General features: G+C 47.3%; 1 protein-coding gene across 1 annotated transcript; it reads left to right on the plus strand.

Annotated features, from left to right (window-relative positions):
* Positions 1-28588: 28588 nt before the first annotated feature.
* Positions 28589-92303, plus strand: LOC121001778 (solute carrier family 52, riboflavin transporter, member 3-B-like). Its single transcript, XM_040432992.1, has 4 exons — positions 28589-28697; positions 82155-83367; positions 83829-83952; positions 92010-92303. Exons 2-4 carry the CDS (start codon positions 82385-82387, stop codon positions 92220-92222), a joined length of 1320 nt encoding a protein of 439 aa, XP_040288926.1. The 5' UTR covers positions 28589-28697; positions 82155-82384; the 3' UTR covers positions 92223-92303.
* Positions 92304-112266: the final 19963 nt, after the last annotated feature.

A 112266-nucleotide genomic window follows, 5' to 3' on the forward strand; every position in this document is an offset into this window, starting at 1 on the left:
ACATGAGCGGGTACATCACTACACACGTAGCGGACTACATGAGTGGGCACATCACTACACACATACCGGACTACATGAGCAGTACATCACTACACACATACCGGACTACATGAGTAGTACATCACTACACAAATACCGGACTACATGAGCGGGCACAGCACTACACACATACCGGACTACATGAGTAGTACATCACTACACACATAACGGACTACATGAGCGGGTACATCACTACACACGTAGCGGACTACATGAGTAGTACATCACTACACACATACCGGACTACATAAGTAGTACATCACTACACAAATACCGGACTACATGAGCAGGACATCACTACACACGTAGCGGACTACATGAGCAGCACATCACTACACACGTACCGGACTACATGAGCGGGTACATCACTACACACATACCGGACTACATGAGCAGCACATCACTACACACATACCGGACTACATGAGCAGGTACATCACTACACACGTAGCGGACTACATGAGTGGGCACATCACTACACACATACCGGACTACATGAGCAGTACATCACTACACACATACCGGACTACATGAGTAGTACATCACTACACAAATACCGGACTACATGAGTGGGCACAGCACTACACACATACCGGACTACATGAGTAGTACATCACTACACACATACCGGACTACATGAGTAGTACATCACTACACACATACCGGACTACATGAGCGGGTACATCACTACACACGTAGCGGACTACATGAGCGGGTACATCACTACACACGTAGCGGACTACATGAGCGGGTACATCACTACACACGTAGCGGACTACATGAGTGGGCACATCACTACACACATACCGGACTACATGAGCAGGACATCACTACACACATACCGGACTACATGAGCGGGTACATCACTACACAAATAACGGACTACATGAGCAGCACATCACTACACACATACCGGACTACATGAGCGGGTACATCACTACACACGAACCGGACTACATGTGCGGGCACAGCACTACACACATACCGGACTACATGAGTAGTACATCACTACACACATACCGGACTACATGAGTAGTACATCACTACACACATACCGGACTACATGAGCGGGTACATCACTACACACGTAGCGGACTACATGAGCGGGTACATCACTACACACGTAGCGGACTACATGAGCGGGTACATCACTACACACGTAGCGGACTACATGAGTGGGCACATCACTACACACATACCGGACTACATGAGCAGGACATCACTACACACATACCGGACTACATGAGCGGGTACATCACTACACAAATAACGGACTACATGAGCAGCACATCACTACACACATACCGGACTACATGAGCGGGTACATCACTACACACGAACCGGACTACATGTGCGGGCACAGCACTACACACATACCGGACTACATGAGTAGTACATCACTACACACATACCGGACTACATGATTGAGCACATCACTACACACATACCGGACTACATGAGCGGGTACATCACTACACACATACCGGACTACATGAGCGGGCACATCACTACACACATACCGGACTACATGAGCGGGCACATCACTACACACTGTCACAGTGTAGGGGGAGGGGAGGAACACCAGAATGACAACAGAAGGAAAATGACCAGGAACTAGGCCTCACGGCTAGGGAAAGGGAAATGGTGAACACCTAATGAAACCCTAAACCTAGCCCTGACTCCTGTCAGTATGAATAGACCCTGAAGGTGGGAATATTCATACACTAGAAACCTAGGCCCTAGTAACCCTGATAAACCCTAGGATTAGTGACAGGGTCTGAGACTACTGGATCCTTCCCTGATGAACGAACCAGCGTCTCCCTGAGGCCTAGAAAACAACAAGCAAATGGGAGCAACCAAATACCAAGAGAAGTACACTTATCTTCAATAGGACATGGGTGAGCAGGAACTCAGATGAGGACCACACACCAGCTCTTCCAACTCCAGGCAGATAATATCAACCGCATGGTATGAAGTGTGAGTCCAGACTAAATAGAGGAGCAGTAATGATCACAAGCTGCACCTGAGACAAGAGGTGTGGTCATTACCAACAACCACACTGCAAGAAGTGAAAACAGGCTGTCAGATGACCTAACGAGCAGCCAGTCTCTCAGATCTTCTAACCTCTGTCACTGGAACGACCATGACAGTACCCCCCTTCTACGGGTGATCTCCGGACACCCAGGACCGACCTTATCCGGATGGGCCCTGTGAAAGGCTTTCACCAGACGACTAGCATTAACGTCGGCTGCTGGAGCCCACATTCTCTCCTCTGGAGCGTAACCTTTCCAGTGAACGAGGTACTGAAGGGATCTACTATCCTGGCGATCTGAAATTCAACATTACTGTCCACCATGACAGGAGCGGGAGGACGGTTCAACATATGTCTTCAGCAATGATTTGTGGAAAACATTATGAATTTTTAAAGCTTGCGGAAGGTCAAGACAAAAGGCTACCGGGTTAATAATGGCAGAGATCTTATATGGACCAATAAACCTTGGGCCCAACTTCCAAGAAGGTACTTTCAACTTAACCCCTTAGTGACCACTAATATGCCTTTTTACTGATGTAAACAACAGGGTTTTAGCTAAACAGCTGGCTTTAAACAATCATTACATGTTCCCAAAATGGTGAATTAAAAACTATAACTTATCCTGCAAAAATAAGACCTCATACAAGTACAGTTGTGTTCAAAATAATAGCAGTGTATTAAAAAAAAAAGTGAATAAAGCTCAAATCCTTCTAATAGCTTCTATCTCCATCCACACAGATGCATTGGGAACACTACACCTCCTATTCCAAATCAAAACATGAAGAAAAATATATCACATTTGTGTTGTTCCTCTAAAAAAAATTGAAGAAAAGTTATAGGCAAATGGCTATTTGCCGCATTTGTGTGAGGGGAGGCGGGGCTATACTGCTTATAAGCCGCAGCCTCCTCCGCACCTTACCGGCGGCTCGTTTCTGCGTCACTTCCGGGCGCCTGTACGCACGTGAGTATACGGTGTCTGCCTCTCATCGGCATCGATGTCTACATCCCAGCATTCACGTCTACCAGCGGTAAGATCGGGGCCTTGCGGCTTCTTTCCTGGGCAGGGGGAGGGGATCGGCACCGACACGCCGCACTTTGTTACCTGCACGTCTCGGCGGGCGGCAGAGCCGGCTTCCATGTGTTCAGAGCCTTAGGTTGTCCTAGCATGCCATCTGCTGGTCAGCAGTGTTATTACAGCTTACATTTGCCTGTCATGTCTTCATACATTCTGGTTATGGTTGTGTAGTATTACAGTCGTAAATTAAAAAAAGGGGGGGGTGTTACGGGAAAAGAAAATAATAATAAATTAAAGGGGCTAAAAATGTTGAGGAGTGTTTTATACGTATACCCGGTATTGTGACATCATAGGACGGGGCAGCACATAGGCTATATTCAGTCCCATCAGGCTGATGTCTGGCCGCACAGGGACCTTGGTTGCATTGCTTTCCCTGATTCATGAATGTAAGTGACTTACTGCGGTCTTTCGTCCTCTCAGTCCGGCCGGCGGTGTGTCGGCTCCTTTAGGGAGCACCACCGCGGAAAAACGGAACGTTTTTCTTCCTGGCAGCATCGGCTCCCCACGCGGCAGACTCTCAGGTTGCAGGAGTCAGCGCGACTCTGCTCTCGACACATTGTAATGTATAGCACATTAGAGTCTCGCACGCATGGCCTCCGCCATTAGAGTCTCGCACGCATGGCCTCCGCCATTAGAGTCTCGCACGCATGGCCTCCGCCATTAGAGTCTCTCACGCATGGCCTCCGCCATTGGAGTCTCTCGCGCATGACCTCCGCCATTAGAGTCTCGCACGCATGGCCTCCGCCATTAGAGTCTCTCACGCATTGCCTCCGCCATTAGAGTCTCTCACGCATTGCCTCCGCCATTAGAGTCTCTCACGCATTGCCTCCGCCATTAGAGTCTCGCACGCATGGCCTCCGCCATTAGAATCTCGCATGCTTAGCTACGCCATTTTGGGCCCCGCTTTCAGAGGTATTGCATGCTTGATCCTACACACATGGCTCCGCCATCCTGAGTCTCGTACGCATGGCTCCGCCTTTTTGGAGTTGGGCGAAGTTCTTTCGTTCCAACCTCGCACGCTTGGCTTCTCCCTCCTTGTACCACACATGCCTCAGCCATCCGTGGTCTTCCGTGGGGTCCAGCAGGTTGCTTGCTTCCACGCTCCGCCCGCTTGGCTCGGTCATCTGTGCTCCACCAATACAATGTTTTTGGGAGACTCGCACGCGTGGTTTGGGCCACTAGAGTCTACTTTAGTTATCATTTCTATCACGGTCGGCGTGACTATCACATACGTGACACAGAGGGAGGGAACGAGGAAGGCCCTGCCCAAGTGAGAGGGAAGATGGTGACCCCTGACTCACCTTGCGGCTGGCACCTGGCTGCCCTGACGTCCCTAGACGGGTTCCTCACCCGTACGCCGATCACGTGCCTAAAGCCCTGGCTTTCCCTGAGCTGAGCCCTAGGTAGTGAACAGGGCGATGGGAACACTAGTCCGCACCACTAGCTCTAAAGGAAAACACCAAGGGGAGGACAGACAACACAAACTCAACATATATTCCCAGGTGGGCGACAACAGGAGACAACAAGAAGCCCAACAGGGATCCGGAGGGTAGCACTCAGGAACGACAAGCAGGATACACCACTCCAGTGGGTCAGTATAGATGTCCAGGCAGGAAGCTCTATAACTGGCAACTAGAGAAGTGTGAGGGGAGAATATAAGGAGGTTGGGAGTGGCAGACAAGAAACAGCTGAGGAGGAGAAGCTACGGATCCCTGAGAGAGACAAAAAGGATAGCAAGGCAAACACAGAAAACAATCATTAAGAAACAACGTGATCTTTAGATATAGAGCGCGCAGCCACCCGCTGCGACCTCCTGACCCCGGGTATAACGGAGTCAGACGTGGCTCTTGATACCCTCGTGACAGTACCCCCCCTTTCACGAGGGGCCTCCGGACACTCAGTACCAGATCTCTCCGGATGAGAGGCATGGAAAGTCTGAATTAACCTGTCGGCGTTTACCTCAGACGCAGGAACCCACATTCTTTCCTCGGGACCGTAACCCCTCCAATGCACCAGATACTGAAGAGAGCGGCGGACCCGACGAGAATCAACAATTCTGGCTATTTGAAACTCCAGATTACCATCCACAATAACCGGAGGAGGTGGCAGCGGCAATGGTTCTAGAGGTGGAACATACTTCTTGAGTAACGATTTATGGAAGACGTTATGGATCTTAAAAGTCTGAGGTAGCTCCAGGCGAAAAGCCACAGGGTTAATGACGGCTACTATTTTATAGGGACCAATGAACCTAGGACCCAGTTTCCAAGAAGGAACCTTCAACTTAATATTCCTAGTAGACAACCACACATAGTCATTCACTCCTAGGTCCGGACCTGGCGACCGTTTCTTATCGGCCATGCATTTATATTTACCACTCATCTTTTTCAAGTTAACTTGCACCTTCTGCCATACCGAAGAAAGAGATGAAGAAAACCTTTCCTCTTCGGGAACCCCAGAAGACCCCCCCTCTTTGAAAGTACTAAATTGGGGATGAAAACCGTATGCACCAAGGAATGGTGACTTGCCAGTGGACTCCTGATAATGATTATTTATGGCAAACTCAGCTAACGGTAAATATGATGACCACAACTCTTGGTTTTCAGACACAAAACACCTTAAATATGTTTCTAGGTTTTGGTTGGTACGCTCAGTCTGTCCATTCGACTGAGGATGGAAAGCTGAGGAAAAGGACAAGTGAACCCCCAAACGGGAACAAAAAGCTTTCCAAAACTTAGAAATAAACTGGGTTCCCCGATCCGAAACCACATCGGAACGGACCCCGTGAAGCTTCACGATTTCACTGATAAACACCTGAGCGAGAGTTTTAGCATTAGGAAGTGCGGGTAGCGCAATAAAGTGTACCATTTTGCTAAACCTGTCTACTACTACCAAGATAACTGTTTTACCCGCCGACAACGGTAAGTCAGTGATGAAATCCATTGACAGATGTGTCCATGGCCTATTGGGGACGAAAAGTGGCAATAAAGACCCTGCTGGACGTGTATGAGAGACTTTCGCGCGTGCACAAGTAGAACAAGTAGACACGAAATCCATTACATCCTGACGCAACCTTGGCCACCAAAAACGACGAGATAAAAGCTCCAAGGTTGCTTTACTACCCGGGTGTCCAGCAAGTGCCGAATTATGATGTTCTTTTAATAATTCAAGACGCAGGTTTAACGGTACAAACAATTTCTCTGAGGGGCAAGAGACCGGGGCGTCCCCCTGAGCCTCTAACACCTTTCCCTCTAGAACAGAGTGTACAGCAGAGACAACCACTCCTCTTTGTAAAATAGGTACCGGATCACAAACATTACCCCCTCCAGGGAAACTACGAGATATTGCGTCTGCCTTGGTATTTTTTGCCCCAGGACGATAGGTGATTACAAAGTTAAATCTGGTAAAGAATAGCGACCACCTAGCTTGTCTAGGGGTGAGACGCTTAGCCGATTCTAGGTACAGAAGGTTCTTGTGGTCCGTAATCACCGTGACGGGGTGGATTGCTCCCTCTAAGAAGTGACGCCACTCTTCAAGCGCCAGTTTAATCGCCAACAGTTCCCTAATTCCAATATCATAATTCTTCTCCGCAGAAGATAATTTTTTGGAAAAGAAAGCGCAAGGACGCCATTTGCCAGGAGACGGACCCTGAGACAATACAGCTCCCACTCCCACCTATGACGCATCTACCTCGACAATAAAAGGCTGGGAGACATCAGGTTGAATTAGAACAGGTGCCGAGGTAAACCTCTCCTTTAGAGAGGAAAATGCATCTTTAGCGGCGTCAGACCATTTGGAAACATCCGTCCCCTTCCTAGTCATGTCGGTAAGGGGTTTAACGATCACTGAATAATTTTTAATGAACTTTCTATAGAAATTAGCGAAACCCAAAAACCGTTGTAGGGCTTTAAGGTTCTCAGGAAGATCCCAATCTAAAATTGCCTGGACCTTCCCAGGATCCATGCGGAAACCTGAAGCAGATAATAGATATCCCAGGAACTGTAATTCCTGAACAGCGAAGACACATTTTTCAATTTTCGCATATAATTTATTCGTCCGTAGGACCTGCAGTACTTGCCTGACATGCACCTCATGTGTTTTCAGATCAGCCGAATAAATTAAGATATCATCTAGGTATATGACTACAAACCTGCCGATGAGATGACTAAAAATATCATTAACGAAATGTTGGAAGACAGCAGGGGCATTGGTCAGACCGAAAGGCATAACTAGATTTTCATAATGCCCCTCAGGGGTGTTAAAAGCTGTCTTCCACTCATCCCCTTCCCTGATACGAATCAGATTGTAGGCCCCCCTAAGATCAAGTTTGGAGAACCACCTAGCACCCGCAATCTGATTAAAAAGGGTCAGGAATGAGAGGAAGAGGGTATGGGTCACGGATGGTTATCTGGTTTAACTCACGGAAATCTAAGCAAGGACGCAGGCCCCCATCTTTCTTTTTAACAAAGAAAAACCCTGCAGCCACGGGTGAAGAAGAGGGTCTGATGTGTCCCTTAGCCAGACTCTCGGAGATATAATCTTTCATGGCTTGTCTCTCGGGACCCGAAAGATTATACAACCTGGACTTGGGTAATTTTGCCCCGGGAATCAGGTTAACCGGGCAATCATAAGGACGATGAGGTGGTAGTTTCTGACAACCCTTTTCAGAAAAAACGTCCTCAAAGTCCGAAATAAATGTAGGTAGGGAAGCTATGGAGGCGATTAAGCAATTGTTATTTAAGCAATTCTCTCTGCAATGCTCACTCCACTCCAATATCTCCCTGGCCTGCCAATCCACCACTGGATTGTGCGCTACCAACCAGGGAGACCCAATACCACAGGAGAGGGAAGGCCCTCCAGAACGTAACATGAAAGACACTCATTATGGTGGTCCCCTACCCGAAGGTGTAAATTACGAACAATGTGGGTGAGGTTTCTCTGAGACAGAGGAGCAGAATCTATAGCGAATACGGGAATAGGTCTCTGCAGCGTACAGAGAGACAAACCCATAGTGCGGGCAAAATGGGCATCTATCAAGTTTACCCCTGCTCCACTGTCTAGAAAAACAGAAACAGACTCCGTCTTAACACCAAAAACAATGACCGCTGGTAACACAAATTGAGATGTTCGTATGGAGGAAACGTATACCCCCCGGCTGACATCCTCCGCACAGCCCGGGGTTAGTAGTTTTCCGACGGTCTTTTGTTTTTGAGAAAGGAGGGACAGACATGAATGAAATGACCCCTCCCCCCACAGAAAAAACAAGCCCCCCCCCCTACGGCGAACCTCAGGAGGACGGACCTGACGAGAAGTTCCGCCTAGCTGCATAGGCTCATCTAAGTCAGTACAGACTGACTGTTGCTTGGGAGGGGTAACCAATTGCTCCGGAATTTTCGATCTCTCCCTAAGACGTCTATCTATTCTGATAGAGAGGGACATAACAGCATCAAGGGAAAGGGGGGTCTCATACAGCGCCAGTGCATCCTTAACCCTTTCAGATAACCCAGAGCAGAACTGACTCCTGAGAGCCGGGTCGTTCCACTGAGTATCCGTAGCCCACCTACGGAACTCTGAGCAATATTCCTCTGCTGACCGATCTCCCTGTAGGAGTCTCCGTAACTTCGACTCAGCCAGGGCGACTCGGTCAGGGTCATCATATATGAGACCCAAAGCCCCAAAAAATCCCTCCACTGACCGGAGAGCTTGGGAACCAGGGGGCAACGAGAACGCCCAGGATTGTGGGTCCCCCTGAAGCAGGGAAATGACAATCCCAACCCGCTGTTCTTCATGACCTGAGGAGTAAGGGCGCAACTTAAAATATAATTTGCAGGCCTCACGGAACGTCGCAAATTTGTCCCTTCCCCCAGAAAATCTGTCGGGAAGAGCAACCTTGGGTTCAGTGACAACCTGGTTACCCATAGCAACCGCTGGGGGTGTGGTCTGCTGCATTTGCTGCTGTTGTTGGAGAACAGACGCCTTCAATCCTGCCACCTCCAAAGACAGGCTTTGAAGCTGTTCTGCCAAGGCATCAATAGGATCCATATTGGATTCTAAGTAGAGAGAGAAAAAAAAAAACCAACAAACAAAAAATTTAAAAATAAAAATTATTTTATTTTTTCTCAAAAAGTAAGGGCCAGTTATAATATCACGGTCGGCGTGGCTATCACATACGTGACACAGAGGGAGGGAAAGAGGAAGGCCCTGCCCAAGTGAGAGGGAAGATGGTGACCCCTGACTCACCTGGCGGCTGGCACCTGGCTGCCCTGACGTCCCTAGACGGGTTCCTCACCCGTACGCCGATCACGTGCCTAAAGCCCTGGCTTTCCCTGAGCTGAGCCCTAGATAGTGAACAGGGCGGTGGGAACACTAGTCCGCACCACTAACTCTAAGAGAAAACACCAAGGGGAGGACAGACAATACAAACTCAACATATAATCCCAGGTGGGCGACAACAGGAGACAACAAGAAGCCCAACAGGGATCCGGAGGGTAGCACTCTGGAACGACAACCAGGATTCACCACTCCAGTGGGTCAGTATAGATGTCCAGGCAGGAAGCTCTATAACTGGCAACTAGAGAAGTGTGAGGGGAGAATATAAGGAGGTAGGGAGTGGCAGACAAGAAACAGCTGAGGAGGAGCAGCTACGGATCCCTGAGAGAGACAAAAAGGATAGCAAGGCAAACACAGAAAACAATCACTAAGAAACAACGTGATCTTTAGATATAGAGCGCGCAGCCACCCGCTGCGACTTCCTGACCCCGGGTATAACGGAGTCAGACGTGGCTCTTGATACCCTCGTGACAATTTCTCTCTGTTTTTCTTTTTCCAGATTGTTGGGTCTTCTTTTTTTCTTGTCATTACAAGTCAAGCATTCAGAGCCGACCGTTCAGACTTTTTCTCAGGTTCGCTCTGCTTTTCCAACTCACTCTCTCTAGTTTGTCTCTCTAGCTCCTCAGGGTCCCCTTTTCCTCTTGCCGTCTCTGCTTTCATAGGACCACCTTTCCAGGAAATCCTTCCAGCTGCCTTTTTTTTTGTTTCCTACTGCAGTTCTGCTTCCCAGGGGATATAAAAAAATAAAATTAAAAATTAAATCAAATCCAAGGGGACTCTTTAAGGTTCCGCAGCGTGTGTCGCAACTTGATTGCCCATCTTCTTCTCTAGTGGGGTCATCTCAAGCGGTGCATTACTTATCAATTATTGGGTCAATTGTCTACAGCTTTTCTTTCATATATGCGTCCATAGGTTCGTGACTCCTTCTATCCACCCGATGCATGGCTTCGGACCAGCAGACACGTTTAAGTCCTGTCACGACTACAGGCATCATTTCTATACGTCCGTCACGTCAAGTCCTGTCACGACCACCGTCTACGGTCCTACACTGTATGCCTCGTCCACTCTCATGTCTCAGTCTACACTCGTTCGGGGCTTGCAAGGCTACTTAGGTCACATTCTATTCCGCTAAGTACACATCTTCCCATATTCAGTCACTTCGGGGGAGGGGTGCTCCGCATACTGGGCGGCATCTTGCGTGCTGGTACGGCGGTTCTTGGCACATCGGTGGTCCGTGATACTGGTGAATGGCACAAACTGGTGTGGGCTATTCATCCTCTGCATTAATCATGTTGTGTTTTAGTAGGATGTCTCAAGAATCATTGATGGGCGATACATCATCATCCCGTGGGACCGTGGTGTCACATTCCGCAAGAGACTCCACACCATCATTAGGTCATAGACTGTGCCCAAGTTGATGGCAGAGTTATCCAAAAGAGTCATTCCATTTCCAGCTTCTGCAAGGAAGGTGGAACTGTTCCGTCTTCTGTCTTCAGTTCCGGAGGTCCAAAATCCGCAGGTGGTGTCCATGGATACTATTCAGACCTCGCTTACGCAACTGCACGTGGCCATCAACTCCATGGCGTCATCAATGTTGAACTTTCAGGCCAGGCTAGAGTCGGTCGAGGCAGGCGATACAGCTGCCCGTTTGGTGTGCCAAAGTCCGTCAGGTTCTTCTAGCCTCCAGGCTAGTGTTGCTGGTGGGTCAGGTTCTGTACCCCCTATCGCACCGTTCCACTTCGTTCCAGCCAACATTCGATAGGAAATATTTGATGGCAAGGACGTGAACTTAGCGTCCTTACTCATAACAGCTCATGAGACGCCAGACAACAAGACCCTAGTCTGTGGGGAGGTCTCGGTGGTCCTCAAATCTAAGGACGTAAGGTTGAATAGAAACTCAGCATACCAGAGTTTGTCTTAGCCTTTAGTCTGTACAGGGATGTTGTCTTATCCTGTTAGGGTCCCATCCACATGCAGACTGGGTACAGTATGTTATCAATGGTCTTTCCGCAGGTTTCCATACAGGGCTATCGGCTCTTCTCTTTTTGCAGGTCTCTCCACAAGCAGACCGCGTACCATCACCAGTGCCCAGGCTCGACCAGCTAGTGATGGACTAACGGTTCATCTCGCCACCGCCAGGTCCCTTATGACTAAAGCCCTGTCCTGTAACACCCTGAGGATATACAAGAAGGCATGGACCTCGTTCTGTAATTTTAAGAGAACCCATTCTTCGGCACGAGTGGGCAACATCTCTCACCTACTGGCCTTTGCCGCATTTTTGGCCACTCTCACCACAAGCTGTCATTTAGTACTATTAAGTTACACCCGGCTGGGATTCAACATCATTTGTATCTACGACATCCTAATCAACCCTCCTTGTTTTCAGCCCATCCAATTAGAATGCTACTGAAGGGTATCCAGAAGGGGTCCGCTGTGGCCCATCCTACACATCATTTACAGGGTCAATGTTCAGATTGCTTTCAGATAGACTACGCAAACCCCTTCAGTAAGCACACTAGTTTATTGATCAAGACAACCATGTACCTAGCCTTCTACGGCTTCCTCCGACCAGGCGAGTTCACCTGCGCCACAACATGCAGAGCTATCTGAGGAAGGATCAGCTGTCATGGGATGGGTCATGCTAAGTTCTTACTTTAACGTCCACAAAGACGTCCCGAGCGGGTCAGCTCACAGAGGTGAGATACTTCCCCACTGGTAAGAAGTGGTGCTCAGTTATGGCAGTGCAGGATTGGACGCGCTTTACTGAAGCAACCCCAGGGGATGCTCTTCTGCTAAGGCTGGGCTCTGCGCCTTTGGGTTGTCAGAACTTTCTCAATTTCAGCCAAACATTATTGAGGAATGTTGGGGTCAGTCCCAGTTCCATCACAGGGCACTCCTTCCGCACTGGTGCGGCTTCGCCGCCTCCAAGCACGACGTCTCAGTGCATGTTATTAAGAAGTTGGGCAGATGGCAGTCGGCTTGTCCTGCACGATATATACCAAATCCGCAGTGTGAAATGTTTAATGCTTCAGGAATCTGGTGTTGTAATTTTGTTATACCACTATTGCCCTGAGCTATGTTTGTTATTTTTGGCCCCTTTAGCCTACCCTCCGTACAGCAGTCTCGGCATACCCCTACTGCTTAGCATGGTAGGTAGGTAGGCGTACCCATATTGAGCCGACAAGTTATAGGCAAATGGCTATTTGCTGCATTTGTGTGAGGGGAGTCGGGGCTATACTGCTTATAAGCCGCAGCCTCCTCCGCACCTTACCGGCGGCTCGTTTCTGCCCCACCCCCCCAAGTCCCCTTTTATTCTAACTACTCAATGGCGTGGGCCCCTTTAGTCTACCCTCCGTACAGCAGTCTCGGCATACCCCTACTGCTTAGCATAGTAGGTAGGTAGGTAGGTTGGCCAACTTATCTTGAGCCGACCCAAATACAAGTGAATATTAGACTGTTCAAAAAAATAGCAGTGTTTGTCTTCTTCTTTACAAACTCAGACATTCACTCTATAAACTGAGAAATGTCTGAAGCTTTTCTTCCCTCTGAATCCCGTCACTAATACTCAGTTGTATACCCGCTGTCTCTGAGACCTGCTGGACGTCTGTGCTGCTCGGAGTCACCACCTTCTGCCCCTGTGACCAGGTTCTCCAGCCCCGGAGGATCGGACCACATTCCACGGTTCTTCTCTATTTCTTGATTTTGCCTCAGAAACGGCATGTTTGATGTCACCCACAGGTTTTCTATTGGATTAAGATCCGGGGATCGGGCCGGCCGCTCCATAACGTCAGTCTTGTTGGTCTGGAACCAAGACGTTGCCCGTTTACTGGTGTGTTTGGGGTCGTTGTCTTGTTGGAACACCCACTTCAAGGGCATCTCCTCTTCAGCATAAGGCAGCATGACCTCTTCCAGTATTCTGATGGATTCAGACTGATCCGTGATCCCTGGTCTGCGATAAATAGGCCCAACACCGTAGTATGAGACACATCCCCATATCATGATGCTTGTCCACCATGCTTCACTGTCTTCACAGTCTACTGGGGCTGAATTCAGTGTTTGGGGGTCGTCTGACAAACTGTCTCCGGCCACTAGACCCAAAAAGAACACTTACTTCCATCAGTCCACAGAATGTCTCTTCAGGCCGGTCAATGGTCTCTTTGGCAGATTGTAAGCTCTTCAGCACACATCTTGTTTCCAGCAGTGGGACTTTGCGGGGGCTTCTTGCAGATCGCTCGGCTTCACATCGGCGTCTTCTCATTGTAACAGAACTCACAGGGAACTTTACACCTTCTGTCATCTTCCTGGAGATGATTGTTGGCCGAGTCCTTGCCATTTTGGCTATTCTTCTATCCATTCCAATGGTAGTTTTTCACTTTCTTCCACGTCTTTCAGGTTTTGGTTGGCATTTTAAAGCATTTGCGATCATTTTAGCTGAGCAGCCGATCATTTTCTGCACTTAGGCTACTTTCACACTGGCGTTTCAGGGTCCGTCTGTGAGATCCGTTCCAAGGCTCTCACAAGCGGCCCCAAACGGATCAGTTTAGCCCCAATGCATTCTGAATGGATGCGGATCCGTTCAGGATGCATCTGTTTGGCTCCATTCCGCCTCCATTGCACTCTGGTGGCTGTTTGCAGCGTTTTGGTGTCCACCTGGCCGTGCGGAGCCGAACAGATCCGTCCTGACTTACAATGTAAGTCAATGGGGACGGATCCGTTTACATTGACACAATATGGTGCAATTGTAAACGGATCCGTCCCCAATTGACTTTTAATGTAAAGTCAGGAGTCCCTATTAATATACCATCGGATCGGAGTTTTCTCCAATCCGATGGTATATTTTAACTTGAAGCGTCCCCATCACCATGGGAACGCCTCTATGTTAGAATATACCATCGAATTTGAGTACGATCGTGAAAACTCAGATCCGACAGTATATTCTAACACAGAGGCGTTCCCATGGTGATGGGGACGCTTCAAGTTAGAATATACTAAGAACTGTGTACTTGTCTGCCCCCTGCTGCCTGGCAGCAGCCGATCTCTTACAGGGGGCTGTGATCCGCACAATTAACCCCTTAGGTGCCGCACCTAAGGGGTTAATTGTGCGGATCTCAGCCCCCTGATCGGGTGCTGCCAGGCAGCAGGGGCCAGACCCCCCTCTCTCCCCAGTATTAAAAGCATCGGTGGCCAGTGCGCATCGCACAGACCTGTCACTTACCAGTAGGAGGAGCGCCGGCCGGTCACAGACAGCACATGTAAGTATAAACTAAGTAACCATGGCAGCCAGGACTGCAGTAGCGTCCTGGCTGCCATGGTAACCGATCGGAGCCCCAGCGATTAAACTGGGACTCCGATCGGAAATGCCGCTCCGCTGCCACCAATGATGGGGGGGAGGGGTGTTGTTAGCCTGTGGCCACTGCCACTAATGCTTTTAATACTGGGGAGGTAGAGGGGGGGGGGGGGCCGCACTGGCCACCAATGCTTTTAATACTGGGGAAGGAGGGGGGTCTGGCCCCTGCTGCCTGGCAGCACCCGATCAGGGGGCTGAGATCCGCACAATTAACCCCTCAGGTGCCACACCTGAGGGGTTAATTGTGCGGATCACAGCCCCCTGTAAGAGATCGGGTGCTGCCAGGCAGCAGGGGGCAGTTATGTACACAGTTCTTAGTATATTCTAACTTGAAGCGTCCCCATCACCATGGGAACACCTCTGTGTTAGAATATACCGTGAAAACTCAGATCTGAAAAAGCTGTTATGCAGACGGATCCGCACTGAACGGATACCATTGGTGGCATTTTTAGGTGCGGATCCGTCTGTGCAGATACCAGACGGATCCGCACCTAGCGCAGGGGTGAAAGTAGCCTTATTTGTATGTTTTGCCATCTCCAATCAACTTTTTAATCAAGGTACGCTGTTCTTCTGAACAATGTCTGGAACGACCCATATTCCTCAGAATTTCAGAGAGAAATGCACTGTAACCGGCAGGTACGACATTTGCTGCCTTCCTTCCTTAAATAAGGGCAATCATTGCCACCTGTTTTTCAGAGAATGAATGACCTCACTCATTGAACTCCACACTGCTATTATTTTGAACATGCTCCTTTCAATAAGTGATTGAATTACAGAGAATCAGCAGCAGGCATGTCCTGACTGTTGGGTCTGTTGGATTTCTATTACTCTACTACATCTGCTAGTAACTTATTTGCCATGTAGAAATATCATTTCTACTAGAAACAGTGATTGATCAGGTTAGTGATGTCTGACTGCTATTATTTTGAACACAACTGTACATTGATTAAAAAACTAAAATGTTATAGCTCATGGAATGCGATTTTAAAAAAATGTGCGTGGTCACTAAGGGGTTAATGTTTCTTGTGGACAGCCACACAGAAGCACCCACTCTCAGGTCCGGACCACTCATACGTCTCTTGCCAGCCATCCGTTTATACTTGTTGCCCATTTTTATAAAATTATTTTGAATTTTCCACCAATAGATGACAAAGAAGAGGAAAATCATTCCTCTTCAGGTATACCAGACGTCTCAGTACAAGAAAATGTGCCAAACTGCGGATGGAACCCATATGCCCCCAAAATCGCAACTTATCAGTGGACTCCTGCCTACGGTTATTTATGGCAAACTCGGCCAAAATGACAAAAATGAAGACCACTCCGCCTGGTTCTCCGACAAAAAACATCTCAAATAAGTCTCCAGATTCTGGTTAGTGCGCTCTGTCTGTCCATTCGACTGAGGATGAAAAGCCGAAGAGAAGGACAATTGTACCTCCAGACGAGTACAGAACGCCTTCCAGAATCTGGACACAAACGGAGTCCCCCGATCAGACTCCACATCAGAGGGAATGCCGTGTAATTTCATGATGTTATCGACAAACACCTGTGCAAAAGTCTTATCATTAGGTAGAGCAGGCAATGCTATAAAGTGCGCCATCTTGCTGAAGCGATCAACAACCACCAAAATCTGTTTTTCCTGAGGAATTCGGCAAATCTGTGATAAAGTCCATGGACAAATGAGTCCAAGGTCGGGACGGGATAGACAAGGGAAGTAGAGATCCTGAAGGCCGAGTATGTGTCACCTTAGCACCTGCACAAGCTGACACATAGCTCTCAACACATCTAGCGTCTAGCTGATGGGTGCTGCGGTGTTGTGTGCAGCTGTTTGACTGTTGTGTGTTGTTTGCATGCTGTACAGTCAGGTCCATGGGACATGGACACAATTCTAACATTTTTGGCTCTATACACCACCACAATGGATGTGGAATGAAACGGACAAGATGTGCTTTACCTGCAGACTGTCAGCTGTAATCTGAGGGGATTTACATCCAAATCAGGTGAACGGTGCAGGAATTACAGCAGTTACATATGTGCCTCCCACTTGTTAGGGGACCAGAAGTAATGGGACAATTGTCTTCTCAGCCCTTCCATGGCCAGGTGTGTGTTATTCCCTCATTACCCCAATTACAATGAGCAGATAAAAGGTCAGAGGTCATTTCACGTCTGCTATCTGCATTTGGAATCTGTTGCTGTCAACTCTCAAGATGAGATCCAAAGAGCTGTCACTATCAGTGAAGCCATCATTAGGCTGAAAAACACAACAAACCCATCAGAGAGATAGCAAAAACATTAGGCCTGGCCAAAACAACTGTTTGGAACATTCTTAAAAAGAAGGAACGCACCGGTGTGCTCAGCAACACCAAAAGACCCGGAAGACCACGGAAAACAACTGTGGTGGATGACCGAAGAATTCTTTCCCTGGTGAAGAAAACACCCTTCTTAACAGTTGGCCAGATCAAGAACATCTCCGGGAGGTAGGTGTATGTGTGTCAAAGTCAACCATCAGGAGAAGACTTCACCAGAGTGAGTACAGAGGGTTCACCACAAGATGGAAACCATTGGTGAGCCTCAAAAACAGGAAGGCCGGATTAGAGTTTGCCAAACGACATCTAAAAAAGCCTTCACAGATCTGGAACAACATCCTATGGACAGATGAGACCAAGATCAACTTGTACCAGAGTGATGGGAAGAGAAGAGTATGGAGAAGGAAAGGAGCTGCTCATGATCCTAAGCATACCAGCTCATCAGTGAAGCATGGTGGTGGTGGTAGTGTCATGGTGTGGGCATGTATGGCTGCCAATGGAACTGCTTCTCTTGTATTTATTGATGATGTGACTGCTGACAAAAGCAGCAGGATGAATTCTGAAGGGTTTCGGGCAATATTATCTGCTGATATTCAGCCAAATGCTTCAGAACTCATTGGACGGCGCTTCACAGTGCAGATGGACAATGACCCAAAGCATACTGCAAAAGCAACCAAAGAGTTTTTTAAGGGAAAGAAGTGGAATGTTCTGCAATGGCCGAGTCAATCCCCGGACCTGAATCTCATTGAGCATTTCACTTGCTGAAGACAAAACTGAAGGGAAAATGCCCCAAGAACAAGCAGGAGCTGAAGACAGTTGCAGTAGAGGCCTGGCAGAGCCTCACCAGGGATGAGACCAGCGTCTGGTGATGTCTATGCGTTCCAGACTTCAGGCTGTAAGTGACTGCAAAGGATTTGTAACCAAGTATTAAAAAATGACAGTTTGATTTATGATTATTATTCTGTCCCATTACTTTTGGTCCCTTAACAAGTGGGAGGCACATATGTAACTGCTGTAATTCCTGCACCGTTCACCTGATTTGGATGTAAATCCCTCAGATTACAGCTGACAGTCTGCAGGTAAAGCACATCTTGTCCGTTACATCTCACACCCATTGTGGTGGTGTATAGAGCTGTGTGTAGCTGTCTGGGTGCTGCGTGTAGCTGTCTGGGTGCTGCGTGTAGCTGTCTGGGTGCTGCGTGTAGCTGTCTGGGTGCTGTGTGTAGCTGTCTGGGTGCTGTAATGTTGTGTGTAGCTGTCTGGGTGCTGTAATGTTGTGTGTAGCTGTCTGGGTGCTGTGTGTAGCTGTCTGGGTGCTGTAATGCTGTGTGTAGCTGTCTGGGTGCTGTAATGTTGTGTGTAGCTGTCTGGGTGCTGTAAGTAGCTGTCTGGGTGCTGTAATGTTGTGTGTAGCTGTCTGGGTGCTGTAAGTAGCTGTCTGGGTGCTGCGTGTAGCTGTCTGGGTGCTGCGTGTAGCTGTCTGGGTGCTGCGTGTAGCTGTCTGGGTGCTGCGTGTAGCTGTCTGGGTGCTGCGTGTAGCTGTCTGGGTGCTGTGTGTAGCTGTCTGGGTGCTGTAATGCTGTGTGTAGCTGTCTGGGTGCTGTAATGTTGTGTGTAGCTGTCTGGGTGCTGTAAGTAGCTGTCTGGGTGCTGCGTGTAGCTGTCTGGGTGCTGCGTGTAGCTGTCTGGGTGCTGCGTGTAGCTGTCTGGGTGCTGCGTGTAGCTGTCTGGGTGCTGTGTGTAGCTGTCTGGGTGCTGTGTGTAGCTGTCTGGGTGCTGTAATGTTGTGTGTAGCTGTCTGGGTTCTGCGTGTAGCTGTCTGGGTGCTGTGTGTAAGTGTCTGGGTGCTGTAATGTTGCGTGTAGCTGTCTGGGTGCTGTAATGCTGTGTGTAGCTGTCTGGGTGCTGTGTGTAGCTGTCTGGGTGCTGTAATGTTGCGTGTAGCTGTCTGGGTGCTGTAATGTTGTGTGTAGCTGTCTGGGTGCTGTGTGTAGCTGTCTGGGTGCTGTGTGTAGCTGTCTGGGTGCTGTAATGCTGTGTGTAGCTGTCTGGGTGCTGTGTGTAGCTGTCTGGGTGCTGTAATGCTGTGTGTAGCTGTCTGGGTGCTGTGTGTAGCTGTCTGGGTGCTGTAATGTTGCGTGTAGCTGTCTGGGTGCTGTAATGTTGTGTGTAGCTGTCTGGGTGCTGCGTGTAGCTGTCTGGGTGCTGTAATGTGTGTAGCTGTCTGGGTGCTGCGTGTAGCTGTCTGGGTGCTGTGTGTAGCTGTCTGGGTGCTGTGTGTAGCTGTCTGGGTGCTGCGTGTAGCTGTCTGGGTGCTGTAATGCGTGTAGCTGTCTGGGTGCTGTGTGTAGCTGTCTGGGTGCTGTAATGTTGTGTGTAGCTGTCTGGGTGCTGCGTGTAGCTGTCTGGGTGCTGTGTGTAGCTGTCTGGGTGCTGTGTGTAGCTGTCTGGGTGCTGTAATGTTGTGTGTAGCTGTCTGGGTGCTGTAATGCTGCGTGTAGCTGTCTGGGTGCTGTAATGCTGTGTGTAGCTGTCTGGGTGCTGCGTGTAGCTGTCTGGGTGCTGCGTGTAGCTGTCTGGGTGCTGTGTGTAGCTGTCTGGGTGCTGTAATGTTGTGTGTAGCTGTCTGGGTGCTATAATGTTGTGTGTAGCTGTCTGGGTTCTGCGTGTAGCTGTCTGGGTGCTGTGTGTAACTGTCTGGGTGCTGTAATGCTGTGTGTAGCTGTCTGGGTGCTGTGTGTAGCTGTCTGGGTGCTGTGTGTAGCTGTCTGGGTGCTGTGTGTAGCTGTCTGGGTGCTGTAATGTTGCGTGTAGCTGTCTGGGTGCTGTAATGTTGTGTGTAGCTGTCTGGGTGCTGTGTGTAGCTGTATGGGTGCTGTGTGTAAGTGTCTGGGTGCTGTAATGTTGTGTGTAGCTGTCTGGGTGCTGTGAGTAGCTGTCTGGGTGCTGTGTGTAGCTGTCTGGGTGCTGTGTGTAGCTGTCTGGGTGCTGCGTGTAGCTGTCTGGGTGCTGTAAGGTTGTGTGTAGCTGTCTGGGTGCTGCGTGTAGCTGTCTGGGTGCTGTGTGTAGCTGTCTGGGTGCTGTGTGTAGCTGTCTGGGTGCTGTGTGTAGCTGTCTGGGTGCTGTGTGTAGCTGTCTGGGTGCTGTAATGTTGTGTGTAGCTGTCTGGGTGCTGTGTGTAGCTGTCTGGGTGCTGTGTGTAGCTGTCTGGGTGCTGTGTGTAGCTGTCTGGGTGCTGTGTGTAAGTGTCTGGGTGCTGTAATGTTGCGTGTAGCTGTATGGGTGCTGTGTGTAAGTGTCTGGGTGCTGTAATGTTGTGTGTAGCTGTCTGGGTGCTGTGTGTAGCTGTCTGGGTGCTGTGTGTAGCTGTCTGGGTGCTGTAAGGTTGTGTGTAGCTGTCTGGGTGCTGCGTGTAGCTGTCTGGGTGCTGTGTGTAGCTGTCTGGGTGCTGTGTGTAGCTGTCTGGGTGCTGTAATGCTGTCTGGGTGCTGTGTGTAGCTGTCTGGGTGCTGTAATGTTGTGTGTAGCTGTCTGGGTGCTGTGTGTAGCTGTCTGGGTGCTGTGTGTAGCTGTCTGGGTGTTGTGTGTAGCTGTCTGGGTGCTGTAATGTTGTGTGTAGCTGTCTGGGTGCTGCGTGTAGCTGTCTGGGTGCTGCGTGTAGCTGTCTGGGTGCTGTAATGTGTGTAGCTGTCTGGGTGCTGTAATGTTGTGTGTAGCTGTCTGGGTGCTGCGTGTAGCTGTCTGGGTGCTGTGTGTAACTGTCTGGGTGCTGTGTGTAACTGTCTGGGTGCTGTAATGTTGTGTGTAGGTGTCTGGGTGCTGTAATGTTGTGTGTAGCTGTCTGGGTGCTGTGTGTAGCTGTCTGGGTGCTGCGTGTAGCTGTCTGGGTGCTGCGTGTAGCTGTCTGGGTGCTGTGTGTAGCTGTCTGGGTGCTGTAATGCTGTGTGTAGCTGTCTGGGTGCTGTGTGTAGCTGTCTGGGTGCTGTAATGTTGTGTGTAACTGTCTGGGTGCTGTAATGTTGTGTGTAGCTGTCTGGGTGCTGCGTGTAGCTGTCTGGGTGCTGCGTGTAGCTGTCTGGGTGCTGTAATGTGTGTAGCTGTCTGGGTGCTGTAATGTTGTGTGTAGCTGTCTGGGTGCTGCGTGTAGCTGTCTGGGTGCTGTGTGTAACTGTCTGGGTGCTGTGTGTAACTGTCTGGGTGCTGTAATGTTGTGTGTAGGTGTCTGGGTGCTGTAATGTTGTGTGTAGCTGTCTGGGTGCTGTGTGTAGCTGTCTGGGTGCTGCGTGTAGCTGTCTGGGTGCTGTGTGTAGCTGTCTGGGTGCTGTAATGCTGTGTGTAGCTGTCTGGGTGCTGTGTGTAGCTGTCTGGGTGCTGTAATGTTGTGTGTAACTGTCTGGGTGCTGTAATGTTGTGTGTAGCTGTCTGGGTGCTGTGTGTAGCTGTCTGGGTGCTGTAATGTTGTGTGTAGCTGTCTGGGTGCTGTGTGTAGCTGTCTGGGTGCTGTGTGTAGCTGTCTGGGTGCTGTGTGTAACTGTCTGGGTGCTGTGTGTAACTGTCTGGGTGCTGTAATGTTGTGTGTAGCTGTCTGGGTGCTGTAATGTTGTGTGTAGCTGTCTGGGTGCTGTGTGTAACTGTCTGGGTGCTGTAATGTTGTGTGTAGCTGTCTGGGTGCTGTGTGTAGCTGTCTGGGTGCTGTGTGTAGCTGTCTGGGTGCTGTAAGGTTGTGTGTAGCTGTCTGGGTGCTGCGTGTAGCTGTCTGGGTGCTGTGTGTAGCTGTCTGGGTGCTGTGTGTAGCTGTCTGGGTGCTGTAATGCTGTCTGGGTGCTGTGTGTAGCTGTCTGGGTGCTGTAATGTTGTGTGTAGCTGTCTGGGTGCTGTGTGTAGCTGTCTGGGTGCTGTGTGTAGCTGTCTGGGTGTTGTGTGTAGCTGTCTGGGTGCTGTAATGTTGTGTGTAGCTGTCTGGGTGCTGCGTGTAGCTGTCTGGGTGCTGCGTGTAGCTGTCTGGGTGCTGTAATGTGTGTAGCTGTCTGGGTGCTGTAATGTTGTGTGTAGCTGTCTGGGTGCTGCGTGTAGCTGTCTGGGTGCTGTGTGTAACTGTCTGGGTGCTGTGTGTAACTGTCTGGGTGCTGTAATGTTGTGTGTAGGTGTCTGGGTGCTGTAATGTTGTGTGTAGCTGTCTGGGTGCTGTGTGTAGCTGTCTGGGTGCTGTGTGTAACTGTCTGGGTGCTGCGTGTAGCTGTCTGGGTGCTGTAATGTTGTGTGTAGCTGTCTGGGTGCTGTGTGTAGCTGTCTGGGTGCTGCGTGTAGCTGTCTGGGTGCTGCGTGTAGCTGTCTGGGTGCTGTGTGTAAGTGTCTGGGTGCTGTAATGTTGCGTGTAGCTGTCTGGGTGCTGTAATGCTGTGTGTAGCTGTCTGGGTGCTGTGTGTAGCTGTCTGGGTGCTGTAATGTTGCGTGTAGCTGTCTGGGTGCTGTAATGTTGTGTGTAGCTGTCTGGGTGCTGTGTGTAGCTGTCTGGGTGCTGTGTGTAGCTGTCTGGGTGCTGTAATGCTGTGTGTAGCTGTCTGGGTGCTGTGTGTAGCTGTCTGGGTGCTGTAATGTTGCGTGTAGCTGTCTGGGTGCTGTAATGTTGTGTGTAGCTGTCTGGGTGCTGCGTGTAGCTGTCTGGGTGCTGTAATGTGTGTAGCTGTCTGGGTGCTGCGTGTAGCTGTCTGGGTGCTGTGTGTAGCTGTCTGGGTGCTGTAATGTGTGTAGCTGTCTGGGTGCTGTGTGTAGCTGTCTGGGTGCTGCGTGTAGCTGTCTGGGTGCTGTAATGCGTGTAGCTGTCTGGGTGCTGTGTGTAGCTGTCTGGGTGCTGTAATGTTGTGTGTAGCTGTCTGGGTGCTGCGTGTAGCTGTCTGGGTGCTGTGTGTAGCTGTCTGGGTGCTGTAATGTTGTGTGTAGCTGTCTGGGTGCTGTGTGTAGCTGTCTGGGTGCTGTGTGTAGCTGTCTGGGTGCTGTAATGCTGCGTGTAGCTGTCTGGGTGCTGTAATGCTGTGTGTAGCTGTCTGGGTGCTGTAATGTTGTGTGTAGCTGTCTGGGTGCTGTAATGCTGTGTGTAGCTGTCTGGGTGCTGCGTGTAGCTGTCTGGGTGCTGCGTGTAGCTGTCTGGGTGCTGCGTGTAGCTGTCTGGGTGCTGTGTGTAGCTGTCTGGGTGCTGTAATGTTGTGTGTAGCTGTCTGGGTGCTATAATGTTGTGTGTAGCTGTCTGGGTTCTGCGTGTAGCTGTCTGGGTGCTGTGTGTAACTGTCTGGGTGCTGTAATGCTGTGTGTAGCTGTCTGGGTGCTGTGTGTAGCTGTCTGGGTGCTGTGTGTAGCTGTCTGGGTGCTGTGTGTAGCTGTCTGGGTGCTGTAATGTTGCGTGTAGCTGTCTGGGTGCTGTAATGTTGTGTGTAGCTGTCTGGGTGCTGTGTGTAGCTGTATGGGTGCTGTGTGTAAGTGTCTGGGTGCTGTAATGTTGTGTGTAGCTGTCTGGGTGCTGTGAGTAGCTGTCTGGGTGCTGTGTGTAGCTGTCTGGGTGCTGTGTGTAGCTGTCTGGGTGCTGCGTGTAGCTGTCTGGGTGCTGTAAGGTTGTGTGTAGCTGTCTGGGTGCTGCGTGTAGCTGTCTGGGTGCTGTGTGTAGCTGTCTGGGTGCTGTGTGTAGCTGTCTGGGTGCTGTGTGTAGCTGTCTGGGTGCTGTGTGTAGCTGTCTGGGTGCTGTAATGTTGTGTGTAGCTGTCTGGGTGCTGTGTGTAGCTGTCTGGGTGCTGTGTGTAGCTGTCTGGGTGCTGTGTGTAGCTGTCTGGGTGCTGTGTGTAAGTGTCTGGGTGCTGTAATGTTGCGTGTAGCTGTATGGGTGCTGTGTGTAAGTGTCTGGGTGCTGTAATGTTGTGTGTAGCTGTCTGGGTGCTGTGTGTAGCTGTCTGGGTGCTGTGTGTAGCTGTCTGGGTGCTGTAAGGTTGTGTGTAGCTGTCTGGGTGCTGCGTGTAGCTGTCTGGGTGCTGTGTGTAGCTGTCTGGGTGCTGTGTGTAGCTGTCTGGGTGCTGTAATGCTGTCTGGGTGCTGTGTGTAGCTGTCTGGGTGCTGTAATGTTGTGTGTAGCTGTCTGGGTGCTGTGTGTAGCTGTCTGGGTGCTGTGTGTAGCTGTCTGGGTGTTGTGTGTAGCTGTCTGGGTGCTGTAATGTTGTGTGTAGCTGTCTGGGTGCTGCGTGTAGCTGTCTGGGTGCTGCGTGTAGCTGTCTGGGTGCTGTAATGTGTGTAGCTGTCTGGGTGCTGTAATGTTGTGTGTAGCTGTCTGGGTGCTGCGTGTAGCTGTCTGGGTGCTGTGTGTAACTGTCTGGGTGCTGTGTGTAACTGTCTGGGTGCTGTAATGTTGTGTGTAGGTGTCTGGGTGCTGTAATGTTGTGTGTAGCTGTCTGGGTGCTGTGTGTAGCTGTCTGGGTGCTGCGTGTAGCTGTCTGGGTGCTGCGTGTAGCTGTCTGGGTGCTGTGTGTAGCTGTCTGGGTGCTGTAATGCTGTGTGTAGCTGTCTGGGTGCTGTGTGTAGCTGTCTGGGTGCTGTAATGTTGTGTGTAACTGTCTGGGTGCTGTAATGTTGTGTGTAGCTGTCTGGGTGCTGTGTGTAGCTGTCTGGGTGCTGTAATGTTGTGTGTAGCTGTCTGGGTGCTGTGTGTAGCTGTCTGGGTGCTGTGTGTAGCTGTCTGGGTGCTGTGTGTAACTGTCTGGGTGCTGTGTGTAACTGTCTGGGTGCTGTAATGTTGTGTGTAGCTGTCTGGGTGCTGTAATGTTGTGTGTAGCTGTCTGGGTGCTGTGTGTAACTGTCTGGGTGCTGTAATGTTGCGTGTAGCTGTCTGGGTGCTGTGTGTAAGTGTCTGGGTGCTGTAATGTTGTGTGTAGCTGTCTGGGTGCTGTGTGTAGCTGTCTGGGTGCTGTAAGGTTGTGTGTAGCTGTCTGGGTGCTGCGTGTAGCTGTCTGGGTGCTGTGTGTAGCTGTCTGGGTGCTGTGTGTAGCTGTCTGGGTGCTGTAATGCTGTCTGGGTGCTGTGTGTAGCTGTCTGGGTGCTGTAATGTTGTGTGTAGCTGTCTGGGTGCTGTGTGTAGCTGTCTGGGTGCTGTGTGTAGCTGTCTGGGTGTTGTGTGTAGCTGTCTGGGTGCTGTAATGTTGTGTGTAGCTGTCTGGGTGCTGCGTGTAGCTGTCTGGGTGCTGCGTGTAGCTGTCTGGGTGCTGTAATGTGTGTAGCTGTCTGGGTGCTGTAATGTTGTGTGTAGCTGTCTGGGTGCTGCGTGTAGCTGTCTGGGTGCTGTGTGTAACTGTCTGGGTGCTGTGTGTAACTGTCTGGGTGCTGTAATGTTGTGTGTAGGTGTCTGGGTGCTGTAATGTTGTGTGTAGCTGTCTGGGTGCTGTGTGTAGCTGTCTGGGTGCTGTGTGTAACTGTCTGGGTGCTGCGTGTAGCTGTCTGGGTGCTGTAATGTTGTGTGTAGCTGTCTGGGTGCTGTGTGTAGCTGTCTGGGTGCTGCGTGTAGCTGTCTGGGTGCTGCGTGTAGCTGTCTGGGTGCTGTGTGTAGCTGTCTGGGTGCTGTAATGCTGTGTGTAGCTGTCTGGGTGCTGTGTGTAGCTGTCTGGGTGCTGTAATGTTGTGTGTAACTGTCTGGGTGCTGTAATGTTGTGTGTAGCTGTCTGGGTGCTGTGTGTAGCTGTCTGGGTGCTGTAATGTTGTGTGTAACTGTCTGGGTGCTGTAATGTTGTGTGTAGCTGTCTGGGTGCTGTAATGTTGTGTGTAGCTGTCTGGGTGCTGTGTGTAGCTGTCTGGGTGCTGTGTGTAGCTGTCTGGGTGCTGTAATGTTGTGTGTAGCTGTCTGGGTGCTGTGTGTAACTGTCTGGGTGCTGTAATGTTGCGTGTAGCTGTCTGGGTGCTGTGTGTAGCTGTATGGGTGCTGTGTGTAAGTGTCTGGGTGCTGTAATGTTGTGTGTAGCTGTCTGGGTGCTGTGTGTAGCTGTCTCGGTGCTGTGTGTAGCTGTCTGGGTGCTGCGTGTAGCTGTCTGGGTGCTGTAAGGTTGTGTGTAGCTGTCTGGGTGCTGCGTGTAGCTGTCTGGGTGCTGTGTGTAGCTGTCTGGGTGCTGTGTGTAGCTGTCTGGGTGCTGTAATGTTGTGTGTAGCTGCCTGGGTGCTGTGTGTAGCTGTCTGGGTGCTGTGTGTAGCTGTCTGGGTGCTGTAAGTAGCTGTCTGGGTGCTGTGTGTAGCTGTCTGGGTGCTGTGTGTAGCTGTCTGGGTGCTGTGTGTAGCTGTCTGGGTGCTGTGTGTAGCTGTCTGGGTGCTGTAATGTTGTGTGTAGCTGTCTGGGTGCTGTAAGTAGCTGTCTGGGTGCTGTGTGTAGCTGTCTGGGTGCTGTGTGTAGCTGTCTGGGTGCTGTGTGTAGCTGTCTGGGTGCTGTGTGTAGCTGTCTGGGTGCTGTAATGTTGCGTGTAGCTGTATGGGTGCTGTGTGTAAGTGTCTGGGTGCTGTAATGTTGTGTGTAGCTGTCTGGGTGCTGTAATGTTGTGTGTAGCTGTCTGGGTGCTGTGTGTAGCTGTCTGGGTGCTGTAATGCTGTCTGGGTGCTGTGTGTAGCTGTCTGGGTGCTGTAATGTTGTGTGTAGCTGTCTGGGTGCTGTGTGTAGCTGTCTGGGTGCTGTGTGTAGCTGTCTGGGTGCTGTGTGTAGCTGTCTGGGTGCTGTGTGTAGCTGTCTGGGTGCTGTGTGTAGCTGTCTGGGTGCTGTAATGTTGTGTGTAGCTGTCTGGGTGCTGCGTGTAGCTGTCTGGGTGCTGCGTGTAGCTGTCTGGGTGCTGTAATGCTGTGTGTAGCTGTCTGGGTGCTGCGTGTAGCTGTCTGGGTGCTGTAATGTTGTGTGTAACTGTCTGGGTGCTGTAATGTTGTGTGTAGCTGTCTGGGTGCTGTGTGTAGCTGTCTGGGTGCTGTGTGTAACTGTCTGGGTGCTGTAATGTTGTGTGTAGCTGTCTGGGTGCTGTGTGTAGCTGTCTGGGTGCTGTGTGTAGCTGTCTGGGTGCTGCGTGTAGCTGTCTGGGTGCTGTAATGTTGTGTGTAGCTGTCTGGGTGCTGTAATGTTGTGTGTAGCTGTCTGGGTGCTGTGTGTAGCTGTCTGGGTGCTGCGTGTAGCTGTCTGGGTGCTGTAAGGTTGTGTGTAGCTGTCTGGGTGCTGTAATGTTGTGTGTAGCTGTCTGGGTGCTGCGTGTAGCTGTCTGGGTGCTGCGTGTAGCTGTCTGGGTGCTGCGTGTAGCTGTCTGGGTGCTGTAATGTTGTGTGTAGCTGTCTGGGTGCTGTGTGTAGCTGTCTGGGTGCTGTGTGTAGCTGTCTGGGTGCTGTGTGTAGCTGTCTGGGTGCTGTAATGTTGTGTGTAGGTGTCTGGGTGCTGTAATGTTGTGTGTAGGTGTCTGGGTGCTGTAATGTTGTGTGTAGGTGTCTGGGTGCTGTAATGTTGTGTGTAGGTGTCTGGGTGCTGTAATGTTGTGTGTAGCTGTCTGGGTGCTGCGTGTAGCTGTCTGGGTGCTGTAATGTTGTGTGTAGCTGTCTGGGTGCTGTAATGTTGTGTGTAGCTGTCTGGGTGCTGTAATGTTGTGTGTAGCTGTCTGGGTGCTGCGTGTAGCTGTCTGGGTGCTGCGTGTAGCTGTCTGGGTGCTGTGTGTAGCTGTCTGGGTGCTGTAATGCTGTGTGTAGCTGTCTGGGTGCTGTGTGTAGCTGTCTGGGTGCTGTAATGCTGTGTGTAGCTGTCTGGGTGCTGCGTGTAGCTGTCTGGGTGCTGCGTGTAGCTGTCTGGGTGCTGCGTGTAGCTGTCTGGGTGCTGCGTGTAGCTGTCTGGGTGCTGCGTGTAGCTGTCTGGGTGCTGTGTGTAGCTGTCTGGGTGCTGTGTGTAGCTGTCTGGGTGCTGCGTGTAGCTGTCTGGGTGCTGCGTGTAGCTGTCTGGGTGCTGCGTGTAGCTGTCTGGGTGCTGTAATGTTGTGTGTAGCTGTCTGGGTGCTGTGTGTAGCTGTCTGGGTGCTGTAATGTTGTGTGTAGCTGTCTGGGTGCTGTAATGTTGTGTGTAGCTGTCTGGGTGCTGTAATGCTGTGTGTAGCTGTCTGGGTGCTGCGTGTAGCTGTCTGGGTGCTGTAATGTTGTGTGTAGCTGTCTGGGTGCTGTGTGTAGCTGTCTGGGTGCTGCGTGTAGCTGTCTGGGTGCTGCGTGTAGCTGTCTGGGTGCTGCGTGTAGCTGTCTGGGTGCTGCGTGTAGCTGTCTGGGTGCTGTGTTGGTGTCAGTGCTGGTCCCTCAGTTATGTGACAGCTTTGACCTGAGGTGAAGTCCTCCTGGTCACTATGACATAGCACTTCACACTGAAGTCCGAAGCTCCTTGTGGAAGGGCATGTCCATTGCTGCAGGTGTGAGGAGGGTGTAACCTCTGCCTGTAGGTTCTGTCTCATGTTCAGGGGGTGGTGTCCTCTAGCCTTTCCCCGTCACAACTCTCTCTGCTGAGACATAAGAAGAGTCCTATCCACAGAGCAGGGACTGATGCTTCTACTGGAGCCACAGGTAACACAAGGGAGGATGGTGGGGGGGGGGGGAACAGAAAGATCCTGTAATTCCACTACAAAGTGATGCTGTATATCTGGAGAGCGGTGATGTCACCTCCTGTATAATATAACTGATATCTGGAGAGTGGTGATGTCACCTCTTGTATAATATAACTGATATCTGGAGAGCGGTGATGTCACCTCCTGTATAATATAACTGATATCTGGAGAGCGGTGATGTCACCTCCTGTATAATATAACTGATATCTGGAGAGCAGTGATGTCACTTCTTGTATAATATAACTGATATCTGGAGAGCGGTGATGTCACCTCTTGTATAATATAACTGATATCCGGAGAGTGGTGATGTCACCTCCTGTATAATATAACTGATATCCGGAGAGTGCTGATGTCACCTCCTGTATAATATAACTGATATCTGGAGAGCGGTGATGTCACCTCCTGTATAATATAACTGATATCTGGAGAGCGGTGATGTCACCTTCTGTATAATATAACTGATATCTGCAGAGCAGTGATGTCACCTCCTGTATAATATAACTGATATCTGGAGAGCGGTGATGTCACCTCCTGTATAATATAACTGATATCTGGAGAGCGGTGATGTCACCTTCTGTATAATATAACTGATATCCGGAGAGTGGTGATGTCACCTCCTGTATAATATAACTGATATCCGGAGAGTGCTGATGTCACCTCCTGTATAATATAACTGATATCTGGAGAGCGGTGATGTCACCTCCTGTATAATATAACTGATATCTGGAGAGCGGTGATGTCACCTTCTGTATAATATAACTGATATCCGGAGAGTGGTGATGTCACCTCCTGTATAATATAACTGATATCCGGAGAGTGGTGATGTCACCTCCTGTATAATATAACTGATATCTGGAGAGCGGTGATGTCACCTTCTGTATAATATAACTGATATCCGGAGAGTGGTGATGTCACCTCCTGTATAATATAACTGATATCCGGAGAGTGGTGATGTCACCTCCTGTATAATATAACTGATATCTGGAGAGCGGTGATGTCACCTCCTGTATAATATAACTGATATCCGGAGAGTGGTGATGTCACCTCCTGTATAATATAACTGATATCCGGAGAGTGCTGATGTCACCACCTGTATAATATAACTGATATCTGGAGAGCGGTGATGTCACCTTCTGTATAATATAACTGATATCCGGAGAGTGGTGATGTCACCTCCTGTATAATATAACTGATATCCGGAGAGCGGTGATGTCACCTCTTGTATAATATAACTGATATCCGGAGAGCGGTGATGTCACCTCCTGTATAATATAACTGATATCCGGAGAGAGGTGATGTCACCTCCTGTATAATATAACTGATATCTGGAGAGCGGTGATGTCACCTCTTGTATAATATAACTGATATCCGGAGAGCGGTGATGTCACCACCTGTATAATATAACTGATATCTGGAGAGCGGTGATGTCACCTTCTGTATGATATAACTGATATCTGGAGAGCGGTGATGTCACCTCCTGTATAATATAACTGATATCTGGAGAGCGGTGATGTCACCTCCTGTATAATATAACTGATATCTGGAGAGCGGTGATGTCACTTCTTGTATAATATAACTGATATCTGGAGAGCGGTGATGTCACCTCTTGTATAATATAACTGATATCTGGAGAGCGGTGATGTCACCTCCTGTATAATATAACTGATATCTGGAGAGCAGTGATGTCACCTCCTGTATAATATAACTGATATCTGGAGAGCGGTGATGTCACCTCCTGTATAAAATAACTGATATCTGGAGAGCGGTGATGTCACCTCTTGTATAATATAACTGATATCTGGAGAGCGGTGATGTCACTTCTTGTATAATATAACTGATATCTGGAGAGCGGTGATGTCACCTCCTGTATAATATAACTGATATCTAGAGAGCGGTGATGTCACCTCCCGTATAATATAACTGATATCTAGAGAGCGGTGATGTCACCTCTTGTATAATATAACTGATATCTGGAGAGCGGTGATGTCACTTCTTGTATAATATAACTGATATCTGGAGAGCGGTGATGTCACCTCCTGTATAATATAACTGATATCTGGAGAGCAGTGATGTCACCTCTTGTATAATATAACTGATATCTGGAGAGCGGTGATGTTACCTCCTGTATAATATAACTGATATCCGGAGAGCGGTGATGTCATCTCCTGTATAATATAACCGATATCTGGAGAGCGGTGATGTCACCTCTTGTATAAAATAACTGATATCCGGAGAGTGGTGATGTCACCTCCTGTATAATATAACCGATATCTGGAGAGCGGTGATGTCACCTCTTGTATAATATAACTGATATCTGGAGAGCGGTGATGTCACCTCCTGTATAATATAACTGATATCTGGAAAGCGGTGATGTCACCTTCTGTAGAGATAACTAATATCTGGAGGGCTGTGATGTCACCTCTTGTATAATATAACTGATATCTGGAGAGCGGTGATGTCACCTCCTGTATAATATAACTGATATCTGGAAAGCGGTGATGTCATCTCTTGTATAATATAACTGATATCTGGAGAGCGGTGATGTCACCTCCTGTATAATATAACTGATATTTGGAGAGCAATAATGTCCCCTTTTGTATAATATATCTGGAGAGCGGTGATGTCACCTCTTGTATTATATAACATATCGGGAGTGTGATGATGTTACCTCCTGTATAATATACCTGAACAGCGATGATGTCACCCCCGTATAATATGACTTGTATCTTGACACCTCCTATATGACATGTCTGCAGAGTGTTGATATCACCTCCAATACAAAATAACATATCTGGAGAGTGGTGATGTCACTGCTGTATAATATGACATCTCTGCAGGGCTGTGACATTACCTCCTCTATAATGTATCTAAAGAGCAGTGATGTCACCTCCTGTATAACGTAACATACAGTATTTACAGTAGTATGAGTAGTGATGTCATTTCCTGTATAAATTATACCTCAAAAGCAGTGATGTCACTGCTGTAAAATATATCTGATATCTGCAGAGTGGTGATGTCACCTCCTATATGACATGTCTGGAGAACAGGGATGTCACCTCCTGTATAATATAACTTATACCCGAAGAGAGGTGATGTCACCTCCTGTATAATATATCATTTTTTACCTGGAGAGCGGTGATGTCACCTCCTGTATAATATATGACTTTATACCTGGAGAGCGGTGATGTCACCTCCTGTATAATATATGACTTTATACCTGGAGAGCGGTGATGTCGCTTCCTATATAACATAACTGATATCTGGAGAGCAGTGATGTCACCTCCTGTATAATATAACATCTGGAGAGCAGTGATGTCACCTCCTGTATAATATAACATCTGGAGAGCAGTGATGTCACCCCCTGTATAATATAACATAACTGATATCTGGAGAGCGGTGATGTCACCTCCAGTATAATATAACATCTGGAGAGCAGTGATGTCACCTCCTATATAAAATAACTGATATCTGGAGAGCAGTGATGTCACCTGCTGTATAATATAACTGATATCTGGAGAGCAGTGATGTCACCTCCCATATAATATAACTATTATCTGGAGAGCAGTGATGTCACCTGCTGTATAATATAACATCTGGAGAGCAGTGATGTCACCTCCTATATAATATAACTATTATCTGGAGAGCAGTGATGTCACCTCCTATATAATATAACTAATATCTGGAGAGCAGTGATGTCACCTGCTGTATAATATAACATCTGGAGAGCAGTGATGTCACCCCCTGTATAATATAACTATTATCTGGAGAGCAGTGATGTCACCTCCTATATAATATAACTGATATCTGGAGAGCGGTGATGTCACCTCCTGTGTAATATAACTGATATCTGGAGAGCGGTGATGTCACCTCCTGTATAATATAACTGATATCTGGAGAGCGGTGATGTCACCTCCTGTATAATATAACTGATATCTGGAGAGCGGTGATGTCACCTCCTGTATAATATAACTATTATCTGGAGAGCAGTGATGTCACCTCCTATATAATATAACTAATATCTGGAGAGCAGTGATGTCACCTGCTGTATAATATAACATCTGGAGAGCAGTGATGTCACCCCCTGTATAATATAACTGATATCTTGAGAGCGGTGATGTCGCTTCCTGTATAATATAACTGATATCTGGAGAGCAGTGATGTCACCTGCTGTATAATATAACATCTGGAGAGCAGTGATGTCACCTCCTATATAATATAACTATTATCTGGAGAGCAGTGATGTCACCTGCTGTATAATATAACATCTGGAGAGCAGTGATGTCACCCCCTGTATAATATAACTGATATCTGGAGAGCGGTGATGTCGCTTCCTGTATAATATAACTGATATCTGGAGAGCAGTGATGTCACCTGCTGTATAATATAACATCTGGAGAGCGGTGATGTCACCCCCTGTATAATATAACTGATGTCTGGAGAGCGGTGATGTCACCTCCTGTATAATATAACTGATATCTGGAGAGCAGTGATGTCACCTGCTGTATAATATAACATCTGGAGAGCGGTGATGTCACCCCCTGTATAATATAACTGATATCTGGAGAGCGGTGATGTCACCTCCTGTATAATATAACTGATATCTGGAGAGCAGTGATGTCACCCCCTGTATAATATAACTGATATCTGGAGAGCGGTGATGTCACCTCCTGTATAATATAACTAATATCTGGAGAGCGGTGATGTCACCTCCTGTATAATATAACTAATATCTGGAGAGCAGTGATGTCACCTGCTGTATAATATAACATCTGGAGAGCAGTGATGTCACCTGCTGTATAATATAACTGATATCTGGAGAGCAGTGATGTCACCTCCTGTATAATATAACTGATATCTGGAGAGCAGTGATGTCACCTCCTGTATAATATAACTAATATCTGGAGAGTGGTGATGTCACCTCCTGTATAATATAACTGATATCTGGAGAGCGGTGATGTCGCTTCCTGTATAATATAACATCTGGAGAACAATGATGTCACCTCCTGTATAATATAACTCTTCTTGTACATACATGACCCTGGCTTAAAGGGGTCCTCTCACTTCAGCAAGTGGCATTTATCATGTAGACAAAGTTATTACCCGGCACTTCCTAATGTATTGTGATTCTCCATGTTGCCTCCTTTGCTGACTAGATAAATTTTTCCATCACATTATACACGGCTCGTTTCCATGGTTATGACCACCCTGTAATCCAGCAGCGGTGGCCGTGCTTGTACAACACAGGAGAAAGTGCCGGCCTTTCTGGTGGCCGGGATCGTGGGAGCGCACATAGTCCAGCACTTTGTTCTATTGTGTGCAAGCACGGCCACCGCTGCTGGATTACAGGGTGGTCGTAACCATGGAAACGAGCAGTGTATAATGTGATGGAAAAATTAATCTAGCCAGTAAAGGAGGTAATATGGAGAATCACAATACATTATTAAGTGCATCTACATGATAAAAACCTTTTGCTGAAGTGAGAGGACCCCTTTAACATCATATGATCCCTTATGTAATAGGGTATAAAGAAGAATCTCTCTACTGTAAGATTATAAGGTTATTACTGGCCATCTAAGGCTGTATTGTGTGATCCATGTGACCGCTTCGGGCAGAGGGAAGAACAGAGGCCATCTCTTCCTCATCAGATATGTTATTCTTCTCATAGACTGTGGTTGACGGTGAGGGGCGACTGTCTGCAGCTTCTCAGAGGAGTCCTCCACCTGCTGGGCCTGACCATGAGCCCCTCACATAGGCCCCTTTCATACGAGTGAGTATTTCGCGCCGGTGCGTGATGCGAACGCATTGCGCCCGCACGGAATCCGGACCCATTCATTTCAATGGGGCTGTATACAAGTGCGTTGGTTTTCACGCATCACTTGTGCGTTGCGTGAAAATCGCAGCATGTTCTATATTCTGCGATTTTCATGCAACGCTGGCCCCATAGAAGTGAATGTAGCTGCGTGAAAATCGCATCGCATCCGCCAGCAAGTGCGGATGCGATGCGTTTTTCACGGATGGTTGCTAAGAGATGTTGTTTGTATACATTCAGTTTTTTATCACACGCAAAACGCATCAAAACGCATTGTACACGCACAATAAACTGAACGCGATTGAAGACAAAACTGAATGACTTTGCCTGCAAAATCGTGCATTTTTCACTGAACACATTTGTAACGCATTTGCACCTAATCCGGAAACGCTCGTCTGCAAGGGGCTTAAATTACCTACAATTTACATGGACTTGGGAGGTTTGTACAAATGGTTTGCAGAGCAAGTCCACAACATTGGGCAAAATATGTGAATGTGACACAAACAAAAGCAGAGAAATGTAATATATGCATTTACCCCCTGAGAGCACATACTTTGTGCAGCCCCTATTGCTGCAGTCACAGATGCCCGTGTCTATAGCTCAGGACATCTAGACCTCGGGATCTGAGCCCGTTCTGGTAGATGTTGTGTCCAACAGTCTCTCGGGGTATGTCTCTATAGCTCAGGACATCTAGACCCCGGGATCTGTGCCCGTTCTGGTAGATGTTGTGTCCAGCAGCCTCTCGGGGTATGTCTCTATAGCTCAGGACATCTAGACCCCTGGATCTGCGCCTGTTCTGGTAGATGTTGTGTCCAGCAGCCTCTCGGGGTATGTCTCTATAGCTCAGGACATCTAGACCCCGGGATCTGCGCCCGTTCTGGTAGATGTTGTGTCCAGCAGTCTCTCAGGGTATGTCTCTATAGCTCAGTCCTTCTAGACCCCGGGATCTGCGCCCGTTCTGGTAGATGTTGTGTCCAGCAGCCTCTCGGGGTATGTCTCTATAGCTCAGGACATCTAGACCTCGGGATCTGAGCCCGTTCTGGTAGATGTTGTGTCCAACAGTCTCTCGGGGTATGTCTCTATAGCTCAGGACATCTAGACCCCGGGATCTGCACCCGTTCTGGTAGATGTTGTGTCCAGCAGTCTCTCAGGATATGTCTCTATAGCTCAGTCCTTCTAGACCCCAGGATCTGTGCCCGTTCTGGTAGATGTTGTGTCCAGCAGTCTCTCAGGGTATGTCGCTATAGCTCAGGACATCTAGACCCCTGGATCTGCGGCCATTCTGGTGGATGTTGTGTCCAGCAGTCTCTCAGGGTATGTCTCTATAGCTCAGGACATGTAGACCCCGGGATCTGTGCCCCTTCTTGTAGATGTTGTGTCCAGCAGTCTGTCAGGGATGTCTCTTTAGCTCAGGACATCTAGATTCTGAAATCTGCACCCGTTCTGGTAGATGTTGTGTCCAGCAGTCTCTCAGGGTATGTCTCTATAGCTCAGGACATCTAGATCCTGAATTCTGCACCTGTTCTGGTAGATGTTGTGTCCAGCAGTCTCTCGGGGTATGTCTCTATAGCTCAGGATATCTAGACCCCGGGATCTGCGCCCGTTCTGGTAGATGTTGTGTCCAGCAGTCTCTCAGGGTATGTCTCTATAGCTCAGGACATCTAGACCTCGGGATCTGCGCCCGTTCTGGTAGATGTTGTGTCCAGCAGTCTCTCGGGGTATGTCTCTATAGCTCAGGAAATCTAGACCCGGGATATGTGCCTGTTCCAGTATATGTTGTGTCCAGCAGTCTCTCGGGGTATGTCTCTATAGCTCAGGACATCTAGACCCGGGATATGTGCCTGTTCTGGTAGATGTTGTGTCCAGCAGTCTCTCGGGATATGTCTCTATAGCTCAGGACATCTAGACCCCGGGATCTGCACCCGTTCTGGTAGATGTTGTTTCCAGCAGTCTCTTGGGGTATGTCTCTATAGCTCAGGACATCTAGACCTCGGGATCTGCGCCCATTCTGGTAGATGTTGTGTCCAGCAGCCTCTCGGGGTATGTCTCTATAGCTCAGGACATCTAGACCCGGGATCTGAGCCTGTTCTAGTAGATGTTGTGTCCAGCAGTCTCTTAGGGTATGTCTCTATAGCTCAGGACATCTAGACCTCGGGATCTGCGCCCGTTCTGGTAGATGTTGTGTCCAGCAGTCTCTTAGGGTATGTCTCTATAGCTCAGGACATCTAGACCTCGGGATCTGCGCCCGTTCTGGTAGATGTTGTGTCCAGCAGTCTCTCAGGGTATGTCTCTATAGCTCAGAACATCTAGACCTCGGGATCTGCGCCCGTTCTGGTAGATGTTGTGTCCAGCAGTCTCTCGGGGTATGTCTCTATAGCTCAGGACATCTAGACCCCGGGATCTGCGCCCGTTCTGGTAGATGTTGTGTCCAGCAGTCTCTTGGGGTATGTCTCTATAGCTCAGGACATCTAGACCCCGGGATCTGTGCCCGTTCTGGTAGATGTTGTGTCCAGCAGTCTCTCGGGGTATGTCTCTATAGCTCAGGACATCTAGACCCCAGGATCTGTGCCCGTTCTGGTAGATGTTGTGTCCAGCAGTCTCTCAGGGTATGTCTCTATAGCTCAGGACATCTAGACCTCGGGATCTGCGCCCGTTCTGGTAGATGTTGTGTCCAGCAGTCTCTCAGGGTATGTCTCTATAGCTCAGGACATCTAGACCTCGGGATCTGCGCCCATTCTGGTAGATGTTGTGTCCAGCAGTCTCTCGGGGTATGTCTCTATAGCTCAGGACATCTAGACCCGGGATATGTGCCTGTTCTGGTAGATGTTGTGTCCAGCAGTCTCTCGGGGTATGTCTCTATAGCTCAGGACATCTAGACCCGGGATATGTGCCTGTTCTGGTAGATGTTGTGTCCAGCAGTCTCTCGGGGTATGTCTCTATAGCTCAGGACATCTAGACCCCGGGATCTGCACCCGTTCTGGTAGATGTTGTGTCCAGCAGTCTCTCGGGGTATGTCTCTATAGCTCCGGACATCTAGACCTCGGGATCTGCGCCCATTCTGGTATATGTTGTGTCCAGCAGCCTCTCGGGGTATGTCTCTATAGCTCAGGACATCTAGACCCGGGATCTGAGCCTGTTCTAGTAGATGTTGTGTCCAGCAGTCTCTTAGGGTATGTCTCTATAGCTCAGGACATCTAGACCCCGGGATCTGCACCCGTTCTGGTAGATGTTGTGTCCAGCAGTCTCTCGGGGTATGTATCTATAGCTCAGGACATCTAGACCTCGGGATCTGCGCCCGTTCTGGTAGATGTTGTGTCCAGCAGTCTCTCAGGGTATTTCTCTATAGTTTAGAACATCTAGACCTCGGGATCTGCGGCCGTTCTGGTAGATGTTGTGTCCAGCAGTCTCTCGGGGTATGTCTCTATAGCTCAGGACATCTAGACCCGGGATATGTGCCTGTTCTGGTAGATGTTGTGTCCAGCAGTCTCTCGGGGTATGTCTCTATAGCTCAGGACATCTAGACCCGGGATATGTGCCTGTTCTGGTAGATGTTGTGTCCAGCAGTCTCTCGGGGTATGTCTCTATAGCTCAGGACATCTAGACCCCGGAATCTGCACCCGTTCTGGTAGATGTTGTGTCCAGCAGTCTCTCGGGGTATGTCTCTATATCTCAGGACATCTAAACCTCGGGATCTGCGCCCATTCTGGTAGATGTTGTGTCCAGCAGTCTCTCGGAATATGTCTCTATAGCTCAGGACATCTAGACCCGGGATCTGCGCCTGTTCTAGTTGATGTTGTGTCCAGCAGTCTCTGAGGGGATGTCTCTATAGCTCAGGACATCTAGACCCCGGGATCTGCACCCGTTCTGGTAGATGTTGTGTCCAGCAGTCTCTCGGGGTATGTCTCTATAGCTCAGGACATCTAGACCCAGGATCTGCGCCTGTTTTGGTAGATGTTGTGTCCAGCAGTCTCTTGGGGATGTCTCTATAGCTCAGGACATCTAGACCCCGGGATCTGTGCCCGTTCTGGTAGATGTTGTGTCCAGCAGTCTCTCGGGGTATGTCTCTATAGCTCAGGACATCTAGACCCCAGGATCTGTGCCCGTTCTGGTAGATGTTGTGTCCAGCAGTCTCTCAGGGTATGTCTCTATAGCTCAGGACATCTAGACCTCGGGATCTGCGCCCGTTCTGGTAGATGTTGTGTCCAGCAGTCTCTTGGGGTATGTCTCTATAGCTCAGGACATCTAGACCCCGGGATCTGTGCCCGTTCTGGTAGATGTTGTGTCCAGCAGTCTCTCAGGGTATGTCTCTATAGCTCAGGACATCTAGACCCCAGGATCTGTGCCCGTTCTGGTAGATGTTGTGTCCAGCAGTCTCTCAGGGTATGTCTCTATAGCTCAGGACATCTAGACCTCGGGATCTGCGCCCGTTCTGGTAGATGTTGTGTCCAGCAGTCTCTCGGGGTATGTCTCTATAGCTCAGGACATCTAGACCCGGGATATGTGCCTGTTCTAGTAGATGTTGTGTCCAGCAGTCTCTCGGGGTATGTCTCTATAGCTCAGGACATCTAGACCCCGGGATCTGCACCCGTTCTGGTAGATGTTGTGTCCAGCAGTCTCTCGGGGTATGTCTCTATAGCTCAGGACATCTAGACCTCGGGATCTGCGCCCATTCTGGTAGATGTTGTGTCCAGCAGCCTCTCGGGGTATGTCTCTATAGCTCAGGACATCTAGACCCGGGATCTGAGCCTGTTCTAGTAGATGTTGTGTCCAGCAGTCTCTTAGGGTATGTCTCTATAGCTCAGGACATCTAGACCCCGGGATCTGCACCCGTTCTGGTAGATGTTGTGTCCAGCAGTCTCTCGGGGTATGTCTCTATAGCTCAGGACATCTAGACCTCGGGATCTGCGCCCGTTCTGGTAGATGTTGTGTCCAGCAGTCTCTCAGGGTATGTCTCTATAGCTCAGAACATCTAGACCTTGGGATCTGCGCCCGTTCTGGTAGATGTTGTGTCCAGCAGTCTCTCGGGGTATGTCTCTATAGCTCAGGACATCTAGACCCGGGATATGTGCCTGTTCTGGTAGATGTTGTGTCCAGCAGTCTCTCGGGGTATGTCTCTATAGCTCAGGACATCTAGACCCGGGATATGCGCCTGTTCTGGTAGATGTTGTGTCCAGCAGTCTCTCGGGGTATGTCTCTATAGCTCAGGACATCTAGACCCCGGGATCTGCACCCGTTCTGGTAGATGTTGTGTCCAGCAGTCTCTCGGGGTATGTCTCTATATCTCAGGACATCTAAACCTCGGGATCTGCGCCCATTCTGGTAGATGTTGTGTCCAGCAGTCTCTTGGGGATGTCTCTATAGCTCAGGACATCTAGACCCCGGGATCTGTGCCCGTTCTGGTAGATGTTGTGTCCAGCAGTCTCTCGGGGTATGTCTCTATAGCTCAGGACATCTAGACCCCAGGATCTGTGCCCGTTCTGGTAGATGTTGTGTCCAGCAGTCTCTCAGGGTATGTCTCTATAGCTCAGGACATCTAGACCTCGGGATCTGCGCCCGTTCTGGTAGATGTTGTGTCCAGCAGTCTCTTGGGGTATGTCTCTATAGCTCAGGACATCTAGACCCCGGGATCTGTGCCCGTTCTGGTAGATGTTGTGTCCAGCAGTCTCTCAGGGTATGTCTCTATAGCTCAGGACATCTAGACCCCAGGATCTGTGCCCGTTCTGGTAGATGTTGTGTCCAGCAGTCTCTCGGGGTATGTCTCTATAGCTCAGGACATCTAGACCTCGGGATCTGCGCCCGTTCTGGTAGATGTTGTGTCCAGCAGTCTCTCGGGGTATGTCTCTATAGCTCAGGACATCTAGACCCGGGATATGTGCCTGTTCTAGTAGATGTTGTGTCCAGCAGTCTCTCGGGGTATGTCTCTATAGCTCAGGACATCTAGACCCCGGGATCTGCACCCGTTCTGGTAGATGTTGTGTCCAGCAGTCTCTCGGGGTATGTCTCTATAGCTCAGGACATCTAGACCTCGGGATCTGCGCCCATTCTGGTAGATGTTGTGTCCAGCAGCCTCTCGGGGTATGTCTCTATAGCTCAGGACATCTAGACCCGGGATCTGAGCCTGTTCTAGTAGATGTTGTGTCCAGCAGTCTCTTAGGGTATGTCTCTATAGCTCAGAACATCTAGACCCCGGGATCTGCACCCGTTCTGGTAGATGTTGTGTCCAGCAGTCTCTCGGGGTATGTCTCTATAGCTCAGGACATCTAGACCTCGGGATCTGCGCCCGTTCTGGTAGATGTTGTGTCCAGCAGTCTCTCAGGGTATGTCTCTATAGCTCAGAACATCTAGACCTTGGGATCTGCGCCCGTTCTGGTAGATGTTGTGTCCAGCAGTCTCTCGGGGTATGTCTCTATAGCTCAGGACATCTAGACCCGGGATATGTGCCTGTTCTGGTAGATGTTGTGTCCAGCAGTCTCTCGGGGTATGTCTCTATAGCTCAGGACATCTAGACCCGGGATATGCGCCTGTTCTGGTAGATGTTGTGTCCAGCAGTCTCTCGGGGTATGTCTCTATAGCTCAGGACATCTAGACCCCGGGATCTGCACCCGTTCTGGTAGATGTTGTGTCCAGCAGTCTCTCGGGGTATGTCTCTATATCTCAGGACATCTAAACCTCGGGATCTGCGCCCATTCTGGTAGATGTTGTGTCCAGCAGTCTCTCGGGGTATGTCTCTATAGCTCAGGACATCTAGACCTGGGATCTGCACCTGTTCTAGTAGATGTTGTGTCCAGCAGTCTCTGAGGGGATGTCTCTATAGCTCAGGACATCTAGACCCCGGGATCTGCACCCGTTCTGGTAGATGTTGTGTCCAGCAGTCTCTCGGGGTATGTCTCTATAGCTCAGGACATCTAGACCCAGGATCTGCGCCTGTTCTGGTAGATGTTGTGTCCAGCAGTCTCTTGGGGATGTCTCTATAGCTCAGGACATCTAGACCCCGGGATGTGCGCCCGTTCTGGTAGATGTTGTGTCCAGCAGTCTCTTGGGGTATGTCTCTATAGCTCAGGACATCTAGACCCCGGGATCTGTGCCCGTTCTGGTAGATGTTGTGTCCAGCAGTCTCTCAGGGTATGTCTCTATAGCTCAGGACATCTAGACCCCAGGATCTGTGCCCGTTCTGGTAGATGTTGTGTCCAGCAGTCTCTCAGGGTATGTCTCTATAGCTCAGGACATCTAGACCTCGGGATCTGCGCCCGTTCTGGTAGATGTTGTGTCCAGCAGTCTCTCAGGGTATGTCTCTATAGCTCAGGACATCTAGACCTCGGGATCTGCGCCCGTTCTGGTAGATGTTGTGTCCAGCAGTCTCTCGGGGTATGTCTCTATAGCTCAGGACATCTAGACCTGGGATATGTGCCTGTTCTGGTAGATGTTGTGTCCAGCAGTCTCTCGGGGTATGTCTCTATAGCTCAGGACATCTAGACCCGGGATATGTGCCTGTTCTGGTAGATGTTGTGTCCAGCAGTCTCTCGGGGTATGTCTCTATAGCTCAGGACATCTAGACCTCGGGATCTGCACCCATTCTGGTAGATGTTGTGTCCAGCAGTCTCTCGGGGTATGTCTCTATAGCTCAGGACATCTAGACCCGGGATCTGCGCCTGTTCTAGTAGATGTTGTGTCCAGCAGTCTCTTAGGGTATGTCTCTATAGCTCAGGACATCTAGACCCCGGGATCTGCACCCGTTCTGGTAGATGTTGTGTCCAGCAGTCTCTCGGGGTATGTCTCTATAGCTCAGGACATCTAGACCCGGGATCTGCGCCTGTTCTGGTAGATGTTGTGTCCAGCAGTCTCTCGGGGTATGTCTCTATAGCTCAGGACATCTAGACCTCGGGATCTGCACCCATTCTGGTAGATGTTGTGTCCAGCAGTCTCTCGGGGTATGTCTCTATAGCTCAGGACATCTAGACCCGGGATCTGCGCCTGTTCTGGTAGATGTTGTGTCCAGCAGTCTCTCAGGGTATGTCTCTATATCCCAGGACATCTTAGACCCCGGGATCTCTGCACGTTCTGGTAGATGTTGTGTCCAGCAGTCTCTCGGGGTATGTCTCTATAGCTCAGGACATCTAGATCCTGAAATCTGCATCCGTTCTGGTAGATGTTGTGTCCAGCAGTCGCTCGGGGTATGTCTCTATAGCTCAGGACATCTAGATCCTGAAATCTGCATCCGTTCTGGTAGATGTTGTGTACAGCAGTCTCTCAGGTATGTCTCTATAGCTCAGGACATGTAGACCCCGGGATCTGTGCCCCTTCTGGTAGATGTTGTGTCCAGCAGTCTCTCGGGGATGTCTCTTTAGCTCAGGACATCTAGATCCTGAAATCTGCACCCGTTCTGGTAGATGTTGTGTCCAGCAGTCTCTCGGGGTATGTCTCTATAGCTCAGGACATCTAGACCCCGGGATCTGCACCCGTTCTGGTAGATGTTGTGTAAAGCAGTCTCTCTGGGTATGTCTCTATAGCTCAGGACATCTAGACCTCGGGATCTGAGCCCGTTCTGGTAGATGTTGTGTCCATCAGTCTCTCGGGGATGTCTCTATAGCTCAGGACATCTAGACCCCGGGATCTGAGCCCGTTCTGGTAGATGTTGTGTCCAGCAGTCTCTCGGGGTACGTCTCTATAGCTCAGGACATTTAGACCCCGGGATCTGCACCCGTTCTGGTAGATGTTGTGTCCAGCAGTCTCTCGGGGTATGTCTCTATAGCTTAGACCATCTAGACCCCGGGATCTGAGCCCGTTCTGGTAGATGTTGTGTACAGCAGTCTCTCAGGGATGTCTCTATAGCTCAGGACATCTAAACCCTGGGATCTGAGCCCGTTCTGGTAGATGTTGTGTACAGCAGTCTCTCGGGGATGTCTCTATAGCTCAGGACATCTAAACCCTGGGATCTGAGCCCGTTCTGGTAGATGTTGTGTACAGCAGTCTCTCGGGGATGTCTCTATAGCTCAGGACATCTAGACCCTGGGATCTGTGTCCGTTCTGGTAGATGTTGTGCACAGCAGTCTCTCGGGGATGTCTCTATAGCTCAGGACATCTAAACCCCGGGATCTGAGCCCGTTCTGGTAGATGTTGTGTACAGCAGTCTCTCGGGGATGTCTCTATAGCTCAGGACATCTAAACCCCGGGATCTGAGCCCGTTCTGGTAGATGCGTTCTGGTAGATGTTGTGTACAGCAGTCTCTCAGGGATGTCTCTATAGCTCAGGACATCTAGACCCTGGGATCTGTGCCCGTTATGGTAGATGTTGTGTCCAGCAGTCTCTTGGGCATTGGGATTCAGGGCATTTGGGACTTGCATTGTGGAATTGTCGTACGTGTTTTGCGATCGGGGTATCGTTGTCATTTCTGACGTCCCCTAAATGCTCGCCAATACGTCTTCTGAATTCTCGGGTGGTTTTACCCACATATTGGATTCCACAAAAGCATGTGATTAGGTAGATGAGTCCAGAGGTCTTACAGTTAATCAATGATCGGATGTCAAAAATGCTGCCCGTGTGTGCACGTAAACTGTTTACCTTGTAAAATGAATCCACATGCTACACAGGTGCCACATCTGTACGTCCCCAAAACAGTATTCCTTAACCAAGTCACTGTTCTTGGTGTCTGGAAGAAACTGTGGACTAAACGGTCATTTAAGTTGTGGCCCCGGCGTATGTGAGGGCAGCAGCGTAGCCCACATATTGACAAATGTCCGGATCTGACCTGAGGATACCCCAGTATGTATTGAGGACCTGTCGTACCTCAGAATGCATGGTGTCAAAGGTTGCAGTAATACGGGCAGTATTATCACCATCAGGTTTAATTCTGGGGTTCAGCAGGGTGTCTCTGTTCCTACATAAGGAATGTTGGTAAGCTTCATGGAGAACCTTTGCTGGATGTCCCCGTCTCGTAAATCTGCCCTGAAGATCCTTTGCAGCCATATGATATTTATCAAGTGAGCTGCAATTACGTCGTATCCTGAGGTATTGACCTCTAGGTATACCTCTTTTCAGTGGATATGGCTGCCAGCTGTCCCAATGCAGCATTGTCTTCGTGGCAGTGGGTTTGCTGACAATATTCCCATCTTGTCCCCTGGCAATCTTCAGATCCAAAAAGGTAATCTCATCCTTGTGGATATCTGCCATAAAAAAATAGGCCAAGTTCATTGACGTTAAGTGAATTAACAAACATGTGAAATTGTTGTTCGTTCCCCTTCCACAGAATGAACACATCATCAATGAAGCGGAGCCATAGCAAAACGTGTTGGGACCAATCTGAGGTTGTTTCCCCAAATACTATGTTGCGTTCCTACCAGCCCAGGTAGAGATGAGCAAAACTGGGGGCACAAGGGCTCCCCATTGCCAATCCCCTGATCTGGTGGTAGATATTTCTGGATGTTTTTAGTCAAGATGAAATTCAAGATGAAATTCAAAAGGGACATTACAAATTGGTTATGTGGGTAAAGATGTTCTCCCCTTTCTTTTAAGAACTGTGCCACTTTTTCACAGCCCTGATCCTGAGGGATACTACTATGCAATGCCTCTACATTGAGGCTTGCAAGAAGTGTCAGAGTAAATTTGAATGTCCTCCAGTTTTTTGAGGATGTCCATCGAGTCCCTTGTGTACAATGGTAATGCAAACACAAAGGGTCTTAGGATAGTGTCAACGTATACCCCCAAATGATGTGTAAGGCTGCCTGTACCAGACACAATTGGCCTCCCCTTGAGAGGAGAAAGGCCTTTGTGAACTTTTGGTAAACAGTAAAAGGAAGCCATTTGGGGGTGTAGGGGTAGAAGAAAGTTATATTCAGCACTAGTTAGGAGCTCCTGTTGTTGGGCTACATCCAGTAATGTTTTTAATTCCCTTCTGTATGCAGTAGTAGGATTATTATCCAGTATATTATAACATTCTTCATTGTTTAATATCCTATGACATATCTCTTTGTATTTGTCAACATCCATTAAAACAATGTTGCCTCCCTTGTCCGAAGGCTTGATGACAATAGAGTCATCTGACTCCAGAGTCATCAGGCCTTTGATTTCTTCAGATGTCAGGTTATTCTTGCCACAACTGTGAGAAGCTATTTTTGATAACTGGTCAGTTACTACCTTCAGAAATGTGTCGACACGAGTGTTGTCACTCATTGGTGGATATTTGTTGGAGGACTGGCATAAATTGGTAAATGGTCCTATTCCTGGTCTTTTATCCCCCTCAGCCAAGAGGTCTGCTAACAACCGAACATCTGATAGGTCATCTACTTCTATGGCCAGAGCCATTGCTTCCTGTTTGTCGTGGGTGGCAAAGAATTTCCTCCACTTAAGTTTCCTGCAGAATAAGTGTATATCCTTAATCCATTCAAATAAGTAAACTTTATGTGTGGGGACGAATGATAGTCCCTTCCTAATAGAGTCTGTTCTGCAGTAGATAATTGTTTGTGGGATAAATTCAAAACCTGTAAGTTATCTGAGGAATTGTCAAGCACATTCAGGATTGGTTTCTGTTTTCACGGCTGCGTAACGGGTAATCTGTGGTTGGGGGAAGACTCCCTAAAAAACCAAAACTTCTAGTTCTACCCCGAGTACGACCTCTCTGATGTGGTCATCTTCCCCTTGTTGTGGGATATCTGAAGGGGGCACTGTTGGACGTTGACGGTCCCTCGCTTTCACCTTCAGAGGATGACGGTCCTGTCTCAATATCAAGGGCCTTGGAGGTGTGGGCTCCAAAGTCCAATATCCGTCCTTCTCTGAAGTCGTTGATGTCCCTAATAAATTGGGAGTGTTTGCGCTCTTTTAGTTCTGCTGTGTATTTTTCAATTACCTGTTGTAGTGCGGTTTCTTTTTTGCTGTAGTCAGGATTGGTGCAAAATTTTCTTGTAGCTTCAATACACTCCTCAAGTTCACCCTTGCTTTTTGCAAATACAGTTGCAAGAAAAAGTATGTGAACCCTTTGGAAGGATATGGATTTCTGCACAAATTGGTCATAAAATGGGATCTGATCTTCCTCTAAGTCACAACAATAGACAATCACAGTCTGCTTAAACTAATAACACAGAAAGAATTAAATGTTAGCATGTTTTTATTGAACACACCATGTAAACATTCACAGTGCAGGTGGAAAAAGTATGTGAACCCCTAGACTAATGACATCTCCAAGAGCTAATTGGAGTGAAGTGTCAGCCAACTGGAGTCCAATCAATGAGATGAGATTGGAGGTGTTGGTTACAGCTGCCCTGCCCGATAAAAAACACACACCAGTTCTGGGTTTGCTTTTCACAAGAAGCATTGCCTGATGTGAACGATGCCTCGCACACAAGAGCTCTCAGAAGACCTACGATTAAGAATTGTTGACTTGAATAAAGCTGGAAAGGGTTATAAAAGTATCTCCAAAAGTCTTGCTGTTCATCAGTCCACGGTAAGACAAATTGTCTATAAATGGAGAAAGTTTAGCACTGCTGCTACTCTCCCTAGGAGCGGCCGTCCTGTAAAGATGACTGCAAGAGCACAGCGCAGACTGCTCAATGAGGTGAAGAAGAATCCTAGAGTGTCAGCTAAAGACTTACAAAAGTCTCTGGCATATGCTAACATCCCTGTTAGCGAATCTACGATACGTAAAACACTAAACAAGAATGGATTTCATGGGAGGATACCACAGAGGAAGCCACTGCTGTCCAAAAAAACATTGCTGCACGTTTACAGTTTGCACAAGAGCACCTGGATGTTCCACAGCAGTAGTGGCAAAATATTCCGTGGACAGATGAAACCAAAGTGGAGTTGTTTGGAAGAAACACACAACACTATGTGTGGAGAAAAAGAGGCACAGCACACCAACATCAAAAACTCATCCCAACTGTGAAGTATGGTGGTGGGGGCATCATGGTTTGGGGCTGCTTAGCTGCGTCAGGGCCTGGACGGATTGCTATCATCGAAGGAAAAATGAATTCCCAAGTTTATCAAGACATTTTGCAGGAGAACTTAAGGCCATCTGTCCACCAGCTGAAGCTCAACAGAAGACGGGTGTTGCAACAGGACAACGACCCAAAGCATAGAAGTAAATCAACAACAGAATGGCTTAAACAGAAGAAAATACGCCTTCTGGAGTGGCCCAGTCAGAGTCCTGACCTCAACCCGATGGAGATGCTGTGGCATGACATCAAGAAAGCGATTCACACCAGATATCCCAAGAATATTGCTGAACTGAAACAGTTCTGTAAAGAGGAATGGTGAAGAATTACTCCTGACCGTTGTGCACGTCTGATCTGCAACTACAGGAAACGTTTGGTTAAAGTGGACATGGTGTGTTCAATAAAAACATGGTAACATTTAACTCTTTGTGTGTTATTAGTTTAAGCAGACTGTGATTGTCTATTGTTGTGACTTAGATGAAGATCAGATCACATTTTATGACCAATTTGTGCAGAAATCCATATCATTCCAAAGAGTTCACATACTTTTTCGTGCAACTGTATGATTTTTTCCTCCTCTAATAATAAGGACATTAACCTTAAAGAGGCATCAACAGATTCTTTCTCCCACTTATTGTTAAACTCAGAGGATCTCACTCTTATGGCTGGTAGAATTGGAATGCGAAGTCCTCTTGGGACTATCTTATGCTTAAGATCCTTCCATCTCCTCTGCGGGGGGTACGGCTTATAGCGTCCTATAGACGGATCCTTCCATCTCCTCTGCGGGGGGTACGGCTTATAGCATCACATGGACAGATCCTTCCATCTACTCTGTGGGGGGTAGGGCATATAGCGTCCTATGGACGGATCCTTCCATCTCCTCTGTGGGGGGTACGGCTTATAGCGTCCTATGTACTGATCCTTCCATCTCCTCTGTGGGGGGTACGGCTTATAGCGTCCTATGGACAGATCCTTCCATCTCCTCTGTGGAGGGTACGGCTTATAGTGTCCTATGGACGGATCCTTCCATCTCCTCTGTGGGGGGTACGGCTTATAGCGTCCTATGGACGGATCCTTCCATCTCCTCTGTGGAGGGTACGGCTTATAGTGTCCTATGGACGGATCCTTCCATCTCCTCTGTGGGGGGTACGGCTTATAGCGTCCTATGGACGGATCCTTCCATCTCCTCTGTGGGGGGTACGGCTTATAGCGTCCTATGGACGGATCCTTCTATCTTGTCTGTAGAGGGTACGGCTTATAGCGTCCGATGGACGGATCCTTCCATCTACTCTGTGGGGGGTAGGGCATATAGCGTCCTATGGTCGGATCCTTCCATCTCCTCTGTGGGGGTACGGCTTATAGCGTCCTATGGACGGATCCTTCCGTCTCCTCTGTGGAGGGTACGGCTTATAGCGTCCTATGGACGGATCCTTCTATCTTGTCTGTAGAGGGTACGGCTTATAGCGTCCGATGGACGGATCCTTCCATCTCCTCTGTGGGGGGTAGGGCATATAGCGTCCTATGGTCGGATCCTTCCATCTCCTCTGTGGGGGTACGGCTTATAGCGTCCTATGGACGGATCCTTCCGTCTCCTCTGTGGAGGGTACGGCTTATAGCGTCCTATGGACGGATCCTTCCATCTCCTCTGTGGGGGGTACGGCTTATAGCGTCCTATGGACGGATCCTTCCATCTCCTCTGTGGGGGGTACGGCTTATAGAGTCCTATGGACGGATCCTTCCATCTCCTCTGTGGGGGTACGGCTTATAGCGTCCTATGGACGGATCCTTCCGTCTCCTCTGTGGAGGGTACGGCTTATAGCGTCCTATGGACGGATCCTTCTATCTTGTCTGTAGAGGGTACGGCTTATAGCGTCCGATGGACGGATCCTTCCATCTCCTCTGTGGGGGGTAGGGCATATAGCGTCCTATGGTCGGATCCTTCCATCTCCTCTGTGGGGGTACGGCTTATAGCGTCCTATGGACGGATCCTTCCGTCTCCTCTGTGGAGGGTACGGCTTATAGCGTCCTATGGACGGATCCTTCCATCTCCTCTGTGGGGGGTACGGCTTATAGCGTCCTATGGACGGATCCTTCCATCTCCTCTGTGGGGGGTACGGCTTATAGAGTCCTATGGACGGATCCTTCCATCTCCTCTGTGGAGGTTACGGCTTATAGTGTCCTATGTACGAATCCTTCCATCTCCTCTGTGGGGGGTACGGCTTATAGCGTCCTATGGACGGATCCTTCCATCTCCTCTGTGGAGGGTACGGCTTATAGCATCCTATGGACGGATCCTTCCATCTCCTCTGTGGGGGGTACGGCTTATAGCGTCCTATGGACGGATCCTTCCATCTCCTCTGTGGAGGGTACGGCTTATAGCGTCCTATGGACGGATCCTTACATCTCTTCTGTGGAGGATACGGCTTATAGCGTCCTATGGATGGATCCTTCCATCTCCTCTGTGGAGGGTACGGCTTATAGCGTCCTATGGACGGATCCTTCCATCTCCTCTGCGGAGGGTACGGCTTATAGCGTCCTATGGACGGATCCTTCCATCTCCTCTGTGGGGGGTACGGCTTATAGCGTCCTATGGACGGATCCTTCATCTCCTCTGTGGGGGGTACGGCTTATAGCGTCCTATGGACGGATCCTTACATCTCTTCTGTGGAGGGTACGGCTTATAGCGTCCTATGGATGGATCCTTCCATCTCCTCTGTGGGGGTACGGCTTATAGCGTCCTATGGACGGATCCTTACATCTCTTCTGTGGAGGGTACGGCTTATAGCGTCCTATGGATGGATCCTTCCATCTCCTCTGTGGGGGGGGGGGGGGGGGTACGGCTTATAGTGTCCTATGGACAGATCTGGATCCTTCTATCTCGTCTGTAGAGGGTACGGCTTATAGCGTCCTATGGACGGATCCTTCCATCTCCTCTGTGGGGGGTACGGCTTATAGCGTCCTATGGACGGATCCTTCCATCTCCTCTGTGGGGGGTACGGCTTATAGCGTCCTATGGACTGATCCTTTCATCTCTTCTGTGGAGGGTACGGCTTATAGCGTCCTATGGACGGATCCTTCCATCTCCTCTGTGGGGGGGGGGGGGGGTACGGCTTATAGTGTCCTATGGACAGATCTGGATCCTTCTATCTCGTCTGTAGAGGCTACAGCTTATAGCGTCCTATGGACGGATCCTTCTATCTCGTCTGTAGAGGGTACGGCTTATAGCGTCCTATGGACGGATCCTTCTATCTCGTCTGTAGAGGGTACGGCTTATAGCGTCCTATATACAGAGTCATCCATGTGCTCTGTGGAGGGTACAGTTAGGGCTCATGCACACAAAAGTATTTTGTTTCCGTGTCCATTGCGTTTTTTTTGCGGCCCATATGCAGAACCATTCACTTCAATGGGGTCGCAAAAACCCCCCAGAAATTACTTGTGTGCAATCTGTTTCTGTATGTGCGTTCTGCAAAAAAATAGAACATGTCCTATTATTATCCGCATTACGGACAAGGTTACAGCTGTTCCTATAGGGCCCAGCTGTTCAGTTCTGCAAAATACACTGCACACAGGCATCATCCGTATTTTTTGTGGATCCGTGTTTTGCAGACCGCAAAATACATGCGGTCATGTGCATGAGCACTTATAGTGTTTGTTTGGACAAATCCTTTTATCCCCTCTGTGAAGTCTACAGCTTATAGTGGTCCTTGTTCTCAGTAGCCTGTGCCCACCGCAGTCCCACTCCCCTCGGCGGGCACTGCTCCACTTAGCCTGATGCTGCCATTGTTCTGGCGATCCGGATCTGCAGGCCCAACTGCCAGAGTTCTGTGTGTCTCTTTCTGGTAGGCTTTAACATGCTTCTTGCCAGCAAATGCCTCTTCTCCCTGTCTATAGGGTGCATGCTTTCCTTTTGGCTCTTAATGGCCCAGAGCATGCCAGACTATGGCTGGCCACTTCTGGGTATTTAAGGCACCTTCTTCTGTGGTAAGGTGCCTGGGCAATAGGTTACTCACTCTTCCTGTGAAGGTGTGCTCCTACATATGTCTGCCCATGTACTCATTTTTGCTCAATTCCTGACTCCCCACTGCTTGACTCAACCTGTGTGTGAATATCGTTTTGACCCTTTGCTGTCTGTTCTGACCATGGATTGCCTGTACTCTGCCTACCCTCACTGCAGCCTGTCCCTTAATATGATTTAGCCTGATCACTCCGTGCTCTGCACCTGTGTCTGCAACCCCTGTGGGTCTTCTGCCAACCACACAGAGACTACTCCAGGAGCTAGTGGCGAATAGCAGGGGACTGCCAGGATATTGCCCTTAGGTTTGTCCCAAAGTCAAATCTTTTGGTAACAGTTTGCTCCGGTCATGGAACCTGCTGGCCCACCCAAGATGGGCCTGTATGAAAGGAGCTGACTAACTAGCACAGAGGCCAAAAACAACTGCTGTACTATTTACAGAGTTTTGGCCCACCTGGACACCTTGACCATTACCCCTATGGTACCACCACCTCAAGCTACAGCTACTGCATCAGCACCTCCACCAGTAGAAGCCTCTGTTGCTCTTTTCACTATGAAGGGGACCCCAAGTTAAGCCAAGGTTTTTCAAAACAGTTTAATATACACTTCAAGCTGCAGGCCACCATTTCCCACACAACCATTCCAAAGTATCCTTCCTGGTCTCTCTCCTGACGGGTGAGACTCTCATTTGGGTCTCTCCACTCTGGGAAAGAAGTGATCCTGTGACTAGCAGCCTAAAGGAATTCCTAACTACCTTTAGCAAGGTCCTTGAGGAACCAGGCCTTACTTTGTCAGCTGCCTCCTCTCTTCTGCGCATTTTAAACATTAGTATCGGAGCGGTTGGAACAATGATGCCTTGATGGCAGCTTTCTGGGAAGGTCTTTCAGGCCGCATTAAAGATGTGTTGGCAGGTCATGATATACCATCCACATTGGACAACTTGGTCACCCGCACAGACCTGTTCTTTAGGGAACGTCTCAAGGAGATCACACACAAGAGGAGGCACCAGCCTTTCAGAGACCCATGCTTATGCCTCCTGCACCTACAGCCCATGCAAATGGACATTGTCAGATTATCTGAGGAGGTGGTCACCATTGCTGTAGGGAGGACTTATACATGTACTGCGGAGCCAAGGTTCATTACATGTCTACCTGTCCCCTCAAGCAAGGAAGCTCGTGCCTAAGGATGATTGAAGAGACAGCCATGGGCAAAGACAAACTCTCCAAAATGAACTTTTCCTGCATCACTGAAAGAAGCCCGAGGGCTGGGCCCACAGGTACAGAGGGCACACGATGCCACACAGACACCGACAACAGCTCTTTCCCAGCAGTTGAGCTTACTGAACAATATGGTGAACAAGAAGCTTAGAATATATAAAACAGATTGGTAACAGAAAATAAGTCAACAGTGAATTTAACACAGGCTAACAATAAACCAGTAAAGGTGATGTTTTCCCCAAAGTCCATTAAGCAGCCTAGCTGCACTTATATGTTCCTTGATAAGTTCCTCGTTGGGGTGCACCCTAAGTATTGCTCAATACTATTTGTAATCCACAGGTAAATGTCTGTCTCTTTAAATCAGACTATCCCCTGTTTGTAATCCACAGGTAAATGATGTCTGTCTCTTTGATTGCAGCTGTAATCCTTACTCCAGATCCCAGCATATGACACCCTATGAGCAGCATGTGAGATAGCATTAGCTTGCAGCCCGTACACGACAATGCAACTGTATTTGGAGTGTTATTGTCTGTCCAAATGCCACTTCAACAGCGTGGTGCAATGTGAAGCGGCACAGCCGCACTTTTACAGTTCCTTGAGCAGGTTCTTGGTGCTTTATCTTATTTCCTGGTCCACTCCAGAACAGTTTTCTACAGACATGACACTCCTGTGGTCGTCGCTGCAAACCTCCCTTTCGTGCTGTCGCCAGTCTCCACTGTGAGCCGCTCCTTTCTCTTCCAGAATCTGCAGAGAAAATCTCTTCTGGTCTCCAGCAGCACCAAGCACAACCTCCATCTCCTCACTTCTTGCCCCTCCTGACAGTCAATGGGATGACGCTCCCAGAATTGATATAGTATTTTACTGTGCCCAGGAAGCTTCAAATCGGTATTCTTCACAGGGAGAGGATCTCGTTTTATGTCCTGCCTGAATCTTTTAGTCCTCTTCTGTTGGGACTCCCCTGACTTTGTTTGCATAGTCCAGTTCTCGTTTCGAACTCAGGGCAGATTCTACAGTGGGGCTCTGCCTGTAACTCCCCCTGCTTGTTCTCTGCGTCACCAGCCCAGGTTTCTCAGAGTCTGCATGGCCTACCTCTATCTTACGGCAACTACTTGGATGTCTTCGACAAGAAGTCCGAGACCCAGCTAGCACATCGTCCTTATTACTGTCTAAATGACCTGTTACCTGGAACTACTCGCCCTCATGGCCAAGTCTATCCATTGTCCTTACTTGAGACTCAAGCGCTGTCAGAATGCATTAAAGAAGACATGGAAAGAGGCTTCATTTGAAAATCCGCTTTGCCGACAGAGCTGGTTTGTTTGTTTTTTGTCTGAAGACGGAGGGGTCTATCCGACCATGTATTGACCATCGCAGTTTAAATAAATTTACAGTAATACAATAAATATCTCTTGCCGCTAATTTCAGAACTCTGATAGGCTCAGTGGAGCCAGAGTCTTCACTAAAGTTGACCTATGAGGTGCTTACAATTTTATTTGGATTCGAAAAAGGGATGAATGGAAGACTATTTCAATAAGCAAGATGATCTTTACAAATACCTAATCATGCCTTTTGTTCTCAGTAACGCTTCTATGGTATTTCAGGACATCGTCCATTACATCTTTCATGACCTCCTTTACATCTTTTCAATGCAACTCTTTAAGTGCACTTATCGAATTATACCAGAACTGAACCAGAAGGAAACCAAAAGTAACTAAAGATATTTTCAATGTAAATAATGTTTCTCACGATCTTCACCCCTATTGTCCTCCACTTCCTTAAATACCACCAAACCCCTGCAACCAGCAAATAACTATTTATTTCTCCCTACATTTTACCCACCCATCTGCCCTCCTCCTCAGATCTGTACCTTAGCATAAAAGCTTCTTTCTCCAAACACATACAGCCATCTCATGCCCTCTCCTCCTCCGACCTAACACTTTATCTGCTTCTACTTACTGCTGGCGATAGATCTTCAAATCCTGGCCCTCCTCAGCAGATCCCCACTATCTTATCTACCTCACACTATCAATTTCCATATACAACTTTCTGCAACCCCTTAAACCTGAAAACCATCCACCTGATCCTTGCCCCTCTTGCAAGAGCATAATAGAATGCTTGCAATAAACTCTCCTATACTCATGACCTTTTCACCTCTCACAAACTTTCCTTTATGGGTTTAACAGAAACATGGGCGACACCCTGTGACACCACCTCCCCTGGTGCACCCTCTTATAGCGGATTCCCCCCCACCACCAGTAAACATGTTGAGGGAGTGGGTCTTCTCCTGTCAGACAACTGCTCCTACAGCCCAAATCCACTGCCACACTCCATTATGCTACCTTTATTGGAAGTACACTCTGTCCACATCTACTCTCCCTCCAACCTTCAAGTAGCTGTCATCTACCGCCCCCCCAGGCCCAGCCACCATCTTTCTTGATGGCTCCTACACTTTTTCTGCTGACATCCCCACTATCGTCATGGTTGACTTCAACATCCCCTTTGACACATGCCACTCTGCCGCCTCTAAGCTTCTAGCGCTCACTTCATCATTTGGTCTTTCACAGTGGTCCTCCACTCCCACCCACAGAGATGGTCACACTCTGGATCTTATCTTTACCTTCCTCTGCTCCCTATCTAACCTTTATGACTCCCCTCTCCCCCTATCTACACTAGCGCACCCTCATTAGCTTTCGCTTGCTTTCTGACTTTCTTCTACCGCTCTCTACCACATGTTCCTTCCAGGATGCAGATGGTGCCGCCACTCTGTATAACAGCACAATAACTACAGCTCTCTACTCTGTCGCCCCCCTCACACACAACAAAACCTGAAAAGTCAATAGGCAACCCTGGCACACCAACCAGACGAAAAAACTTCCAGGGCTGCTGAGCGGCGATGGAAGAAATCCCACCCTAAGTATCACTTCAACACATACAAACAATCCCTCCTCATTTTCAAATCCTCACTCCCTGCTGCAAAACACTTATCATCTCTCATATCTTCCCTGTCTCACAACCCTAAGCAACCTTTTAACACTTAACCCTTTTCCATCCCCTGGTGTCCCCACCCTCACCTCTCATATCATCTGAGGACATACTTTAAACAAAAGATTGACAAAATTAGCGAAAGCTTCAGTCTACAGTCCCACAGAACCTCTACACAACTATCCAGTCTTCTCCCCCAAAACATGCTTCTCCACCATTACGGTCCATACACACGTGTGTAATTCTGGCTCCACATCCGTTCCGCAATTTTTTCGGAACAGGTGTGAACCGATTCATTTCAATGGGGCAGCAAAAGATGCGGACAGCACACAGTGTAGTTCCATTCCCCGCAAAAAAAAGATAGCACATGTCCTATTCTTCTCTGCAATCGTGGACAAGAATAGGCATTTCTATCATAGGACCGGCCATGTGCGGTCCGAACACACGGCCAGGATCCACAATTTGCGGACTGCAAAACACTTACAGACGTCTGAATGTACCCTTACAGAAGAATAACTTTCCACCCTACTCTCCAGATCACATCTCACCACCTGTGTACATGACCGATCTCATCCCCAACCTCAGCACAGTGTTTATCCCAGCACTAACTCATCTCTTCAACCTTACACTAAACTCTGGTGTCTTCCCCTCTAGTTTTAAACACGCTACCATTACACCCATCCTCAAAAACCCTTCACTTAACCCATCTTCTTTGTCCAGTTATCGCCTCATATCACTTCTTCCGTGTGCCTTAAAGCTACTTGAACAACATATTAACTTTGAACTGTCCTCTTACCTCTCCTCCTGCTCCCTCTTTGACCGCCTACAATCTGGCTTCTGACCCCACCACTCGACTTAAACTGCCTTTACCAAAGTCACCAACAACCTGCTCACTGCCAAAGCCAAACAACATTACTCTGTCCTCCTCCTCCTGGACCTGTCCTCTGCCTTCTACATTACTCTGTCCTCCTCCTCCTGGACCTGTCCTCTGCCTTCTACATTACTCTGTCCTCCTCCTCCTGGACCTGTCCTCTGCCTTCTACATTACTCTGTCCTCCTCCTCCTTGACCTGTCCTCTGCCTTCTACATTACTCTGTCCTCCTTCTCCTTGACCTGTCCTCTCCCTTTGACACTGTCGACCACTTCCTTCTGTTACAAACTCTCTCATCTCTTGACATCACTGACCTGGCCCTCTCCTGGATCACATCATACCTCACAGACCGGACATTTAGCGTCTCCCACTCTCACACCACCTCTGTCACATCCCCTCTCTGTTGGTGTCCTGCAAGGCTCTGTCCTAGGACGCCTGCTCTTCTCAATCTACACCTTTAGCCTGGGACAGCTAATTAAGTCCCATGAATTTCCGCATCACTGTTATGCTGACGACACAAATCTACCTCTCTGGTCCAGACATCGCCGCCTTACTATCCAGAATCCCACAATGTCTATCTTCCATATTCTCCTTATTCTCACTTTCTAAAACCCAACATAGATAAAACAGAATTTATCATCTTTTCCATCTCACTTAACCCCCCAACAGATCTATCTATCACAATCAATGGCTGCACACTCTCCCAGTCAACCAAGTTCGCTGCCCTGGAGTGACCTTGGATTCTGCCCTGTCCTTCAAACCGCACATCCAAGCCCTTTCCACCACCTGCAGCCTCCAACTCAAAAATATTTCTCGCATCCGTGCATTTCTCAGCCAGGATCTGTAAAAATGCTTGTACATGCCCTCATCATCTCTCGCCTAGACTACTGCAACATCCTCTGTGGCCTTCCATCTGGCAGCCTCGATGATAAGGTGTGTCTTTTTGCTGATGACACAAAGATTTGTAACAGGGTTGATGTTCCTGGAGGGATACACTAAATGGGAAAGGATTTAGGAAAACTAGAGGAATGGTCAAAAATCTGGCAACTAAAATGTAATGTTGATAAGTGCAAGATAATGCACCTGGGGTGTAAAAACCCCAGAGCAGAATATACAATCAGTGTTCCAGTCCTAACCTCAGTATCTGAGGAAAGGGGTTTAGGGGTCATTATTTCAGAAGACTTAAAGGTAGGCAGACCATGTCATAGAGCAGCAGGAGATGCTAGCAGAATGCTGGGGTGTATAGGGAGAGGCATTACCAGTAGACAGAGGGAGGCGCTCATGCCGCTCTACAGAGCACTAGTGAGACCTCATCTGGAGTATTGTGCTCAGTACTGGAGACCATATCTCCAGAAGGATACTGATACTTTGGAGAGAGTTCAGAGAAGAGCTACTAAACTGGTCCATGGATTGCAGGATAAAACTTACCAGGAAAGATTAAAGGACCTTAACATGTATAGCTTGGAAGAAAGACGAGACAGAGGGGAGATGAGAGAAACTGCTAAATACATAAAGGGAATCAACAAGGTAAAAGAGGAGAGAAGTATTTTCAAGAAGAAAAACTGCTACAAGAGGACATAATTTTAAATTAGAGGGGCAAAGGTTTAACAGTAATATCAGGAAGTATTACTTTACTGAGAGAGTAGTGGATGCATGGAATAGCCTTCCTGCAGAAGTGGTGGCTGCAAATACAGTGAAGGAGTTTAAGCATGCATGGGATAGGCATAAGGCCATCCTTCATATAAGATAGGGCCAGGGGCTATCCATAGTATTCAGTATATTGGGCAGACTAGATGGGCCAAATGGTTCTTATCTGCCGACACATTCTAGGTTTCTATCCTTGCACCCCTCCAATCTATCCTCAACTCTGCTGCCAGACTAATCCACCTCTTCCCCCATCCCCATTACTCCTCTGCCTCTACCAATCCCTTCACTGGCTCTACATCGCCTAGTGAATTCAGTTTAAAATACTAACAAATACATTCAAGCCCGTCCACAACCTGTCCTCAAAGTACATCTCTGAGCTACTTTCCAGATTCAACCCCAGACGTAATCTCTGATCCTCACAAGACCTTCTCTATTCACCTCTTATCACCACGTTGCCTATAAAGCTGGCCCTTGAGGAATGGCGCCATCTGCTGAAAGTGCCAGCCACCCAGTGTCACAGATGGTGTACAGGAAACAAGACAATACCATATAAACAATGTCTCTCTGGATCCACAACTAAGGAACAAAGGGAGACCCCTGCAATAGACCTGCCGCTCTCCCTCACTGCTCAGCCTATGTGAACACCCCAAAGGTGGATGGCCGCATATCCACGTTCCTCGGCTATCTATTACCTGAAGACCCTACAATAGTGAAGGGACACGACCACCGGCTCCCTACACTGACACGGAGGGAGTCAGGGTCACCTGGATCCAGAAAAGACAAAATCATAAATACATAAACAGCACTTATCTTGCAGACGACTGAGGACTGGGAACTGGGAACAGCATGCACACACACTCCAGGAAGTTGTATCAGCCGCACACTACTGCATTATGGGGAGGAACTTAAAGGGTAGCAATCAGTCCAACTGCATGACAGCTGAGATAGACTAACGAGATGAGAAACTAAACCAAAACAAAGAAATTCAAGGAGGAGGATCTGAGAAGCTCCTGTGAGCGCTTCTCAGCTGTCTGGCTGTGACAGTACCCCTCCCTCTAGGAGTGGACTCCGGACACTCAGAGCCCACCTTCTCAGGATGGGACCTATGGAAAGCCCTGATGAGACGAGAGGCCTTAATGTCCGTCACTGGGACCCACATCCTCTCCTCAGGACCATAACCCTCCCAATGAACGAGGTACTGGAGGGAACCGCGGACAAGACGAGAATCCACAATCCTAGAGACCTGAAATTCAAGATTTCCATCAACCATAATCGGAGGAGGAGGCAAAGGCGAGGGTACAATAGGTTGAACATAAGGTTTCAATAAGGACTTATGAAAAACATTATGGATCTTCCAAGTCTGAGGAAGATCAAGACGGTAGGCAACAGGATTGATGACAGACAGGATCTTGTAAGGCCCAATAAACCTAGGACCCAACTTCCAGGAGGGAACCTTCAATTTGATATTCTTGGTAGACAACCACACCAGATCACCAACATTCAGGTCCGGACCAGGCACACGTCTCTTATCCGCCACACGCTTATATCTCTCACTCATGCTCTTTAGATTATCCTGAATCTTTTGCCAAATAGATGACAAAGACGAGGAGAATCTGTCCTCATCAGGCAAACCAGAAGAGCCCTCTCCCGAGAAAGTCCCAAACTGCGGATGGAACCCATATGCACCAAAAAATGGTGACTTATCAGAGGACTCCTGACGACGGTTATTTAAAGCAAACTCAGCAAGGGACAAAAAAGAACACCAATCCTCCTGATTCTCCGCCACAAAACAGCGCAGATATGTCTCCAGATTCTGATTGACGCGCTCTGTCTGGCCATTCGACTGCGGATGGAAAGCAGAAGAGAATGACAACCGAACCCCCAAGCGAGAACAGAAAGCCTTCCAGAATCTGGAAACAAACTGTGTGCCCCTATCAGAGACTATGTCTGAAGGAATCCCATGCAATTTGACAATGTGGTCAATAAATGCTTGCGCCAGCGTCTTAGCATTGGGCAAACCAGGAAAAGGGATAAAATACACCATTTTGCTAAAACGGTCCACCACCACCAGAATCACAGACTTCCCCGAGGAACGAGGCAAGTCCGTTATGAAGTCCATGGACAGATGTGTCCAAGGACGGGAAGGAATGGGCAAAGGAAGGAGAGGACCTGATGGCCGTGAATGAGGGACCTTGGCACGAGCGCAAGTCTCGCAAGCTGCCACAAAACCCTCAACCGACTTACGAAGCGCAGGCCACCAGAATCTCCGAGCGATGAGATCCAGTGTGGCTCTTGCCCCGGGGTGCCCAGCAAGGACCGTGTCGTGGTGTTCTTTAAAAATCTTGTGTCTCAAAGCGAGAGGCACAAACAACCTCCCAGGAGGACAAAGATCAGGAGCTTCTGACTGGGCTGCCTGCACCTCTGCCTCCAATTCAGGAAAAAGAGCAGAGACCACCACACCTTCAGCCAAAATGGGACCCGGGTCTTCAAAATTCCCACCTCCCGGAAAACAACGTGACAGGGCATCTGCCTTCACATTCTTAACCCCAGGGCGGAACGTAACAACAAAATTAAACCTTGAAAAGAACAAAGACCATCTGGCCTGCCTCGGGTTCAGACGCTTGGCTGATTCCAAGTAGGCCAGATTTTTATGGTCAGTAAACACGGTAATAGGGTGTCTGGCTCCCTCTAGCCAATGGCGCCATTCCTCAAAAGCCAACTTGATGGCCAACAATTCCCTATCTCCCACATCATAATTTCTCTCTGCGGAGGAGAGTTTCTTTGAGAAAAAGGCACACGGTTGCCATTTGGCAGGAGAGGAACCCTGAGACAAGACCGCACCCACCCCTACCTCAGAAGCATCAACCTCAACTATGAAGGGTAACGAAATATCAGGTTGTACTAGGATGGGAGCGGAAGCAAAACTCTCCTTGATATTAGAAAAGGCCTTACGCGCCTCTACCGACCAGGAAGAAAAATCTACCCCCTTTCTGGTCATATCAGTGAGTGGTTTAACAACAGAGGAATAATTTAAAATAAATTTCCTGTAATAATTGGCAAAGCCCAAAAAACGCATCAGCGCCTTCTGATTCTCAGGAAGCTCCCACTCAAGCACAGCGCGGACCTTCTCGGGGTCCATGCGAAAACCAGAAGCGGAGACAAGAAACCCCAGAAATTGGATTTCTGGAACCGCAAACACACATTTTTCCAGTTTCGCGTATAATTTATTCTCCCGCAGGATGAGCAAGACCTGACGTAAGTGTTCCTTATGAGTCTTGAAATCAGGAGAAAAAATCTAAATGTCATCCAAATACACTAATACAAATTTTCCCATTAAATGATAAAAAATGCTGTTGACGAAATGCTGAAAAACGGCTGGGGCATTCATCAAACCAAAAGGCATAACCAAATTCTCAAAATGGCCCTCAGGGGTATTGAAAGCCGTCTTCCATTCGTCTCCTTCTCTGACCCTAACCAGGTTGTATGCCCCTCTTAGGTCTAATTTGGAAAAGACTTTAGCCCCAACAACCTGGTTAAACAGGTCCGGGATCAGAGGAAGCGGATAAGGGTCACGAATAGTGATACTGTTCAGCTCCCTGAAATCCAGACAAGGTCTTAAAGAACCATCTTTTTTCTTAACAAAGAAAAAACCAGCAGCAACAGGTGACTTCGAGGGTCGTATGTGTCCTTTTCTCAGACTCTCAGAGATATAAGCCCGCATAGCGACCCTCTCAGGTTGGGAGAGTTTGTATAAACGAGATTTAGGCAGCTTGGCGCCTGGGATGAGATTAATAGGGCAATCATACTCCCTGTGCGGAGGTAAACCCTGAACTCCACTCTCAGAGAAGACATCCGAAAATTCAGAGAGGAAAGGTGGTACAGTCTTAGTAGAAACCTCAGAAACAGATGTTATGAGGCAATTCTCTCTGCAAAAGTTACTCCAACCATTTATTTGCCTCGCTTGCCAATCAATGGTGGGGTTATGTTTAGTGAGCCAGGGTAGCCCCAACACTAGAGGAGTAGGCAAACCGCTAAGGACGAAACATGACACATCCTCAACATGAGCATCACTCACAATTAAACGGATATTGTGAACTATGCCCTTTAATGATTTCTGAGAAAGTGGAGCTGAATCAATAGCAAAAACAGGAATATCCTTTCCCAAAGTGCATACCTGGAAACCATCAACCCCAGCTGCATGGATTCCTGCTCAGAAGGGGCTGACAGCGACTGAGACCCCTGTGCACAGAATGAGACCGCTGCACTGTCCCGGGACTTAGTATGACAGGAAGGAGAGATCTCTCCTCTCTCTCTAAGATGCCTGTCAATACGAACAGCCTGAGACATAGCAGAATCCAAGGAGGTAGGTCTTTCATGAAAGGCAAATGCATCTTTCAATCCCTCTGAAAGACCATAGCAAAATTGACTTCGGAGTGCAGCATCATTCCAACCAGTATCAGCTGCCCATCTCCGAAATTCTGAACAGTATATCTCTGTGGATTGTTTACCCTGGCATAACAGACGTAGTCTAGACTCAGCCAGAGCAATACGATCCGGATCATCATATATCTGACCCAGGGCTAAAAAGAATTCATCCACTGAACGAAGGGGCCGTGCCCCCTCCGGCAGCGAAAAGGCCCAGGACTGAGCGTTACCCCTGAGCAGCGATATAATGATCCCCACCCTCCGTTCTTCATCACCAGAAGAATGGGGAGGAAGGCGAAAATGGAGTTTGCAAGCCTCTCTAAAACGCACAAAATTCTCACTACCCCCGGAGAACGTATCCGGGAGCGAGATCTTAGGCTCAGCACAAACTCCATGAACGCAAGCTGAACCGGTCACTTGAAACTGAGAAAAAGTCTTACGGAGATCAGCTACCTCCAAAGAAAGACCCTGAAAGCGTTCAGCCAAAAGTGAAACCGGATCCATGCTTGAGACGGTTTTGGCGGCTGATAATGTCACGGATGGTGTACAGGAAACAAGACAAAGCAATATATACAATGTCTCTCTGGATCCACAACTAAGGAACAAAGGGAGACCCCTGCAATAGACCTGCCGCTCTCCCTCACTGCTCAGCCTATGCGAACACCCCAAAGGTGGATGGCCGCATATCCACGTTCCTCGGCTATCTATTACCTGAAGACCCTACAATAGTGAAGGGACACGACCACCGGCTCCCTACACTGACACGGAGGGAGTCAGGGTCACCTGGATCCAGAAAAGACAAAATCATAAATTCATAAACAGCACTTATCTTGCAGACGACTGAGGACTGGGAACAGCATGCACACACACTCCAGGAAGTTGTATCAGCCACACACTACTGCATTATGGGGAGGAACTTAAAGGGTAGCAATCAGTCCAACTGCATGACAGCTGAGATAGACTAACGAGATGAAAAACTAAACCAAAACAAAGAAATTCAAGGAGGAGGATCTGAGAAGCTCCTGTGAGCGCTTCTCAGCTGTCTGGCTGTGACACCCAGTCATCATTTACGTTGATCACAAGAATCTGAATTACACCCCCCCCCCCCCCCCCCGAGGTCATCATAAGATTGTGTATCTTATTTCTTGACTCTATTGGTGGCCTACTATTTCTAAAGCTATTCAGGATTTTGTTGCTGCCTGTCCTACATATGCTGAGACTAAATATCAAAAATAAAGAATGGTAGGAATACTTCTCCCAATGCCTGTACCTGAAGTCTTGTGTCAGCATATTGGCATGGATTTTATTACTGATTTACCATCTTCCTAAGGATGCATGGTAAACTGGGTGGTAGCTGTTCAATTAACAAAGATGGACCACTTCGTGCCCCTGCCTAGTTTTCCATCTGCCAGTCAGATAGCTACCTTTTTTGTGGAACACATTTTTTGTCTCCATGGGTTACCCTTGCACATCATGGCTGATCGTGGAGTGCAATTCATCTCTAAATTTTGGAGGGCCATTTGCAAGCTACTGGAAGTAGAGTAGGACTTTTCCTCAGGCTATCACCCACAGACCAATAGACAGGTGGAACATATCAATCAGGTCGTGGTCAACTACCCGAGACACTTTGTGTCGACACGTCATGATGATTGGGACACTTTGCTTCCCTGGGCTGAGTTTTTATACAATAATCATTCTGGCGAGTCCTCTGATAAAATGATTTTTTAAGGATCTCTTTTCCTGTATGAAGAAGTTGAAGAAGTTGCTGGCCACAAGTGAAGAGCTTCACCACAATTTTCTCCTGGGGATAAGGCCTGGCTCTATTAAAAAAAAACATTAGAGTTAAGGTACCCTCATACAAGTTGGCACCTCGATTCATTGTCCCTTTTTGAGATTTTGAAGTAATTGAACCCGGTCTGTTACAAGTTGCGCCTCCTAATGTGCTCCTCAAGCCCGTGGTGTTCAATCGTTATTCCAGACAATCTGCTACTGATTCTTCGCCTGTAAGCTCAGAAAGTGTGTATGATGTTAACGGGGTTGTCCGGGTTAGAGCTGAACCCAGACATAAGCTCCCCTTCACTCATTTAGCCTGCATTACTTGCCCCGATGCTCCCCCTTGCACTGCGCAGTATCACGCAAGACAAGGGCTTTTTCTTCACTACCGGTGACATACCGGGCTTCTCATGGGTATGCTCAGCGGAGGCTTCCAAATGGGTGGTATTTAGCGCTGCCCTAGGCTGTTTTACCGGCTAGGTCAGCGCTAAAGACCATCCATTAGTGCCAGTGAAGTCATCGGTATCACGGTTAGGTGGAAGCCTCCCCCGAGCATACTGAGAAATAGCCAGGTACATCACTGGCAGTAAACAGCCCTTGTCCTGCGCTATGCCGCACAGGGCAAGGGGGAGCATCAGAGCTAGAAATGCTCTGATGCTCCACTCATACAGGCTAACTGAATGAAAGAGAGCTTATGTCAGGGTTCAGCTTCTTCTTGAATGTCTGGAGAGGTTTTAGTCCCAAGAAGAGATCCTTGGAGTCTGTTAAGAATACTGATGCACCTGCCTTACTTGTCCATAATAAAAAAGAGAGGACATAAGGCGTGTACTGTTATGTCGACTACCTGTGCCCACCATTGTCCCGCTCCCCCAGATGGGCACGGGTGCCACTCCACTTAACCTGCTGCTACCGCTCCACTGTTCTAGACCTGCTGCCATCCAGCGGGCCTGGCTGTCGGAGCCCCAGGTGTCTCTCTCTAGCAGGCTTCCGCCTGTTTCTTGCTGACAAATGCCTCTTCTTCCTGTCTATAGGGGCATGCACCCTAATTCTATCCCAGCCTGGGGCTGGTCAGTTCTGGGTATTTAAGGCAACTTTCCCTGTGGGAAGATGCCTGAGCAATATGCTATTCTAGCTTGCTAGTCCTTGCAAAAGTGTTCTGTTCCATTTGTCTACCCATGTACCAAAGCCCAATTCCTAACTCTGATTCTCCTCTGCCTGACCTGATTACTGTATTGGCCCTTCGCTGCCTGCCCTGACCTTTGACTGTTCTTCAGATTGTCTATGCTCTGCCTGCTCTTGACCTGTCCCTGGTTATAATTTAGCCTGATCCCTTCTAGCTCCGACTCCCATTGGTCAGCTGCCAGCCACATAAAGACTACTCCAGGAGGTAGCGATCTGGTGACTCCACTGCAGCAGTCAAGATCCCTGTACAGGGGTTAAAGGGGTATTCCAGTAAGTAAAAGTTATCCATTATCCACTGCTTGGACCCCACTAATCACGAGAATGGCGGCCTCGTGTCCCCAGCTGCTCCCCTGAAATGACCATGTGCGTGGCCGCTCCATTCATTTCTATGGGAGTTCCGGAGATAGCCGAGCGCTCTACTTGGCTTTCTCCGGAACTCCCGTAGAAATGAATGGAGCGGTCGCGCACATGTGCGACCAGCCACTCCGGTCATTTCAGAGGAGCAGCAGGGGGGCTGCAGGGGATACAGGACCCCCATTCTCGCGATCAGTGGGGGTCCCAGCTGTAGGACCCCATTGATCTGATAGTTATCCCCTATACTGTGGATAGGGGATAACTTTCCCTACCAAAATATCCCTTTGAAGGGGATGTGCCGCAAAATTTTTTTTTATAATTGTATTTTTATTGAAAAGTTAACTTTTTGTACAGAAAATACAAAATAGCGAGAGCAAAGACAGAAAAATCAGCTAAGCCGGAACGTTAAATAACCAATATAAGTTGATTTTTCAGATTGCTGTGTACTCTCCTAATTACATAAGGCATCTGAACAGTAGTCACTAAGGATTACCCCAAAGCAACCACCTTAATCTGCCAGCTTAGGGTACTTTCACACTAGCGTTTTTCTTTTCCGGCATAGAGTTCCGTCCTAGGGCCTCAATACCGGAAAAGAACTGATCAGTTTTATCCCCATGGATTCTGAATGGAGAGCGATCCGATCAGGATGCATCAGGACGTCTTCAGTTCAGTCTTTTTGACTGTTCAGGACGGAGATAATACCGCAGCATGCTACGGTTTTATCTCCGGCCAAAAATACGGAACACTTGCCGGAATGCCGGACCCGGCATCTTTTTCCATAGGAATGTATTAGTGCCGGATCCTGCATTCAAAATACTGCAATGCTGGATCCGTCCTTCTGGTTGCGCATGCGCAGACTGAAAAAAAAAAATAGAAAAAAATAAATGCCGGATCCGTTTTTCCGGATGACACCGAAAAGACGGATCCAGCATTTTAATGCATTTGTAAGACGGGTCAGGATCCTGATCAGTCTTAATAATGCCATCAGTTGGCAGATGTTTTGACGGATCCGGAACTGCCTGCCGGATTCCTCTGCCGCAAGTGTGAAAGTACCCTTAGGCATAAAAGTCATTTGACGAAGAAGGGAGATCGTACTTAGAGTGGAGTGCAGAGGAGGACAGTAACTCTCTTGAGAATGGATCAACCACATCCGCAAAATGAAAAACACCCTTCTGGAACCAAGCCCTAGTAGGAGCAGAGGTGAGGTTATCTGGTAGAAGGAGGTGATATAGGAAGGATTTAATGGACTAGTGTTGCAAAGCTAGGGGGAATTTGCTGCTGCAGACCCGCCACCTAGTGAGTGCCATGGGACCTAGAAGGCATCCAGGGGTAGATGGACTATAAGGGACTACCCATAAAAGGGAGTTTGGGTGGATAGATGCCATCCAAAGTCTTTCGATCTGCAGTGGGGGGGCTTCTTTAGATGCTGCTATCTCCTAAATGATAGCAGCTAGAAACATGCAACTGGTCTTGTTTGAAAGCTGACATTCCAACAGCAATCTGTTCAGTACAGGGGAAGATATCACTGATAGAAATGGGCATACTGTGAATGCAGCTGAAAGTGAAAGTAAAAACAGGTTTTACCAGCGTTTATTCCCGACTCGATTGCGAACAGTGATTTCTCCTCTGTTGCTTGGACTTTAGCCTGGAATGTCAGCTTTCAAACAAGACCAGTTTTATGTTTCTAGCTGCTACCATTCAGGGGATAGCAGCATCTAAAGCAGCCCTCCTTCTTCAGTTAGCTACTTTCCCCACTGCCCGAGCTGGACTCGGGCAAAACGGTTAGGTGGGTAATAAGATCAGGAACCCCAAGGCCACCCCGGGACTTGTCCGCCAACAGCACTGACCGATAGGTAAGGCCTTAGTCTTATTAGTACTGACCCTGTAAGGCTAATTTCACACTGGCGTTTTGGTTTCCGTTTGTGAGATCCGTTCAGGGCTCAGCGGTCCAAAACGGATCAGTTTTGCCCTTAATGCATTCTGAATGGATAAGGATCTGCTCAGAATGCATCAGTTTGGCTTCGGCTCCAAAGCGGAATGGAGGCGGAACGGACACCAAAACGCTGATTGCAGCGTTTTGGTGTCCGTCTGACGAAACTGAGCCAAACTGATCCGTCCTGACACACAATGTAAGTCAATGGGGACGGATCCGTTTTCACTCACACAATCTGGCACAATAGAAAACGGATCCGTCCCCCATTGACTTTCAATGGGGTTCAAGACGTATCCGTTTTGGCTATGTTAAGATAATACAAACGTATCCGTTCTGAACGTATGCATGCAGTTGTATTATCTGAACGGATGCGTTTGTGCAGATCCATGATGGATCCGCACCAAACGCGAGTGTGAAAGTAGCCTAAAGCACTTCCCAGGGACAAGTATCCATTCATTTTAAAGTGAGAGCACAAGGGAGAGAAACAAACACTAAGCCTCAACAGGGCACAAAATGTCGGACTCCAACTAGCAGAAGACTACAAAAAACTAAAGTACAAGCTAGGTTATACTCGACCAAGCCCACACCTTTGGATTAAGAAAAGAAAACTGGCTATTTCACAGAAGAAAAAAAGAAATAGCAGAAGCCGGCACTTATAAGTTACAGAGCGATGCGACTGGGGACAACCCCCTAAACCGCCCGGTCTAGGGATCAATCAGAAGAGACAACTCCCAGACAATGGGGAATGTAGTGCGTTCAATCAGGAGGATGATCCTGTGTTGGCAGTTGACTACTGGAGGATGTGCGGGAACCTGGTGACGACCCAGCCTTCTTTTTTTGCTTAACCGGAGTCCAAATCCTAGATGGTGGGGGTGGAGGAGGCTCTCTTTCCCAGTCTGGAATACTGGGCATAAGGATATCCAGGGCTTCACAAAACGGGTGGAGGTCAGCAAATGAACGGAGGGTGGCCACCCGCCCTTGGTGGCGCACTGATAAGGCAAACGGGTAACCCCATCTGTAGGCTGACGATCACAAAGGAGGGCTGCAGGTGATGTCTCTTTTGCAATGTAATCCAGGAGAGGTCCAGGTAGATCTGGAGAGGAACCCTATCAAAGTTTCAGAGGGATCTCGCTTTGGTCATGAAGGCTTCTTTAAGGGCATAATTGGGCACACAACAGATAACGTCCCTCGGATGGGCAGCCGAAGCTTTAGGGCACTATGAGCCCAGTCCAGCTTAATTGTGTGTGTAGAAGGCTCCCCCAGGATCATGTTGAATATGGCTTAAAGAAGCAAAAAGATCCTCAGCCCCAGTAGCTTCAGGGAGACCTCTAACTCTGATATTATTCCGATGTCCCTTTATCCAAATCCTCGATGTGGCGGCCCTAAGAACTGTGGCCTGCGTAGCAATAGTAGAGTGTAGTAACATAGTGACATTGTGAGCCCCCTCCAGGGAGTCCACCTTTTCAACAATAAGTTGGATGTCAGAGCGCACTGCCGCTATTTCAGCCCTGCAAGCCTCTTTAACTTCAGAAATGAGGACTCTGAAGTCCGCTGTCCTATGTCCATGTTGCTGCTGTAGAGCAAGTGTCCTAAAAGGTGTTAACAGAGCAGCAGCTCAGAGAAAATGGCTGCCCACATATTCATTCAGATCTACAAGCAGAAAATAAAGAAACAAAGTATGCAGAAGCATTCACTTCAATGGGTCTGCAAAAACAGTGGAAGGTACTCCGAGTGCATTCCGTTTCCATATTTCCGTTCCACAAAAAAGTAGTGCATATCCTATTATTGTCCGCAAATTACGATCTGAGGCCCCCTTCAAGTCAATGGGTCTGCAAAAAACGGATCGCATACGGAAACAATACGGATATGTTTTGTGGAAAAACAGCACGGAAGAGGACTTAAAATCAGAGGGGAAAAAAACTCAGATACGGAACAACGGATCCGTGAAAAACGGACCGCAAAACAACCACGGTCGTGTGCATGAGCCCTAGAGAACAGCAGCCCTGGGGGAACAAGGCGTAATCCAGGCTGGAATGTCTTAATCAGCTTCATGTTTTTCTATGGTTGTGACGTCCTGCGGGGTCTAAGAAACAGCAGCGAGCAGGCCTGCAGCGGTGTCACCCTGAACTCACTGTGATGGAGGGCGTCCAGTATTCCGGTCAGATCACCATGGAACGGAATGAGTCAAGTGTTCGGGATCACAGGCGCAGGTAATCGATTATCCAAGTAGTTTGACAACACAGTAGAGCTGCAGCAGACCGCGCCACAGCCGCCACTTTATATACAGTATGGCGAGGTGATAGTTCTAGTACTGCATACAGTATGGCGATGTGATAGTTCTAGTACTGCAGACAGTATGGCGAGGTGATAGTTCTAGTACTGCATACAGTATGGCGAGGTGATAGTTCTAGTACTGCATACAGTGTGGCGAGGTGATAGTTCTAGTGCTGCATACAGTATGGCGAGGTGATAGTTCTAGTACTGCATACAGTATGGCGAGGTGATAGTTCTAGTACTGCATACAGTATGGCGAGGTGATAGTTCTAGTACTGCATACAGTATGGCGAGGTGATAGTTCTAGTACTGCATACAGTATGGCGAGGTGATAGTTCTAGTACTGCATACAGTATGGCGAGGTGATAGTTCTAGTACTGCATACAGTGTGGCGATGTGATAGTTCTAGTACTGCATACAGTATGGCGATGTGATAGTTCTAGTACTGCATACAGTATGGCGATGTGATAGTTCTAGTACTGCATACAGTATGGCGATGTGATAGTTCTAGTACTGCATACAGTATGGCGAGGTGATAGTTCTAGTACTGCATACAGTATGGCGAGGTAATAGTTCTAGTACTGCATACAGTATGGCGAGGTGATAGTTCTAGTACTGCATACAGTATGGCGAGGTAATAGTTTTAGTGCTGCATACAGTATGGCGATGTGATAGTTCTAGTACTGCATACAGTATGGCGAGGTGATAGTTCTAGTACTGCATACAGTATGGCGATGTGATAGTTCTAGTACTGCATACAGTGTGGCGAGGTGATAGTTCTAGTACTGCATACAGTATGGCGAGGTGATAGTTCTAGTACTGCATACAGTATGGCGAGGTGATAGTTTTAGTGCTGCATACAGTATGGCGAGGTGATAGTTCTTGTACTGCATACAGAATGGCGACGTGATAGTTCTAGTACTGCATACAGTATGGCGAGGTGATAGTTCTAGTACTGCATACAGTATGGCGACGTGATAGTTCTAGTACTGCATACAGTATGGCGAGGTGATAGTTTTAGTACTGCATACAGTATGGCGAGGTGATAGTTCTAGTACTGCATACATTATGGCGAGGTGATAGTTCTAGTACTGCATACAGTATGGCGAGGTGATAGTTCTAGTACTGCATACAGTATGGCGAGGTGATAGTTCTAGTACTGCATACAGTATGGCGACGTGATAGTTTTAGTGCTGCATACAGTATGGCGAGGTGATAGTTTTAGTGCTGCATACAGTATGGCGATGTGATAGTTCTAGTACTACATACAGTATGGCGAGGTGATAGTTCTAGTACTGCATACAGTATGGCGATGTGATAGTTTTAGTACTGCATACAGTATGGCGAGGTGATAGTTTTAGTGCTGCATACAGTATGGCGACGTGATAGTTCTAGTACTGCATACAGTATGGCGATGTGATAGTTCTAGTACTGCATACAGTATGGCGATGTGATAGTTCTAGTACTGCATACAGTATGGCGATGTGATAGTTCTAGTATTGCATACAGTGTGGCGAGGTGATAGTTCTAGTACTGCATACAGTATGGCGAGGTGATAGTTCTAGTACTACATACAGTATGGCGAGGTGATAGTTCTAGTACTGCATACAGTATGGTGAGGTGATAGTTCTAGTACTGCAGACAGTATGGCGAGGTGATAGTTCTAGTACTGCATACAGTATGGCGAGGTGATAGTTCTAGTGCTGCATACAGTATGGCGAGGTGATAGTTCTAGTGCTGCATACAGTATGGCGAGGTGATAGTTCTAGTGCTGCATACAGTGTGGCGATGTGATAGTTTTAGTACTGCATACAGTATGGCGAGGTGATAGTTCTAGTACTGCATACAGTGTGGCGATGTGATAGTTCTAGTGCTGCATACAGTATGGCGAGGTGATAGTTCTAGTACTGCATACAGTATGGCGAGGTGATAGTTTTAGTACTTCATACAGTATGGCGATGTGATAGTTCTAGTACTGCATACAGTATGGCGATGTGATAGTTCTAGTACTGCATACAGTATGGCGACGTGATAGTTCTAGTACTGCATACAGTATGGCGAGGTGATAGTTCTAGTACTGCATACAGTATGGCGACGTGATAGTTCTAGTACTGCATACAGTATGGCGAGGTGATAGTTTTAGTACTGCATACAGTATGGTGATGTGATAGTTCTAGTACTGCATACAGTATGGCGATGTGATAGTTCTAGTACTGCATACAGTATGGCGAGGTGATAGTTCTAGTACTGCATACAGTGTGGCGAGGTGATAATTCTAGTGCTGCATACAGTATGGCGACGTGATAGTTCTAGTGCTGCATACAGTATGGTGAGGTGATAGTTTTAGTACTGCATACAGTGTGGCGATGTGATAGTTCTAGTACTGCATACAGTATGGCGATGTGATAGTTCTAGTACTGCATACAGTATGGCGATGTGATAGTTCTAGTACTGCATACAGTATGGCGATGTGATAGTTCTAGTACTTCATACAGTATGGCGAGATGATAGTTCTAGTACTGCATACAGTATGGCGAGGTGATAGTTCTAGTACTGCATACAGTATGGCGATGTGATAGTTCTAGTACTGCATACAGTATGGCGACGTGATAGTTCTAGTACTGCATACAGTATGGCGAGGTGATAGTTCTAGTACTGCATACAGTATGGCGATGTGATAGTTCTAGTACTGCATACAGTATGGCGAGGTGATAGTTCTAGTACTGCATACAGTATGGCGAGGTGATAGTTCTAGTACTGCATACAGTATGGCGAGGTGATAGTTTTAGTACTGCAGACAGTATGGCGAGGTGATAGTTCTAGTACTGCATACAGTATGGTGATGTGATAGTTCTAGTACTGCAGACAGTATGGCGATGTGATAGTTCTAGTACTGCATACAGTATGGCGAGGTGATAGTTCTAGTACTGCATACAGTATGGCGAGGTGATAGTTTTAGTGCTGCATACAGTATGGCGAGGTGATAGTTCTAGTACTGCATACAGTATGGCGAGGTGATAGTTTTAGTACTGCATACAGTATGGCGAGGTGATAGTTCTAGTACTGCATACAGTATGGCGATGTGATAGTTCTAGTACTGCATACAGTATGGCGAGGTGATAGTTCTAGTACTGCATACAGTATGGCGATGTGATAGTTCTAGTACTGCATACAGTATGGCGATGTGATAGTTCTAGTACTGCATACAGTATGGCGATGTGATAGTTCTAGTACTTCATACAGTATGGCGAGATGATAGTTCTAGTACTGCATACAGTATGGCGAGGTGATAGTTCTAGTACTGCATACAGTATGGCGATGTGATAGTTCTAGTACTGCATACAGTATGGCGACGTGATAGTTCTAGTACTGCATACAGTATGGCGAGGTGATAGTTCTAGTACTGCATACAGTATGGCGATGTGATAGTTCTAGTACTGCATACAGTATGGCGAGGTGATAGTTCTAGTACTGCATACAGTATGGCGACGTGATAGTTCTAGTACTGCATACAGTATGGCGAGGTGATAGTTTTAGTACTGCAGACAGTATGGCGAGGTGATAGTTCTAGTACTGCATACAGTATGGTGATGTGATAGTTCTAGTACTGCAGACAGTATGGCGATGTGATAGTTCTAGTACTGCATACAGTATGGCGAGGTGATAGTTCTAGTACTGCATACAGTATGGCGAGGTGATAGTTTTAGTGCTGCATACAGTATGGCGAGGTGATAGTTCTAGTACTGCATACAGTATGGCGAGGTGATAGTTTTAGTACTGCATACAGTATGGCGAGGTGATAGTTCTAGTACTGCAGACAGTATGGCGATGTGATAGTTCTAGTACTGCATACAGTATGGCGATGTGATAGTTCTAGTACTGCATACAGTGTGGCGATTTGATAGTTCTAGTACTGCAGACAGTATGGCGATGTGATAGTTCTAGTACTGCATACAGTATGGCGATGTGATAGTTCTAGTACTGCATACAGTATGGCGACGTGATAGTTCTAGTACTGCATACAGTATGGCGAGGTGATAGTTCTAGTACTGCATACAGTATGGCGACGTGATAGTTCTAGTACTGCATACAGTATGGCGAGGTGATAGTTCTAGTACTGCATACAGTATGGCGATGTGATAGTTCTAGTACTGCATACAGTATGGCGATGTGATAGTTCTAGTATTGCATACAGTATGGCGATGTGATAGTTCTAGTACTGCATACAGTATGGCGAGGGGATAGTTCTAGTACTGCATACAGTATGGCGAGGTGATAGTTCTAGTACTACATACAGTATGGCGAGGTGATAGTTCTAGTACTGCAGACAGTATGGCGAGGTGATAGTTCTAGTGCTGCATACAGTATGGCGAGGTGATAGTTTTAGTACTGCATACAGTATGGCGAGGTGATAGTTTTAGTACTTCATACAGTATGGCGAGGTGATAGTTCTAGTACTGCATACAGTATGGCGAGGTGATAGTTCTAGTACTGCATACAGTATGGCGAGGTGATAGTTCTAGTACTGCATACAGTATGGCGAGGTGATAGTTTTAGTACTTCATACAGTATGGCGAGGTGATAGTTCTAGTACTGCATACAGTATGGCGAGGTGATAGTTCTAGTACTGCATACAGTATGGCGAGGTGATAGTTCTAGTACTGCATACAGTATGGCGACGTGATAGTTCTAGTGCTGCATACAGTGTGGCGAGGTGATAGTTCTAGTGCTGCATACAGTGTGGCGATGTGATAGTTCTAGTACTGCATACAGTATGGCGAGGTGATAGTTCTAGTACTGCATACAGTATGGGGATGTGATAGTTCTAGTACTGCATACAGTATGGCGAGGTGATAGTTCTAGTGCTGCATACAGTATGGCGAGGTGATAGTTCTAGTACTGCATACAGTATGGCGAGGTGATAGTTCTAGTGCTGCATACAGTATGGCGATGTGATAGTTCTAGTACTGCATACAGTATGGCGAGGTGATAGTTCTAGTACTGCATACAGTATGGCGAGGTGATAGTTCTAGTACTGCATACAGTATGGCGATGTGATAGTTCTAGTACTGCATACAGTATGGCGAGGTGATAGTTCTAGTACTGCATACAGTATGGCGAGGTGATAGTTCTAGTACTGCATACAGTATGGCGATGTGATAGTTCTAGTACTGCATACAGTATGGCGAGGTGATAGTTCTAGTACTGCATACAGTATGGCGAGGTGATAGTTCTAGTACTGCATACAGTATGGCGAGGTGATAGTTCTAGTACTGCATACAGTATGGTGAGGTGATAGTTCTAGTACTGCAGACAGTATGGCGAGGTGATAGTTCTAGTACTGCATACAGTATTGCTATATTTACTAGAATTATAAATGAGATTCTGAGCGCACATTATGATCCAACTGTGGGAGCCCATCTGCCTGTGACAATATAATTAAATATTAGTTTGCAGATCTCTTCACGCCCTGCAGGGTGCTGCCAGATCCTTGGGAGTGTTTGCTTAGCATCACAGCAGATTCACTTTGTTAGGTGCCAAATTTGGGGGTCATTTATCATTCTGAAATACTCCGAAATTAGGTGTATTTAAGGCGCAAGAGCTTGTTCCTGGACTTGGCTGTGTATGTTAGCAGGGGCTGGGGAAGCATGGGGACTGCACATAGGGAAGGCACACACCTTTCCTATAGCATGTGGGCCGAATACACCTAGCCTATAAGCAGACACTTGGCTCTCTACAGGTGAAACTCAAAAAATTAGAATATCGTGTGAAAGTCCATTTATTTCAGTAATGCAAATTAAGAGGAATTGCATTAATGCAGCTTAAAATTAGAATTTTGTGAAAAGGTTGAATCTTCTCGGCTCAGAGTGTCAGACTCTAGTCATTAATCCAGACCCCCTGAGCAAAGGGGACCTGAGATTGAGACTTTGGGGTTTCAAAAGCTGTAAGCCATAATCATCCAAATTATAACAAGTAAAGGCCTGAGATATCTCGCTGCCTGTAATGAGTCTCATATGATAGTTTCACCTTTTAAGTTGCATTACTGAAATAAACAAACTTTGCACAATATTACATTTTTTTTTAGTCTACGTGTATGTTTCCCTACAAAGCATAATCCAGTGAGTACAGAGAATGTCCCCCGAGATGTGAGCTGCTATATGGCCCTGACTACCTGTCCATGTGCCTGCAGATGGAGCTTTCCCTTAAAACAGCTCCGAAGGGTCAGAAAAGGTCCATATTTCTTTGGATTATTCCTGTTTTGCATCACAGGCAGGGACCATTCATTCAGCAGACCAGATCTCCACTACTTGGTCCATTGAGCTGAACCTTGATCTGGTAGAAAACAAAATTAATGGACAAGCACAATCTGGCAGAATGCCTTCCGGATCTCGATTTCAGCAACTGTTTGCTTTCATAGCTCAATGTTCTCCTCCATGTATTATTCATGGTTTGTCTTTCTTTATCTGTATAATCAATAAAAAGATATTTGATTATAAAAGAGAATTCCTTCCAGATCTTACTGACCACCAGACAGTACTGGTACCTGTGACCTGTATAACAATGGCTGACCCCTTTCCACGTCTGTCCGGCTACAATACTCACACTTTGATTAATTACCTCATGTTCCCCGTGGAGTCTGCATAGAGAATTACGCATCACACCGGTTACGGCTACTTTCACACTTGCGGCAGAGAATTCCGGACGCAAACGGATGCATTTGTGAGACGGATCCGGATGTGCAGTTGTGTAATTAATGGTACTTTATTCACACCTCTATATTTCAACAGACAAAGGTAGGCAATGTTTTGAGGTTGTCAATGACCTTATTCGGGTGGAGCGTACAGTCTGTGCACAAGAGGCAGGCGTGGGCCTCCACTGCTCAGTATGATGTGTGTAAACTTCATTCTCTGCAGCCCTCCGCAGACAGGCAGGTGTCCAGCCTCTGTTATGGGGTACATTTGTAGGATGTGTATACAGTTGCAAGAAAAAGTATGTGAACCCTTTGGAATGATCTGGATTTCTGCACAAATTGGTCATAAAATGTGATCTGATCTTAATCTAAGTCACAACAATAGACAATCACAGTCGGCTTAAACTAATAACACACAAAGAGTTAAATGTCACCATGTTTTTATTGAACACACCATGTAAACATTCACAGTGCAGGTGGAAAAAGTATGTGAACCCTTGGATTTAATAGCTGGTTGAACCTCCTTTAGCAGCAATAACTTCCACCAAACGTTTCCTGTAGTTGCAGATTGTAACGGACCGTTTCAGCAGACAAGGGGTTAAAATCCGTTTAGGCGATATGCCCCTTTCTGAGAGACAGGCACAGCTACTGCAGAACACCAAACCCCCGAAGAGACTGGATCCTCACGAATAGCTGCTAGCAGACAAACAGGAATCAGCTTACACTCCTGACAATCAGTCTCTAACAGCATACAGCGGATCCCCCCAATAACGAGACAAGGCTCCGTGTTGAGGGTCAAGCAGTGGTCTGAGGTCCTGGCACACCCAGCCTGGTTTTTATTACAGTTGTTTGCAAATACAGGTCCGCCCACAGGGAGGTATAAAACAACCAAGCCCATCTGGTGTACACGCCCCTAGGGGACCAGAATGAAGACTGTGACATAGGACAGATATGCAGCACTGTAGGATACACAGAGACAATACATCATGGTTTCCTCCTCTCTGTCCCGGAGACACCCGAGGCGTAATCCAATTATCTCTCAAGACAAAGAGAAATCACCAATACACATGTGCAGACAACAGGACAGACATCACCCTTTAAACACACAATGGGACAATGGAACAATAGAAACACACCCAGCATTTTCCTCCCAAGCTGACAAGTTACACTTATTATAAATTGTTACAACTTTGTGAGTTTACATTGTCCATACATATAACTTACATCAATTTAAACAGTATAACTTGGGGACAAACCTATCCAAAATTCACTTGAATCGGTTCAGGGGTTTAAAAGTTAGTATGGGCCATAATCCTGAGGCAAGAGGCTGATAAACAGGCCTCTCCAAAACCCAGTGGCGAGGTTGGTTTCGCCACACATCCCCCCCCCCCCCCCAGGGAAGACTAACCAGATACCTGACCTCATGCCAGTCGGTACCCGAGTTAGTCTGGCAGCCCACCCACAACCCAATACTGGACCTGTTGCATTTGGTAGCCTGTCTCTGTCCAGTGAGTCCACCAAGGTTATGTTGGAAGCTGGTACTCCCGGTCTCTGTGTTGCTCCCTGGCTTAGAGTCTGGTTGTTGGAGGGGGAGACCGACTGTCTCCCCTTTGGATACCCAGCTTTGCTGCTGGAGGGGGAGACCGACTGTCCCTACCCCCTGTGCGGTAAGTGCAGAGACAACGGTCCCATCTGCACTGTTGTGGGGCTTACTGTCTCCCCCTGGTGCGTTAAGCTGCCGCTGGGGAGAGGGGGTAACGAGCTCCTCTCCCATACATACTTCCAGCCGCTGGGGAGGGCGACCGACCGTCTCCGCTCCCAATACAGTGTCCTGCTGCTGGGGAAAGGAGACTGGGCTCTCTATTCCCTGCTGGACACTCTGCCGCTGGGGAATGGAGACTGGGCTCCCAATTCCCAAAAAATCACGCTGCTGCTGGGGGGCAGGAACAACTACCTCTGCCCCCTGTAACTCAGCCTGCCACTGGGGAGGGAGGACGCTGCTCTCCTCTCCCTGCATTTCACACTGCCTTCCCGGCATATCACTCTGCTGCTGGGGGGCAGGAACAACTACCTCTGCCCCCTGTAACTCAGCCTGCCGCTGGGGAGGGAGGACGCTGCTCTCCTCTCCCTGCATTTCACACTGCCTTCCCGGCATATCACTCTGCTGCTGGGGGGCAGGAACAACTACCTCTGCCCCCTGTAACTCAGCCTGCCGCTGGGGAGGGAGGACGCTGCTCTCCTCTCCCTGCACTTCACACTGCCGCTGGGGAATGGAGACTGGGCTCCCGATTCCCTGCTGGACACTCTGCCGCTGGGGAGGGGAGACTGATCTCTCTCTGTCCCGCAACTGTAACATCCGGTGGAGGTCCACCCAACGTGGCAGCTGACCGTCACCTTCTGCCCGGTATAGTAGGGTCTTGAACACTAGACTCCTCACGAACTTCACGTATTTCTCAGCTGGATTGGGTCCGAAGAAGTTCAGCCGCAACCACATCATACGGTCAAATTCCTCCACAGAGTATCTGTACTCCACTGCTGGTTCCATCCTGGTGCTTTTAGGGTCGCTGTACTGAGACATGCGTTGCCCTTAAGTTGTAAAATCCAAAGAAATGGTGTCTCCTGTAGCTGTCCTTCTGGCTGTAGGAACGATCCCGCTGCTTGCCACCAATGTAACGGACCGTTTCAGCAGACAAGGGGTTAAAATCCGTTTAGGCGATATGCCCCTTTCTGAGAGACAGGCACAGCTACTGCAGAACACCAAAACCCTGAAGAGACTGGATCCTCACGAATAGCTGCTAGCAGATGAACAGGAATCAGCTTACACTCCTGGCAATCAGTCTCTAACAGCATACAGCGGATCCCCCCAATAACGAGACAAGGCTCCGTGTTGAGGGTCAAGCAGTGGTCTGAGGTGCTGGCACACCCAGCCTGGTTTTTATTACAGTTGTTTGCAAATACAGGTCCGCCCACAGGGAGGTATAAAACAACCAAGCCCATCTGGTGTACACGCCCCTAGGGGACCAGAATGAAGACTGTGACAGATATGCAGCACTGTAGGATACACAGAGACAATACATCCCCACAATGCATCATGGTTTCCTCCTCTCTGCCCTGGAAACACCCGAGGCGTAATCCAATTATCTCTCAAGACAAAGAGAAATCACCAATACACATGTGCAGACAACAGGACAGACATCACCCTTTAAACACACAATGGGACAATGGCACAATAGAAACACACCCAGCATTTTCCTCCCAAGCTGACAAGTTACACTTATTATAAATTGTTACAACTTTGTGAGTTTACATATAACTTACATCAATTTAAACAGTATAACTTGGGGACAAACCTATCCAAAATTCACTTGAATCTGTTCAGGGGTTTAAAAGTTAGTATGGGCCATATTCCTGAGGCAAGAGACTGATAAACAGGCCTCTCCAAAACCCAGTGGCGAGGTTGGTTTCGCCACACAGATCAGACGTGCACAACGGTCAGGAGTAATTCTTCACCATTCCTCTTTACAGATCTGTTTCAGTTCAGCAATATTCCTGGGATGTCTGGTGTGAATCGCTTTCTTGAGGTCATGCCACAGCATCTCCATCGGGTTGAGGTCAGGACTCTGACTGGGCCACTCCAGAAGGCGGATTTTCTTCTGTTTAAGCCATTCTGTTGTTGATTTACTTCTATGCTTTGGGTCATTGTCCTGTTGAAACACCCATCTTCTGTTGAACTTCAGCTGGTGGACAGATAGCCTTAAGTTCTCCTGCAAAATGTCTTGATAAACTTGGGAATTCATTTTTCCCTCGATGATAGCAATCTGTCCAGGCCCTGATGCAGCAAAGCAGCCCCAAACCATGATGCCCCCACCACCATACCTCACAGTTGGGATGAGGTTTTGATGTTGGTGTGCTGTGCCTCTTTTTCTCCACACATAGTGTTGTGTTTTTCTTCCAAACAACTCAACTTTGGTCTCATCTGTCCACAGAATATTTTGCCAGTACTGCTGTGGCACATCCAGGTGCTCTTGTGCAAACTGTAAACGTGCAGCAATGTTTTTTTTGGACAGCAGTGGCTTCCTCTGTGGTGTCCTCCCATGAAATCCATTCTTGTTTAGTGTTTTACGTATCGTAGATTCGCTAACAGGGATGTTAGCACATGCCAGAGACTTTTGTAAGTCTTTAGCTGACACTCTAGGATTCCTCTTCACCTCTTTGAGCAGTCTGCGCTGTGCTCTTGCAGTCATCTTTACAGGACGGCCACTCCTAGGGAGAGTAGCAGCAGTGCTGAACGTCCTCCATTTATAGACAATTTGTCTTACCGTGGACTGATGAACAGCAAGGCTTTTGGAGATACTTTTATAACACCTTTACAGCTTTATGCAAGTCAACAATTCTTAATCGTGGGTCTTCTGAGAGCTCTTTTGTGCAAGGCATCATTCACATCAGACAATGCTTCTTGTGAAAAGCAAACCCAGAACTGGTGTGTGTTTTATATAGGGCAGGGCAGCTGTAACCAACACCTCCAATCTCATCTCATTGATTGGACTCCAGTTGGCTGACACCTCACTCCAATTAGCTCTTGGAGATGCTATTAGTCTAGGGGTTCACATACTTTTCCCACCTGCACTGTGAATGTTTACATGGTGTGTTCAATAAAAACATGATAACAGTTAACTCTTTGTGTGTTATTAGGTTAAGCAGACTGTGATTGTCTATTGTTGTGACTTAGATGAAGATCAGATCACATTTTATGACCAATTTGTGCAGAAATCCATATCATTCCAAAGGGTTCACATACTTTTTCTTGCAACTGTAAATGCAGGAAGCAGGATTCTCTGACGGAATTCAGTAAACTAATGTTAATGGGTTCCCATGGTCGGTTCTCCAGTTCTGGGGTACATTTGTAGGATATGTAATTATGTATATACAATGTGTGTAACTCAAGTAACAGGATTTTCGGACACATTTTTGGGAAACACTATCCCCTGAATGGGATGTTTTCGCAGAAGTTACATGGATTTCATCATCCATGATTCAAACAAATGAGATTTGTGAAGTAAAAACTGTAATGTTTGTGATCTCCCTTCTGCTTCTCACCCTAAATCTTTATGTCCTTTAACATGAGGACCTTCTCTGGTCTATTAGCTTGCAGAACTCAATCTTGTCTACATTCGGTCAGCAGATGACATCCCGTCCCTCCACCACTGTGCTAGTCCTCATTTCCAAGGTCCTCTTTTGTACATAGTTCGGTCAGCTGTGTGACTGCAGGTTACCGTTCACTTTCTGTTACGTGAATTATTGTCGGATACTTTTCTTTCCATTTTAGATATTGAAGTTCCGACATTCAGTTCCTGAAATCTGACCATCAGATCCTGAGCTTGGAAACCAATACACCAGATCTCGTAGACAAGGACAGACTTCTGGTTACCAAATAACTATCTCAACTATATGAAGCAAGATGAAACGATGTGGCCAAGATCCAGCAAAGCCACATTAACAGGTCAACTCTTAATCTACCCAGATCACAAATTGGTCAAAAACTAACCCTGCAGGAACATGGCGGTCATCCTGCATATTCTCTCCTGCTTGCTGGGCCTAGGTTCCTGGGTTGCCATCAATGGGGTATGGGTGGAGCTGCCTCTCTTAGTGCCTCATACCCCAGAAGGCTGGGAGCTTCCCGCGTACCTGTCTCTACTCATTCAGTTTGCTAACATTGGGCCACTGACTGTTACACTTACCCATAAGTTTTGTCCAGGAAGTCTCAGGGAGGGATTGGTAATATTTGTGATTTTGGCAGTAGGTGTTGTCTCCTGCATCTTGCTGGCTTTCCTCTGGCAGGAAACGAGTTGGGTGGGTTCATCACGGAGAAGTACTGCTCTTCTGTGTCTCCTCTTCTTCCTCTCATTGGTGGACTGCACTTCTTCAGTTACTTTTCTTCCTTATATGACTCGTCTCCGGCCAAATTACCTTATCTCATACTTCATTGGAGAGGGTCTAAGTGGGCTGATGCCAGCATTACTGGCTTTGGCACAAGGTGTTGGTGTAATGAGCTGTCAACCAATAAACATAACAGAACCAAATGGATCGTATGCCATAGGAAACCTAACAGCTGTCTACCAGCCAGCCAGATTCCCAACATGGGGCTTCTTTTTGTTTCTGGCGGGTATGATGGGTCTTTGTCTAATTGCCTTCATCATCCTTCACAAGATGCCCAAAGTGGAGGGCCACCAAGAGGCAGGTATAAGCAAGAGAAGGAAAAAAGAATCTTGGAACACAGGAGTTGAGCAGAAGCCAATGATGGGGGAGGATGAGACTGGAAAGGAGGATGCAAAGAAAGAAGTAGGAAAGTACTCAATGTGGGAGAAGGTCTTCATCTACCTCATCCTGGCCTGGGTCAACGCTTTGACGAATGCAGTGCTGCCATCTGTCCAGACTTACTCCTGCATGCCTTATGGAGGACGCGTTTATCACCTGTCTGCCACACTAGCTTCCATTGCAAACCCAGCAGCATGCGGCATTGCCATGTATCTACCCACCAGGTAAGAGAATACTAGCACAGTTTGTATCATCACCAGTATATATCACATACATGAAGCTGTACGTTGGCAGTCATCTTGTGCAAAAAAAATATCATACACTAATATTCCACCTGGTTATACACGATGAAGCCATGACACGTGGTTCTTAGGGCAGTATCTCACAAGCCATCACACTTGCCATATAAAGAGTGGTAATCAGTCCCATAGTAGACTCACGTTCAATATTGTCTATGAGCGCACAGGAGAAGAGCAAGTTTGGAGGTCTTGTAGGACAATAACATGCTGGATGCACAAAGTCCACCATATGTAGTGTTGCTTATAGGTATCTAGTGCAAGGCTGTTCCTCTTACACGGTGCGTGTAATTTCCCAGGAGATTCTCACGTTGCTCACATCATATATTGTCCTGTACATTCCCTGAAATGAGATAATCTTTCATTGAACACTTTTGGATGTCCTGTAGGTGTCTCCTGACTGTAAGCGTTCTGACGGCGATCGGTTCCGGGATTGGCTCATACATTATGGGTATGGCAGTGTTAAGCCCATGTCCACCTCTTCTCATGGATAACATTGGAGGCATCCTCATTGTACGTATCTAAATGTTCCTTGTTTAGTGCTCTCATTAAGAGAAAATAATTTTTTGATACCTTTTAATGGCTAACAAAGATAGAAGTAATGAGGTTACATAGCGAGCTTTCGAGATATCACCAGTCCCTTCATCAGGTGGACTACAAGAACATATGAAGAAACAGTAATATATACAATAAGAACAGAGACATGGGGGAATGAATGGACATTTAAAAGATGTTCCTTTTCACCATTGTGAGCTTTCTCCCGGGCACTGGTCATGGAGCTGCTGCTGGGCTGGCACCTCGAGTCTGTAAGTAGTCTGTGCAGAAGTCACATCTCTACAAGGTAATGGACATTCCCATGTAAATGCATGCTTGATTCAGCTGAGCATGCAGGTGTGTGAATATAGAGAATGCTCCCTGACAGTAATCATCAGGGCCATAATCCAGTAGTGACAGTAATGTTATCGGGCTGGATAGCGGATGGATTACAGGAAACAGCCATGGTCGCGGCCAGTACAACCAGTGATCACAGTAAAACCAGTAGCTAATACCATCAGTAAAACATTATTCTGTGGTCGTATTGGGATCATATTCTATGAGCATCGTTATGACAGACAATTACACTAAATGATCACACAAACCACTAACGACCACTATGGAGTCACATTCACCCTGTATATCTACGGTACACAATGACAATTGACCGTATGAGCACATGGCAATTTTCGGTTTTTACATTTAAATTTTATACTGTCTGCCTTCCCGGAGCTATAACTTTGTTATTTTTCTATTCACATACCTGTATGAGGACTTGTCTATAGCGTGACAAATTGTACTTTCTAATGGCACCATTCACTGTTCCATACAATGTGGTGGGAAGCTGGGACACCACATTTATATCGTTTTATGGGTTTTGTGTTTACAGCGTTCTCTATGAGATAAAACTGACCTGTTCTCTTCATTCTCCGGGTCAGTACGATTACAGTGATACCACATTTATATAGTTTTATGGGTTTTGTGTTTACAGCGTTCCCTATGAGATAAAACTGACCTGTTCTCTTCATTCTCCAGGTCAGTACGATTACAGTGATATCACATTTATATAGTTTTATGGGTTTTGTATTTACAGCGTTCCCTATAAGATAAAACTGACCTGTTCTCCTCATTCTCCGGTCAGTACGATTACAGTGATACCACATTTATATAGTATTATGGGTTTTGTATTTACAGCGTTCCCTATGAGATAAAACTGACCTGTTCTCTTCATTCTCCGGTCAGTACGATTACAGTGATACCACATTTATATAGTTTTATGGGTTTTGTATTTACAGCGTTCTCTATGAGATAAAACTGACCTGTTCTCTTCATTCTCCGGTCAGTACGATTACAGTGATACCACATTTATATAGTTTTATGGGTTTTGTATTTACAGCGTTCCCTATGAGATAAAACTGTCCTGTTCCCTTCATTCTCCGGTCAGTACGATTACAGTGATACCACATTTATATCGTTTTATGGGTTTTGTATTTACAGCGTTCCCTATGAGATAAAACTGTCCTGTTCCCTTCATTCTCCGGTCAGTACGATTACAGTGATACCACATTTATATCGTTTTATGGGTTTTGTGTTTACAGCGTTCTCTATGAGATAAAACTGACCTGTTCTCTTCATTCTCCGGGTCAGTACGATTACAGAGATACCACATTTATATAGTTTTATGGGTTTTGTATTTACAGCGTTCTCTATGAGATAAAACTGACCTGTTCTCTTCATTCTCCGGTCAGTGCGATTACAGTGATACCACATTTATATAGTTTTATGGGTTTTGTTTACAGCGTTCCCTATGAGATAAAACTGACCTGTTCTCTTCATTCTCCGGTCAGTACGATTACAGAGATACCACATTTATATAGTTTTATGGGTTTTGTGTTTACAGCGTTCTCTATGAGATAAAACTGACCTGTTCTCCTCATTCTCCGGTCAGTACGATTACAGTGATACCACATTTATATAGTTTTATGGGTTTTGTGTTTACAGCGTTCTCTATGAGATAAAACTGTCCTATTCTCCTCATTCTCCGGTCAGTACGATTACAGTGATACCACATTTATATAGTTTTATGGGTTTTGTGTTTACAGCGTTCCCTATGAGATAAAACTGTCCTGTTCGCCTTATTCTCGGGGTCAGTACGATTACAGTGATACCACATTTATATAGTTTTATGGGTTTTGTGTTTACAGTGTTCCCTCGGAGATAAAACTGACCGGTTCTCCTTATTCTCGGGGTACACTGAGACTTAAAATAACCTATACATATGGGGTATCATCATATTCATACTGACCCAGAGAATGAAGGGCATGGGTCAGTTTTGACACAAAAGGAACGCCATAGGGACAAAACCCGTAAAACAGTGGAGGAATTGTTTTTTTCCAATTCCACGCCATTTGGAATTTTTTTTTACCACTTCCCACTACATTGTATGCCATAATTAATGGTGGCATTAGAGAGTACAACTTGTCCCGCACAAACAATAAGCCTTCATACATCTATGTGAACGAAAAAAAAAAAAAAAGGTTATGGCTCAAGGAAGATAGGGAAGAAAAATAAAACCGCAAAAACTAAAAAAAACTCTGGTATCCTAAGGGTTAAAAACGGATAAGCTGTCATTTTTTTCATCGCTATTTTGCACCAGTGCATGCATCCATTTTCTGGTCATCTGTTTTATGACAGCTGTCAAAAACAGATGAATTTCATTTTATTTTTTTAACCTCCAACTCCTGCAGTACTCCCAGTATATGTATATATATTTCCCCCAATGTAGTGCTCCCAGTATATATAATGTCTTGCAATGTCGTGCTCCCAGTATATATAATGTCCCCCATGTAGTGCTCCCAGTATAATAGTGGCCCCCATTCTATACAATGCCCCCAAGCAGTGCTCCCAGTATATATAATGCCCCCCATGCAGTGCTCCCAGTATATATAATGCCCCCCATGCAGTGCTCCCAGTATATATAAAGTCCCTCGATGTTGTGCCCCCAGTATATACAATGCCCCCCATGCAGTGCTCCCAGTATATATAAAGTCCCTCGATGTTGTGCCCCCAGTATATACAATGCCCCCGTGTAGTGCTCCTAGTATAGGCAGTGCCCCCAGGATAAATTATGCTCCTGTTTGTGCCCCACAGTATAGCGCCAAAAAAAAAAAATCTCTTGTGGGGACACTGCTGCAGGACCTGCGCTCCCGGTGTGATCATGTGATGTCATCACGCTGGGATTGCTGGTGCTTCCGGTGAAGAGCAAGTGTCCCCAAATATTTAAGTAGATGAGTTTTTTTTTTTATCATTCAAAACGTTTATTTTTTTCCAGAAAAAGTATTGACAAGGTTACAAGGTAAATACAAGATTCTTACTGGTGAGTGTAGAATACATAAGGCAACAATAGTTTTTCAATACAATTGGGAGCCTATCCCAATAACAATAATAACCGCAAAAGAGGAATAGTACCAAAAAAATAAATAAAAAAAAAATAAAAAAAAAATAAAATAAAAAATTCAACAATTACAAGGGACGAAAAAACAAGACACGGACAAGAGAGAGAGAAACGACAAGGGAGAAAGGAGGGGAGGAAAGGGGGGAACCCTATACGAACACTTGCTGCAGACACGCTTCCCGGAATTCGTCAGAAGTGCGAAACAGCTCCCAGGGACTCCATACTTTAGTAAAACGAGCAACATCTGGAGGGGTAACACAGATCAGGTCCTCCATTCTTTGGTGGAGAGCAATTTCCTCAAACCACTCCTTGAGTACAGGGGGGGAAGATGACTTCTAATGACGAGGGATGACCGTTCTAGCGGCTTGAAGCATATATTTCAGGAGGGAGGCTTTGTAGGCTGGGATAGTCAGGTCAAATATGGACAGTAAGAGGGATTCAGGCGTATTGGGAATAGGAATCCCTGTCACGCTCCGCGTGACTTTATGCACTGAGTCCCAAAAAGGTCGCAGGAGGGGGCATTGCCACCAGACATGAAGCATGGTGCCTTCTTCCGACAGACATCTCCAACAGTTATTGGAAACAGTCGGGAACCATTTATGTAGGAGAGCAGGAACTCTGTACCATCTAGACAGGACCTTATAATTTGTCTCCTGCGCCCTTGTGGGAATCAGCGCCTTATGAGTCAGGAGGAAGGCTCTCCTCCACTGAGAAGGGGTGAGCTGCACATCCAAGTCACGTTCCCAGGCTGAACAGAAAGGGGGGAGTTGGGTAGAGTGTTGGAGGGTGAGTAGGTTGTAGATGGTGGAAATATCCCTGAACACTGCCGAAGGGGCCAGACATTTGTTCGAATGACGTTAGGGATCTAGACAGAGCGTGAGTTTTGCGCATGGACGAGTAAAAGTGTTGGAGCTGGAGATATTGAAAAGTGTGACCGGGGCGAGTAGTAGAGGGCTCTATTAGCTGATTAAGAGGTTTCAACGAGGACCCATGTAGGACATGACAGAATCGGAGAGGGCGCAAGCTCGTGCCTGTCAGGAAAGAACGGGCGGAGCTGCCAGGTGGAAAATTAGGATGATCTGTGATGAGTTTTTTTTTTAACCCCTGAAAGGCCTTTTTTTTTCTTTAACAGTGTAACAGTTTTTAACGACCATGTTATCTTCAACGGGGTCCATTATTCACTGGCTGTGAATTGCCCCATAGACTGCAACGATTCTGAAAATGGCCTTGTGACTGCTTTTCCTGCTCACTTAAAGGAGGCCTAAGGGGCCTCTGTGAGGAATATGGATTATCATTCACTGGCAGCCCTGATTTTCATTTGATTCACCTTTTGCATGTACACAGTCAGTGTACATGCAAAATATGTACTCACCCCCCAGCCATCTGCTGTCAGATAGCAAGGGAGAAAAAACCCCAGGGGTCCAGGCTTCAAGGAGGCCCCAGGTAGATAAAGTCACACCTCTACCAGCTGACAGGCACCAAGAGGATGTAGCAGGAAAACTCCCGGCAGGAGGCCTCAGCCCTGGACCAGATCTATCACTTTCCCACAGACATGCTGGCACTGACATTTCATAAGGAATTATGAATCGTCCGTCCATCCCAGGCATAATTCAGTTATCTTTTTGCAATCCTGGGGCAAAGCCAAACATCCACATGGTCCTAGCTTGATGCTAGGATGCCCGGGAGGGGAGATATACATAGCTCCCCACAGAAACCCAATAACTGTACCATGCTTGTACTCTACTTGTAGCCGTAACCCAGGTGGATCCGTTGGTCCCAGAACCATCTCCCTGTGACCTTCTGGCCTGGAGCTATGAACCCTAAACTGTTTTGTGGGTCAACTTCTGCCAGGACCCCTCCCAAAGGCCAGGAGGGGAGGGACCGGCTACAGGTTAAAAGGCTTTTGCCAGCAAGCGTGCGTGTCTTTCTCTGAAAGGGGGTCACATCGTGCAAATGTGTTTGGAGAGACCTGGAAACCAGCTGACATCACTGCCCTCCATGTGAATACAGCAACCTCAGACCACTGTATATAGTCTGTGTGTATAGTGTTATATCTAGCGTGCCCTTAAGGCGAATAAATATATAATTTAATCTTGTATCTCGATCAAGAATCCCCACGTCCGTGTTTCGGCCTAGTTATACTCTACCGCGGGTTGGTTTCTCACCCTATATAATCCCGTTAGCAGACCAGGCTTACAGTTGCAAGAAAAAGTATGTGAACCCTTTGGAATGATATGGATTTCTGAACAATTTGGTCATAAAATGTGATCTGATCTTCATCTAAGTCACAACAATAGACAATCACCGTCTGCTTAAACTAATAACACACAAAGAATTAACTGTTACCATGTTTTTATTGAACGCACCATGTAAACATTCACAGTGCAGGTGGAAAAAGTATGTGAACCCTTGGATTTAATAACTGGTTGAACCTCCTTTGGCAGCAATAACTTCCACCAAACGTTTCCTGTAGTTGCAGATCAGACACAACGGTCAGGAGTAATTCTTCACCATTCCTCTTTACAGAACGGTTTCAGTTCAGCAATATTCCTGGGATGTCTGGTGTGAATCTCTTTCTTGAGGTCATGCCGCAGCATCTCAATCGGGTTGAGGTCAGGACTCTCACTGGGCCACTCCAGTAGGCGGATTTTCTTCTGTTTAAGCCATTCTGTTGATTTACTTCTATGCTTTGGGTCGTTGTCCTGTTGCAGCACCCATCTTCTGTTGAGCTTCAGCTGGTGGACAGATGGCCTTAAGTTCTCCTGCAAAATGTCTTGATAAACTTGGGAATTCATTCTTCCTTCGATGATAGCAATCCGTCCAGGCCCTGACGCAGCAAAGCAGCCCCAAACCATGATGCCCCCACCACCATACTTCACAGTTGGGATGAGGTTTTGATGTTGGTGTGCTGTGCCTCTTTTTCTCCACACATAGTGTTGTGTGCTTCTTCCAAACTCCACTTTGGTTTCATCTGTCCACAGAATATTTTGCCAGTACTGCTGTGGAACGTCCAGGTGCTCTTGTGCAAACTGTAAACGTGCAGCAATGTTTTTTTTGGACAGCAGTGGCTTCCTCTGTGGTATCCTCCCATGAAATCCATTCTTGTTTAGTGTTTTACGTATCGTAGATTCGCTAACAGAGATGTTAGCATATGCCAGAGACTTTTGTAAGTCTTTAGCTGACACTCTAGGATTCTTCTCCACCTCATTGAGCAGTCTGCGCTGTGCTCTTGCAGTCATCTTTACAGGACGGCCACTCCTACGGAGAGTAGCAGCAGTGCTGAACTTTCTCCATTTATAGACAATTTGTCTTACCGTGGACTGATGAACAGCAAGGCTTTTGGAGATACTTTTATAACCCTTTCCAGCTTTATGCAAGTCAACAATTCTTAATCGTAGGTCTTCTGAGAGCTCTTTTGTGCGAGGCATCATTCACATCAGGCAATGCTTCTTGTGAAAAGCAAACCCAGAACTGGTGTGTGTTTTTTATAGGGCAGCTGTAACCAACACCTCCAATCTCATCTCATTGATTGGACTCCAGTTGGCTGACACCTCACTCCAATTAGCTCTTGGAGATGTCATTAGTCTAGGGGTTCACATACTTTTTCCACCTGCACTGTGAATGTTTACATGGTGTGTTCAATAAAAACATGGTAACATTTAACTCTTTGTGTGTTATTAGTTTGAGCCGACTGTGATTGTCTATTGTTGTGAGATCACATTTTAGGACCAATTTGTGCAGAAATCCAGATCATTCCAAAGGGTTCACATACTTCTTCTTGCAACTGTATATCAAACGAGAAGCTGGTGGCAGATACCCGGGCTAAGACAGCGCAGTAAAAAGGCTCTCTCAGCTTGTTGCCCCTCTGTGCCCGCGTGGACAGGAGGCGTCTGTGTAAACTGTACCAAGCTGACCTTACACGGTCCTCCAGGAGAGCGTAACGTCACGTCTTGGTAACCAGGGACCATACCGCATCGCATGAGCTCGACGTAGTTGACGTCAAGCGGTCACGAGGGGTGGTATCCGTCACAGCCTCAATAAACAGTGATCTATAGGGGGTGAATACTTATGCATTTGCTTGCAATGATCATGGTGTAGTAGAATTCCGGCATTAACCCCTTACTGACCAGGTTTAATCTTGATAACACATATAACAGCCCCCTGGGATAAGCGGTGACTACTAATGCAGGGACTGACTGCTTACAGTACAGAGACGTTGTTCCTTATAACACAGGCATGCTCAACCTGCGGCCCTTCAGCTGTTGTAAAACTACAACTCCCACCATGCCCTTCTGTAGGCTGATAGATGTAGGCTGTCCGGGAATGATGGGAGTTGTAGTTTTGCAAAAGCTGGAGGGCCACAGGTTGAGCACGCCTGTTATAACACATAGCTGCTGCAGAACCTCTTTTTAAAAGGACATACTAGCATTTTATGTCAATCACTGAACCACTGCTTCAAGATGAGAGAATCTGAGAGTTATCCCTCCACAGACCACCAGGACAAGCTCGCCCATTGCTATGGTCGCGTGTCTCCACGCTGTGATACGTGTGACAGGATCATTAACTCTTTCTCTCCCTACAGGTTGTGGCCTGGATCCTGTTTGTGGGAGTTCTGTCCTACGTGAAGGTGATACTAGGAGTGATCCTGCGAAGTGAAGGACACAGCGCCCTCGTGTGGTGTGGGGCAGTGGTGCAGCTGGGCTCTATGCTGGGAGCTCTTACCATGTTCCCGCTGGTAAACGTCTACACCATGTTCCAGTCTGGTGACCCCTGTAATCAGAGGTGCCCCCAATAAAGTCACCTACAGTAATGACCGCTCCAGCGAGACAGGTTATGGGGACAGGAAATGAGTAGAGGACTGGGGGGGGGGGGGGGGGGGGGGCAGAGTCTGGAAGAAAGGAGGGCCCTGGAGGAATGGCAGGATCTGGAGGGTGTAATAGGAACAACCTATAGGAGTCATAGGAAGAGGTGGAGTAATAGAAGGAAGGTGGACTTATGGGTGGAGATAGACGCTGTAATAAGCTCTGGAATACTGGACGTTACCCGGAATAAGGAGGATACATATAAAGTGATGAGAGTTATTACACGGAGTAATGGAAGCATCTGGGAAAATGGGTGGAGCTATGAGGAAAATTGGGAGGAGCTACATAAGTACTGGGTGGGTTTTTTAATGAGTAATGGGAAGGATGATATGGAATATGGGAGGAGTCACATGGAGTAATAGTAAGCGGATATGTCATGAGGTAATATTTGGAGCAGGAACATCCTATTTACAGAGTCTCATATCTAAAGCCAAGAAAATGCCTAAAAGCATCCACTCTGACCAGAGCAGGACAACGCTCCACCACCCATGAGGACATCCTGAGGGGGCGGCTCGGTTCTGTGCTGGATGTAGTTGTTGAAATAAAGCATTATGTATTGTGTTAATATAAGATAGTGGGCGTGTCCTGTATTCTACCATAGTGGGCGTGTCCCGCATTCTGCCATAGTGGACGTGTCCCGCATTCTGCCATAGTGGGCGTGTCTTCTATTCTACCATAGTGGACGTGTCCCTTATTCTGCCATAGTGGGCGTGTCCCGTATTCTGCCATAGTGGGCGTGTCCCGTATTCTGCCATAGTGGGCGTGTCCCGTATTCTGCCATAGTGGGCGTGTCCCGTATTCTGCCATAGTGGGTGTGTCCCGTATTCTGCCATAGTGGGCGTGTCCCGTATTCTGCCATAGTGGGTGTGTCTTCTATTATCATCTTGTATCTGTATTACTGAACTTAATAAAAGGAACAAAAAATTAAAATAAGTGAACACAGAAATCAGCACCTATGCTCCAACCTCCCCTCTGGGCAAACGTCAGTACGTATACTATATGGCAGTAATCATACCAAGCAGAGAGCACCGTGAGTAAGGTCAGTGGAAAATTAGCAATATTCACACTATGACAAAGAAGACAATCTCATCCAGCATCCCAAAAAATAAAAATAAAAGGTTTGGCTGAGATTCCCAGCAGCCATATGAGATACTGATAAACACCACAGCATTACCTAAGGAAATTCGAGCCATGTCTGATAGGGGTGTATCCTGTGGAGCCATTTCTGATAGGGGTGTATCCTGTGGAGCCATTTCTCATTGGGGTGTATCCTGTGGAGCCATTTCTGATAGGGGTGTATCCTGTGGAGCCATTTCTGATAGGGGTGTATCCTGTGGAGCCATTTCTGATAGGGGTGTATCCTGTGGAGCCATTTCTCATCGGGGTGTATCCTGTGGAGCCATTTCTGATAGGGATGTATCCTGTGGAGCCATTTCTCATCGGGGTGTATTCTGTGGAGCCATTTCTCATCGGGTGTATCCTGTGGAGCCATTTCTGATAGGGGTGTATCCTGTGGAGCCATTTCTGATAGGGGTGTATCCTGTGGAGCCATTTCTGATAGGGGTGTATCCTGTGGAGCCATTTCTGATAGGGGTGTATCCTGTGGAGACATTTCTCATTGGGGTGTATCCTGTGGAGCCATTTCTGATAGGGGTGTATCCTGTGGAGCCATTTCTGATAGGGGTGTATCCTGTGGAGCCATTTCTCATCGGGGTGTATCCTGTGGAGCCATTTCTGATAGGGGTGTATCCTGTGGAGACATTTCTCATTGGGGTGTATCCTGTGGAGACATTTCTGATAGGGGTGTATCCTGTGGAGCCATTTCTGATAGGGGTGTATCCTGTGGAGCCATTTCTGATAGGGGTGTATCCTGTGTTGCCATTTCTGATAGGGGTGTATCCTGTGGAGACATTTCTCATCGGGGTGTATCCTGTGGAGCCATTTCTCATTGGGGTGTATCCTGTGGAGCCATTTCTGATAGGGGTGTATCCTGTGGAGCCATTTCTGATAGGGGTGTATCCTGTGCAGCCATTTCTCATTGGGGTGTATCCTGTGCAGACATTTCTCATCGGGGTGTATCCTGTGGAGACATTTCTCATTGGGGTGTATCCTGTGGAGACATTTCTGATAGGGGTGTATCCTGTGGAGACATTTCTGATAGGGGTGTATCCTGTGGAGCCATTTCTGATAGGGGTGTATCCTGTGTTGCCATTTCTGATAGGGGTGTATCCTGTGTTGCCATTTCTGATAGGGGTGTATCCTGTGGAGCCATTTCTCATTGGGGTGTATCCTGTGGAGCCATTTCTCATTGGGGTGTATCCTGTGGAGCCATTTCTGATAGGGGTGTATCCTGTGGAGCCATTTCTGATAGGGGTGTATCCTGTGCAGCCATTTCTCATTGGGGTGTATCCTGTGCAGACATTTCTGATAGGGGTGTATCCTGTGGAGCCATTTCTGATAGGGGTGTATCCTGTGGAGCCATTTCTGATAGGGGTGTATCCTGTGGAGCCATTTCTGATAGGGGTGTATCCTGTGGAGCCATTTCTGATAGGGGTGTATCCTGTGGAGCCATTTCTGATAGGGGTGTATCCTGTGGAGCCATTTATGATAGGGGTGTATTCTGTGAATAAAGCAAGACTGTAAGCCACACCCATATCAGACCGTGTGATGGAGGTTACCAGATGCAAAAGAATGTTTAAATGCCAGGTAAAGGCACATTCAATACATATAAAACAAAATCACAGAAATATTGTGGCAAATATGGGGGAACTGCTCAAACCCCAAACACTGTAGCGTGTTTCTCTTTGGGGGAGCAGTCCCACTGCATGTGGACCGCAGCAAACAACCATCCCCAGCAAAAAATGCGTACAATGGAGGATGCCGGCGCGGTCCACATGCACCACAAAACGGAGCATTGTGCGGATGAAAATATAATTATATAAATCACAGAAAAAAATGCACCAAACGGATATGCCACTGATTATACTAGCTAGGGCTCTGATGTGTTCCTGACAAGAATGTATTGGCTAAAGTCTCAGCTTTTAATATCTGCTTGTATGACTAGCTAGTATAGTCAGTGGCATATCCGTTTGGTGCATTTTTTTTCTGTGATTTATAGAATTATATTTTCATCCGCACATTGCTCCGTTTTGTGTAGAATGCCTTTGTGGTGCATGTGGACCACGCCGACATCCTCCATTGTACAGTCATGGCCAAAATATTGGAAATTGGAAAAGTTGCTGCTTACGTTTTTATAATAGCAATTTGCATATACTCCAGAATGTTATGAAGAGCGATCAGATGAATGGCATAGTCCTTCTTTGCCATGAAAATTAACTTAATCCCAAAAAAAACCTTTCCACTGCATTTCATTGCTGTCATTAAAGGACCTGCTGAGATCATTTCAGTAATCGTCTTGTTAACTCAGGTGAGAATGTTGACGAGCACAAGGCTGGAGATCATTATGTCAGGCTGATTGGGTTAAAATGGCAGACTTGACATGTTAAAAGGAGGGTGATGCTTGAAATCATTGTTCTTCCATTGCTAACCATGGTGACCTGCAAAGAAACGCGTGCAGTCATCATTGCGTTGCATAAAAATGGCTTCACAGGCAAGGATATTGTGTCTACTAAGATTGCACCTCAATCAACAATTTATAGGATCATCAAGAACTTCAAGGAAAGAGGTTCAATTCTTGTTAAGAAGGCTTCAGGGCGTCCAAGAAAGTCCAGCAAGCGCCAGGATCGTCTCCTAAAGAGGATTCAGCTGCGGGATCTGAGTGCCACCAGTGCAGAGCTTGCTCAGGAATGGCAGCAGGCAGGTGTGAGCGTATATGCACGCACAGTGAGGCGAAGACTTTTGGAAGATGGCCTGGGGTCAAGAAGGCCAGTAAAGAAGCCACTTCTCTCCAAAAAAACCAATCAGGGACAGATTGATCTTCTGCAGAAAGTATGGTGAATGGACTGCTGAGGACTGGGGCAAAGTCATATTCTCCGATGAAGCCTCTTTCCGATTGTTTGGGGCATCTGGAAAAAGGCTTGTCCGGAGAAGAAAAGGTGAGCGCTTCCATCAGTCCTGTGTCATGCCAACAGTAAAGCATCCTGAGACCATTCATGTGTGGGGTTGCTTCTCAACCAAGGGAGTGGGCTCACTCACAATTTTGCCCAAAAACACAGCCATGAATAAAGAATGGTACCAAAAACACCCTCCAACAGCAACTTCTTCCAACAATCCAACAACAGTTTGGTGAAGAACAATGCATTTTCCAGCACAATGGAGCACCGTGCCATAAGGCAAAAGTGATAACTAAGTGGCTCGGGGACCAAAACGTTGACATTTTGGGTCCATGGCCTGGAAACTCCCCAGATCTTAATCCCATTGAGAACTTGTGGTCAATCCTCAAGAGGCGGGTGGACAAACAAAAACCCACTAATTCTGACAAACTCCAAGAAGTGATTATGAAAGAATGGGTTGCTATCAGTCAGGAATTGGCCCAGAAGTTGATTGAGAGCATGCCCAGTCGAATTGCAGAGGTCCTGAAAAAGAAGGGCCAACACTGCAAATACTGACTCTTTGCATAAATGTCATGTAATTGTCCATAAAAGCCTTTGAAACGTATGAAGTGCGTGTAATTATATTTCACTACATCACAGAAACAACTGAAACAAAGATCCAAAAGCAGTTTAGCAGCAAACTTTGTGAAAACTAATATTTGTGTCATTCTCAAAACTTTTGGCCACGACTGTACGCATTTTTTGCTGGGGATGGTCGTTTGCTGCGGTCCAAATGCGGTGGGAGTGTATCCTGTGGAGCCATTTCTGATATGGGTGTATCCTGTGGATCCATTTCTGATAGGTGTGTATCCTGTGGAGCCATTTCTGATAGGTGTGTATCCTGTGGAGCCATTTCTGATAGGTGTGTATCCTGTGGAGCCATTTCTGATAGGTGTGTATCCTGTGGAGCCATTTCTCATCGGGTGTATCCTGTGGAGCCATTTCTGATATGGGTGTATCCTGTGGAGCCATTTCTGATATGGGTGTATCCTGTGGAAAGATAGAGGTGGTGTAGAAAGGAAAAAAAGAGAGAAGGAAGAACCCTTCACACCCGTTAAAAAGAAAAGGAAACACGTAATAGGCGCCAAATTCCCTCAGTCACTACACGTGATGATACTTGGAATCTGTTGTTAGTTATATAAATAAGGTAGGTATGAATAAAAAGAAACATTTCAGACTGGTCTTAGAAGCTTGTTCCAAGCACTCCTGAAGAAGAGGGCTTTAGACCCTCGAAACGCGTTGAGCCACGTACCATTAAAATGATTGACCAGAAGCCACTTGTGTAGGCGTTGTTCAATTATTTACATTTCTGCATGTGATCCTGGCTGGGGGGAAAAGTAGTCCCAGGGGTCTCTGCATTGATCCAGGTGACTGCCCCCCCCCGTGAAGTGAGTGCATTTGATTTTATTTTTCTTATTCCATAATTGTCAAATTATCATCTGTCAACATCACCATTACATGGATGTGTTGATATTCTTAAATCTTTGGCTCTTTTATCAGACCTAGGTGAAGGTCTTTTTATTCATACCTACCTTATTTATATAACTAACAACAGATTCCAAGTATCATCACGTCTAGTGACTGAGGGAATTTGGCGCCTATTACGTGTTTCCTTTTCTTTTTAACGGGTGTGAAGGGTTCTTCCTTCTCTCTTTTTTTCCTTTCTACACCACCTCTATCTTTCCACAGTGGGCAAGGATACCCTTGACCCACCGAAGCACTTGTGCGGCCTACCCTATTCCATAGTTGAAAACGAGCATAACTTTTATATACACTACTTATTTGAAATTTCACCTCCACCCCTTGGCGCCTCTGCGAGCCTCTACGTCAGGTACTCTTTTTGTATTGCCTGGTCCGCCTTCAAGACCAGAGAACTTCAATTGTACCTTAATCCTCTTTTTTTATATTCCTATATTTGTATCCTGTGGAGCCATTTCTCATCGGGGTGTATTCTGTGGAGCCATTTCTCATCGGGGTGTATTCTGTGGAGCCATTTCTCATCGGGGTGTATTCTGTGGAGCCATTTCTCATCGGGGTGTATTCTGTGGAGCCATTTCTCATCGGGGTGTATCCTGTGGAGCCATTTCTCATCGGGGTGTATCCTGTGGAGCCATTTCTCATCGGGGTGTATCCTGTGGAGCCCTGTGATTTCATCTCGAGCACTAACCTTCTGGAAATAATATTTTTCTTCTAAACAAGAGAAATCTGCAAAATATGTATCCTGGATTAGGCAAGGTCCTGATAATCATTTTCTGGTCTCCGATGCTCCACTGTCACGGATGGTGTACAGGAAACAAGACAATACAATATAAACAATGACTCACTGGATCCACAACTAAGGAACAAAAGGGAGACCCCTGCATGAGACCTGCCGCTCTCCCTTATTGCTCAGCCTATGCGACCACCCCAAAGGTGGATGGGCGCATATCCACGTACCTCGACTATCTTACACCTGAAGACCCTACAATAGTGAGGGGATACGACCACCGGCTCCCTACACAGACACGGAGGGAGTCAGGGTCACCTGGATCCAGAAAACAGAAAATCATAAATACATAAACAGCACTTATCTTGCAGACGACTGGGGACTGTGGACTGAGAACTAGGAACAGCATGCACACACACTCCAGGAAGTTGTATAAGCCGCACACTACTGCATTATGGGGAGGAACTTAAAGGGCAGCAATCAGTCCAACTGCATGACAGCTGAGATAGACTAACGAGATGAGGAACTCAACCAAAACAAAGAAATTCAAGGAGGAGCATCTGAAAGGCTCCTGTCAGAGATTCTCAGCTGTCTGGCTGTGACATCCACAGAGTAAGATCTGGTGACCACTCAATCCCCATATTCCTGACCCAACAGGAAGAGAGAAAAGGATTCAAGGCCGTCAGCACCACACTCCTGGCCATCTTCTTGCGCCCTGGTTCCTTAGCACACGGAGCTGATCAGTGGGCCCAGTATCTCCATTACTGATGTTATGGTGCCACCTACTAGTTATACTCGAGTCTTCCTATGAATGATCAGGTCTCCTAAGTCCATTTAGATCTTCACTAATCCTGATCACGTGGCTCTAGTGCTGAACGACTGTCAACATTAGCGTTTCTCCCGGCCATCCTGGAGGTTTCCTCAGTTCAGAAGAGGAGTGTCGGGAAGCAATCCAGTTATCAAGGCGATATCTCCCCCACCTTCAGTCCTACCTCAAGTTCCTGTATGAAACAGCTTCATATCATTTATGTAGTCACTTTACAAAACGCTTCACAATGGATTCCACCGTTCCTGCTGCTGTCTGCAGTGTAAAGAATGGGGGCTTTCACAGCACTTCTTGTACACACACACACATATATACTATAATAATGGGTTGAGTTTACTGTTCTGGATACAGCCTGCAGTGTAAAGAATAGGGGTTTTCATTTACAGGGAGTGCAGAATTATTAGGCAAGTTGTATTTTTGAGGATTAATTTTATTATTGAACAACAACCATGTTCTCAATGAACCCAAAAAACTCATTAATATTAAAGCTGAATATTTTTGGAAGTAGTTTTTAGTTTGTTTTTAGTTTTAGCTATTTTAGGGGGATATCTGTGTGTGCAGGTGACTATTACTGTGCATAATTATTAGGCAACTTAACAAAAAACAAATATATACCCATTTCAATTATTTATTTTTACCAGTGAAACCAAAATAACATCTCAACATTCACAAATATACATTTCTGACATTCAAAAACAAAACAAAAACAAATCAGTGACCAATATAGCCACCTTTCTTTGCAAGGACACTCAAAAGCCTGCCATCCATGGATTCTGTCAGTGTTTTGATCTGTTCACCATCAACATTGCGTGCAGCAGCAACCACAGCCTCCCAGACACTGTTCAGAGAGGTGTACTGTTTTCCCTCCTTGTAAATCTCACATTTGATGATGGACCACAGGTTGTCAATGGGGTTCAGATCAGGTGAACAAGGAGGCCATGTCATTAGATTTTCTTCTTTTATACCCTTTCTTGCCAGCCACGCTGTGGAGTACTTGGACGCGTGTGATGGAGCATTGTCCTGCATGAAAATCATGTTTTTCTTGAAGGATGCAGACTTCTTCCTGTACCACTGCTTGAAGAAGGTGTCTTCCAGAAACTGGCAGTAGGACTGGGAGTTGAGCTTGACTCCATCCTCAACCCGAAAAGGCCCCACAAGCTCATCTTTGATGATACCAGCCCAAACCAGTACTCCACTTCCACCTTGCTGGCGTCTGAGTCGGACTGGAGCTCTCTGCCCTTTACCAATACAGCCACGGGCCCATCCATCTGGCCCATCAAGACTCACTCTCATTTCATCAGTCCATAAAACCTTAGAAAAATCAGTCTTGAGATATTTCTTGGCCCAGTCTTTACGTTTCAGCTTGTGTGTCTTGTTCAGTGGTGGTCGTCTTTCAGCCTTTCTTACCTTGGCCATGTCTCTGAGTATTGCACACCTTGTGCTTTTGGGCACTCCAGTGATGTTGCAGCTCTGAAATATGGCCAAACTGGTGGCAAGTGGCATCTTGGCAGCTGCACGCTTGACTTTTCTCAGTTCATGGGCAGTTATTTTGCGCCTTGGTTTTTCCACACGCTTCTTGCGACCCTGTTGACTATTTTGAATGAAACGCTTGATTGTTCGATGATCACGCTTCAGAAGCTTTGCAATTTTAAGAGTGCTGCATCCCTCTGCAAGATATCTCACTATTTTTGACTTTTCTGAGCCTGTCAAGTCCTTCTTTTGACCCATTTTGCCAAAGGAAAGGAAGTTGCCTAATAATTATGCACATCTAATATAGGGTGTTGATGTCATTAGACCACACCCCTTCTCATTACAGAGATGCACATCACCTAATATGCTTAATTGGTAGTAGGCTTTCGAGCCTATACAGCTTGGAGTAAGACAACATGCATAAAGAGGATGATGTGGTCAAAATACTCATTTGCCTAATAATTCTGCACTCCCTGTATGGCTATTATATACATTCACTATATTAAAGTTTTTGTTTTTTAACTATAAACGAAATAACCCTGGACGTGACAGGACAACCAAGATGAAAGCCTCCATTCTTTCCCCTGTTGGCAAGCAACAATTAGGAGCTTTCTGAGATTTTTGAACTGATGACCTGTCCAAAGGATAGGTCATTGTTATCTGATTGGTGGAGGTCCAACAACCGGGACCCCCGGCGATCAGCTGTTTGAGAAAGCCCCGTGGCCTTATCCGTGCTCACCAAGCACATGGCTGTACATTGTATAGTGGCCATGCTTGGCATCACGCTCGGCCTCATTCATTTCTATGGGGCTGAGCTGCGCCTAGGTCAGGGGTGCACAACCTTTTCTGGTTGGGGGCCACATTGTTAGCCTGAACAATTCCAAGGGCCAAAAATAAAACTTAAAGAGGTATTACCAACTTAAATACTATATTTATGGCGTATTGAACATACAGTATATATCATAAATGTCTATTTACACTTTCTAATACTCCCATCTAATGGAAGAATACATGAAAGATACATGTGAGCAGCCAGAAGACAGACATACATGTCTGTTACCTGATGGTTGGGGGCCACACAGAATGGTATCGAGGGCCGCAGGTTGTGCACCCCTGGCCTAGGTCATGTGACAGATGAACGTGACCTCACATGGACCTGGAAAAGCTGGAGAAGGCCTGTGGGCGCCAGTGCCTTCTCAAACAGCTGATCGTAGGGGTCCCGAGTGTCGGACCCCCACTGATCAGATACTGGTGAACTATCCAGAGGACAGTCCTGGAGAACCTCTTTAACAGCCAAAATTTAGGAAACAAAACAAATCCCCCCCAACATTTCTGAGAGGTTTGCAGCCAGATTTATGATCTGCTCAGATTAGTGCATGGCTGCAGAAGACCAACTCTATGGAGGAGGGTTGTCCTCTCAGAGACCAGATTTTTCTATGAAGACTCCACAACTATATTACAGTCCATGCACAGTGACCCTCCTTATAAAAAAAACCTTTTTTGTTGCGGGTACAAAGCTATAAAGAATACAGAGAAGTATATCCAGAGGGAGGACACTGAATGCTTGGCTGCGGGGATGGGTCCGACAGACGATTATGGAGGAAGATCCATGAGGTCTCCGCTCTTCGTGCAGCGTTGCGTTTGGGGTCATTCGTAATATTCTTTCTTCTTGGGGCTGATTTTTGTGTCTTGCACTTCGTCACCCCTTCTCTGTCCAGTGTATCGGAGATGATGATGATGTATAGTCTTGTGTACACGCAGTCTTACCCATCGGGCCTCGATGCGCTTAGCTGACTAATTCAACAATGAGGTCCCTTGCAGTGAAGCTGCACGTACTGCTCTTCTGCACGGTTTTACACGTAGGATCTCCGTCTAGAACGATGACTTCTGTCACTCTGGTGCCACAAGACTTCAATCTTCTGCCACATTTACGTGACCAGCGACACAATGATCCACATCACATGAATGCATCACTCGTCATTAAAACCAGATGGTCACGCGTTTTCTACTCCAATTTTATTTTACGACTGTAGATTTCTTTTATTCTGTTTTCTATACAGAATTACGGAGGCGGACATCTTGTCTGAGCTAATGTCCACATTCAGACACATGGACCTGCCTTGACTTCTAAAGGACTATCATGCATTGCTGCTGTCCCCCTATACAATAGTCAACCAATATTAACCGGACAGAATAATATCAAAAACATCGGACCCCCAAGGAGTCATGATAATCACCAAAAAAATGAATAAAACTAACTTACATATGTATGAAGATCCAAAAAACTTTATTGTAAGTATATATAAACATATAAACAATACATACATATATAATAAAACAGGCAGCACAAGGCGGGACACACAGATGAGTAGCAGGACCCAAGGAGAGGCCGGGAGATCAGTGCACGAAATAACAGGGAAAAAAGAATGCTAGTTGAAAAAGCAAACCTCAAAACCTCAGCAGCAACGCCCCAAACAAAGTGCAGAGGAGGCGATTGTGGAGATTGAGGTTGGAATAAAAAAGGACAAAGTATAAACATACCCTGACTGGTGCAAAGATCTCTCGGCCGACTCCTGACCCAACGCCGTTTCGCCAGTAGATCTGGCTTCTTCCGGGGATACGGAAACACATAAAAACATCTCCCCTATATAGTGCCCACACAGGTGTGTGGAGGAAAATTAAAACTGCAGGACCTGAATGACATCAGCACCAATGGAATTGGAGCCCCAGTACCTAAGAGCCAATCAATAGAACCAAAAGCACCTAATGGAGGCAGGACTAAGATGACAGAGCGAGCAAGCACATGACCGCAGTGTCAGAGGTGCATCATACGACACACTCTGATCATCCCAGAAAAACCAATCAGTAGCCCATGTAGTCATACGGAGGAGGAGCCGAGGGCAGTGCAGTAGGTGCGGCCAAACATCTGAGTGACAGCAGCATCAACAGAACATGAGGCCTCAGACTCCAAGGGGCGGAGGACTAGTTATGCGGCGATCACATGACAGCACGCGACCGCAATGTCACGAGCGTCGCTGAGGCAACGCCCCCACTGCAGCACCACAAGCAGCGGTGGACGCCCCACCCCAGCAACGCAGGCAAGCCTTAGTGACGGAGTGGTCACGCGATGCGCCACAAGACCGCGGCGGCACATTTGAGGCTGCTCCCACGCCCGCGCTCAGAGCGGATCCGTCTAGTGGATGCACAGACGGATCCGCTCCCACAATGCAGACATAGGGATCCACTCAAAGACAGATCCATCTGCACCATGGTTCAGAGGAGTTCCAAGTGTGCAAATTAACCAGACGGACCCGTCCTGACCCCACACCGAAAAGCCAGCGGGAGACGGACCCGCTCGAAATCGTGCCACATTGTGTCAACTTCAAACGGATCCGCGCCCACCGACCCACACTGCAGGCCCGGACGGATCCTTCTGGCTCCGCGCAACCAGGCGGACACCCGAACGCTGAAAATTGCGCCCGGGCGTCCGCCTGCCGAGCGGAATGGAGGCCAGGCGGAGCCAAACCGCTGCACTCCGAGCGGATCCGTATCCACCCAGAATAAACCGGGGGTCCACGGATCCGCTCGGGGCCGCCCGCGAAAGCCCCAAAAGCAAAACTCACAAGCGGAACCCCGAACACCAGTGCGAAAGCAGCCCAAATGCGGATACACATACCAGCCCACAGACTCGTCTAAAAATGGGCAGATGGTCAGAATGCATAGAAACTTGTTAAATCTAGGTCAGGGTAAAAAGTACCAGGTCAGTGGCTGGGAACTGAACATGACATAAGAGACATAGAATACGACAACACACAGTTAACCCCTCTTAATCCAAATGGACGGCAGATAACTACATTGCGCTGTGGACAGGTGGATTACACCCCACCACACCGCGATGTTATGTTAAGAGACCATGTTCAGACTCATTATCATCGCACCGTGTCCCCCTATAAAAGGCAGGCACGGGCACCACATCTCTCACCTAGGCCTAGCTCTTCTCTGCCTTCTTGTAGCGGGGACGGGCGCCGTACTCCTGTGTCCTGTGATGGAGGCCACAGCCAGCACCAGGATGCAAGGCCTCATCATGTCTGCCTTGGGGCACATGCATCTCCCGACTCTTAAAGGCAATTGTCTCAAATCTCTACCGGTCAATGGTTGGACACCTGGGGGCACAAACCCTTGTAGGAAGGTTTGTAGATGTCTAGTTTACCAGTGAAGGTGTGCTATCCGGACTATCTGCCAGTGTGCTGAACTTATGCCTGTTATCTGACTCTGCTGCCTCCCCTGACCTTAGCCTGTCTACTGTACTGACCTCAGATTATTTTACGGAATTGCACAAACTTTGCCTGCCTTGACCTCAGCCTGTTTACCGACTGAGTATTGCCTAACCCCAAAACACATTTTTGTCCACAAGTTGGCAGCTAACCAGCTGTGTGAGCCTCTGTACATTTCTTTGTTTCTAAGTCAACTGTAGGGAGAAGGTTGAAAGCTATTTGCAGTTTTCAAATCTACCTATTAACTCAAAGGTGAAGTTGCTCTTGAACTCCTATCAATAGTCTCTTCTTAACCCCTTAGGGACCAGGCTCATTTTACCTTAAGGACCAGGCCATTTTTTGCAAACCTGACCAGTGTCACTTTATGTGGTGATAACTTTAAAACGCTTTGACTTATCCCGGCCGTTCTGAGATAGTTTTTTCGTCACATATTGTACTTCATGACACTGGTAAAATGGAGTAAAAAAAATTCTTTATTTCTAAAAAAAAATACCAAATTTACCAAAAATTGGGAAAAATTTGCAAATTTTTAAGTTTCAATTTCTCTACTTCTATAATACATAGTAATACCTCCAAAAATAGTTATTACTTTACATTCCCCATATGTCTACTTCATGTTTGGATCATTTTGGGAATGATATTTTATTTTTTGGGGATGTTACAAGGCTTAGAAGTTTAGAAGCAAATCTTGAAATTTTTCTGAAATTTTCAAAAACCCAATTTTTCAGATCTGAAGTCACTTTGCAAGGCTTACATAATAGAAACCACCCAAAAATGACCCCATTCTGGAAACTACACCCCTCAAGGTATTCAAAACTGATTTTACAAACTTTGTTAACCCTTTAGGTGTTCCACAAGAACTAATGGAAAATAGATATACAATTTCAAAATTTCACTTTTTTTGCAGATTTTCCATTTTAATAATTTTTTTCCCAGTTACAAAGCAAGGGTTAACAGCCAAACAAAACTCAATATTTATGGCCCTGATTCTGTAGTTTACAGAAACACCCCATATGTGGTCGTAAACTGCTGTACGGGCACACGGCAGGGCGCAGAAGGAAAGGAATGCCATACGGTTTTTGGAAGGCAGATTTTGCTGGACTGTTTTTTTTGACACCATGTCCCATTTGAAGCCCCCTGATGCACCCCTAGAGTAGAAACTCCAAAAAAGTGACCCCATTTTAGAAACTACGGGATAGGGTGGCAGTTTTGTTTTGCTACTAGTTTAGGGTACATATGATTTTTGGTTGCTCTATATTACACATTTTGTGAGGCAAGGTAACAAGAAATAGCTGTTTTGGCACAGTTTTTTTTTTGTTATTTACAACATTCATCTGACAGGTTAGATCATGTGGTATTTTTATAGACCAGGTTGTCACGGACGCGACGATACCTAATATGTATACTATTTTTTTATTTATGTAAGTTTTACACAATGATTTCATTTTTGAAACCCAAAAAAATCATGTTTTAGTGTCTCCATATCTGAGAGCCATAGTTTTTGGGCGATTATCTTGGGTAGGGTATGATTTTTGCAGGATAAGATGATGGTTTTATTGGCACTATTTTGGGGTGTGTATGACATTTTGATCGCTTGCTATTACACTTTTTTTGATGTAAGGTGACAACAAAATTGCTTTTTTTGTTTTACACAGTTTTTTTTTTATTACGGTATTCACCTGAGGGGTTAGGTCATGTGATATTTTTATAGAGCATGTTATTACAGACGCGGCTATACCTAATATGTATACTTTTTTTTAATTCATGTAAGTTTTACACAATGATTACATTTTTAACAAAAAAAAAAAATCATGTTTTAGTGTCTCCATAGTCTGAGAGCCATAGTTTTTTCAGTTTTTGGGCGATTATCTAAGTTAGGGTCTCATTTTTTGCGGGATGAGATGACGGTTTGATTGGCACTATTTTGGGGTGCATATGACTTTTTGATCGCTTGCTATTACACTTTTTGTGATGCAAGGTGACATAAAATTGCTTTTTTTACACCGTTTTTATTTTTTACAGTGTTCACCTGAGGGGTTAGGTCATGTGATAGTTTTATAGAGCAGGTTATTACGGACACGGCGATACCCAATATGTATACTTTTTTAATTTACTTAAGTTTTACACAATAACAGCTTTTTTAGTCTCTCCATATTCTGAGCCATATATTTTTTATTTTTTGGGCGATTGTCTCAGGTAGGGGCTCATTTTTTGTTGGTACTACTGTTAGATTGGTACTATTTTGGTGGGCATACGCCTTTTTGATCACTTGCTGTTGTACTTTTTGTGATGTAAGGTGACAAAAAAATGTTTTTTTTAGGGTTTTTATTTTTTACGGTGTTCATCTGAGTGGTGAGGTCATGTGATATGTTTATAGAGCCGTTCGATATGGACACGGCGATACCTAATTTTTTCCCCCCCTATTTTTTATTTAAAAAATGTATTACTTTATTTGGGGTAAATGACGTTTTTTTTTTTTTTTTATTACTTTAAACTTTTAATTTTTTTGGGGGAAAAACTTTCTTTTTTCACTTTACTTTCTGTCCCACTTTCGGACTTCAACTTTTGGGTTAAAGTCCCAAAATTGAACAGGGTTTCACGGGACCTCCTCGCGCATTGACCCAGGGTGCCTGCACAATGATTTGGAGATGTTGGTTACAGCTGCCCTGCCCCATAAAAAACACACACCAGTTCTGGGTTTGCTTTTCACAAGAAGAATTGCCTGATGTGAATGATGCCTCGCACAAAAGAGCTCTCAGAAGACCTACGATTAAGAATTTTTGACTTGCATAAAGCTGGAAAGGGTTATAAAAGTATCTCCAAAAGCCTTGCTGTTCATCAGTCCACGGTAAGACAAATTGTCTATAAATGGAGAAAGTTCAGCACTGCTGCTACTCTCCCTAGGAGCGGCCGTCCTGTAAAGATGACCGCAAGAGCACAGCGCAGACTGCTCAATGAGGTGAAGAAGAATCCTAGAGTGTCAGCTAAAGACTTACAAAAATCTCCGGCATATGCTAACATCCCTGTTAGCGAATCTACGATACGTAAAACACTAAACAAGAATGGATTTCATGGGAGGATACCACAGAGGAAGCCACTGCTGTCCAAAAAAAACATTGCTGCACGTTTACAGTTTGCACAAGAGCAGCTGGATGTTCCACAGCAGTACTGGCCAAATATTCTGTGGACAGATGAAACCAAAGTGGAGTTGTTTGGAAGAAACACACAACACTATGTGTGGAGAAAAAAAGGCACAGCACACCAACATCAAAACCTCATCCCAACTGTGAAGTATGGTGGTGGGGGCATCATGGTTTGGGGCTGCTCTGCTGCGTCAGGGCCTGGACGGATTGCTATCATCGAAGGAAAAATGAATTCCCAAGTTTATCAAGACATTTTGCAGGAGAACTTAAAGAGATTCTGTCACCAGGTTTTGGCCTATAGAGATACGGACGTGCACGGCTAGATCGCCGCTAGCATGTCTGCAATATATCTGTCCTATAGGGCTGTGTGGTTTTAATTTCTTTAAAAAAGGATTTTATAGATATGTAAATGAGTCTTGAATGTGTCCAAGGGGCTGCACTAACCTTCCTGGTGCCCAGCCGTGCCCGCCTGTGAAGGAGCCCAGCACCGCCTATGTCCTCCGAATCTCCTCCTTTCATCAACGATAGATAGCCGTAATCTCGCGATGCGCGAGATCGCGCATGCGCAGTGCCGGTATAGTGTTCCTTCCCTGTGCTGGCCTCAGCCTCAGAGAAAGAACTGCGCATCGCGAGATTACGGCTATCTATCGTTGATGAAAGGAGGAGATTCGGAGGACATAGGCGGTGCTGGGCTCCTTCACAGGCGGGCGTGGCTGGGCACCAGGAAGGTTAGTGCAGCCCCTTGGACACATTCAAGACTCATTTACATATCTCTAAAATCCTTTTTTAACCACCTCCGGACCGCCTAACGCAGGATCGCGTTCCGGAGGCGGCAGTCTCAGGCAGAGTCACGCGGCGGCGCGTCATCTCGCGAGACGCGAGATTACACTCAAAGCATCGCGGGCCGGCAAAAGTTAGGAGGGGTATTACATCACCAGCCTGCCAGCCAATGATCGTCGCTGGCAGGTTGCTGATTTAAAAAAAAAAAAAAATCACAAGCCATCTAACACACTATATTTATAAATATAAGGTGTTAAATGGCTTCTCTGCTCCTCTGCTGGTCCTTTTGGTCGGTTGGTTCCAGCAGAGGAGCAGACATCACTGTGAGTACCCACCAACACCACACTTAGCCCCAGATCACCCCCTATCACCCCAATTAACCCCTTGATCACCCCTGTCAATCACCTAGTGAAGGGGAAAAAAGTGATCAGTGTAAACTGTCACTTTTTTTTCCACTAGTATTGGCTGTTGGGTTTTAGGATAGTTTAGGCCCCTTTGTTAGGTAGTTAGCGCCCAGCCCACCGCAGTCACTGATTCGCTAATCAGCATTTGTACTTTATAGTATCTGTAAGTGATCAGAACTGATCACAGTCAGATCTATAATTGTATTAGTGTCACTTTAGTTCGCCCTCCACCCAAAACGCAGTGTTTGCCCGATCAGGCCTGATCGGTCGCCCACACGTGCGTTCACCCACGCCCGCCCCGCCGCAGTGACAAAAAAATATATATTTTTTGATCACTGCACATTCACTTTACACGCACTGCGGCGATAAAAAAATCAGTTTTGATATTTTTTATCAACCGCAGCGGCCTCCGGTACTTCGCTAGCCTCCCCTTTGTAAGACAGGTTTGCTTTTTTTCTTGGGTAGTCTCAGGGAATACCCCTAAATGTAGTAGTCCAAATGTCAAACAGGGGGTATTCTTCTGAAGAGGCCTACAGGATTCTGACCCAGTCAGATGAGGAGTGGGAACCATCATCTGACGAATCTAGCGGGTCAGAATATGAACCCGTAGAAAGCAGTGGCTCTCTGACCCAACGTTCGGACGAGGAGGTGGAGGTCCCTGGCAGCACCAGGCGTACCCGGCCCCGTGTCGCTAGACCACAGGTTATGCAGGATCCGTTTCAAGAGCAGCAGAGTGGGGCTGGCGCTGTCGGATTACGTGGTGAGGCATACACCAGCAGCGCAGCCCTCCCTGGACCTAGTACCAGCACTGCCGTACAACATGGTGAAGTGGCGAGCACCAGAAGGGCAGTTGAAGCTGGTACGGTGGCACGTGCAGTAGTTACCCCGTCGCAGCCACCGCACAGACAGGACCGTAGAGCCCCCCCGAGTCCCTGAGGTGCTGGCAAACCCTGATTGGCAGTCACCAACTTCAGCCGCACCTGTAGTTCCCACTTTCACCGCCCAGTCTGGAGTTCGGGTTGAGACGGCTCAAATCGGTTCGGCCCTGGGATTTTTTGAGCTGTTCTTGACTGCGGAGCTCTTGGACTTAGTCGTGGCAGAGACCAACCAGTATGCCACACAATTTATAACCGCAAACCCGGGAAGCTATTATGCCCAGCCTTTCCGGTGGAAACCAGTCCAAGTTTCCGAACTTAAAATTTTTCTGGGCCTTCTCCTCAACATGGGTCTAACCAAAAAGCATGAATTGCGGTCATATTGGTCCACGAACCCGATTCATCACATGCCCATGTTCTCTGCTGCTATGTCCAGGACACGTTTTGAGACCATCCTCCGTTTCCTGCATTTTAGCGACAACACCACCTCCCGTCCCAGAGGCCACCCAGCTTTTGACCGGCTCCACAAAATTCGGCCCCTCATAGACCACTTCAACCAGAAATTTGCAGATTTGTATACCCCTGAGCAAAACATCTGCGTAGACGAGTCCCTAATACATTTTACCGGGCGCTTTGGCTTCAAACAATACATCCCAAGCAAGCGTGCCCGGTATGGGGTCAAATTGTATAAGATCTGTGAAAGGGCCACAGGCTATACCCACAAATTTCGAGTCTATGAGGGTAAAGATCAGACCCTGGAGCCGGTCGGTTGCCCTGACTACCTGGGGAGCAGTGGGAAGACAGTCTGGGACTTGGTGTCACCCTTATTTGGCAAGGGGTACCATCTTTATGTGGAAAATTTTTACACAAGTGTGGCCCTCTTTAGGCATTTGTTTCTAGAACGGATTTGCGCCTGTGGCACCGCACGAACTAGTCACCAGGGCTTCCCCCAACGGCTCGTTACCACCCGTCTTGCAAGGGGGGAGAGGGCTGCCTTGTGTAATGAAGAACTGCTCGCGGTGAAATGGAGAGACAAGCGTGACGTTTACATGCTCTCCTCCATTCACGCAGACACGACAATCCAAATTGAACGGGCAACCAGTGTCATTGAAAAGCCCCTCTCAGTCCACGACTATAACCTTCACATGGGAGGGGTGGACTTCAATGACCAGATGTTGTCTCCGTATTTAGTGTCCCGACGCACCAGACGCTGGTATAAGGTGTCTGTATATTTAATTCAATTGGCGATGTACAATAGTTTTGTTCTCTACAGTAAGGCTGGGAGAACACGATCTTTCCTCAAATTCCAGGAAGAGATCATCGAGAACCTCCTGTATCCAGGAGGTTCCGTGGCCCCATCCACCAGTGTAGTGAGCCGTCTACACGAGCGACATTTCCCCAGTGTCGTTCATGGTACCTCAACCCAACCGTCACCCCGAAAAAGATGTCGTGTCTGTAGCAGGAGTGGAATAAGGCGTGACACCTGCTATTTCTGTCCTGACTGTCCTGACCACCCTGCCCTATGCTTAGGGGAGTGTTTCCGGAAGTACCACAGACAGGTACACCTAGCATAGGGATCACATCTCACAGGACAGGCACACAGTGCTATTAGGGCCCTTTCTCTCACAGCTGCTGCAAACCTCTCCTTTCACCTGGGATAAAGTGCATAACGTACTTCGCCACATCTTTGGGCGATTTGCGCTTTGCACATTGTCCCATGGGGAAGGAGAGGTTTGTCCTATAAAAGGTAAAAAACAACAAAAAAAAAAAAAAAAAATCACCGGTAAGTAAAAAAGTTAACGTTCTGTTCAAAAAGTTTAATAAAGTTTATATGTTCCGTTCAAACGTTATTATAAAGTTAATAAAGTTATTGCGTTGCGGCCTGGTTTTTTCTTTTTTGTTTTGTTTTTTTTACCTTCCAGGTGGACCAACCGATCGACCAGCTGC

The sequence above is a fragment of the Bufo bufo genome, chromosome 5 (genome assembly GCF_905171765.1).
Source record: "Bufo bufo chromosome 5, aBufBuf1.1, whole genome shotgun sequence".
Classification (NCBI taxonomy): Eukaryota; Metazoa; Chordata; class Amphibia; order Anura; family Bufonidae; genus Bufo; species Bufo bufo.

What these genes read in the sequence shown, in the direction of transcription:
- LOC121001778 (XM_040432992.1), top strand. Translation starts at nt 82,385, where the DNA reads ATGGCGGTCATCCTGCATATTCTCTCCTGCTTGCTGGGCCTAGGTTCC. An exon ending in GCCATGTATCTACCCACCAG is followed by an intron (nt 83,368 to 83,828) that starts GTAAGAGAATAC and finishes GATGTCCTGTAG; the next exon opens with GTGTCTCCTGACTGTAAGCG. An exon ending in ACATTGGAGGCATCCTCATT is followed by an intron (nt 83,953 to 92,009) that starts GTACGTATCTAA and finishes CTCTCCCTACAG; the next exon opens with GTTGTGGCCTGGATCCTGTT.